We start from the raw sequence: 144,179 nt of genomic DNA on the forward strand, positions 1-144,179 counted from the left end.
GATTACCATGGTACATGCACAGGCTTAGATTCTCCTCTTATTAGAGGTTAGATCTAAGTTTTTTTATGTTATGGCCCTTTCGGAAGTTTCATTATTGTGATGTGTACTGTGCACGATGATTTGACCTCCCCGACCATAGGGAGTTAGAATCACCCCGAAGATGGCCCTTTCAGATTAGTCTTGCAAAGTTAGTGAGATAAAGAATGGTTTTTGAATAGTAAAGAATTATGATTTTAATTGTGATTTATGTATAATTGATTTTGTTGGAATTACCTTAAATGGTTAGTTATGATTTGATAAATTGAATTTCGTGATCAAAGTCATTTTATACAAATGATTTATATTATTGGCAATGAATATTTTGAGTTTTTGAATTTGATGAGTATCCAGATTTTTAAATTATTTGCTGTAATTTTTGTTAAGGTATATTGTACTTTGTTTTAAATTATAGTTGTGCACCACTAAGTTCACCACTCAGTGATAGCTTTGTATGATGTCGCAGGTGAAAAGAGCATAGAGCAATTGAGTAAGCTTCTTTGAAGAGACATTCAGATCAGCTCCAGGTTTACCCATGTACACAGATTTTGATGTATGCATATAATAATATGTAAATTATTTGAGCAGTTGTATGAAAACTCTTGTAAAATATTTTGGTATGTAATTAAATGCAAATCATTGTAATATAAAATTGAGATTTCATTTACCTGTATAGTTTTGTAATATTAATTTTTGAGTTTTGTAATTAATGAAATGTTCTTTATGATGAGATTGGTTTGAAAATGAATTGATTTGATCATTGAGATTTGAATTGAGAATTAAAATGAAGTTATTGGAGTTGTATTTGAGAAAACATATTGAGAGTATTTTCTTTCGCAGGATTGAAAAACTGTTTTCTCAAAATATAGCCGGCACTTTGCCGAAATTTTGAAAAAAAAATTTATAACACCAGATTTTAATCGGTGATTTAAATTTCACGAAAATTGTTTTAAAATCCCTTGTAGTATATCTAATTGGTTATCGATAGGCGAAGTACGGTAATTCATTAGATGTACTACGGGATCATGTTACATCTTACGGAGGAGTAGGGTGTGACATTGCATATCTATTATTTATGAAAAAGTCAACATTTATGTATGAATAGTAAGGTGAATAGTAACCCCAAACACTAAGTGCAAAGAACTAAACAACCAACTTTGTTAATATGCCCTAGTATGCCTAGAATAATTAGTTTGGATAGGTTGGCATGCCAATAGAGTTTCGATAGCAGTACTGCATTTGGCTTTATGTCATTTCGTGATTCATGGCTTTAGTGCCATTTAGTGATGTTATGGCTTTCGGCCATTTTGATACTTTTGACATATTTGGCTTTACGCCAGATGATTTCTATGGCTTGTTAGCTATTCTGTTGTACACCTAGAAACACTTTGTGACCGATAGTGTGACGGCCCGAGGTACTTAGTACCCAGTACCAGTTTACCCTTTTATCTAGTCCAGTCAACTGGTATAGGTTACTTGGGCAATGAAAATAAGTTTTGAAGAATTGTAATAATGAAATGAACATAAAAGTCACAAAATTAAGGATATTACAAATAATTATAAAAAAATTTCAGTTTACATAAATTAACAGTATAATTTCTTGTATTTATTTATTTAGTTTATTTTTATTTTATATTGGCACCACTAAGTTTTATGCTTAGCGCGTCGCTGTTTGTCACGCATAGGTACTAGAGATTTGGACAGAGAGCTTAGTAGACCATAGACTAGGAGTTAGAAGTTTTTTATCTACATTTGGGCCCCGAGTGTCACCTCCTCAGCAGTGCATATTTTGGTAGAGTCCACCAGCTTGTACTTTATTTTTGATTTTGTAATTAAATTTTGGACATGTAATGTATATTATCAAAATTTATACATGTACATTATTGTAAATTAATGAAGTTTGTAATTATATATATAAATTGTGTATGAATGGAAATGTGATGGAAATTCCATATGGATTATGGTGAGTGAAATTTATTGATGTTGTGAATGAAAAAATGAAAATGAGAATATATATGGAAATAATTGTTTCACACAGGTGAGGAATCGTCAAGTATTAATAAATTAGGGAAAAAGCCATCAGTTTCTCCGGTAAATAAATTAATCCAAATTAATAAAATAAATGTGAATAATAAGAAATATAATAAGTTAAGTTAAGACGCTCTGGCACCGAGTGTGATATGCCTTGCTCAGCTACACTGTAGACGGGTGAGGGGTGTCACATCTAGTGGTATCAGAGCACAGTTTAGTCGTTTTTGGGCTTAGACAGAGTATATATCATGAATTGCATTTGTAAGAGTTGAGGTGACACTAATGTAGATCTATTTGTTTTTGCTTATTTTGGTTAGGATATGGACTCGACATCGTAGAGAGCAGTTGAGGAAGAGGTAGAGAGTCATGCTCCGCCTATGGTTAAAGCTGGACGTAGGAAGAACCTGCTCCACCAGTGGAAGAAGGACCTCCACAGCCTTAGTTTGCCTTATTTCAACAAATGACTGAATTATACAGACAGATGATGGAGACAATCCCACCATCACAGCCACAGCCACAACCTCCACTACCACCACAGAAGTCCCATTTGGAGAAGTTAAGAAAATATGGGACTGTGGATTTCCTGGGAAAGAAGGAAGATGATCCTGTAACAGCCGAAAATTAGCTAGACAGAACAGGAAGGGTACTGAAACAACTCCACTGCACCCCATACCAGAATCTGGAGGGTGCTATGTCGTTGCTTCAAAATGATGCATATCAGTGGTGGGACACAGTATCTAGGGAGGTACAGCCAGATCAGATAACATAGGACTTCTTCCTTACAGAATTCAGAAAGAAGTATATTGGTAGTGTGTACTTGGAAGAGAGAAGAAGGGAATTCATCAGCCTGAGGCAGAGGCAACTGTTGGTATCAGAATATGAGTGGGACTTTGTGAGGTTGAGTAGATATGGAAGGGAGATAGTTCCCACAGAAGCTAAGAGGTGCAGGAGATTTGAGGAAGGTTAAATGATAATATTAAACTTATGATAACAACTTTGGGGATTACAGACTTCGTAAAATTGGTTGAAGCTGCACTGAAAGTGGAAAGGGCTAGAAATAGTGAACAGAGTAGGAGAGATAGACAACATAAGAGAGAATCTAGACCAGGACAGTCGAGTATGCCGACTATAAATAAGAAGCTCAAGGGTTCACAGGATCAGACACTGGGCCAAAAGGCCAGTCTGGGATATCTGTAGCTAGCTCCCCGGGCATAGTAATAAGGGGATCAGCCCTAGTGCCAGAATGTACGCATTGTGGTAAGAGACATAGAGGGGAGTGTTGACTGTTAACTGGAGGCTGATTCAAGTGTGGGGCTATGGATCATTTCACAAAAGATTGCCCCTAGAGGAGTGGTTTAACAGTTCTAGCACAAGCTGATAGACATGCCCCCACAATGCAAAGGGGTAGAAGACTTGGTAGAGCATAGACGGCTGAGATTTCACAGAAGGCTGTTTCTAAAACGGTCAAAAGGCCCGAAGCTAAAGTGGCACCACGGGTATATACCATGGAAGCTCGGGAGGAACCATGCCTAGATATTGATGAGACAACATAAGGAAATGGAGAAGTAAGGAAGTAGCAGATTCTTCGACTATTTACATCAGGTAAATTTCGAAGATGAAATTTTATTTAGAGGGGAAGAATTGTAACGCCCTCACTTTAGATAGTCTGTACATTCTACTATTCCGGTGACTAATGTCTGTCCAGACAACTAGAATATTTAAAAATATATTTAAACTAGAGTGAGGAGTCATAAATAATCCAAATAATGATAAGAAAAATTAAGGAAAAATTTAAGCAATGAAATGCAACAAGGTTAAACGAGCCGGGGCTACAGCGATGGGTAACCCTAATGGGAAGCGACTGTGAAAACAGTTAGCAACCCTAGACCTAAGGGGAATCCTGTGAAATAATTTTTGAAACTCCAGAGAAGAATTATTGAGGCTTAGATGACAATAGAATGCCAAGAAAATGCTAAGAAAATTTTCTAAATCAGTACAAACAGTTTTAGCTCATTAAGCAAAACGAAGGGCATTTTGGTTATTTCAACTTCATAGATAATTTTTTACCAACTTTTCCATTTAAGTAGGTGAGATTTATGCCATAAAATATGAATTAATATTTATAAAAATTTAATTATAAATGAGAAAAGAAAATAAGAAAAGAAAATGAAAAAAATATAATTTAAATAAATCTTTATGACCTAAGCATGATGCAAAGGTGACCTAATTAAAATTTTTAACCAATAATAATGAGACAAACACTTATAAAAGCAACAAAAAGATAATTAAAAGAAAAAAAAAAGGGTCTTCTTCTTCATTCACTCTCCATGATCGAAACCCATGAGCTTCCCTCTCCACCATTTTCTTCTCTTCCAACTTGATTTTCCCAAGCTTTTCACCATAAAACCCATAGTTGTTTTCACAAAAAATTATTCCTACACCTTAAGGAAGCTTAAGGCAGCAAAAATTTGAGAAGAAATTGAAGTTTGGTTAGCTTGGACTTAAGCTACAAGAGGTTAGTGCATATACTCCCTTCTTTCCTTTCTTTTGTTTAGGAAGCTAAATTGTGACACCCCTTACCCGTCTACAGTGTAGCCAAGCAAGGTGTGCTATATTCGGTGCCGGAGCACCCTATCTTATCTTACGTTATTCCTTTAATTATTTTCAAGTTATTATCTTTTAATGTCAATTAATTTTCGATGGAGAAACTAACAGAGTTTCTCCTATTTTATTAACGATTGACGTGTTTCACTATTCACCTATTCGAAAATTTCAATAATATTTTAAAATAAAAATCTCATCATTTCATACATCATCTATATATTTCAATTCTATATTCAAATCTATACAATTTCATTCATAACCATTTCCATACATTCCCATTCATGCTCAACTCATATATGAAAATTTTAATCTTCATTAATTTACATGATGTACAATTTAATCATATATGAATTAACCGATTTATTAATTTACATCACATACCTATTAATTACATTTTCATAATTTACATTACAATACTATAACTAAGCATTTTATACAACATACAAATTATGACCTATATGGGCCCTATCTACGTGCATTGCTGAGGAGGTGACAACCTTGAATACTTCTGACACTTCTGCAGATCAGAACTCCAAAATCTCTGTTTAGTATTCGCTGGGCTTTACCTTCAGTACCTGCGTAATGAAGCAAATCCATCGCGCTAAGCATTGCTGCTTAGTGGTGCAATAATATAATAAGAAAATAATATACAATAAAAAAATGAATTAAAATTTGGATACTCTGGAATTTAATCTAATTTCATATAATACTTCTAGTATTAACTATCATTTGTTCTAATTTGTTCCTCTTCAAAAGCGCTCAATTCTTTCATAATAATTAAATATTAATATTATTCCAATTCATTTCATTTTTTTTTCTGCTAAATAACTAATCTAATTTATTTTAATTATTCTTACTCATTTATTTAATTGCTAATATTTTCAGTTGCTAATATTCTTATGATATTAACTCTTTCTAGCATTTTATTAATCGTTTTCTTGATAATTTTGAACCTCTTTTTATTGTAATCATTCTTGTTCTTTATCTTGATATTTAATTTCTTTACTTCCTTTAATAATCAATTCAATTACATTTATACTTTTCCATGCCCAAGTAACCTATATAAATTGACCAGACTGGATAAACGAGTAAACTAGCACTGGGCACCAGGTATCTCGGGCCGTCACACCATCGGTCACAATATGTCTCCCGGTGTGCAGACAGAATGGATAATAAGCCATAAAAACAATAAGGCATAAAGTCAAGTATAACATCATAATCAGTATAGCCATAGGCTATCATATCACAGAATGGCATGAAGCCATACATCATACGCAGTACTGCTATTAGAACCCTAATGGTATGCCAACCTATCCAAATCAATCACACTAGGCCTACTAGGGCATTTAACATTTTTAATTTATGTAATTCTTTGAAATTGAAATTTTATGGCTACTATTCATTTCATTAGTCAACTAAAATGTTGACTTTTTCATAGACAATAGGTATATTGGTTATAATATCACCAACATATCACATTTTGCATTCTAAAGTTGTTGGCATTGGTTGCTAATTCCATTTCAAAGCTTAGGGTTGGTTATTTAAAATTTTCAGATTTTAAGTACTTGGTTTACTGTTTTATTGGTCAATTTTACAGTAAGAATTTGGCAATATTATCTTCATAAAAGTTGTTCTTTTATGTGTCTTCTTTAATTCTCTTTTTGAATCACTCAATTTGGAGTTTTCTAGCTCAAGATATGCCATTTTGAGCAAGGCTGGCCGGATTGGTATCTACCCAGAAATTCTGGGCAGAATACCATTCTGCCAGATTTGGTAGTTCAACTTTGGCCAACAATTTCATTTAGTTAAGTCCAGAATTTGAGTTTGTGTTCTGCATGAAAGTTGTTCTAAATTGCCTCAGCTTTCCATTGATATAAATCTCAGGTCAATTGGATCTTTCTACAGTGAGTTATGACCAAATGAATGAACATTGTTCATTTGGTCATTTTGCCCAGACAGAATTGGTGCTACCCGGATTTGGTCAATTTTTAGGGCATCCTAAGTTTAGTTTCTGGACAAGATTCCTCCATCAAAGTTATGCCATTATGTGTCTAATTTCATGTTCAATTAGGCTTGCACCAATTGAACCTACACAACCCAAGTTATAGCTATCCAAACTTGTTGGACTCACATCCAGACCTGCAGTGCACACTGGATAGTAGACCAATCCTCAATTCCATTAGCATAATTCACTTAATTCCCTACTCAAACATGACCAAATGGTCACTAATTGACCATTACAACCTCTTTTCACTAATACATAAACAAAATCCAAATTTTGGTGCCCAAACCCTAACTCCAATAATTTCAATTCTCTATATACATACAATCCATGAATTAAAATACAAAAATCATGTTCAATAGCAGCCATACATAACTATTATGCAATCAAATTGATGAAACCCTAGGTACCCTAAGGCTACCAAAATTTCATGGGGCAAGTTCATGCATCTTTAATTCATTTTTCATCAAATTTTCAACTTAACTCAACTTAAATTCATGCTTAGAAAAGAGTGGAAGCAAGAAAATTAGCACTAACCTCTTGGATGAATTTCTATCCTTCACTTTCTCCTCTTCTAATGGCTGCCCAAGTCTAGCTCTAGTGGTAGGGACAAATTTTTGTAAAGGGAATATGAGGTTTTGAGGTGGTTTTGTGGGTGGTTTGGTAGAGGTTTGGAAGCTTGGTGAAGCTTCAATGGTGGAAGAGAGGGAGCTGGTTCATTTGTGAAGAAGAAGCAGATTGTTTCTTTAATTTTTCTGCCCATTTTACTCATTTTAAGTGGTTTATGGACATGTGTCACAATGTAATTGGGTGGGAGTGCTTTAGTGACATCATGTGATGTCATAATTCAAAATTTCCTTCATTTTCTTTTCTTTTCTTTTCTACTCATTTTCAATTAAATTTTTAGCAATATTTATTCATATTTTATGTCATAATAATTATTTACTTAACTGGACAAGTAGGCCAAAAATCATCTCTGAAGACGAAATGACCAAAAATGCCCTCCGTTTGGCTTATTGAGCCAAAATCGTCTGTACTGATCTAAAAATTTTTCTAAACATTTTCTTGGCATTCTAATGCCATAGAAACCTCAATGACTCTTCCCTGGAGTCCCAAAAATTATTTTATGAATTTTCTCTCGGGTTTAGGGCTCCTAGCTGTGAAGACTGCAACTTCCCACTGGGTTACCCATCGCTAGGGCACCGACTCATTTAACTTGGTTGTATTTTATTTCTAAAATTTTTTCTAAATTTTTCTTATTAATATTTGAGTTATTTATGACTCCTCTCTCTAGTCTAAAAATTTTTCCAGACGTTCTAGCTATCTGGACCGACACCGGTCACCGAAACAGTAGAATGTACAGAATTGCTACAGTGAGGGTATTACATAAATTGAGTTCAATTTGTTGAAGAATAAAAGAAAACATGTATGTATAACCACCCATGAAATTCGGCAACTTTAAGGGAGTGATGATTTTGATGATTCAAATTGAATTAAATTGGTTTAGTGATGGTGGTTGAGGTATGTGTATGGATTAGAGGTTGAATTCCATGTGTTATACATGAGTAGGAAGTGAAAGTTAGGGTTTTGAATACAAATTAGGGTTTTGCTAAATTGATGGTAAATTAGTGTTCTAATGGTCAATTAGTGACCATTTGAGGTGAATTGACCTTAATTTGGAATGAATTGTGGCATTGATTGATGCATTGGATGTGCTGCCCAATTTCTGGAAATTTTGGACTTTGACTCTAGTGGGTTTGGGCAACCATAACTTGACTTGTGTAGCTTTAATTAGTGCAAGGCATTAGGTAAAACTAGAGATACAATGCCACAATTTTGATGAAGAGATACTGCCCAGAAAACCAGCTTAAGTTGACCTAAAATTTGCCTAAATCTGGGTATCTCAATTCTTGACTTGGAAAATGATCAAATAAATAGTGTTTGTTTAATTAGCCATAACTTTGTGTAGAGAGCTCCAAATGACCTGATTTTTGAACCCATGGAAAGCTTAGACAATGTAGAACAACTTTTATGAGGAACAGAAACCCAAATTCTGACCAAAACTAAATCAAATTGCTAGCCAAATTTAGGACACTAAAACTATCAGAAATAATTTTGCCCAGAAAATCTGGAAATAAACTAATCTAGCCAGTTATGGTTAAAATGCTATAACTTGAGCTACAAAACTATAAATGGAGTGATTCAAAAAATGAATTAAAGAAGACACATTAAGGAACAACTTTCATGAAGAAAGTTTAGCCAAATTCTCACTGTAGATTAGTCCAATGGAATAGTAAACATAAGCAATGAAATCTGAAAATTTGAAATAACTTCTAATGAGCCTTGAATTGAGTTTGGCAACTAATGCCAATAAATGTAACATCCAAAATGTGGTATTATAGTGTAATTAGAACTTTCATATCTATTATTTATGAAAAAGTCAACATTTATGTATGAATAGTAAGATGAATTGTAACCCCAAACACTAAGTGCAAAGAACTAAACAATCAACTTTGTTAATATGCCCTAGTATGCCTAGAATGATTGGTTTAGATAGGTTGACATGTCAATAGGGTTTCGATAGCTGTACTTCATATGGCTTTATGCCATTTCGTGATTCATGGCTTTAGTGCCATTTAGTGATGTTATGGCTTTTGGCCATTTTGATACTTTTGACATATTTGGCTTTACGCCAGATGATTTCTATAGCTTGTTAGCCGTTCTGTTGCACACCTGGAGACACTTTATGATCGATGGTGTGATGGCCTGAGGTTTTTAGTACCCAGTGTCAGTTTACCCATTTATCCAGTCCAGTTAACTGGTATAGGTTACTTGGGCAATGAAAATAAGTCTTGAAGAATTGTAATAATGAAATAAAAGTCACAAAATTAAGAATATTACAAATAATTATAAAAAAATTTCAGTCTGGATAAATTAACAATATAATTTCTTGTATTTATTTATTTAGTTTATTTTTATTTTATATTAGCACCACTAAGCTTTATGCTTAGCGCGTCGCTATTTTCTATGCGTAGGCACTGGAGATTTGGACAGAGAGCCCAGTAGATCATAGACTGGGAGTTAGAAGTTTTTGATCTACATTAGGGTCCCAAGTGTCAACTCCTCAGCAGTACATATTTTGGTATAGTCCACTAGCTTGTATTTTATTTTTTATTTTTGTAATTAAATTATTGACAAGTAATGTATATTATCAAAATTTGTACATGTACATTTTTGTAAATTAATAAAGTTTGTAATTATATATATAAATTGTGTATGAATGGAATGTGATGGAAATTCCATATGGATTCTGTTGAGTGAAATTTATTGATGTTCTGAATGAGAAAATGAAAATGAGAATATATATGGAAATAATTGTTTCACACAGGTGGGGAATCATCAAATATTAATAAATTAGGGGAAACTCCATCAGTTTCTCCAGTAAATAAATTGACCCAAATTAATAAAATAAATGTGTATAATAAGAAATGTAATAAGTTAAGTTAAGACGCTCCGGCACCAAGTGTGATATGCCTTGCTCAGCTACACTGTAGACTGTTGAAGGGTGTCACAGAAATAGTTAAGGAATTTATTATGAACTGTCCATATTCTTTTGTATTATAGCAATTCTTAGGGAGGAAGGTGAAAATATTGGTTTAGGAGCCAAATCAACTTAGGTTGGAGATTAGCAGGTTAGTGCACTCTTAATTTCTTATTTTTAAAATATGGAATGGCCTTTGATAACTTAAGAAAATTTGTAAGAATTTTGTATGAAATTTAAATGCACGCGATATGAAAATATGATAATGGCAAAAGTTTTTGTGCATACAAGTATTATTGATTACATCATGTAAAAATAAATAAAAATTAATAATTACCTTATTAAGCCCAAGTACACCTAGACAGTAAATCATAAGTTTTGATAGATTGGCATGCCAATAGGAAACATTATTAGCAGTACTGCATTAATTATGTTACTGGATTGATGAATATCTATTAGAGACACTGAGTGCCCAGTTAGTGATTCTTTATCCATGGCTTTTGGTGTCAAATTTTATTATAGTTCAAGTTGATAGTTATATAGAGGCACCGAGTGCCCATTGTTGAACGGATCAGAGACACCGAGTGTTCAGTACCGGGAGTCTATGTTGATAGTTATATAGAGGCACCGAGTGCCCATTGTTAAACCAATCAGAGATACCAAGTGTTCAGTACCAAGAGTCCCATATCCGATCCATATAGTTCTGTCATAGGTTACTGTGGGCACATAACAAATCTTCAAATATGATTTAATTGAGAAAATATACATAAATATAATGAGAATTATGTTAAACCTTGAACTTTAAAGATTTCATATAATCATTATATCATTTAATCGATTCAGTATGTTTGTATTTGGAAATAGTGATAGATTTTATGTTTTGAGTTTCTTTATTTTTGAACATTATTTTTTAAATCTCTTACAGTACGTACTCAAGTTTTGCTTTTATTTTTTTTAAATTAAGAGTGCACCACTAAGCTGTAAACCTTAGCATGTAGGTTTTTCCTCGCATAGGTAAAGAAGGTATGAAGTAGATAGTCAGACATGAGAGGAGAGAGTGGATTTGCAGGAAAGTCCGAAGTCACCTCATACTTGAACTTTGTGGTAGATGCACTACTAACACTAGATGCATTTTGTCACTCTTTTTTGTTTGCCCATTTGTCATGTACTAAAAACACATGATGTAAATTTATTTTGGATGACTGTAAATTTAAATATAAATATATTTTGTTACATTTACAGGTTTATAAACTTATATATTTAACTAAAAGATGTCTGAATATATATTATGTTAATATTTGCATATGATGAAGGAATAAAGTTGAATACAAATATGATGAGAATTGATTGTCAATATTGTTGTAATTGAAAATTATAAATATTATTAGTAACAGGTGGATGTTAAATATTTAGGAGAAACTCTTGCAGTTTTTCCATTTAAAATTTATTAAAAAAAAATTAAAAAGTAAACATTAAGAAAGAAAATTATTCTAATACAAGTTTAAGTGCTCCGTGCATAGAATATGACATTTCTTTGCTCGGTTTTACTATAGATCAGGTAGGGGGTGTTACCAACACTTTAAATAAAATTATAATTAATTAAAAATTTTATCATAACAAAATTTGGTAATATGATTATGAAACTAAAGAAAATTATAAAAATACTTAATAAATTAAATTTTAAAAGTAAAATTAATAAATAATTCATATAACACGTGGGTAAGATAACAAGTTGAAATTTAAATTCGAGATATTACAATTTGAAAAAGGCTAATTGTACAAAAAAAGTTCAAATGTTTGGATCAATTCATATTTATATTCATAACTTCAATTTATCTGTCAAATAGCCAAATCTTTAAAATTTATCATAATTGGTGAAATTGAATTTGAAAAATTAACGAAAACTTACAACATAATACCTAAAATTTTGTTTGATTAGCAAATAAAAGTTTTGAATATAATCATTGTAACACCCCTATGTTCAGTAGTTTCGTACATTTCACTATTCTGGTGACCAGTGTCTACCTAGACAGTTGGAATATGTAAAACCATATTTAAGTCACCTAAAAAAGCCATGAACAAAAATTAATAACAATTACATGAAGGTTAAATGTAAATGAAGAAAACAAGGCATAATGGGTTAAATGAGCTGAGGCCACAGCGATGGGTGACCGAACCGGGAAGTGACTGCGAGCTCAGTCGCTGTCCTATTTTTGAGTGGGACCTATGGCACCTCAGGCCTAAGGATTATTGTGAAGTTAATGATATTGTGAAAATCATAGAAAAGAATAGAGAACCAACTCAAATAATTAAATCAGGGTTCAGGAAGTAACTTAGTGTTATTAGAAAAACGGATCAGACCGGTAAGGGGCAAAATGGTCAATTCACCTTTAGAGGTGACTTTTGGCCTAAATATCCATTAAAATGTAGAAAATTAAAATTATGAAAGATTGATTAAAAGTAAAGAGGTGTGTGAAAGAAAAAAGAAAAGAAAACAAAATGTAAATAAAGGGAATTATGACATCATTAGTGTGTAAGCATGACACAATAATAATTATAATTTTTAAATCATGAATTGTGGATAATTATTATTATAAAAAGACAAATTAAAAAAAAATTAGTCTTCTTCTCTACCCCTTTGCCATCCTCTCTCTCTCTCTTCTCTCTCTCATGTTCCACTATTTTTGAACTTAGAAAGCTTGAATTTCCCTAGTTTCTTCCCATAAATTTCCTAAACCCCAACACAAAATCTCACCCTTAGACCTAGATATATCACTTGGGAGCAAAAAGAAAGAAGGAAATTGAACATTAAAGAAGAGGAAATTTTGCTTAAATAAGGTAAGCTAACTCTCTCACCATGTTCATAGTCTATGCATGAAATATAGTTGAAATTAATGAAATTATATAAAGAACCATGAAAATCATGCAAGTTAGGGAACCTAGGAAATTCAACCAACATGAGGGAATTAGGATTTGATGGAATTGAATGAAATTGAACATGTAATTGAGCCTAGATGCATCATTTTCTAGGGTTGTATGTTTTGAATGACTTAAATTGTATGAATTGAAAGAGATGGAGAAGATGCCAAATTAGGGTTTATGGAAATTCGGGATTTTGGTAAATTGATGACTAATTGACATTATTGATGCTTAAATTGATCAATTGGTGTGCTTATAAGTGCATGTGAATGCATGGAATTGAAATGGAATTGAATGAGGTAATGCCCAAATCTGGACAGCTTGACCCTTGCTCACTCATATGGCTATAACTGAAATTCTATTTCTCCAATTGGTGTGACGTCAATTGGAGATGAAAATTAAGACCCAAAGCAATAATTTTCATGCGGAAATCTTGCCCTAAAACTAACCATAAGTTAGCATAAAATTAGGTTGAATCCGGATTACATGCCCTGCCACTGAACAAAATTGACTATATGAACAGTACTTATTCAAATGGTCATAACTTGGTTTAAAAAGGTCCAAATGATCTGATTTTTATACCAATGGAAAGCTCAGACATAGTAGAATAACTTTCATGAAGAACACAAACCCAAATTCTGACCATAACCTAGTTAAATTGCCAACCAAATTGGCTCAAATAAATCTAATGTGCCTAGAATTTCTGAGTTTTGACTAATCCGGCAAGTCTTAGTAAAAGTGGCATAACTTGAGCTACAAAACTCCAAGTGGAGTGATTCAAAAGAGAATTAAAGCTAAGACATTAAGAAACAATTTTGATGAGGAAAGTTTAGCCAAATTTCCACTGTAGATAGGTCCAATAGAACAGTAAACCCAAGTGACCAAAACTAAAATTTTGGAATTTCTCTTAGAGAGTTTTGAATTTCAATTGGCAAACAATGGCAACACAATTGTAACCCAAAATGTGGTATGTGGTGCAATTAGAACTAGTATAACTCTTAAGTATGAAAAAGTCAATATTTTACCTTATTAGCCAAATAAATAGTAATCACCATAATAAAAAACACAAAGAACTTGACTTATGAAACCTTATAAGTGAAATTAGTGTACAAAAATTCAATTGTTGGACTTATTGTTAGAAATAATTTGGATAAATCTTGAAACACCTTAATTTTGTATTTTAGTGAAAAAGGAGCCTTCCGAAGAAGGAAATAGATGGGAGTGAATTAAGGAAAAGCTACTATACGAGGTTTGTGCGCAATAATTTTTCTACTTCTTGTTTGCTATTGGAAAATTTATTTAAATACGTTTTGGAAATAATTTGTGCTTATTAATGCCTTGAGAAATGTTGTGTTGCCTATTTTATAAATGGAAATTTATAATAAAAATTGCTTAGTGTTTTACATGAAATGTTTGAATAATATGATTTTGAATTTCGTTTTGGATTCACACTTGGTATAGTAATATCACTATATTCCTCCTCCATTTATGGGGTTAAGATTGATTATATTCCTCCCTCTCTGGCTTTCTAGTTTGATGTTGAGATTGGATGAGTACTCATATCTAGCTACCTCCCTCATTGATTTCGATTAGTGGGGCTGAGATTGCTTTGTCGTGGTGTACAACACAGCATTGATTGAAAATTTTGTGTCATGACCTAAGTTGTGTTATTGATTGGCAACACTATGATTTATAAATTATTTTGATAAAATGGTATTATAAATGTTGACATCAATTTTGTGAAAATGTGACTGTGAAAGGTTTTAAATTTCTGTTTATCGATGGATGCTTTTACTTTCAACAACTTTAAAATTTTTATTGTGCACCACAAAGTAAAATTACTCAGCAATAGCTTTTTATTGCCGTCGCACATAGGGGAAATGATAAAGCAGCAGAGTGACTGCTATAGTGGCAAAGAAGCACCTTTTAAGGATTTTTTTACAGGTATAATATTTTATACTTTTGTAATTTCTTTTGATGAAAATATTTTTATTCATATATATCTATTGAATTAGTCGAGCAGTTATACCTTAAAATTTGTATTAATAATATTTTTGGTTTTCCTTTCTGTCAATTGAGACTTGTATATGTAAATTGAATTAAAATTAATGATGATAAGATTTATTGAAAATGTGTTGCATTGTGTTGATTGAAATGAGTTGGATTGTTGAGATTAATTGGAGTTGTGGTTGAGAACTTTACTGGAAGTGTTTTTAACAAGTTTTTGAAGAATTATTTTCTCAAACTATAGCTGGCACTGTAACATCCCTATGTTCGGTAGTGCGTTCTACTGTTCCGGTGACTAGTGTCTGTCCGGACAGCTAGGATGCTTAGAATTATATTTAAATATTAGTGAGGAGACATAAAATAATGAAATAAAAGAAAGGAAAATACAAAAAAAATAAAGGAAAAATAATAGCAATGAAATGTAACCAAGTTAAACGAGCCAAAAACCGTAGCAATGGGTGACCACACGGGAAAGTTACGGCACAGGCAATAGCCGACCCCAGGACTGCAGGAAACCCTTGGAATTTAGTTTTGAGACATAATTAAATACTTATTGAAGTATAAATGTCATTAGAAATATCAAAGAAAAATTAATTAATTAGAACAAAGAAAAACGAGAAATTGAGAAAACGACAAAACTCGGTGTTACCGAAAAATTGGGAATGCAACCCGAATAGGGGCATTGTGGTCATTTGACATCTCGAGTAACCTTTTGACCTAAATGTCCATTAAAAATAAATTATATTACACTTTGAAAATGTCATGAAAAATTAAAAGGAGATACATTATGTAAATAGTGAAAGTGTGGTGGCCAAATTGCAAAAATTGGAAACTTTAAATAAATAACCATTAAATTATTCCTAAGTGCTCCACTAACTCTCATCTTGAGCCACCTATATAAGTAATTGGGACAGACTGTTCCACTAAACCATCTCATTTTCTTCAAGCTTTCATCCACGGCCGAAATGAAATCCTCCCAAATTCACCATGGCCGTTTCATGCATGAGCTCAAGTTCTCCATGATCAAGCCATTATTTCTTCAAGCTTCCTTCATGAAAAATGATCCTTACACCATGGGCAACCTATAGGCAGCAAAAAGGAGAGGAAATTTCAAGGATTTGTCAAGCTCAAGTTGAGGTTAGTGCTTAATCTTTCCATTTTCTTTCAATAATCCTTTTGTTGAGCTTTGGGTAAGTTGAATTGCTAAGAAAAATTGAGAAAATTATGAGTATTGGTGAACCTTAATTTTGGTAGCCATGGAAATGCAGGGTTAGTAACTTATTCTTATATGTACTGGATGGGAATTAAGGTTGATTAACTCAAATAAAAGTTGTAGTAGGTTAATGTCCAAGTATGTGCATATTAGTGCTTGAATTAAGGGTTTAAAATGGGACCTTGATGCTTTGGCAAACTGCCATGTTTGGCAGCCTATAATATCATGAATTTGTGTGTGAACATGAAGTTTATTAATGAAATATGATAGTGTTAAATTGTGGGCAACATGTGTAAGTGATATTGAAGTATGAGTATATTGAAGTGTATATGTAATATTGATATTTAGATATGTTGAATTTTGGTGGAAGTGAATGTTGGGCTTGAATGGTGAATTGTGTGCATTGAGCACTTGAGTTTTCTGCCCAATATGCTTGCTGGAATTGTGTACAATATATATATATATATATATATATATATATATATATATATATATATATATATATATATATATATATATATATATATATATATATATATATAAGTGCCATTGATTGAATATTGAAGTAATGAGGAGGAGAAGAAATATCAAATTGGAAGTGTAAGTGTTTTATGCAGGTTGTGTATTGATGGCAGTACTTAAATTAGTTCATAAGTGCCAAACTGTGAACCCAATTGGTATGAGGCCAATCGAGAGTGAAACTAGACACCAAATAGGCCAACTTTCATGTAGAAATGTTACCTAAATTCTGCCTAAAAGGTGACTTGAAAAATGACCAAATTCGGATTAGTGACTCGAAAGCCTGAAAATTGACCATTGGAGTAGCAGTTAGTGTTTTGACCATAACTTACTCAAAACAGGTCCAAATGACCTGAAATTTTTACCATGAATAGTTTAGACATAGATCTACAATTCTTATGAAGACACCAAAGCCCAGAAATGGCCAGAACCAAGCCAAATAGCTTACACGAGTTCAAGTACCAAAACTGGCCGAACTAAAAGTGACCTAAAAGTGACCTAAGCCTACCATTTTAGTGCGTTCTATCCAGCATTGGTAAATTGACCATATCTTGGTCTACACAACTCAGAATGACCTGAAATTTTGCCCCACGTGCAATAAGGCATAGACCTACAAGTTTGTAGTTTGGGCCGGAACTCGAAAACCAAGGGAACTAGGTTTTCCGGCTAGGTCAAAATAGTATATCGAAATCCGGTAAATTGCAATAAAATGCAATACACTTGGAAATGAAATTGGTAACATATACCAACACCAAAGGGCTATAAAATGTGACATATTGGTAACATTAGAATTGACTCACTTAGAGTGCATCAATGGTCAACATTATAAGTTGACTAATGAAATGAATTGAAGGGAATAGTAACAAGAAAATTTAAATATTGGATTTTATTGTTAGAAACAAATTCATTGAGTACTGAAACACTTTAAATTGTGTGTTTCAGTGGAAAAGGGTATTGAGAAGCATAAGGAACACTGAGTCAAAGCTAAGAGGCATTTATCAGAGGTTTGTGCACAATAATTTTGATTTCTCATTTTCTACTTAAAAATTTAATTGAACATTATAGTTTTAAATTGTGTCTGTGCACAATACTTTTTATATTCATTACTTTTACCAGAAAATTTATTTAGAGAATTGAGTTATGAATAATTTTTTATTGTTTTAACTTTGGGAATTTTATTTGGAAACTATTGTGTTGCCTACTTTGCAAATGGAAATTTTGAGATAAAATATGATTTTTGAGTTGTATGAAATATTTAAATATGGTGATTTGGAATTGTTTTGATTCATACTTGGCATGACAATATTACTATGTTCCTCCTCTATTTATGGCATGAGTGTGATTATGTTCCTCCCTTTTTGACTTGTCAGTCTGAGGTGAGTGTGTATGAGTACTCATTATCTAGCTAGCTTCCTCCCTCGTTGATTTCGATTATTGGGGTGAGTGTGCCTTGTCATGATATACACACGGCATGTTGGGAAAAATTTGTGTCATAGCCTAAATTGTATTATTGATTGGCAAAACTGTGTTATTCAGTTATTTGATCAAATTGTGTTATTGATTGGCAAAACTGTATTATTCAGTTATTTGATCAAATTGAGTTATTGATTGGCAAAACTATGTTATTCAGTTATTTGATCAAATTGTGTTATTGATTGGCAACATTGTGTTATTCAATTGTTTGATCAAATTTGTGTTATATGAGCTTTGAAAAATTGTGAATTGTTTGGATTGTAAATTGTTAATAAAAGTTTTACATACCGCATTTTAAATTATTATTGTGCACCACTGAGTAAATTTTACTCAGCGATAGCTTTTCATTGCTGTCTCAGGTAGACAAATTGACAGGGCAGCAGAGTAGGCTGCTTGTGCTACATTTTGAGATTTCACCGGGTATATTGAGTATACCATATTATGTAGTTTTTGTTGTAATGTATGTGTACTGTATGTATATATTGTACTTGGTCTTGAGCAGTTGTAAACAAAAATTGTAAATTATTTTGGCTTGTAAAAGTATTGTGATAAATTTATCTTATCTCAGCTTTTGGAAACACTGGAGAATTGATTGTTGAACTGAGTTAATAATGTTGAGAAATTTATTGTGTTGAACAAATTATTGGAGTTTGGGATTGAGAAATTATATATTTGAAGTGCTTTTTACAGGTTTTTTAAGAACTATTTTATTCAAAATATAGATGGTACTCTGCCAAAATTTTTACAGAAATTATTAATACTTCAAATATGTTATTTGGTTTCACTTCAGTTAAAAAATTTTCTAACACCTGTCAATAGTGCTCACCACTGTAAAAAGAAGTAAGAAAAGTTTTAAAATCCCTTATAGTGTATTTAATGGGTTATCAGTAGACGAAGTTGGTAATTCATTAGGTATACTACGAGATCATGTTATACCTTACGGAGGGGTAGGGTGTGATAGGCACTCAGCCAAAATTTTTGTAAAATTTGCGAAAATAATGAATTAATTAAAAATTTAACTCATAACCTAAACTCCAATTGATGGCTTTTTAATAATGATTTAACATCACTTTACATCTTAAAATGAATTGAATTTGTTTAAAATCACTTGTAGTGTATTTAATAGGTTATCGGTAGATGAAATTCGATAATTTATTAGGTATACTACGGGATCATGTTATGTCTTACAGAGGGGTAAGATGTGACAATCATAATTTAACATAAACGTTTGACATTTTTAGTTAATTGATTAAACTTTATATTTAAAAAAAACATATTTTATTTTTATTTTTAATTAAAATTTTATATTATAAAATATTTTTATTCATTGAAATTAAATTAATTATCTTTTGAATCAAACCTAACAAAATTATATATCCAAATATAAAATATAAAATAAGTTTGTATCGTTTTACAAAGTAATTTTATTAAAAAATATATAATTAAAAAGAATGTATCCTAAATGAATTGTAGTATTGTCACACCTTACCCCTCTGTAAGGCATAACATGATTCCGTAGAATACCTAATGAACTACCGAACTTCACCTACCGATAATTCATTAAGTACCCTACAAGAGATTTTAAAATCATTTTCTTACTTTTTAGAAGTGGTGAGCATTTTCTAATAGGTATTAAAACATTTTATTAGAGTTTGAAAACTAGTTAAATTTTGTCTGTTTTTATTTTTCCACAAATTTTAGAAAAATTTCAGCAGAGTGCCGTCTGTATTTTGATAAAACAGTTCTTCAAATACCTGTAAAAAGCACTTCTAATGATTTATCTCATCAACATCATCAAATTAGCATCCATCACAACCAATTTCAACATCATTTCTCAAATTCCAAAACTTTAAATCAGTAATTTCCAATTCAAATAACATCCAAAATAATACTAAGTAATTTTATTCAAATTAAAACAAAATAATTTCATTCCCAATTTTATTAAAGTTAAAATAATTTACATTCAGCAATCCAGAATTTACATTAGAAAAATCCAAACTAATATTATTACAAACTTTATGTAACTGCTTATGATCAGTTTTACATGTACATACATTTACATACATCAAAATAATTATTACAATCAGGGTGAACTTCAGGAAAGGTGGCTCTACAATCCTTAGCAGCTCACTCTGTTGCTCCTCTAGTCTCAATATCTGTGACAGCAATAATAGCCATCGCTAAGTACTATGACTCAGTGGTGCACAACATACTAAAATAACATTTATGCATAATTTAAATCATACTTATTCAAAATTTGAACTGAATATGAGAAATAAAGACAAAACATGATTTATATGCATTTAATCCAAACAATTTCATTTCGAAAGTCTCAAAACAAATTTCATAAAAACACACAGTTATATCATGCCATTCGAAACAATAATCATCTCAATAGCCAGAGACTTATGAGAAGTCACATCACAAGGCTAGCTAGCTCAAATATATGGATATCCATTCAATTTCTTCTTATACTGGCACACACCTTAACACTTCAGCCAGAGAAGAAATCAAAATTTGAAACTAATTTTCCCCACTAGTCATGCTAGTGAGGCATTCAAATATATGGTCATGACACTGTGGTTTCAAAATTATCTTAACAATTAATCAAATATTTATTGCCATTTCAAACACATACAAATAAACTTTCAACAATTTAAGTCACAATTCACTCAAAACAATTTGTAGAAGAAAATTTACAGAAAATTCTATGTTGTGCACAAACCTTAAGCGAGTCGTCTCTTGGCCTTGACTTGATGCCTCGAGTTCTTTTTCGGTATTCTTTTCAACTGAAACACATAATTTCACAGTGTTTCAGTATTACAATTTATCATAAGTCCAAAAATTAATTCAAATCTACTTATACCTAGCTTTAATATGCTAAACGTGACGTTCTTTAAAATTTGTATTTCGGGGTTACTATTTATGACACTATTCAAGTCAATTTATTGACTTTCTAATACTTAATAGGTATGAGAATTCTAATTTCACCCACATACCACATTTTAGTTACCTAATTTGTTAGTTTTGGTTCTTTTCTCAAAACTTAAGTCTTTTAGGCAAAATTTCAAATTTTCAGTTTTGATATCCTGTATTGTACTGTTTCATTGGTTATGTTGCTATTAGAATTTGGCTAAGTTTTCTTCATATAAGTTATTCTTTATTGTCTTAAATTTATTTCCCTTTTTGAATCACTCCATTTGGAGTTTTGTAGCTCAAGTTATAGCCATTTGAACATGGCTGGCCGGATTGGTCTAACCCAGATTTCTGGGCAAATTCTGAGTTCTGGCAGTTTTATGTCAATAATTTTGGGTGGCTAAATGAATTGGTTAAGGGCATAATTTAAGTTTGTGTTCTTCATGAAAGTTGTAGGGCTATGTCTTATCTTTCTACTAGTAAAATTTCAAGTCATTTGGACCTGCCTAGCCCAAGTTATGGCCAAATGAACAAATACTATTCATTTGGTCATTTTTGTACAGGTCAGTTTGTCTAATCCGGATTTGGACAATTTGTTTACTAAGTTATGGTCACTTTCTAGGCATGATTCATGAATGAAAAATGTGCTATTTTGTGTCTAGTTTCATTCCCAACTGGCCTCACACCAATTGGGCTGGTAAATTTTTAGTTTTGGTCCCTGAAAGGGACCTAAGTCATGCTGCCTGCAGAATGACCATAACCAATCCGAATTTAAACTTAGTTCCAATACTTCATACACACCTCAAATGGTCACACTTGACCATTACTTAACTCAAATAAGGTTAACTACATCATTTGGCTAATTCTCAAAATTTTTTCCCAATTTCAATGGCACCAAGAACCCTAAATTTTTTTAATTTACACAATTCATGAAATTGAAACATTCTAAGCACAACAACTACCTCCATTGAACTTATGTATATAATTTATTAAACTAAAATATATCATCTCCACTCAATCTCATGGCTGCTGAATTTTTTTATGACTCCTAACAAGCATGATTTTTCATATTTTCTATGCAATTCACACTTATTCAACCTCATATCCATTCATAATACTTAATTTAAAAAAGAAAATGGACTTACCTATATTTGTGAATTTCCACTTCTCCAATCCTTCAATTTTCCTTATCTTTTTTTTTTTCAATCTTCAAATCAAAGCTCAAGGGAAATTTTTTCTTAAAGGAGTTGTGAAATTAATGGAGGTTTTTAGGGTTATGAGAGCTTAACACAAGCTTTCATGGTGGAGGAAGAAAATGAGAGAGATGAGAGAAAGAGATGAAATCGGCAAGAAGGAGAAGGAAAGAAGAAAAATGAATTTCTTTTGAATTTTTTTACTTTATCAATACATAATTATCCCAAATTTTCAAATTTTTAAATATTAAATTTATTGCATCATGCTTATGTCATGCATGATGTAAATAAACTTTTTTCCCTTTTTCTTTTGTATTTATTTTTTCATTAGTTCTTTAATTTAATTCTTGATCCCGAAATTTTCTTTTCTCCGATTTTATTGGACAGTTAGGTCAGGAGTCAGCTCTAGGGGTGAATTGACCAAACTTCCCCTCGCCGGTTCGATCTGGTTTGCAAGTTATTCGATATTTCTTCCGGATCCCTGATCTAATTATTTAATCTACTTAACAATTTTTTTTCTGTGATTTTCTCTTTTCCACTGTATTCGCAATAGTCCTAAGGACGGCAGCGTCACATTTTATGGTTCAAAATTCGAGTTTAAATCGACCTCGCAGTCCTTCCATAGAAGGTCACCCAACGCTGTGACTCTCGGCTCATTTAACTTCTTGTGTTTTATTTTTCTTATTTATACTTAACTATTTGACAATTACTAATTATTTATTTTTAGGGCTTATCTAGTTGTCTTATATGTGATTCTAATCCCCTTAATTATCTGAACCGACACCGGTCACTGGAACAATGAAATATACTAGACTATACAAATTGAGGTGTTACAAGTATACATTAAATAAAATGTGTACTTGATATATAATTTATTCAAATTAATATATGTATTTTATTTAATAAAAGCTATAATTGATAATAAATTGAGTTTAAATATAGTTTTTTTAATAAAATTATGATACAAACACTTTATAGAAAGGTATGAATTTATTGTTACATTTTATATTTGGATATATAGATTTGTTTGGCTCAATTTAAAAGATAATTACATTAATTTCAATTAATAAAAATATTTTTTAATATAAAATTTTAATTAAAAATAAATATAAAATATTTTTCTTTTTAAATATAATATTTAATCATTTAACTAAAAATATCAAACATTTACCTTAAATTATAATTTTATTTAAAATTTTTATTTATTAATTAAATAAAATTTTAGCTATTATATTATAATTTAAGATTAACTTTTTCAAATTTAATTTCAATCAATATAATTATAACAAATTTTAAATATCTAACTATTTTACACACAAATGTGAATTGAGCAAAATGTTTGGCAATTGTTTGTACAGTTGCTGTCCATTTTATTATATATGATAATATTTTTCTTTACATAATATCTAAAAAAGTTTGCAAGAATGACATTGGAGCGAGATTCACCACCATTGTTATTATTATTATTATTATTATTAAATAAAAGATATATTTTTAAAAATAAATAAATAAATAAATTTATATTTATAAAATTATAATATAATTAAAGAAAGGGACTCAAATTTATTGCGTTTCTCTTAAAAGTTTAAACGGGGTGAAATTACCATTGTTATCATTCTTGATATAATGAAAAATGATAATAAAAATAATAATAAGATGATTTAAGTACAATGATTTTCCCCTGTGATTGGAGCAAAAAGAAAAGTTGAATTTAATAATAATAATAATAGTAAAAAAAGAAAAAAAAGAAAAAGAAAATGTGTTTTAAGTACAATCATTTTCCCTAATGCCTGGAGGAAAAAGAAAAATTGAATTTTTGTTCTATCAAAGGCAAAACAGAGAAAAGAAAAGAAAATCTCACTGATGATGTAATAAACGTAGTCTCTTTCTCTCTCTCTCTCTCAAAACTGGCAACACTTTCGTCGGTTAACTCCTTGCTGAAAGCTGTGTTTCTCTCTGTATATTAAAATAAGTTGAAACACCCAAACACAAGGCAGCTTCTCTGTTTTGCTGTTTCTCTATTTAGCTGCTTCGAAAATTCAACCTTGGTTTTGCTTTATCTCTTTCTTTTGCTTATAGGTTTTATTTTTTATTTTTAAGAATTGGTTTCTAGTCTTGTGGCTGAGGTTGAAGTGACACCACTCAGGAGTTTCAGGTGACCCCGCAAAAGTAATTAATGTAAATATCGTTGTCTTTTCTTTCATTGGAATTTTTGTATAGGAGATGTTTGTTGAGCTGCTTCATCTTTAACCGGGTCTCTGTTTTTGTTCTGTAATTGTGTTCTTTTTGGCATTCAATTCACGTGCAATGAAACTTCATATTTGCTTAATTATCAGCTTTTTTTTTTTTTTTTTCTTTTTAAGCCTATTTGTTTTGTTCCCAAATTCAACTTCTTATTGCTTTCAATTTTCAAGTTCAATATTGTGTTAGAAGAGATTAGGGAAGTACTAACTGTTGATTTGATTCTTGGTTTTTTTACTTCTTGACTTGGGGTGATGGGTTTCAACTATTTCTTGGTTTTGAAGGATAAATTTCAAGTGAAAACTATAGTTTTAATCTTGGGTTTCGATCATTTAGTGTTATTTCATGTTGGTTTTGTTTTTCGGACCTAGTCCTGGTGGGGATTTGCAAATTTTTTGGGGTTTAATAGAGAGAGCGATAATTATTTGTTAAAAGCCAGGGAATTCAATCAGCATCGACTATGGATGTGAATTCGAGAACTGAGATTGATGAGGACGGTGACAACAATAGAGGCAGTATGTGGGATTTGGATCAGAAACTTGATCAGCCTATGGATGAGGAAGCTGGAAGGCTTAGAAATATGTACAGAGAAAAGGTTTTATTACAGTTCATTTTATTTGAATTAGCATTTTATTAATAAGCAGAGCTCAGTTTGTATGTTGTCCAAGTTAAGTACCCCTGCTCTTTGTTGGTGGCATATATCTTTACTGGAAGAGTCATAGGCCATACATATATTTATAAAATCTTTCTTGTTGAAACTGCTTTAAATTCCAATTTCTTGTACACAGCTTGAATTTTGAGTTGGAAAGTCTTTTGAGCATTTAAGTACATATGGTTGATCTCATTTTTAACAAGAAGATTGCTGAACATCATTATGTGAAATTTGTCTATAAAAGGTGTTGCATTTGGACCACATGAAGTATTGTATATTTGAGATTTGTAATGTCAAGATATTCTGAATATTAAACTATTAAATTACTGGATTGTAAGCGTGTTACTGTTTTACTCATTTAGTTTTCTTAGCTTACACAATTTTTATTCCTCCAGAAATTCTCGCTGCTTTTGCTTCTTCGGCTTGCATTTCAGAGTCTTGGTGTGGTTTATGGGGACTTGGGTACTTCTCCATTATATGTGTTCTACAATACATTTCCTCGAGGAATAAAAGATCCGGAGGATGTAATTGGAGCTCTTTCTTTGATTATATACTCTCTTACTCTCATCCCACTCCTCAAGTACGTCTTCATTGTGTGCAGAGCTAATGACAATGGTCAAGGTAAGTCAATATTGATATGTGGCCTCTCTACATTTGCTTTGATTTTATGACCTTGTGATTTCAATAAGGGAGTGTATAGTAGTATCTCATGCTAACCATTTGCTAGGATATTCTTTTCCATCTACAATCAATTTTAAAAATAACTTGACAATATTATCTGAAGAAACATGGATGTCATTAGTCTATGTTTTCTTGTATGTTGTGTGAAAAATCATTTTATTAGTTCTTCTTTTATGGCCTAAGATTTAAATATCTAATCATTATTGATGTTTAGGTAATGAAATTTTACTTTTATAATTGTCTTTTCAATTTTTAGGAAGTTTTCTAGTTGCAGTTGTGTAAATAGAAAGAATCCTATGGTAAAGATCACCTTCTATATGTAATTGCATAGCAGCTTATGTATAAAACAAAACCTGTTAACATTTATGTGCTTATGGAGAAATGAATATATAATTAAAAATTCTAGTAAGTAGGATATTAATGCTTCAGAACTGATAAGAAACTAATAGTTGAAAATTGATGCTATGTGCTAATTCTTCTTCTTTTTTTCTTCTTTTTTTTTTTTTAGCTAAAGGATGCTACTGCTACCTGTACCTTCTTGTTATCCTGTTTTATTGTTCTTTTTGCAAAAACTCTAATTAATTTAAAGTTATATTTCATGGAACATTTGTTTTATGCTATTTGACTTAGAACATAACGTGAAAGGTATTAAAGGATTTTATTACAGTTTCATTTTGCCTTTTTGATTTAGACATTAGACTATGTATTTTTTTACTATTTATTATTTACTATATGATTACAAACATATTCCTAGTATGGAAGATATCATATTTTCTTCCTGTTGGTTTTATTAATGAGGTCCCTGTTCCTGAGAAACTGAGCTTATCCCTACTTATGAACAGGTGGTACATTTGCTCTTTATTCTTTGCTTTGCCGGCATGCAAAAGTAAAAATTATTCCAAATCAACACCGGACAGATGAGGAGCTAACAACATATAGTCGTTCTACCTTCCATGAACATTCATTTGCTGCTAAAACTAAGCGATGGTTGGAAAGACACCATTCCAGAAAGAATGCACTTCTTATTCTTGTTCTTGTTGGCACTTGTATGGTGATTGGGGATGGGATTCTCACTCCCGCTATATCTGGTACCTTCATGCTTGACTCAGAGAGCGTTTTTGTGTGTTTATCTTTTCATCCATAAATAATGCTTGGGTGCAGCTACTATAAACTCGACCTCATATGAGAATAATCTTAACGTTTGTTAGATTGAATATGTGCATCTAGATTCATGCATTCATTATATACACTTTAATTAAATTTTCACAAATCTCATTATAAATATATAAATCTAATGGTTATAAAACTTGTTCTTATATGAGTTCAAGCTTATAAGATGCACTCATAATGCTTTCAAAGATGTTGTGCGTGTGCATTTGTTTGTTTTAAGGCAAATCAACGAAAGAAATAGCCAAAAATAGCCAATTGAGCACAACGCTAAGATGTGAAAATGTTTGTAGGCTTCTCACAATTGGAAAGATAAATTCTAATATATCTCATCTAAATTGAAAGAAACTATTGGTCTTTCATTTTCAAATATTGCACAATATGTTTTGAAGTCTAAACTTAACATATCTCTTTTCAGTGTTTTGTAGAAAAATCACATGGATATATTTTCTGGGTACCCTAGGTATATTCTGAATATTCTTTGATATTTCAATAATCTTTCTAATGGTTTATGGCTCTCTCCTCTGGGGAAAATGACATGTGAATCATGCTTATCTTCGAGAATAAAAGCTTTTTGAAATATAAAGTGCTCTAGACTTTTAAAGACTTGCATTTGTGGAACATGAAAAAGAATTGTATCATAAGCCCCACTTTTTTAAATAAGTGATTGATATTTTTGTATATTTAGTCCATAAATTTTTTTAATTGAGTTTCATGAAAAAGTGTTTGAATATTTGACAATTAGTTCTGGAACACTGGCTAAAGAATTGCAGGAATTGAAGTTTTCCACTTGACATAGTGACACTAGCTAACAGAATGGATAAAATTTATTTTTCAGAGTGACTTAGAAAAGCAAAATTCATAAGATTTGATTCTTGTGTCCAGCATATGGAATGTGCCGAAAACATATTTGTGGTTTTATGGAAAAAATTTAAAGAATTATTGAGCTTATACTATCCTTGATACACTTTCTTTTTCATTCTTTTTTAATTTGTATTACTTATATAACCATTCTCTTTCTAACAGTTCTTTCAGCTGCTGGTGGGATCAAGGTAGACCACCCCAATATCAGTAATGGTACCTTTTTTCTCCTGAAATGAACATATCTTTGGTTTCGCTTCCCTCTGATTACTCCCAATTCTCTTGTTCCTGACCTTAATTGACCACCAATTTAAATTATGAATCTTTGATAGTTGTTCTGCTTCTTCTTGGTGCAGATATAGTTGTAGTTGTTGCAGTTGTAATATTAGTGGGTTTGTTTTGCATGCAACACTATGGAACAGATAGAGTTGGCTGGCTCTTTGCTCCTATTGTGCTACTTTGGTTTCTGTTAATTGGGGGTATTGGCATATTCAATGTCTGGAAGTATGATAGCAGTGTTGTGAAAGCTTTTTCACCTGCATATATTTATCGATATTTAAGAAGGGAAGGTAAAGATGGCTGGACCTCCCTTGGAGGTATTATGCTTAGCATAACAGGTAATTGTTCATGGTCCAGTCCTTTCAAATTTATTTGAACATCTTGTTACGATACTCATATTCTGCTCTTGTTTTTAACATTCATCATGATTACGCTGAGTGTATTTCTAACTTCTGACTACCATTGATCAATAATTACAGGTACAGAGGCCCTTTTTGCGGACTTAGCCCATTTTCCAGTTTCAGCCATACAGCTTGCTTTTACAGTAGTTGTATTTCCATGTCTTCTTTTAGCATATTCTGGACAAGCTGCTTATCTCATGCAAAACTCGGATCATGTGATTGATGTATTTTATCGTTCTATACCAGGTTTGATCTAATATTGTTGAAACTAATGTACTTGAGAGAAATTTATGTGTTTTTCATATATAAAATTCTTTGTATATGCTCCTATTTATATACAGGCGATTTACCCTAACAAGGAAACTAAGATAAATAGGAAATAATAATGCAATAGGAAAGAATAATCAAATAAGATCCTAATAATCTGCTACTACAAGAAATTAGGGATTCCAACACTTTCCCTTAAATTCTCATGTATATCAAATATGCCCAACTTGCAAAATAGAGTATGAAACAAATTACTGCTTAAACCCTTAGTAAACACATTGGCCAACTGTTCTTTTGAAGATTGTAGAAAGAGATGATTCTCATTAATTTCAATTAATCTGTACATGGGTATTTATATACAATTGATTCCTATAATTGTGTTATACTAATTAGGAAGAAATCCTAAATAAGAAATCCTAAATAGGAATACAGAATACAGAATATACACAGAAATAATATAATGATTGACTTTCCATAACACTCCCCCTCAAGTTGGAGCATAGATGTTAATCATGCCCAACTTGTTACAAATGTAGTCAATCCTAGCTCCATTCAGAGCTTTTGTGAAAATATCTCCTAATCGCTCTCGCTTTGATATGTCTGTTGAGATGATCTGTTGTTGAATCTTTTCACGAACAAAGTGACAATCAATCTCAATATGTTTGGTCCGCTCATGAAATACCGGATTAGAAGCAATATGGAGAGCAGCTTGATTATCACACCACAATTTCGCAGGCAGGGGGATCTTAAAACCTGTCTCATCTAGTAATTGAAATATCCACATTACCTCACATACTGATTGTGCCATGGCTCTGTATTCGGATTCAGCACTAGATCGAGAAACTACACTCTGCTTCTTGCTTTTCCAAGACACCAAATTTCCTCCAACAAAAACGCAATATCCAGTAGTTGACCTCCTATCAACCTTAGATCCAGCCATCGGCATCGAAAAACATTCAACATTCAAATGCCCATGATTACCATATAACAAACCTCTTCTGAGCTCCTTCAGATAGCACAAGATTTGTCCCAAGGCTTCCCAATGAGCAACAGTTGGGGAAGACATAAACCGACTTACCACACTAACGGCATAAGCAATGTCGACGAGTGACAGAAGGTAGTTCAATTTTCCTACCAATCTCTGATTCTCTCGGATCTTCAAACAACTCACTATCCCCTGCTAACAATGCTTGTAAATTTGGAGTCATTGGTGCACTACAAGGCTTAGCACCTAATTTTCTGTCTCATTAATAGATCGAGGACATATTTTCTTTGAGACAAGAAAATACCCTTCTTACTTCTCATAACTTCAATACCCAAAAAATACTTTAATAATCCCAAGTCTTTGGTCTGAAACTGGGTTTGGAGGAAGGTTTTAAGAGATGAAATACCTGCAGAGTCACTCCCAGTGATGATAATGTCATCCACATAGACTACCAGGAGAATTAGACCAGCCTCAGATTGCTTATAAAATACTGAGTGATCACACTTACTCTTTTGCATACCAAATTCCTGTACTGCTTCACTGAATCTCCCAAATCAGGCCCTAGGACTTTGTTTCAAGCCATAAAGAGACTTCCGAAGTCTACAAACTTTACCCAACTCCCCCTGAGCAACAAACCCAGGTGGTTGCTCCATATACACCTCTTCCTGAAGATCACCATGAAGGAAAGCATTCTTGATATCCAATTGGTACAGGGGCCAATCATATGTAGCTGCTAAAGAGATAAACAAGCGAACAGAAGTAAGTTTAGCTACAGGAGAAAAAGTGTCAGAGTAATCAACCCCATATGTCTGAGCATATCCTTTTGCTACAAGGCGTGCTTTTAACCTAGCCACAGAACCATCAGGATTTACCTTTACTGTAAATACCCATTTGCAACCAATAGCTTTCTTACCAGTGGGCAAAGGTAACAGTTCCCATTGAAGGAACGGAAGCGTGAAAAACACAAGATTATACCATTGAATTCAAAAATTTTCACCTAGGGTCACATGCACCATGCAAGATTTATTTTTATCTATTTGATTTCAATGATAAACAACATATTAAAACTCTTTTAATATGTTTTTGGATCTGTATTTGCCATTTAAGATTTTAAAATTAATCAGATTAATTTTAGAACCCTAGATTAAATCAAGAACGATTACACTAACCTCTTGATGTGCTGCAGCGTGTCTGCGCCTTTGAGATTCGTCTTCAGGACACGGATGTTGTCCTCTAGCTTGTCCACACCAAGAACACCTATGGCAGCCCTTGAATGGCTTCTAAAGCTTTTTCTATTAATTAGAAAATCAAGTTCTGCCTTTTAAGAGATTAAAGATGTAAACAGGACACTAGAAACAATTTCTAGTGTTCTTAATTCAAGAGATTGATGGCTAATCTCTTTGAATTGATGAGAGATGAAGAAGAATGGCTGGAGAGGCTCAAAGTGGCGTGACATATGAGAGGAGAGGCTGCTGGTTATGTTTTCCATTCATAACCACACTTAAATAGCTAGGTTAACACATTAAACCCTAGCCACATGTCACCTTTTGATTAGCTCTAGGTTTAAGTGACCCAATCACATTGTGCCAAGTGTCAAACCTATATTTAATCTTGATTTTAATCATCTTACATGATTAAAAATATTTGGCAAGCTAATGTGTAAAGCCATGTGTCACCAACTCATGGTGCCACGTGTCACATCGTGAAATGACCAAAATGCCCCTGTGTCTTAATTTTGAGTTCTTAACCCAAAATAATTATTTTCTTCTTCTAATTAATTTATATCAAATATAAATTAATTAATTAATCTCTATTAATTAATTTCTCATCAATTAAATTCATATTTAAACACTTTAAATATAAATTTAATTTATACTACACATCCAATAATCTAGATTTGGTTTCAAGTCATGCTAGGGACTTTGCAATTTTATTGCAAACCAAATCTATTTAATTAATCAATTAAACTCTTTAATTAATTAATTAAATCATATTTAAATAGGTGATAACTTGTGTATGTGTGTGACTTACTAGGCTCATCACTAATTGGCAATGAGACATGATATCAACTCTTAATATCATCGAACTCTTTCTTACCATAAATGATTTCTCTAAATCATTTTATGAACCTCATAGACCATGGTTAACACCTAGCATAGCATGCCATGGCCACCCAATTAGTAATAAGATTTACCTTAAATGAACCTATAATCATATGTTACCATGCACTAGAATCTCTCTCATACAAAATCCCAACTCAAGCCGGAGTCATGGTTTATGTCAAACTCCATTTGCTATGAATATTATGTTCTCTTTTAATTCCAGTTCTTGATTAAAAGATTTTTCTCATCGTAAACTCTTTCTCAATAAATCTATCTGTCTGCCAGAACTTGAAACATCAAGAACAATTAAATGAACATAGGATTTTAACTCTATTTACTTAGAGGAACAGATTCCATCTTGATCAACACCTACCTCCATATATAACTAGTAGGAGCCAACACATGCCCATATACCCATACATAGTACAAGTATGAAAGCGATATCAAACTCAAACTACCTATATACAAGATAATCGTGCTATCTCAGTCTAAAGATTATATGCATCGATATGATTAATGACAAAACATTGATAAGAGTAAACTCCATGTGCTTGTCATAAGTGTCACTGGTTCGGCCTACTTATCATTTATAAGTGCCTATCATGTTTGTTATATGGCATGAGACTCACCATTCCATCTTATTTATATCTCATATAAATAACTTGGGAACAAACATGAATACAATCTTTCAGGATAAGTCATGTCCTTATTATGAAGTATCCTCGATTGTGAACCTATTTATGATACTTTGTGCTAGAAATATTGTCACTCATATTCTTAACAACTTAAGAATAATATTTCTAACAAAATATCAATGGACCTTTTCTATTACACATAAATATATTATGTAAACGGAAAATTGGAAACGCCTTTATTATTAAAAATATGTACAATATACATACTATATGATATGATCTAGGGCATACTACTAACAATCTCCCACTAGCACTAGAGCCATTCATTACAATACCTTAAACCCATCTTCTCAAGATGTCGGTCTAACTGAGCTTGTGACAAAGGCTTAGTGAATGGATCAGATGAATTTTTCAGATGTTGTTATTTTTCTGAATTGCTATATCGCATTTGCCAAAATATATGTATGATAATGTGGTAGTGACTTTATATGTGTTTGTATTTTGGGTGTGACCTTGGTTCCTTAGCTCAGATGATCGCTCCATTATTGTCACGCAGTAGTGGAACCGCTGACTCAATGGAAGGAACTACTGTAAGTTCATCACGAACTTCTTTATCCAAACAGCTTCTTTTGCAAAGATTCGATGCAAAGAATATACTCACCTCGAGTGGAATCTGCAATGTGCTCGCTTGGAACTCTTCCAACCGATCGCACCTCCATTACAAATGAACACATATCCAGAGGTAGACTTTCTATCATCGATATCCGATTGGAAATCGAATCGTGATAACCATCCAATTGCAAGTCTCCACCTCCATAAATCAAGAATAAATCCTTAGTTCTTCTTAAGTACTTAAGAATATTCTTGACAGCTATCCAGTGTTCCAAACCTGGATTGGATTGATACCTGCTAGTCAAACTAACAAAGATATGCGATATTCGCCTAGTACACAACATTGCATACATTAAACTTCCAATAGCCAAGCATATGGAATCCTGCCATCTTATCTCTTTCTTGGTGTCTTTGGAGACATCTCTTTAGAAAGGTGGATACCATGTCTCAGGTAACAATCCTCTCTTGGAATCAAGCATGTTAAACCTCTTTAACACCTTTTCCAAGTATAGACTTTGGGATAAACCAATTATTCTTTCGCTCTATCTCTATAGATGCGAATCCCAAGAATATAGGTTGCCTCCCCTAAGTCTTTCATGGAGAATGTATTTGACAATCATACCTTTATAGTCGTCAACATACCTGTGTCATTACCCATCAATAGTATGTCATCCACATATAAGACAAGGAAAGTGATAGCACTGTCACTAACCTTCTTATATACACATGGCTCATCCTCATTTTTGATAAAACCAAAGGATTTAATGGCTTCATCAAAACGAATGTTCCAACTCCTCGAAGCTTGTTTCAACCCATAAATGGATCGCTTTAGCTTGTATACCTTGGAACCATCTTGGGATTCAAATCCCTTAGGTTGTTCCATGAAAATGTTTTCTTCAATGTATCCATTGAGAAAAGCCGTTTTGACATCCATCTGCCAAATCTCATAATCATAGTATGCAGTTATTGCTAGTAAAATCCTAATTGATTTAAGCATGGCAACAAAGCGGAAAGTCTCCTCATAGTCTATTCCTTGCCTTTGGCGAAACCCTTTCGCTACTAGCCTTGCCTTATAGGTCTCTACCTTTCCATCAGAACCAATTTTCTTCTTGAAAACCCATTTGTTCCCAATAGGTACAATACCTTCAGGTGGGTCAACAAGATCCCAAACTTGATTCTTATACATGGAATCAATCTCGGATTTCATAGCATCAATCCATTTTGAAGAGTCTATATCTGATATAGCTTCTTCATAGGTAAGTGGATCATCTCCATGATCTACTTCTTCATGAGTAGACAACTCTTGTTCTTCTTTATGAAGAAAACCATATCTCACTGTGGGTGAGATACCCCGGTTGTTCGACGAGGAACAGTGTAGATGTTTCATCAACGGGTATAGGTTGACTAGATGGATCTATATCCATCTGATGCATTGGTTGGTCGAATTCTCCAATTCTAACTCTATTTGACTTCTTTTGTCTCATTCTTGAACAAACAGATGTTCAAGAAATGTGGCATCTCTACTTATCACAACCTTTTGTGAAGTAGGCAAATAAAAATAATATCCAAAACTATCTTTTGGATATCCAACAAATCGACCTTTTCTCGATCCGGTCTCCAATTTATCGTTGTTCACTTTTGATATAAGCTGGACAACCCCAAATCTTAACATGCTTAAGACTTGGTTTTCTTCCATGCCATATCTCATAAGGTGTGGAAGAAACTGATTTTGATGGAATCCTATTCAGAATATATAAAGCTGATTCTAATGCAAATCCCCAAAAGGAGATTGGCATATCAGTATAGCTCATCATACTACGTACCATATCCAATAGGGTACGATTTCTCCTTTCAGATACACCATTCAGCTGTGGCGTTCCTGGAGGAGTCAGCTGAGAAACAATGCCATGCTCTCTCAAGTATTCATCAAATTCAGTACTCAAATATTCACCTCCACGATCTGATCGAAGAGCTTTAATATTTTTTCTTGTTTGATTTTCTACTTCAGATTTAAATTCTTTGAACTTTTCAAAGGATTCATGTTTGTATTTCATCAAATACAAATACCCAAACCTTGATTTATCATCGAAAGGTAATAAAATAATGAAAGCCCCCTCTAGCCATTTCTTTAAACGGACCACATACATCACTATGTATTAGTTCCAAAATATTTTCAGCTCTTAGCCCTTGTCCAACAAAGGGTGATCTAGTCATTTTGCCTTGAAGGCAAGATTCACAAGTTGGAGTAGGCTCAGAGCCCAATGAGGATAGAATCCCCATTTTCTCCAATTTTGCAATCCTATCTTCTGCAACATGACATAACCTTAAGTGCCAAATATATTTTGAACTTGAGTTGGTTTTCACCATGGCATTGCATTCATTTAGATTACTATACTCTGGCCAGTGGAAACACTTTCTTACTGACAATGGAAACACTTTCCTGTTGGCAATGGAAACACTTTCCTGTTGGCAGTGGAGACACTTTCCTTTTCCTTTATCAGCTTTAGTCTTTCTTTTCTGTTTAGCTATTTTCTTGGAAGGACCAGGAATCTGAGGTTTCTTTTTCTTATTGCCCTTCTTCTTGTTGGACTTTCCAGCAGAAGAAGATGCAACCAAAGCTACCTCTTTTCCTTTATTGCCTGGCATATTCTTTTGGGCAATAACCAGCATGTTGAGTAATTCAGCTAAGGTGCATTCCTGTTTAGTCATATGGAAATTTGTCACAAAATTCCCAAAAGACTCAGGAAGGGACTGAAGGATCAAATCCGTTTGTAGTTGGAAATCCATGTTGAAGTCAAGATGTTCCAACTGCTCAATCAGCCGAATCATCTTGTGGACATGATCCCCAACATTCTGTCCCTCAGACATCCTCATACGGAATAACTGTTTAGATATCTCATACCTAGCATTCCTGCTGTGCTCACCATACAACTCTTGTAGGTGAAGGAGGATCTCACTCGCACTCTGCATGTTCTCATGTTGCTTCTGTAACTCATTACTCATAGAAGCAAACATGTAACACTTAGGTCTCATAACATGCTCCTTCCACTTGTCCAAAGTTTCATGTTCCTCTTGTGTGGCCTCTGGAGGTAAGGGACCAGGAACATTTGAATCTAGAACATATCCTATATGTTCAAGGTTTAAGACAAGTTTCAAATTTCTTAGCCAATCAGACAGATTAGGTCCTGTCAACCTATTGCGATCAAGTATGCTTGCAAGGATATTGGATGGTGGTAGTTGTTCTGTGCTCATTATTATCAGAAAATTAATTGCAGAAATAACCAGATTAATTAGTAAATGTATCATGTAATTAACCAAATATGATTATGGTCTTTTAATCAAATTGGTTCTCCCACTAACTTAGCGAATCCTACACTTCCAAAGTAGAAAACGGAAATCCTAGTTGGATGGATTTCTAGAGGGTGATTGAATTCTTATAATTCTATTGATCATCCTCAGGTACATCCATTATTGGAATTACAATAAACTATAAGTGAGCAACTCTTTGCCCATCACATCTCATGTGAGGTTCAATCCTTTACCTAGCCCCTAATGCTCAAAATCTCAGGTACATCCATTATTGACTTATCTTGCATTAGTTAAGTTGATCCCATTGAGCCAGTAATTATGCAAATAATTTTAATGTCCTCAGGTACATCCAATATTGGCCACCAAACCATTTACATATTTACAACATCTCATGCTTAACAATTATTCTTAAGAAAATCTCTTAAATTAATTGCATCTCATGCAACTATTTAAAATTTCTTAAAATAATTGCCCAATGGAGGGCTTATGTTATAATTACTTTAATTATAGCATTTCCAACTTAATCATTTGTTTGGAAGATTTTATAGCCATCCTAATTACTATTAAGGTCTCACTTTGCACATTATCCATTTAGCATGCATATATCATATAATTGCATACATTCCCATACATCTCATGCATTCATGGATAAGCAGTAAATATGGTATGATCATGGACTTTCTAACGGATTCAATTGAGCCACCAAGAATTGAATCAGGGCATTCCTAGGTGCATTTCATTCATTCATTTTACAAGAGTTGCTGAAGGAGTACATAATCAACACTTGATATTGAATTCTCCCACTGGTCCCACCAATGCTCTTGACCTCCTTGAACTTCTTGCAATCCAATATTACATAGTAATCCTTGGCATACCAAGGCGAATTTACAAGAACTTAAATAAATGAAATTACAACCCAAAAATTATTACAAACTTAATAATACATGCCCAAAATAAATTAAAATAAATTAATTAATTTACAATCCCAAAGAAACATAAAAGAAATAAATCCAATCACATTGGTCTTTTATAGTCCATGATCATCCATCATGCATATCACTATTTAACAATTAAATAAAACATATATTCTTAAATTAAATTGAATATCTCATATTCAACTTAAAAATCAGATTTGAATATGATTCAAATAAATTTAAAATTCAGATTTGAATCTCATTCCAACAAATTTAAAAATTCAGATTTGCATCACCTGCAATCAACTTCAAAAATTCAGATTTGACTCACATTCAAACATTTTTTAAAAATCAGATTTGAATCACATTCAAATATTTTTTAAAAAATCATATCTGAATTTTATTGAATCAATTTTAAAAAATCAGATTTAAATATGATTCAAACAACTTTAAAAATTCAGATTTGAATCTCATTCAAACAACTTTTAAAAATTCAGATTTGAATCACATTCAAACATTTTTTAAAATTCTGATTTGAATCATAATTTAATTGTGTGATTAAAACAACTAATTAAACACTTTAATTAGTCAAAGAATAGGCCTTAGATCATACAACAATTGCAGAATTAAAAGCCAAACCTTGAATCACCCATGGAACCATTGTTGCCGCCACCAATGGTGGCTTCTCCATGTGTGACGCCACATCTCATGATCCAACCAGCAATGAATCTCTTGATCTCATGATCAAACACACAATTAAATTATATAATCAACAATCTAAATGGCAAATATAGTGGCTCTGATACCAATTGAAGGAACGGAAGCGTGAAAAACACAAGATTATACCATTGAATTCAAAAATTTTCACCTAGGGTCACATGCACCATGCAAGATTTATTTTTATCTATTTGATTTCAATGATAAACAACATATTAAAACTCTTTTAATATGTTTTTGGATCTGTATTTGCCATTTAAGATTTTAAAATTAATCAGATTAATTTTAGAACCCTAGATTAAATCAAGAACGATTACACTAACCTCTTGATGTGCTGCAGCGTGTCTGCGCCTTTGAGATTCGTCTTCAGGACACCAGATGTTGTCCCTCTAGCTTGTCCACACCAAGAACACCTATGGCAGCCCTTGAATAGCTTCTAAAGCTTTTTCTATTAATTAGAAAATCAAGTTCTGCCTTTTAAGAGATTAAAGATGTAAACAGGACACTAGAAACAATTTCTAGTGTTCTTAATTCAAGAGATTGATGGCTAATCTCTTTGAATTGATGAGAGATGAAGAAGAATGGCTGGAGAGGCTCAAAGTGGCGTGACATATGAGAGGAGAGGCTGCTGGTTATGTTTTCCATTCATAACCACACTTAAATAGCTAGGTTAACACATTAAACCCTAGCCACATGTCACCTTTTGATTAGCTCTAGGTTTAAGTGACCCAATCACATTGTGCCAAGTGTCAAACCTATATTTAATCTTGATTTTAATCATCTTACATGATTAAAAATATTTGGCAAGCTTATGTGTTATGCCATGTGTCACCATCTCATGGTGCCACGTGTCACACTGTGAAATGACCAAAATGCCCCTGTGTCTTAATTTTGAGTTCTTAACCCAAAATAATTATTTTCTTCTTCTAATTAATTTATATCAAATATAAATTAATTAATTAATCTCTATTAATTAATTTCTCATCAATTAAATTCATATTTAAACACTTTAAATATAAATTTAATTTATACTACACATCCAATAATCTAGATTTGGTTTCAAGTCATGCTAGGGACTTTGCAATTTTATTGCAAACCAAATCTATTTAATTAATCAATTAAACTCTTTAATTAATTAATTAAATCATATTTAAATAGGTGATAACTTGTGTATGTGTGTGACTTACTAGGCTCATCACTAATTGGCAATGAGACATGATATCAACTCTTAATATCATCGAACTCTTTCTTACCATAAATGATTTCTCTAAATCATTTTATGAACCTCATAGACCATGGTTAACACCTAGCATAGCATGCCATGGCCACCCAATTAGTAATAAGATTTACCTTAAATGAACCTATAATCATATGTTACCATGCACTAGAATCTCTCTGTTACAAAATCCCAACTCAAGTGAGTCATGGTTTATGTCAAACTCCATTTGCTATGAATATTATGTTCTCTTTTAATTCCAGTTCTTGATTAAAAGATTTTTCTCATCGTAAACTCTTTTCTCAATAAATCTATCTGTCTGCCAGAACTTGAAACATCAAGAACAATTAAATGAACATAGGATTTTAACTCTATTTACTTAGAGGAACAGATTCCATCTTGATCAACACCTACCTCCATATATAACTAGTAGGAGCCAACACATGCCCATATACCCATACATAGTACAAGTATGAAAGCAGTATCAAACTCAAACTACCTATATACAAGATAACTGCTATCTCAGTCTAAAGATTATATGCCTCGATATGATTTATGACAAAACATTGACAAGAGTAAACTCCATGTGCTTGTCATAAGTGTCACCGTTCGGCCTACTTATCATTTATAAGTGCCTATCATGTTTGTTATATGGCATGAGACTCACCATTCCATCTTATTTATATCTCATATAAATAACTTGGGAACAAACATGAATACAATCTTTCTGGATAAGTCATGTCCTTATTATGAAGTATCCTCGATTGTGAACCTATTTATGATACTTTGTGCTAGAAATATTGTCACTCATATTCTTAACAACTTAAGAATAATATTTCTAACAAAATATCAATGGACCTTTTCTATTACACATAAATATATTATGTAAACGGAAAAGTGGAAATGCCTTTTATTATTAAAAATATGTACAAGATACATACTAAATGATATGCTCTAGGGCATACTACTAACACCCATGTACCATTAGCATCTAAAGCCACCATTTCCTCTTTCATAGCAGCACACCAGCCAGGATGAGACAGTGCCTCACCAACAGTATTAGGGATAGGAACAGAGTCTAAAGAAGTAACAAAACACCGAGAACAAGAAGACAATTGATTATAAGAAACAAAAGAAGAGATAGGGTAAGTACATGAACGTTTACCTTTACGAAGAGCAATGGGTAAATCTAGATCAGAATCATGATCAGTATGAGGTACAGGATCTCCCAACGAAGTAGCTGGTGGAGGATCTGAGTCAGTAATCTCCAATCTCCTGGAATAAACATGAACAACGGGAGGCCGAGTAGGTCTAGAGACAGAAGAAACAGGCTGTGAGAGAGGACTAGACATTGGTTGGATAGTATATATTAAGATATCATCCTCCTCCCCTTGACTCTCATACACAGATGATTGAGAAAAAAATGGAGTGGACTCAAAAAATGTGACATCTGCAGAAACAAGATAACGATTAAGAGTAGGAGAGAAACAGCGGTACCCTTTTTGGATCCGGGAGTACCCAAGGAAGACACATTTGAGAGACTTTGGATCCAATTTAGTAACCTGCGGACGAACATCACGTACAAAACAAGTACAACAAAAAATACGGGGTTCAACAGGAAACAAAGATTTTGTAGGGAACAAAGTAGTATAAGGAATATCCCCATTAAGGACAGAAGACGGCATACGATTGATCAAAAAACATGCCGTAGAAACTGCATCCGCCCAAAAGTGTTTAGGAACTTTCATCTGAAAAAGAAGAGCACGAGTTACCTCAAGAAGATGTCGATTTTTTCTTTCGGCCACGCCATTTTGGGATGGGGTATCCACACAGGAAGACTGATGAAGAATGCCATTTTGTGTCATATAAGACTGAAATTGTGCTGAAAAATATTCTTTAGCATTGTCACTTCTTAATATGCGCACAGAAATATTAAATTGAGTTTTGATTTCATTACAAAAGGCACAAAAGATAGAAAACAACTCAGAACGATTCTTCATTAAATATAACCAGGTAACACGAGAGTAATCATCAACAAAAGTAACAAAATAACGAAATCCAGTTTTAGAAGTAACAGAACAAGGACCCCAAACATCAGAATGAACTAACTCAAAAGGGGATGAAGCCCGTTTATTAACTCTAGACACAGAAGGCAAACGATGATGTTTTGCAAACTGACACGACTCACATTCTAGTACTGATAAAGATTAAAATCGAGGACAAATCTTCTTCATGGTAGACAAAGAAGGATGACCCAATCTACAATGAGCTTCAAGAGGTGTTACTGATCGAGCAAACAAGCGACGCGGTACATGATTTTCGAATGTAGAGACCACGACTCACGCCCTCTACCAATAACTGCCGTCGTAAGATCCTCAAACAAACACCGATCAGAAAAATGAAATAGAACAATTTAAGGTACGAGTAAGTTTACTAATGTAAAGTAGATTAAAAGAGAAATTTGGTAGACACAAAACAGATGACAAAGAAATTGACGGGTCGGATTCGCAGCCTGCAACCCATGACACAAGAAGTAGAACCATCGGCTAAAGTAATGAGAGGAAGTGGGATTAGATGAAAAGCGGATAGAAGACTAGAATTACTGTCATGTGATCATTGCACCGTAATCAATAACCCATTTGGATGAGGAAGACACAAGGCATGTAGTGGATTTACTGACTCACGATCGCAGTGATAGGGAACCGGTAGGCTTTAGAGATGCACGTCATCGGGAAAATCGTGCAAAATCCTCTGCAGATACCAAAACAGTTTTTCCAGAGGAAGATACCAAAACAGCTTTTCTCGAGGGAAGATATCGTAGAATCCTCACGCCATATTTGCCATCCGTGATCGCTGATTTTTTCTGAAGTTGCGGACAATTATATTTTGTATGGCTGTGCTCATGACAATAATAACAAATGACTCCTCTTGAGTTCGATTAGAACTAGCCTCTCCATTACGATTACTACATTTGCTGTAATTCCTCCTCTACTTCCTCTTCTATTACCTGTTGTCCATTTGGATTACTGGCTAATAAGAGCACTACCGGGCAGTGTGAAGATTGGGTACTCTGCACTGAAGGACCCGTGTGAATGTTTCATGCAAAGAGGAAATCTCAATCGGAAAGAATCGAGATTTAGCGATCTCATATTCGAAGGAAGGCACGCAAGAAAACTCATAACGACCGCTTGCTCGTTGGGCTCTTTGAACTTTCACATCGTAACTAAAAGGCAACAATACATTAAGTTCCTCATATACCCGCTTAAAATCCATAAAATAAGCCGTGAGAGACTTATTCTCTTTCTCAAGACGGTAGAATGCCTTACAAACATCATAAATACGGAGATATTCCCTTTACGTAATACGTAAAATCTAAGTAATCCATCAATTCCTTAACAAATTCACGGTGATTAATTAAACTAATTACCTCACCGTGAATCGAGTTCAAGCCGCAAAAACAACCGAGCATCCTCCCTTAGCCAAGTTTGTTGTGTATCATCGGTAGGTGGATCTTTAGTAAGGTGATCATCCTTATCAATGCTACGCAAATAGACCCTAACAGCCTTACTCCACCTGGTAATTCGAACCATTAAGTTTGTGTTCCGTGATCTTAGTCATCATCGGAATCACATCAGAAATAACATTCTTATTGTCTGCCATTTGTTGAGACAAAGAAAACTAACCGAAACGCTAATCCAAAGTGCTGACAGCAACAAAATAATCCAAAATCACAAATCAAGCAAATACCGAAATAGAATCTGAGAGCTAAACCTCAGAAGTCCTTTAATGGTGTACTGGATCAGGCAACAGCACACAGTGGTGGAATGAGGGGATTGAGGCGACGTTGGCAATGTTGATCGGAGTCGAAGCAAATGGCCGTGCCAAGGTCTCTCCCGAAATGGGTGGTGAGAACAAATAGTCACCCTAGATAACTGTGCTCGATACCATGTAGAAAGAGATGATTCTCATTAATTTCAATTAATCTGTACATGGGTATTTATATACAATTGATTCCTATAATTGTGTTATACTAATTAGGAAGAAATCCTAAATAAGAAATCCTAAATAGGAATACAGAATACAGAATATACACAGAAATAATATAATGATTGACTTTCCATAACAAAGATACATGAGAGACTCAAAATTCCATCTACTATTTTATCCTTTATGAAGTGTTGATCGATCTCTATATGCTTGATCTGATTATGTTGGACTGGATTGTGTGCGATGTTGATGGTAGCCTTGCTATCACACAGTAAGGATAAACTGTTGATCTCTGATAGCTTCATTTCTTCCATCAATTTCTGTAACCATAATAGCTCACAAATGCCCTATGCTATGGCCCTATATTCTGCTTTTGTACTGGATCTAACAGTCACATTTTGCTTTTTACTTCTCCAAGTAATTAGGTTACCACCAACAAAGGTACAATAACCTGTTTAGATCTCCTACCATCAAGAGATCCATCCTAATCTGCATCTGTGAAGCCTTTTATCTGGAGATGGGCATGCTTTAAAAAAAGAGGTCATTTTCCAGGTGCAGATTTCAAATATCTCAAAATACGGAAAACAATTTCTAAGTGAGTTCTCTAGGATCATGCATATACTGGCTTATTAGACTTACCATAAAAGCTATGTCAGGTCTAGTATGTGAGAGATAAATCAATTTCCCAACCAACCTCTGATATCTCCCTAAGTCAACTAATTTTCCAATTCTTGCTTGTAATCTGTGATTAATTTCAATAGGTGATTTTGCAGGTTTACAGCTTAATATTCCTTTTTCTTCTAGGAGGTTTAAAATATACTTCCTTTTAGAAATGAAGATTCCTTTATCTGATCTAGCAACCTCTATCCCAAGGAAATATCTTAATTTATACAAATCTTTAATCCCAAACTCTTGAGCCAAGAGCTTTTTTAGATGAGTAATTTTCTCCTTATCCTCTCCTATTACAAACATGTCATAAACATAAACAATAAGCAAGGTGATCATATCTCTACAATGTTTCATAAATAGAGTATGACTTGTGTTGCTTTGATAGTATCCAAAAGATATCTTGGCCTTACTGAATTTATCAAACCATGCTCTAGGTTTTAACTTTTTAACATTTGTTTTGTTGACAAAACCGATATATCCAAAAATTTTTGGAGGAACAGTATAAGAATTATGGCCTTGTAAAATCTCTAAAGGGCTCTTAAAGTTTAGTGTTCTTAGAGGCATTCTATTGATAAGATATGTTGCAGCAAGAATTGCATCCCCCCAATAAGGTATAGAAATATTCATACTAAACATAACAGATCGAGTCACCTCTAATTAATGTCTATTTTTTCTTTTAGACACCCTATTTTGTTTGCTAGTATTGATGCATTATGCTATTTGAATTCAAATAAGCATGAAAAACACTGTTAACATATTCCATGCTGTTATCAGTTTTTAAGATTTTAACCTTAGTAGCAAGCTATGCGCAAATCATTTTGTGAAATTGCTGAAAGCAAGAAAACACTTCATTTTTTGCTCTCATTAAATAAACCCATGTCAACCTGGTGTAACAGTTAATAAAAGTGATAAATCATCAATACTCAGACAAAGAAGTAATTTGATTAGGTCTCATATATCAGAATGAGTATTCTTAAAAGGGATCAAACTTCTATTATTTGTTGAAGGATAAGACTGTCTTGTATATTTAGCAAATTCACAAGCATCACAAACTAGTAAATCTGAGTTGCAACTTCTAAACAAATTAGGATATAATCTTTTTAAAGCAGGAAAAGATGAATGTCCTAATCTCCTATGCCATTAAATAATCTCCTCATTAGTACTCATAGACTATCCTAACAAAGCCTAGCTTGCTTCGAGATTTGAGGAACTACAACCGTTATCTAGAAAATACAGACTATCTCGCAATCTATCACTACCAATCAATTTCCTTGTTTTTAAATGCTGAAATATGGAATAAGTAGGAAAAAATTCAATTTTGCAATTAAGGGCTTGGGTAATAGAATTTATAGATAAAAGATTAATAAAAAAGTTGGTATCATTAAGAACTGAAGTGATATTTATATTGGCAGTGCACGTAACAAAACTTATATAAGAAATTGTGGTTAAGGAATCGTCTGCTTTATGGAACTTTTCTTTTCCTGAGCATGGAGCATAGGCAGATAATTTATTTGAAGAGCTTGTTATATGTTTGTTTGCTTCAGAATCTATAACTCTATAAGATTTGTCAAGATTGACAAGGAAATAATATATAAATTATAACAACTTATTTTTTTATAAAAAGGAAAGATATTTCATTAATTAAAAATAAAATACAAAAGTAAAGTATAAATTAACATATAAAGTTTATGCATAAATGAATTTATTAAAAAAGCAATATAAAAATTTTTTTAATAATGCATTTAATTGCAAAGACCTTAATTTTTAAAAATCAAAATTTAAAGAAAATAATAATTTAAATTATAAAAATTAAGATAATAATATCAATAATAATGATAATTTAAAGAAAAATAAAAAAGACTTAAATAATTAGCATAAAAGAGAGTTATACACTCATTCATTATGGAGGGAGACATGTGGCAAATAATGTTTTTGTATAAATGAATTTATAAAAAAAAGCAATATAAAAATTTTTTGGATAATGCATTTAATCACAAAAGCCTTAATTTTTAAAAATAAAATTTAAAAAATGTTAATAATTTAAGTTATAAAAATTAAAGTAGTAATATAAATAATGATGATAATTAAATGAAAAATAAAAAAGAATCAAATAATTTTTAAAAATAAATAAATTTATAAAAAAAGCAATGTAAAAAATTTATAAATAATGCATTTAATCACAAATGCCTTAATTTTTAAAAATAAAATTTAAAGAAAATAATAATTCAAATAAAAAATTAAGGTAGTAATATCATTAATAATGATAATTAAAAGAAAAATAAAAAAGAATCAAATAACTAGCATAAAAGAGAGTTATATACTCATTATTTATGGAGGATGACATGTGGCAAACTCTTAAAGAAAAGTGTTACGTGGCAGTACCATGGGAATATCTGCATGTTTTATATATAGATAGATTATAAAATAATATAATATAAAAATAAAATTTCCAATTAAATTCTTTTAGTTCAGATATGTAATGTACCTAGAATATTGATAAAATAAATAACAATATTATAATTAAAATAATAAATATTATTAAATATTGGGAGTATTTTATAATGACATTTATATCATAAATTCATAATATTATTTTGGTATTTTTGGTATAATTAATGATGAATTTGGCGGATAATTGGATGGAGGAAGTAATTTGTAGGTTAATTTAAATGTCAAGAGCTAAAGAGATGGGTTAAAAAATATAGGGGCTAATCTGTAGGTTTTATTAAATTTCAGAGACTAAATTATAATTTACCCTAACTTTTTTGATGGTGTCTAGGCAATTTCCTCTCTTTACTGATAGAGCTAGAGTTCAGAGTACATTTTTGTCACAAACTTAACCTTAGGACCTTACCTGACAAATGTGCCAAGCCACATGGTACTAAATTGTAATTTCCCCTTGTTTTTATCAATTACATTGATGCACCTTTATTAATGTGTTCATATTATAAAGTGGGTCTTACTGAGTCATTTCGTAATATTGCTAAATTTTGCCTTAAGATTGAAATTTCTTTGAGGAATTGGATCCTTCTTTGGTTGGACTATAATTGAGCAATACCTAATGACTTGTTTGTGAGAGGTTAAATAGAGAAAAAGAGAGGGTAAGTAATGAACTTGAACCCCTCACTTCGAGAAGTGGTGAAAGGTAACCAAGTCTATCATGTTAGCACCCTTAATCTTCTAAGCACCTAAAAGTAAATGGCAGTTTAACAATTCTTTCTTGTTTTACTAATTTTAAGCCTATTGTTTTTATAGAGTGAGGGATATTATAGTCATACAGAGTTAGAGCTTTTTGCATTTGAATATAGTAGATTGACCTCTTTCAAGTTTTGGGGCAAAAAAAAAAAAAAAAAGAGAATATAAGTAAAATGCTTTACATTTGACTTAGAATAAGTAAAAACATATTGAAATTTTGTAAACTTCGTAGCCTTTCATTGCTTGCTTAAACTTTAAGAAAATCTATACATTTTTTTTTTGTCATTTTAGATCGCTTAAATGTTATTTAATTTTAGGAAAAATTACTATTTAGTTCTGCATTTTGACGAAACTAACAATTTAGTCCTACTATTTTGAAAAATATACGATTTAGTCAACATATTTTTAGTCAATAAACTATTTCGTCTCTCATATTAACTTTTCTGTTAGTCAAGTTAGTAAAAGGAGAGACAATAGTTGTATTATTCAAATTAGATGGACTGAATAGTTGATTGATTTAAAATTACAAGGATTAAATAGTTATATTATTTAAATTATAGGGACTGAATAGTTAAGTAAGGAAAAAAAATTTTCTTTAAAGTAATTTTACTAACAGAAAAGTTAACGGGAGGGACTAAACAATTTAAGAATAACAATAGGGGGACTAAATATTGTATTTTTCAAAATAAAGGGACTAATAGTTAATTTCTTTAAAATTTAGGGATTAAATAGTAATTTTGCCTTAATTTTATGAAATCCTAAGTTGTTTAAAAAGTAGGCTATTTGATTTTTTTTTTTTAAGTTTCTTTTTTGTTTACCTGTTCTCTCATTCATAGTTAATCTCATTATTATGTGATTAACTTGCAAATAATAATAACAATAATAATAATAATGATAATATATCACTAAATAATGAGATTCCTTATAATTATTATTATTATTATTATTATTATTATTTTGTACATTTGCTAGTTATAATTGTGAATTGCTTTATGGAAGTTGAAAGAAAATCTCAGGCTCTGCCACTACAGTCATGTATTAATTTTCACATCTTACTTATCTTCCCTTTACCTTCTAAAGGCGCCTTACTTTCCTTTCCGAGCCTTACCTCCATTTACTAGGCCAAAAATTTAGAACAATATGAACATTTAATTTCACTTTCCTATCTTACAAATATATAATCATGGTTCCACTTTCTTCATATTTAAAGTTTCCTATAATTGTCAGAATGGGGTTTTGGTATTTAGCATTTGTGACTGAGAGATGGTTTCATCATCTCTGTAATGGAGTTGTAAAAATCCTAGGAGATTGATTGGCATGGATGGAGCCACTTCATGTCGAGTGGGGTCAATTAAACCCAATTAGCTTTGTAAAAAATTTAAATAATATATAAGTAATAGATATGATACTGTTAATAATTTTTAACAAATTAAGTTCATTGAAATTAATAAAAAATATAAATTGAGGTCAATTTTATACTTTAATATATATATATATAATTCATTTACTAAATTTTATTTTAATCTTTTAAATGATATATAAAAATTTATACATAAAAATATTTTATATTTAAATTCTATTAGGTAGCATGGATAAAGAGAAAACTACTCTTAATGTGCAATCATCATTTTAATATTTTGATGTACTATAATAATTATAAAATGTCTTGTTTATTAAAATTTATTTTTTGATATTAATTTTTAATTTATAATTGATTAATTTATTTTAAATTTTTGTGATTAAAAATTTAATATACTATGGTATATATTATTTTAAAACCTTATTATCATTATTATTATTGTTGTTATTATTGTTGTTGTTGTTGTTTTGGTGGTGGTGTTGCTGTTGTTGTTGTTTGTTTGTTTGTTTTGTTTCTTCTAATTATGTTTTTAAAATTGTTTTCATAGATAAAACTCTACAAAATTTTAAAATTAGTGGGAAGCCAATAATCCATTTTATAATATAAGCTGTAATTATTTAAAATAATGTTGGTAGGTAATGGCGACACTAATAGTCATATCGACTCTATGTTATACTTTGGGAGGCAAATGGTAAGATTAAGGAAGAATTTATTATTCTTTGAAATTATTTGCAATAATATTTTTATTTTGAGGATAAATTTAAAATTATAGTGAGAATTTATTATTTTATGAAATTATTTTTCTTTTTTACTCTATAATTATTATATATTGAAAATTTGCATGCATTATGTCTTTTTTCTCTTTTAGTAGATAGTTTATTATTATACATAATATTTTTCTTTTGAATCGAGTAAAATAAAATTTTTTTGACTCCACTAACCTAATTTTCTGGCTCTGCCCTTGTTGACTGGCATAAAGAAAATGAAATAAGTTTCATAAACCAATGATGTGAAAATTTATGGGAAGTGATTCCTTCTATGTACCCTACATGTTTCTCTTCTCTATCATCACTTCTTTTTGTATTAGTCTATTGGTGCAGAAGGGTGAACCTGATTTAGGTAGTAGTAGCAAAGAAAAGGAGAGGCCATGATTCAATGAAGACTTTGGTTAAATAAAATAATGATGTGCCTTAAAGAGTTACAATCAACAAAGAAATAACAATCAGAATAATAACAATGATGCAATTCAGCCAATTATTGAAACAAGCCAAATTTGCACACAATTGTAACAAATTAAGCACTCCTTAAGGACCTTTAATGTGCACCCAACACCCTAGCAACTCCAACAACTCTAAACAACTCAATACAATAAAAAAAAAATCAGATTTGGAAAGGTTCCAACAGATTTGGAGCTAGCAGTTGAATTGGAGCAGTTTGAGGTAGGATTTTAGATTACTAGACAAATGGTGGAATTTCGATTTGAAATTTAATATGGGTCTATTTGGGATGTATCTAAGGTGATTCTAAAGTTAGAACAAATTCTGGGCAGATTTGATAGGGGTTCACTAAAACAACACATAAATACAATTTAAGGAAAAGTAGGGTTTGGACTCTGAAGGTCATGTTTCCAGAAGCTAAAACAAGCCATTTTGAGTGTTTTAAGTTTAGTTTTCATGAAAATAATGATTAGAAAAAGATCTAGGTAAAATGGAAAAGTTTGGTGTTTTCAGACTAAGTCAAATGGAATGGTTAAGAAAGAATTATAAAATCTGATGGAAAGAAAGTTAGAATAATTAGGAAAAAAAAAGAAAAAAACTTGAAGTCTCCTTGGAAATGTATGCATGCCACCAAGAACACAAGAATCTTGATCTCCAATTTTTGATAAGCAAAGCTCCACAAAGAAAGAAGAACCATGCAAATCGCTACACTAGAAAGTGATAAGACTTGATCATACACCATTCTGTGAAGAGATAAGATGTAGAAGAAAACAAGTTTAAAGTGCAGATTTTAGTGATCTCAAAAAATCTACAATGTTTATATAAAGTGGCCTATTTATAGGCATTACAAGAAAACCAACTCCTAATAGGAAAACTAATTAAAATAGGAAGTCAAAAAGTAAATAGGAAATCATAAGCTAATTAAAAGACATAAAGTAAATAGGAGAATATAATCTTGATCAGATTCTTCTTGATTTGGTGCCACCTTAGGTTGAAAAATCAACTCCTTACGCAGCTTGGATAAATTTCTCTCTTTAGCTTTGACTCTCCAACTTGCATAAGAATGCTACACGCCACCTTGGTCCCACACTCCTCCCACATGCCACTTATGGTGGTCCTTCATGTATTGGAACCTTCTTCCCATTTGATTAGAGTTGACAATTTTGCCCTTGACGTGGTCATGGGCCCAACATACACGACTTGAATCAAGGCCTACATTCTCTTCATTGTCATTCCCATGATGCACATCAAATAATCAGTATTTCAACTAACCTCAACTAGTTTGGAATTAGAATTTTGCAGAGTTTGGTTGAAGAATTGAAGAAAGGAGATATTCATGTAGAAGTGGTGATTTGTAGGAACTTCAGGTCACTGTCCGAAAAAAGAACAACGGTTTAATATTCAAGGATAAAACGTTATTAAGAGTTTCAGTGTTGTGGGGCTGCATGGTTTCTCAAAATTTTTTTCTATGGTATAAAAATACAGAATTTACTTTTAAACAAATATTCATAATCCCTGAATAATTCCACCAACAGAGGTTTCATGAAAAACTCAATGAAAATAGCTTATGGTGTTAGTGGAGTTTTTTCCCCCTTCAAATTTGTAATTACAATGTGATCCGTTTTTGGTGATGCAGAAACTTGATTTTAGTTGGGTCAGTTTTGACTACATGTCAACACTTCATGTGTTAAATATGGGAACTGATTAATCTCCTGAAATGTTAAGCTTTAGTGTGTGCTCAATAGAGTTGTGATCTTAAAGATACAGAAACTTTTTCAATATTGGTTTTGTTGAAGTGTGCCAACTTCTATCCTAAAGCCAATTTTGTTGCTTTAAAACAGTGGTCTGGTGGTGTAGCAGAGAGATGGCAAATTTTGTAGATTCAATGACCATAAATATTAATAATAAGGGTGCACTCCAAATACCTTGTCTTTGATGGACTGCTATGAACTATGCAGCTAATATTAAATAATTGCTATAAAATGTTAAAATAAGATTACAGAAAGAACATTGAGAGAGGAAGTGCTCCCATAGTGTGAGGAGAGCCCTGTGGTCTAACCTTGACATTTCTACTGTACAGGATAACCTTGTTGAGCTTAGTGTATCAAATGTGTATTCAAATGTCGAGACCATTTAATGGGCTGGGCCAAATTTGTGTTTGAATCCCTTTTCCTGGTTCCATGCAAGCCTGGTCTGCTTGAAGTTTCGGTCCGTGCTCTTTAACCAAATCTTGCCCAAGCAAATAAAAGCGTGTGTATTTTACAGCTTGCTTGTTTCCGGTCAGGTTGGTTCTTGAGGGATTATCAATCCAATGCCTAGCCTGCTTTATTGTGGGCCTTAGTGAAGTTGGGACCAGTAGGGCCCAAGTGCAAAACCTTAGCACATGATTGGCAATTTTGTGGGCCAGGTGTCTCTCCAGCCTGTGACAGGTCTACCAAATGCCAGTTTTTGTATAATTTTAGCATGTGCAATATTTTATGCTATTTTATAATATCTCCAACTTCTTTGTGTGAGATTGAATGAAAATATGGACCCATATTTTTAAAGCAGATGCTATAGATGCTAATTTATAACCTACTATTTTCTTTATGTAGATAGCATATATTGGCCAGTGTTTATTGTTGCAACTGCAGCTGCTATAGTTGCAAGTCAAGCTACAATATCTGCAACTTTTTCAATAATCAAGCAGGCTCATGCGCATGGTTGTTTCCCTAGGGTCAAAGTTGTACATACATCAAAGAAGTTCCTTGGTCAGATATATGTTCCTGATATAAATTGGATTCTTATGATTCTTTGCATTTGTGTGACTGCTGGGTTCAAGAACCAAAGCCAAATTGGAAATGCCTATGGTAAGTATGTCTTCGACTGGATGATATAAAATTTGTTTTCAATCTTTATTTCTTGTGCTAACACTTTGTATCCAAGTCAGGAAGATTACAACGGACTAGCTGTCTTGATACTAAGGCATACATGTTAAGAATTTAAAGAATTGTCTTTTATACACAGGCATGTAAAAGTGCTATTTTGAGTAATTCTTTTCTTTTTCAGTAGGTCAAGAAAAAAAAAAAATTGGTTAGCTCTTGTTTTAAAATTTTAAATAATTCAGACGAAACGGTAAATGTAAGATCAATCAACTTATCTCAAACTATATTTAAGGCTTAGGAAGCTGAGATTACTGGTCTTTCTCTTCTAGTGATATTTGTCACGAAGTGGTTACCTGCGTAGTCACCTTATGCTTTTTCTCAAATTTTTTTTTAATGTAACTTATTCTAACTTGTATTATGGCTTTCACTGGAGGCAGCTCTAAAAATTTAGGTCTGTGAGAACATTCAACTGAGATGCACACTTATAGGTCCTGTCACATTTTACCTCTCCGTAAGATGTGACATGATCCTGTAGTATACCTAATAAATTACCGAACTTCACCTATCGATAATTTATTAAATATACTATAAGGAATTTTGACTAAACAATTCATTCTTAAGTTAGGTGTGGTGTAAAAAAAAGTTCAATTCAGTGTTGTCAATTTAGGTATATTTCATAAAACTTATTTAGAATTAAATGGGCATTTTTAAAATTTTGTGAAAAATCTGCGTGGTAATGGCTGAAAATACCATTAAACAGTTCTTCTAACCTGTGAAAATTAATTTATAAAAATATGTCTTCTACAATTCAACACGAACAAACTCAATCAACATCAAATCATCTTATTTCGTTTTCGGCAAATTTCATTATAAAGGAAATAATTCCCTTTTTACAAGACTAAAAAAAAATTTAAATGTTTACACTCATTGAAGTAATAAAATTAATGATTACAAAAAAAATTTTTGAACTATTAAACTCAAAAGAAATAATATTACCATAATGTTCATTTGATTAAAGTCCTAAAATAATATTACAACTGTTTCTGTACAACTACTGAAATGTAATTTCATACATATAACTACATGAGTACATGAGTACATCAAAACTTAATATACAAGGGTATACCTATGCTATACCCGTAGACAACTTCAATTCACAGCTTCAAGTGTCCTCACTCAGTTGCTATATCTTCTCTTTCACCTGCGACAGCATACAAAGCTATCGCTGAGCGGTGAACTCAGTGGTGCACAACAAAAAAATTTAAATTCAATATAAAACATAATTTATCAAAACATATCAAATCACATTTTATTGATCCATAAAAATAATCCAATATTTATCAATCAAAACAAATCCTTTATTTCTAATCACATGTAATTTAAATCCTTCTATTTCCAGGAAATCATTATAATAAATTACAATTATTGACAAAACATTTATTATATAATCATAGTTTAAGGGTGTTGCTAACAATTCTCACAGTTGGACCCATGACACAAAATTTCACGATTAATGCCGCGTTGTACATCACGACAAAGCAAACTCTCCCAATAACCGAGGCTAAAGAGACGAACAAAGACTAGCTAGTATATATGAGTACTCATCCAAACTCTTCCTTAACTGACAAGCCAGAGAGGAAGGAACTCAACCCTAACAAGTGGAGGAGATATCTCACTGGACAAGCTAATGAGAACACAAAGCATATTGCCATGTCAACTGTGATTTCAAAACTTATTTAAAGAAATTTCATTCGCAAAATACATTTATAAAATGAATAAACACATTCAATTATAGTAAATTCATGCACAAGGTTGGCAACACATCAAGTGTACAATTCACAATTTTCAAACAATACAATAAATTCTTAAGTACACAAATATATTTGTATTTAAGTCATACAAAGTCAATTCTACATTTTTAAAGTCCATAATTGCAGAGAAAAACAAAATTCATTCATCTAAAGTTCATTCAAATCAAATCCAATTTTAAAAAGTAGAAAAGAGAATAGTTGTGCACAAATCTTATTTGACTTCCCTATTCTTGACTTAATCCTTCCCTTCCTTGGGAGGCTCCTTTCTAACTGTAACACATAATTAAAGTGTTTCAATACCCATCCAAATCATTTCTGCTAATTAATCCAACCATTAAATTTTTGCATACTTAATTTACTCATAAATTCTCCTTAGAGTTAAGTTCTTTGTATTTGGTATGTTTATGGTTATTATTCACATTACTATCCATTCAAAATATTGACTTTTTCATAATTAGTAGGTATAAAATTTCTAAACACATGATCATACCACATTTTGGGTCGCAAATTTATTGGCATTGATTGCCAATTGAAATTCAAGGCCTATTAAGATTAATCCCAAAATTTCAGATTTGATCACCAATTTACTGTTCCATTGGACAAATCTACAGTGGAAATTTGGCTAAACTTTCTTCATCAAAGTTGTTCCTTAATGTGTCTAGTTTAATCTCCTTTTTGAATCACTCAATTTGAAGTTTTGTAGCTCAAGTTATGACATTTTTACTATAACTGGTCGGATTGATCGTTTTCAGATTTTCTAGGCAAATTTTGATTTTGGCAGTTTTGGTGGCCTAACTTTGATTAGCAATTTGACTACGTTATGGTCAAAATTTGGGTTTCTGTTCTTCATGAAAGTTGTTCTATTTTGTCTAATCTTTCCAATGGTTTAAAAATCAGGTCATTTGGACTTCTCTACATAAAGTTATGACCATTTGAACATGTATGGTTTATTTGGTCAATTCTGTCCAGTAACAGGGTACCAATTCCTGATTCAAGCAGATTTTAGGTCCAATTGTGGTTAGTTTTAGAGTAAGGTTTCTACATGGAAATTGTTACATTATGACCCTATTTTCATCTCCAATTGGTCTCACACCAATTGGAGTAACAGATTTCAACTTATAGCCTTTTAAATGAACATGGGTCAAGCTGTCTAGAATTCATTCTTACCACATTCATTTCCATTTCAATTCCATGAATTCAATTGCACTTATAAGCATACCAATTGACCAATTTAAGCATCAACAATACCCATTTGTCATCAATCCTCAAAAATCCCTAAATTCTACCAAAATCCTAATCACCAAGAACCCTTATTTCCCAATTGCTTAATTTATGTCAATTCAAACATACTAATCACTTTTACATATTCATTTAAGCTTAATTACACCTTTAATTTTATTAAAACCCATCAAACCCTAAACCCCTTTATAGTAGCCGAAATTTGTGGTCTTCCATGCTCACATGATTCTTTCAAATTTTTATGCAATATCATCCTTCTTTTAAATCTCAACTCAATGAATTGAAAAGGAAATTCAAGTTTGGAAGGGACTTACCTTAAATTGATGATTTTCCTAACTCCCATTTCTTCTTAGTTTTCCTTGAATTCCTTCTTCTAAACTTCTCTTTGAAGCTCAATTAAAGAGTTTTCATAACTTTTGTAGGGAAATAATGAGAAAAAGTAGGGTTTTAAAAGCTTGTATAAGCTTAACAATGGAGGAATTTAGAGAGAGAGAGAGAGAGTTTGAGAGAGAGTGGGACGGCAAGGGGTAGAGAAGAAGACCAATTTTTACTTTTTAATTCTTGTCTTATTTTTATGATATTTATCCAAAAATTTTCATAATTTAAAAATATAAATTTTTAATTAAGTCATGCACAAATCATCATGATGTCATAAAGCTTTTTAAATTTCAAATTTTCATTTCCTTTTTTCTTTTCTTTCATACAACTATTTATATTTTTTATTCTTTTTCATAATTTTAATTTCTTACATTTTAATGGACATTTAGGCCACGAGTCGCCTTTAAGGGTTAACTGACCAGATTGCCCCTTATCAGTCTGATCAGTTTTTCCAACAACACTAGATTGCTTTTTGAACTCTGATTCAATTATTTGAGCTGGTTCTCTATTCTTTTCTGTGGTTTTCACATTGCCATTAACTTCGCAATTATCCCTAGGCCTGGGGTGTCACAGGGTCTCACACAAAATTAGGGTAGCAACTTAGCTCGCAGTCACTTCCCGTTTCGGTTATCCATCACTGGGACCTCGGCTCATTTAACTGATTATGCTTTATTTTTCTTATTTCTATTTCACCTTCATATAATTTCTATTAATTTTTATTTGTGGCTTTTCTAGATGGCTTAAATATGGTTCTAAACATACTCACTATCCGGACAGATACTAGTCACCGGAACAGTAGAATGTATGGAATTGTCCAATGTGAGGATGTTACAATTCTCCTCTCCTTAATGGAATTCGTCCTTGAAATTTGCCTAATGTTAGTCTCTAAATAATCATGGGTGTTGTCTTCTTATGTTCTTTTCATATTTCTATGCGGCTTCCTGGCTTGGATGATAGTTTCACAGCACTTTAACCAAATGTATATTTATTTCTCCGCTGTTTCACTTCGTGTGCTAAGATCTTTATAAGCTCCCCATCATAAGTTAAGTTTGAGTTTATTTCAATTTTAGAGGTAAAGCAAGTCTATGTGCTAATGGACCCACTCTTTCTAGAACCTCATGTGGTCCTATGAAGCAATAACTTAGTTTTCTCCTTTTTTCATAATCTCGTGATCTTCTTTTGGGGGAAACCTTCAAAAACACTTTATTATTCGTATTATCTTCAATATCTCTCTTACTGTTATTCTGTCAATTATTTTCATTTATGTTTCCTTATAACGGGACCTTAATGGTCTTATTCAAAATACTTTAGTTAAATCCTTGACTGCAGTTTCCATAATTGTTATCTTACTATCTTTATCCATGACTTAGCCAATGTGCCATTAGGCACTCTCTTGTTTACTTTTATTTAACTTATTACTTATAAATTTATTCCTTTGCCTAATAGAATAGTTCAAAATACTCTTTTACATCTTAAAATTTTTTGCTTGCTCTGGTTTTAATTCCTCAACTAACTTTTCTTCTATTGTTATAAACTTAAATAGATTTCATCTCTGTGTTACCTACTTCATCTTGGAAATAGGAATAAACAGAGTTTAATCCATATCTTACAATTTTAAATTCCATGATTTGGTTTCTCACACTGTCCCAATTTTGACTTACTCCGAATTTCACATTTCTGGGTTCTATATCATAATAATTGCTTCCCCCAAGTGTTTCCTTGGCCCAACTGTTATGTCAAAAGTTTGTCCTTTTTACCATTCTCAATAAATTATCTATATTGCAATATTACTTTGGATTGGTCCTCTGACTACTCTGACCAATACTTCTAATATTCGTGATATCTCTTTATTACGTTTAAACTAACTATTCAAATTTTTACTTCTATATTTTCTTTTATTTATCGATGTCCTATAACTTGTTTTTTACTAATTTGTAATCATTACTTCCTCTTCTATTGAACTATAAACTATCCTCTAATACCTTAAGAAGGGAGTCTACAGAACTGTCATTTTTCTCTTGCCATTCAAAAGTTTTGCACTATCATGATCTAATTCATTATGATCCTTGCAATGGGAATTGTGCTCTTCCTAAGGAATACCCGATTTAACTATTTCCTATCACACTACTGTTCCCATTAGAACATCATTTCTCAATCATTTCATAAGTTATAATTATCATCCATAGCATCCTGTCTTTATCAGGGAAACAAAATCATACCTTGTGCCTTGTTGCTACACTAATAAGATACTCTTTTTTTTTTACTAAACTTTAGGCAAAAGGTCCATTGCTATACTAAATCAACTGTAAAGACCCCATATCAGAGACTGGATGACCTCACCATATAGGTGCTACCTTTAATTTACGACTGTACTAAGATCTCTAGTCTTATAGCAATTCCTGACATACTGTCGCTCATGCTAGGGTAACTGAGTCGCTGACTTTAGCTACTTTACAACTGTGACACTTCAATATTCTAATTCTAGAGTTTTAAATCCCGGATTAGGATTTTCAAACTCATTTCCAGTAATAGAATTCCGTTCTGGCATAACTGTACCAAAGCAGAAGCTATTCGCTATTCTTATCTTGGTGCACTATCGGGCAGGACGTAGCTCTACACAATAATCCCAAGTTGGTACTGTAATTTGTAGCTTACAGCACAAATATCAAGAACATGGCATAGTCACTACGATACATTCCAATAGATCAACTTTCCTATATCTTATGTCTCTCAAATCCACTGATATCTTAGCTTACTTTGATTATGGTATCCACTGATATCTATCAGCAGTAATACCCTTGCCCTTATTACTATAACTCACTTTTAGGTCCTCTTGCCTTGTACTAAATAGGCTCACTAATTAACTTTATAATTTATCGTATTCTATAAGATGTATCTCACTAGCAAACTTTTCCAAAATTGATTACAATCACACTTAGTGTCATAGCTCTTATCCTAAAGGATTCGTCTCTAACAAATCAAAATTTATTCCCATGCTAGGGGATAGTGGTAAAACATATAATTTTAGTACTAGCATGCGAATGAGTAGAGCCGGAAATAAATAACACAATCATTCCTTTTAAAAATTTAAGAACGTACCGGCAACTACATCTGAAGTCTCTGCTTCTTCTACTTGGCGCATGGTGTACACTCTGATTGGTGCACCCCTCTGTTCGAGTTGATTCAGAAGCAGAACCTTGGACTGATCCTTCTGGTGTAGTATGTGGAATAGGTTGACGTACTCTAGTACAATCTCTAGCGAAATGCCCAATTTCACCATAATTATAACAGGCTCCAGTGACCTTATAGCAAATACCTCCATGTAGCTTGCTACATACATCACAGGTGCGGATAGGAAAAGAACTCCTAGTTGTCTGCCGACTAAATCTTGGTAGCATCTGTCCTGCAAATCCGCCTCTGACATATTTATGAGTTTGGGGTCCCTCAAAATCTTTTCTCTGCCCCAAACTATTGCCTGAACTTTGTCCAGCAGGCTTCACACCCTTTCCCTGTTCATGCTACCTTTATGGGGGTTGGGTTTGTACTTAGGCTTGGGCCGACAGATTATCAGCCATTTGCTGAAAGAACGTGGCCATTTGCTGGGCCATTTGTGCGGTAATTTGTATGGGTGGGATTGGTGTCACCGGACCTCTAACACTCTGAAGAGCTGGGGCCTCACCTTGTACTTCAGCTGTCACAGTCTGTTCTACTATCTTATCCCCCTCTTCCATATCTATTCACGAAATATTTTCTACTCCTGGACAACCAACACAAGGAGATTTCTTCCTGTCAATTCATATTCATAATATAAATATAATATATGCATCAAACATTTGAGCAGTTGTACTAATCAAAATTTAATTTAAATTCATAGTTCAAAACTCATTTTAAAACATTGTTTTCAACTCAACTCAACTCAACTAAGCCTTTATCCCAAGAATTTGGAATCGGCTATATGGATTCTCTTTCTCCATTTTAAATGATTTTGAGTTAAATCCTCAGAAATGTGTAATGCTTCTAGGCCATCTTGTATTACTCTTCTCCAAGTCAGTTTAGGTCTACCCCTTCTTTTCTTTCTATCTTCTAACCTAATGTGCTCTACTTGTCTAACTGGAGTCTCCGTATGTCTACGCTTCACATAACCAAACCACCTCAATCTTCCTTCTCTCAACTTATCCTCAATTGGCACCACTCTAGCCTTTTCTCTAATACTCTCATTAAGGACTTTATCTAGTCTAGTATGATCACTCATCTACCTTAATATTCTCATCTCAGCAACTCTTATCTTAGACACATACGAGTCCTTCAGTGCCTAACACTCACTACCATATATCTCATCTCCGCAATTCTAAAACATTGCTCTGATACCACTAAAACATGTCACACCTTACCCCTCCGTGAGATGTGACATGATTCCGTAGTGTAGAAAGAGATGATTCTCATTGATTTCAATTAATCTGTACATGGGTATTTATATACAATTGATTCCTATAATTGTGTTATACTAATTAGGAAGAAATCCTAAATAAGAAATTCTAAATAGGAATACAGAATACAGAATATACACAGAAATAATATAATGATTGACTTTCCATAACACTCCCCCTCAAGTTGGAGCATATATGTTAATCATGCCCAACTTGTTACAAATGTAGTCAATCCTAGCTCCATTCAGAGCTTTTGTGAAAATATCTCCTAACTGCTCTCCAGTTTTGATATGTCCTGTTGAGATGATCTGTTGTTGAATCTTTTCACGAACAAAGTGACAATCAATCTCAATATGTTTGGTCCGCTTATGAAATACCGGATTAGAAGCAATATGGAGAGCAGCTTGATTATCACACCACAATTTCGCAGGCAGGGGGATCTTAAAACCTGTCTCATCTAGTAATTGAAATATCCACATTACCTCACATACTGATTGTGCCATGGCTCAGATTCGATTCAGCACTAGATCGAGAAACTACACTCGCTTCTTGCTTTTCCAAGACACCAAATTTCCTCCAACAAAACGCAATATCCAGAGTTGACCTCCTATCAACCTTAGATCCAGCCAGTTCGGCATCGAAAAACATTCAACATTCAAATGCCCATGATTACCATATAACAAACCTCTTCTGGAGCTCCTTGAGATAGCACAAGATTTGTCCCAAGGCTTCCCAATGAGCAACAGTTGGGGAAGACATAAACTGACTTATCACACTAACGGCATAAGCAATGTTAGGACGAGTGACTGTAAGGTAGTTCAATTTTCCCACCAATCTCCTGTATCTCTCTGGATCTTCAAACAACTCACTATTCCCTGCTAACAGTTGTAAATTTGGAGTCATTAGTGCACTGCAAGACTTAGCACCTAATTTTCATGTCTCTGTCAATAGATCGAGGACATATTTTCTTTGAGACAAGAAAATACCCTTCTTACTTCTCATAACTTCAATACCCAAGAAATACTTTAACAATCCCAAGTCTTTGGTCTGAAACTGGGTTTGGAAGATGGTTTTAAGAGATGAAATACCTGCAGAGTCACTCCCAGTGATGACAATGTTATCCACATAGACTACCAGGAGAATTAGACCAGCCTCAGATTGCCTATAAAATACTGAGTGATCGAACTTACTCTTTTGCATACCAAACTCCTATACAGCTTCACTAAATCTCCGAAACCAGGCCTTAGGACTTTGTTTCAAGCCATAAATAGACTTCTTAAGCCTACAAACTTTACCCAACTCCCCCTGAGCAACAAACCAAGGTGGTTGCTCCATATACACCTCCTCCTGAAAATCACATGAAGGAAAGTATTCTTGATATCCAATTGGTGCAGGGGCCAATCATATGTAGCTGCTAAAGAGATAAACAAGCGAGCAGTAAGTTTAGCTACGGAGAAAAAGTGTCGAGTAATCAACCCCATATGTCCGAGCATTTCCTTTGCTACAAGGCGTGCTTTTAACCTAGCCACGTAACCATCAGGATTTACTCATCAGAATACCCATTTGCAACCAATAGCTTTCTTACCGGTGGGCAAAGGCAATGATTCCCATGTACCATTAGCATCTAAAGCCTCCTTTTCCTCTTTCATAGCAAAGACACCAGCTGTGATGAGACAAAGGCCTCACCAACAGATTAGGGATAGGAACAGAGTCTAAAGAAGTAACAAAACACCAAGAACAAGAAGACAATTGATTATAAGAAATAAAAGAAGAGATAGGGTAAGTACATGAACGTTTACCTTTACGAAGAGCAATAGGTAAGTTTAGATCAGAATCATGATCAGTATGAGGTACAGGATTTTCCAACGAAGTAGCTGGTGGAGGATCTGAGTCAGTAATCTCCAATCTCCTGGAATAAACATGAACAACGGGAGGCCGAGTAGGTCTAGAGACAGAAGAAACAGGCTGTGAAAGAGGACTAGACATTGGTTGGACAGTATATATTAATATATCATCCTCCTCCCCCAGACTTTCATATACAGTTGATTGAGAAAAAAATGGAGTGGACTCAAAAAATGTGACATCTGCAGAAACAAGATAACGATTAAGAGTAGGAGAGAAACAACGGTACCCTTTTTGAATCCGGGAGTACCAAAGGAAGACACATTTGAGAGACTTTGGATCCAATTTAGTAACCTGTAGACGAATATCACGTACAAAACAAGTACAACAAAAAATACGGGGTTCAACAGGAAACAAAGATTTTGTAGGGAACAAAGCAGTATAAGGAATATCCCCATTAAGGACAGAAGATGGCATACGATTGATCAAAAAACATGCCGTAGAAACTGCATCCGCCCAAAAGTGTTTAGGAACTTTCATCTGAAAAAGAAGAGCACGAGTTACCTCAAGAAGATGCCGATTTTTTCTTTCGGCCACGCCATTTTGGGATGGGGTATCCACACAGGAAGACTGATGAAGAATGCCATTTTGTGTCATATAAGACTGAAATTGTGCTGAAAAATATTCTTTAGCATTGTCACTTCTTAATATGCGCACAGAAATATTAAATTGAGTTTTGATTTCATTACAAAAGGCACAAAAGATAGAAAATAACTCAGAACGATTCTTCATTAAATATAACCAGGTAACACGAGAGTAATCATCAACAAAAGTAACAAAATAACGAAATCCAGTTTTAGAAGTATGTAACAAGCACCCCAAACATCATAATTAACTAACTCAAAAGGGGATGAATCCCGTTTATTGACTCTAGACACAGAAGGCAAACGATGATGTTTTGCAAACTGACACGACTCACATTCTAGTACTGATAAAGATCAAATCGAGGACACAACTTCTTCATGGTAGACAAAGAAGGATGACCCAATCTACAATGAGCTTCAAGAGGTGTTACGGTACTGGAGCAAACAAGCGACCGCGGTACATGATTTTCCAGAATGTAGAGACCACCTGACTCACGTCCTCTACCAATAATATGCCTCGTCGTAAGATTCTGAAACAAACACTGATCAGGAAAAAAAGAAATAGAACAATTTAAGGTACGAGTAAGTTTACTAATAGAAAGTAGATTAAAAGAGAAATTTGGTAGACACAAAACAGATACAAAGAAATTGACGAAGTCGGATTCGCAGTTCCAGAACCCATGACACAAGAAGTAGAACCATCAGCTAAAGTAACAGTAGAGGAAGTGGGATTAGACTGAAAAGCAGATAGAAGACTAGAATTACCTGTCATGTGATCTGTTGCACCAGAATCAATAACCCATTTGGATGAGGAAGACACAAGGCATGTAGTGGATTTACCTGACTCAGCGATCGCAGTGATAGGGGAACTGGTAGGCTTTAGAGATGCCTGATATTGGGAAAACTGTGCAAAATCCTCTGCATATACCAAAACAGTTTTCTCAGAGGAAGATACTGTAGAATCCTCTGCTGCCATATTTGCCATCTGTGATCGCTGATTTTTCCTCTGAAGTTGCGGACAATTATATTTTGTATGGCCAGGCTCATGACAATAATAACAAATGACTCCTCTTGAGTCCTGATTAGAACTAGCCTCTCCATTACGCTGATTACTTCTGTTGCCTGTAATTCCTCCTCTACTTCCTCTTCTATTACCCTGTTGTCCATTTGGATTACGGCTAATAAGAGCACTACTGGCAGGTTGTGAAGATTTGGTACTCTCTGTACGAAGGACCCGTGTGAATGTTTCATGCAAAGAGGAAATCTCAGAACTGGAAAGAATCTGAGATTTAGCAGTCTCATACTCTGAAGGAAGGCCTGCAAGAAAACTCATAACAGCCAGTTGCTCCCGTTGGGCTTGCTGAACTTTCACATCAGAACTAAAAGGCAAAAATACATTAAGTTTCTCATATACCCGTTTAAAATCCATAAAATAAGCCGTGAGAGACTTATTCTCTTTCTCAGCACAGTAGAATGCCTTACAAATATCATAAATACGGGAGATATTCCCTTTACCAGAATACAAAAAATCTAAGTAATCCATCAATTCCTTAACAAATTCACAGTGATTAATTAAACTAATTACCTCACTGTGAATCGAGTTCCGAAGCTGCAAAAACAACCGAGCATCCTCCCTTAGCCAAGTTTGTTGTGTATCATCAGTAGGTGGATCTTTAGTAAGGTGATCATCCTTATCAATGCTACGCAAATAGACCCTAACAGTCTTACTCCACCTGTAATTCGAACCATTAATTTTGTGTTCCGTGATCTTAGTCATCATCTTAATCACATCAGAAATAACATTCTTATTGTCTGCCATTTGTTGAGACAAAGAAAACTAACCGAAACGCTAATCCAAAGTGCCGATAAAGAACAAAATAATCCAAAATCACAAATCAAGCAAATACCGAAATAGGATCCGAGAGCCAAACCTCGAAGTCCTTTAATGGTGTAATCGGATCGTGCAACAAAGACACAGTGGTGGAATGAGGGGATTGAGGCGACGCTGGCAATGTTGATCGGAGTCGAAACGGCCGATCGGCGGCCAAGGTCTCTCCTGAGCTGGGTGGTGAGAACAAATAGTCACCCTAGATGACCTGCTCTGATACCATGTAGAAAGAGATGATTCTCATTGATTTCAATTAATCTGTACATGGGTATTTATATACAATTGATTCCTATAATTGTGTTATACTAATTAGGAAGAAATCCTAAATAAGAAATTCTAAATAGGAATACAGAATACAGAATATACACAGAAATAATATAATGATTGACTTTCCATAACACGTAGTATACCTAATAAATTACCGACCTTCACCTATCGATAATCTATTAAATATACTAAAAGGGATTTTGACAAAACAATTCATTTTTAAGTTAGGCGTGTTGTAAAAAAAAATTTCAATTCAGTGTTTTCAATTCAGGTATATTTCATAAAACTTATTTAGAATTAATTGAGCATTTTTAAAATTTTGCGGAAAATCCGCGTGGTGACGGCTAAAAATATCATTAAACAGTTCTTTTAACCTGTGAAAATCAATTCATAAAAATATGTCTTCCACAATTCAACACGATCAAATTCAATGGACATCAAATCATTTCATTTCATTTTCAGCAAATTTCATTATAAAGGAAATAATTCCCTTTTTACGAGACTTAAAAAAAAAATTTAAATGTTTACACTCATTGAAGTAATAAAATTAATGATTACAAAAAAAATTTTCTAATTATTAAACTCAAAAGAAATAATATTACCATAATGTACATTTGATTAAAGTCTCAAAATAATATTACAACTGTTTCTGTACAACTGCTTGAATGTAATTTCATACATATAACTACATGAGTACATCAAAACTTAATATGCAAGGGTATACCTATGCTATACCCTTAGACAACTTCAATTCATAGCTTCAAGTGTCCTCACTTAGTTGCTATATTTTCTCTTTCACCTGCAATAGCATACAAAGCTATCGCTGAGCGGTGAACTCAGTGGTGCATAACAAATAAATTAAAACTCAATATAAAGCATAATTTATCAAAACATATCAAATCATATTTTATTGATCCATAAAAATAATACAATATTTATCAATCAAAACAAATCCTTTATTTCTAATCACATGTAATTTAAAGCCATCTATTTCCAGGAAATCATCATAATAAATTACAATAATTGACAAAACATTTATTATATAATCACAGTTTAAGGGTGTTGTCAACAATTTTCACAGTTGGACCCATGACACAAAATTTCACGATCAATGCCGCGTTGTACACCACTATAAAACAAACTCTCCCAATAACCGAGGCTAAAGGGAGGAACAAAGACTAGCTAGTATATATGAGTACTCATCCAAACTTTTCCTCAACTGGCAATGCCGCGTTGTACATCACGACAAAGCAAACTCTCCTCATAACCGAGGTTAAAGGGAGGAATAAAGACTAGCTAATATATATGAGTACTCATCCAAACTCTTCCTCAACTGGCAAGCCAGAGAGGAAGGAACTCAATCCCAACAAGTGGCGGAAATATCTCACTAGACATGCTAATGAGAACACAAAGCATATTGCCATGTCAACTGTGATTTCAAAACATATTTAAAGAAATTTCATTCGCAAAATACATTTATAAAATGAATAAACATATTCAATTGTAGTAAATTCATGCACAAGGTTGGCAACACATCAAGTGTACAATTCACAATTTTCAAACAATACTATAAATTCTTATGTACACAAATGTATTTGTTTTTAAATCATACAAAGTCAATTCTACATTTTTAAAGTCCATAATTGCAAAGAAAAGCAAAATTCATTCATCTAAAGTTCATTCAAATCAAATCCAATTTTAAAACGTAGAAAAGAGAATAGTTGTGCACAAACCTTATTTGACTTCTCTATTCTTGACTTAATCCTTCCCTTCCTTAGGAGGCTCCTTTCTAACTGAAACACATAATTAAAGTGTTTCAATACCAATCCAAATCATTTCTACTAATTAATCCAACCATTAAATTTTTTGCATACTTAATTTACTCATAAATTCTCCTAAGAGTTAAGTTCTTTGTATTTGGTATGTTTATGGTTACTATTCACATTACTATCCATTCAAAATGTTGAATTTTTCATAATTAGTAGGTATAAAATTTCTAAACACATGATCATACCACATTTTGGGTCACAAATTTGTTGGCATTGATTGCCAATTAAAATTCAAGGCCTATTAAGATTAATTCCAAAATTTCAGATTTGATCACCGATGTTTACTGTTCCATTGGACAAATCTACAGTGGAAATTTGGCTAAACTTTCTTCATCAAAGCTGTTCCTTAATGTGTCTAGTTTAATTCCCTTTTTGAATAACTCAATTTGAAGTTTTGTACCTTAAGTTATGACATTTATAGCATAACTGGCCGGATTGGTTATTTCCAGATTTTCTGGGCAAATTTTGGTTCTGGCAGTTTTGGTGATTTAACTTTGGTTAGCAATTTGACTAGGTTATGGTCAGAATTTAGGTTTATGTTCTTCATGAAAGTTGTTCTACTATTTCTAATCTTTCCAATGGTTTAAAAATTAGGTCATTTGGACCTCGCTACAGAAAGTTATGACCATTTGAACATGTATTGTTCATTTGGTCAATTCTACCTAGTAACAGGGTACCAATTCCTGATTCAAGTAGATTTTAGGTCCACTTGTGGTCAATTTTAGAGCAAGGTTTCTGTATGGAAATTGTTGCATTATGACCCTATTTTTATCTCCAATTGACCTCACATCAATTAGAGTAACAGATTTCAACTTATAGCCTTTTAAGTGAACAGGGGTCAAGCTGTTCAGAATTCATTCTTATCACATTCATTTCCATTTCAATCCCATGCATTCAATTGCACTTATAAGCATACCAATTGACCAATTTAAGTATCAACAATACCCATTTGTCATCATTCCTCAAAAATCCCTAAATTCTACGAAAACCTTAATCACCAAGAACCTTAATTTCCCAATTGCATAATTTATGTCGATTCAAACATACTAATCACTTTTACATATTCATTTAAGCTTAATTGCACCCTTAATTTCATTCAAACCCATCAAACCCTAAACCCCTCTATAGTAGCCGAATTTTGTGGTCTTCCATGCCCACATGATTCTTTAATTTTTATGCAATATCATCCTTCTTTTAAATCTCAACTCAATTAATTGAAAAGGAAATTCAAGTTTGGAAGAGACTTACCTTAAATTGATGATTTTTCTAACTCCCATTTCTTCTTAGTTTTCCTTGAATTCCTTTTTCTAAACTTCTCTTTGAAGCTCAATTAAAGATTTTCCATAACTTTTGTAGAGAAATTATGGGAAAAAGTAGGGTTTCAAAAGCTTTTATAAGCTTAAAAGTGGAGGAATTTAGAGAGAGAGAGTTTGAGAGAGAGTGGGATGGCAAGGGGTAGAGAAGAAGATAAACTTTTACTTTTTAATTCTTTTCTTATTTTTATGATATTTATCCAAAAATTTTCATAATTTAAAAATATAAATTTTTAATTAAGTCATGCATACATCATCATGATGTCGTAAAACTTTTTAAATTTGAATTTTTCATCTCCTTTTTTCTTTTCTTTCATACAACTATTTATATTTTTAATTCTTTTTCATAATTTTAATTTCTCACATTTTAATGGACATTTAGGCCACATTATCAGTGAACTGACCAGATTGCCCCTTATCGGTCTGATCAGTTTTTCCAACAGTACTAGATTGCTTCCTGAACTCTGATTCAATTATTTTAGCTGGTTCTCTATTCTTTTATGTGGTTTTCACATTACCATTAATTTCGCAATTATTCCTAGGCCTGGGGTGGTATAGGGTCCCACACGAAATTAGTGTAGCAACTGAGCTTGCAGTCACTTCCCGTTTCGGTCACTCATCGCTAGGACCTCGGCTCATTTAACTGATTATGCTTTATTTTTCTTATTTTCATTTCACCTTTATATAATTTCTATTAATTTTTATTTATGGCTTTTCTATATGGCTTAAATATGTTTCTAAACATCCTGACTGTCCGGATAGATACTAGTCACCGAAATAGTAGAATGTATGGAACTGTACAATGTGAGGGTGTTACAGGTCCCACTAACTACTTCATTTGATTTTATGGGAATGAACATATGCTTAACTGAAGCTGGAATATAAAAATCTGTGGATTTTCTTTAACCTGAATCTCAAATTTCAATGGAAATATACTAAATGATATATCTAAAAATTATTGCTTCTGTTTAGGATTAATTTACAGGAGAGGACCATGAGGTGCTTTGGTCTCTTGATTATTAAAATAACATTGTCATCAGTGCATGCGTAGTTTTGCAGTTTCTTCATCTTAATTTTCTTTTTATTTCTTCTTCTTCTTCTTCTTTTTTTTTTTCCTTTTTTTTTTTGGGTTGTTGGGGTGGTGCAGTGGATTTGAGTTTTGATTAAAGCATCATTGCATAATTAGATATTGAGAGGATACCATTTCCATTGAACCTGTAATATTAATGGGACACCGCATTTAAATGACATGAAATAGTCTTCGAAGGTTCATTTGCTCATTATCTTGGCAGAGAAAGTCTCATGGGATACAGACCTAACAATTGAGATTGAATCCTAGATTACCAGTCACACTTGGACGAAAGGGTTTACCGTTAGAGGATCAAAATGGGTTTGTTCACCGGTCCTCCCTCCTGTCCGCTAAAAATTTGTAAATCACTACATTTTCATTCCATTAGGTCAACACACTTACGAAATTATAGTTTGTTGAGAATTATGGACGCAAGAGTGTGAATATCAAATTGGCAGGCTACATGCTAAATTGGTTTGCTAATTATGCCTTTTAATTTTCTTATACACTGTTGATGTAGGACTTGTTCTCACAAGTGATATTCCAACACTCCCCCTCAAGTGGTAACAAGGACATGCAGTTGACACAAAACTTGAAATTATTCCCCCTAAAACCTGAAATTGAAATGCAGCGATAACACCAGGAAATTGAACTGAAATTGAAACTGGGTGCTGACCTGCTTTGATATGATGTTGAGAATAATGGACCTAAGAGTGTGAATATCAAATTGACAGGCTACATGCTGAATTGGGCTTCCTATCACTAAAATGGCTTCTGGCTTGGTTTGCCATTTCATTTTCCTATACACTGCCGATGTGAGACTGTTCACACGAGTGATAGTCCAACTTAGTTGTTTAGCAACATTGGCCTATATATTTGTACCTGTTTTTGTCCATGTGGCAATCACACCATCAAGGTCTGACACCATTGTGGCAGGCAACATTTCAAGTGACTCTTCTATGTGTGAATGTGCTTCTTTAGCCTGTTGAGTAATAGCATTCTCTTGCATAACTGAAGCGGTAATTCGTATGAAGTAGCTTTAAGTCAAATTTCGCATAGGAAATTCTGATAATTTATGGTGTTTCCTTTTATAATACTTTTCTTTCGTAGTTATGGGGCCTTTCCAAGCAGTTTGGAAGAATAGAAAAAGGAGGAAAGAAAATCACTGGAAATAACATTTTCCCCTTTTGGGAAAAAAAGTATAAATAGGAAGAGAGAAAATAACCATAAATTTCCCCTTGGTTCCACAGTTTTTAGATCTCATTAATTTGGAGTTTATGAGAGAGGAAAGGGCTTCTTTTGATGTAAATTCCTTAATTGTTCTTGCAATGTTAACTTCATGAGTGGAATAATGTTAGTGCTAAAAAAGGAGAATTTTGATTTTCTTTCCCGCTAGTTCCTTAAATTTAACAAGAGATAACTACATTTTTCCCCCCTTCTAGTTTCCTCCCATCCACACAAAAGGGAGAAACATGACTTTGCCTTCTAAAACTTTTTTCCTTTTTCTTTACCTCCGCAATTTTTCCTCTCTTGTTTGCTTTTCCAAACAGTGTTCATATTTGTATTTGATACATGCACTAAATTGAAAAAAATTTTGTGCATAAACAGGGACAGCTGTGGTGATTGTGATGCTAGTAACAACATTCCTCATGTCTCTGATCATGATACTAGTGTGGCGCTGCCATTGGATTCTTGTCCTGCTTTTCACAGGCTTATCACTGGTTGTGGAATGTATTTACTTTTCTGCTGTACTCTTCAAAGTTGATCAAGGTGGGTGGGTTCCCCTGGTGATTGCTGCGGCCTTTCTTGTAATCATGTATGTTTGGCATTATGGTACAGTGAAAAGGTATGAATTTGAGATGCATAGTAAGGTGTCAATGGCATGGATCGTTGGGCTTGGCCCCAGCCTAGGACTGGTGAGAGTTCCTGGAATTGGACTTGTGTACACTGAATTAGCTAGCGGGGTTCCCCACATCTTTTCTCACTTCATCACAAATCTACCTGCTATCCATTCTGTTGTCGTATTTGTATGCGTAAAGTATCTTCCTGTCTACACAGTTCCTGAAGAAGAGAGATTCCTGGTCAAGCGTATTGGACCAAAGAATTTTCACATGTTCCGTTGTGTTTCAAGGTATGGCTATAAAGACCTACATAAGAAAGATGAGGATTTTGAGAAGAAACTCTTTGATAACCTCCTCTTGTTTGTCCGGCTCGAGTCTATGATGGAAGGGTGTTCAGACTCCGATGAGTATAGTTTATACAGTCAGCGAATTGAGCAATCAAGAGATGCCCTGTTGAATAATGGAAATACAACATCTGCTGCAGTAGATTCCATAATTTCATCTGTTGACTCGATCGTGCCAGTTAAATCACCTGTAAATGCAAATTACACAATTAGGTCATCAGGTCAAACAAGCAGCCAAATGGAGGTTGAGGAGTTACAATTTTTGAATAATTGCAGGGATGCCGGGGTGGTGCACATACTAGGGAATACAGTGGTGAGAGCAAGGAGGGATTCAAGGTTCTACAAAAAGATAGCTGTTGATTATATTTATGCATTTCTTAGGAAGATATGCAGAGAGAACAGTGTGATTTTTAATATTCCTCACGAGAGTCTCTTGAATGTGGGACAGATATTCTATATATAATATATATATAAATATATATATTTCATTGGTTAATACAAGCAAGGCAAACATGTTTTTATGTCATAATTGGACTAGTTTTCTATGATGCATGGATGATGAACTGATGGCAAGACAGTAATTACATCTTGAATGCCAATGGTCAAGCAGCTACTTGGTCCAGAGGCAGCAAATGTGAGCTTTAGGGAAGTACAAAATAGGCGGTAGCTAATGATTATGATAATACTACAAGAATACTAGTTTATGGATGGAACTAGTGAGCCACAAGTCTCAAGAATGCTCAAGCTCGTGTGCGTTGTAATTTCTTTTTTTGTTTTTTCAATGTTAATGAGATCCACAATAATCGGTTTATTAAAATGAATAAATTATTGTTTAGCCTTTAAAATTGAATACCATTAACTAATTAACTCTAATATTTAAATAAACGTAATTCATTTTTATATTTTAATTTTATCAATAAATTCATTCTTATATAAAAAAAAATTATACTTTTATATTAATAAAAATGTCAAAATTATAAGATTTCACAAATTAATTATTCATGCGTTGATGCGAAATATAAATATTTTTGCTCTTTAAACTAATGTATTGAGGTTTACATAATCATGTATAATATATATCAAGCATGAATAAGTTGATTTCTTTTTTCTCTTCTGATTGAGTAAATTATTCATCATATGAAAGCATAAAGACAAATAATTTAGTCAATTCCTTGCCATGCCTTTTAATGAATTGTACTGGATAATATAATTGATCCATCGAGTAGAACTGAATGCTAAAGTAGCTCCAATGCCAATTCTGGTCTTTTATTAGCCTTGCTCACACCAACTCCATTAGTAAACATCATCAACACCAGAATTCAAAATACTCTCACGGCGACTTTACTGGATAAATTTTAACAACTATCTCTAAACTTATATGGTTGTAATATTATCGTTCTTCAACTTTAAAATGTAACATAAAACCCCCTAAACTTTCAAAATTTGCATAGTAAAATCTTTTTAACTTTTAATTACTGATTTTTCAGTTATATGCTGATGTGAACAGATCCAGCGTGACGCTTAGTTAGCATTTTTCTTTTCTTTATTATGTAAAATGTAAAATTCTCTCTACACATGAAAATTTATTTTTTCTATAAAGAGTAGAATGATTCAATTTAAAACATAACTTGAGAGAGGAAAGAGAAATGATCACTAAGTGTTATGCTGGAATTGTCCAAGTCAACGTCTAACTGGAAAACTGATGATTGGAGGTTAGAAAAATTTTATTGTGCAAAATTTGAAAGTTGAGGGAGTTTTATGTTACATTTTTAAATTGAAAGACTGTAGTGTTATAACTATATAAGTTCAAGGACGATTATTAAAATTTATCCTGATTTTGCCTGATAAATACACCATTTCTTAAATTAACACAAAACCGCAAAGTGAACACCTATTTATTATAACAAAAAAAAAATTATCGCTTCATTTATTTTATGAAAAATATATATTTTTTTGTAATTTTTAGCGTTTGAAATATTTAAAAAAATAAATTAGCATAAAATATTTTTCTGATTAAAAACAAATTAAATTAATTTTTTAAAAAAATAATTTTTAATTTTTTGAACTTTGATAATGTTATCACAATGTAAAAATATTTATACATATATAATATAAATATATAACAATAAAAAAATACTTTCATGAAAAATATTATTTTTAAAAAATATTTTTTATATATAAATTATTTTTCATAAAATAAATAGAAACTAATTAGTAGGAAATTTTATATTAAGACCCAAAGATTCCAGAGAATATGCTAGAATTCATTCTTTGGACACCGAAAGATTCCAGGGAATATGCTAGAATTCATTCTTTGGACGGAGTGGATTAAATTTTTGCAATAAAAGAAAGCAAAAAGCAAATAATCAGTGTAAAATAACAAAAAAGCTGAGTGATAAGCAATATTCCAGCGGACAGATAAATTAAACAATGGACTATGAGTTACGAAGTGAAGGTATAATTGCAAGCATTTAGATCTAAACTAATTAAATCCAGGCAAAAAACAGATATACATATATATATACACCAGTTAATTTGTGCCCAATAAATTGAACTTATCGAGACCCATAAAAGATAAAAGATGGACAGAACTGTTGAGCACAAAAAGGTGAATTGCCTGAAAAATGTAGTATGCCCATTTAAAGCAAGTTGCAGGCCGTTGAGAGAGCTAGAAGTGGCTATATTTGGCGTCATTCTAAGATGTTCTAACAAGGAATGAGAACTGAAGTGAAGAAAGAATTGGGTCTGTAGCTGAATATGATAATAGAGGCACTCGAAGCTCAATTGCAATAAAGGTTACTGCATGGGCTGTCACGGAGAACCGAGGACCAACAATGCCCACAGTATCAGTTTCCATGAACCTTAATGTTGCAATCAGCAATAAAATGGAAGGATAACAATGATTGGCTGTAATTTTGGCACTTGAAATCAGACTTTATTTGAATCATAAAATGCTATTATTCTGAATGAGAATTATAAGAAATGGAAATATTGAAATCTTTTAAATATCATATAAACAACAACATGGATCATTCAATTTCCAAAGTGCAATAGAACATTACATGAAAGCAAGTATAAAAGATGCAGTTTGGACTTTCAATGCAAGTACAAATTCCTATTTCTTATTCAACGAAAGATCATCCCAGATGTCTTAATCAAATAACTGATGCCAACATTGACTAAGTCCAAAAGATTAAAAGTTAGAGAAGGAGAGAAAGAGAAGAAAGATGAAAGGGGGAGGGGGCATTCTACTTAGTTGTCAGCTCTTTATCCACTACACTCTATTAACCTAATATAAAACTCAAAGAGAGGAACACGAGATATGAATGATTAGCAGCACAAGTCGCAAATATGTCAGACATGAAGAAAGCAATAGGAAAGTGATTTTACCTTGATCCATTATCACCTAAACCATGCAGCCATACAACGTGTTTACCTTGCATAGGTGCTTCCAAATTCAAATGCCATTCTAGCAGTTTTAGCAACTGAAATGATGTTAAAGTAGAATTTAATGAGGGAGGAGTGTGAGCACATTTTTATATTTATGCACATACATTATTTTGGAATGCATTATACTTGTAAATTTGCCGAACTTTTGCATATCCACACATATAAACCAAGAAGCTTCTTCTATTAGGTAATGGAAAATGATGCAAGAGGAAATAAACTAATCAGAACCCATGGAAGGACCAGTGGAACTCATGTTGGCTCCACAAAAATAACCCAGCAAAACTGCTAATTCAATGACAGAAATAACGCAGAGCCTGCAACAAAAGAATAAATTTAACTTCCACAATCTAGTTGAATCCCATGGATTACTAAATTTATTCTAAGACGCAAAACATAGCCTCTCCAGTTTCCACCATTAAATTCCTACACTGGACCTGATATTGGGGTTGGGACAACGAACTCACAAGTGTATAGCAATTCTCCATGGCTTCCCTGTTAATTTCTTCTACCTCGTCCATAATATTCCCACAAAAAATGTAGCATAAAAACTCTAAAAATCTAAAAAACCTAGTTTAGTAAAAGATTTTAAGGAAGTATTCTCAAAAAAAAAAAAAAAATTTTTAAGGTAGTTTTTTATATAAAAAAAAATTAGCTTACATATTAAATATAATATTTTATTTAAATATTTTCAAATTTAAACTATTAATATCTTATATAATAAAAAATAATAATTAATTTTTTACTACATTTCTTGACAATATTAAAATTCTTAAGTTTACAATTTCAAATGTTATAAACTATGCTCGTCATATTACATATCTCTAAAAAATCAATATTTATCAATTAAATTTTTTATCATATTATAAAAAAGGTAAATTATTTTAATATATATATATATATATATATAAACAATTATAAAAAAATAAAAAAATTTAAAAACATTTCTTATATTTAAAGTTTAAGAATTTTAATAATGATACTTCAGAAACCTTCACAAAATCATGTGTTTTTTTTTTTATCATTTTATTGTATATGTCATTTAATTTTAAAAATAAAAAATAATTTATTAATTAACTTATTTATTTATTCACGTGACACCTCTTACCCGTGTACAGTATATCCGAGTAAGCAATGTCACACGGTGTACCGGCACACTCTATTTTACCTTAATTAATTTTTATCATAGTTTTGAATATAACTTGTGAAATATAGTTCATTTAAGCCATTTATTGAAATTACAATTTATTTGAGGTTCCGAAAATTTTATAGAAAATCCGACAGAGTACCGGCTAAAAATGGAGAAAACAGTTCTTCGGAACCTGTGAAAAACACTTCCAATAGCCATGTTCAATCATTCTCAAACTCCAATATCAAAATCTCAACCTTTTTCAATTTCATTTCTCAATCATTCATCTCAAGTGGTAATCATGTATAAAACACAGATAAACATTCACTTTTCCATTCACAAACACAGTTCTCATTATTTATATGAAAATCAAAATACATTACATAAGTTTCATTTACACAAGGGAAAATAAAAATCAATTACAAAATACCAAAATGAAGCCTGGTGTCCCCTACCAATGCACTGTAGATGGTGAGGTGACACAGACACTATGCAGAGCTGCAGGATGGACTCACCCAGTCTGCGGTCTACTGGGCTCACGATCAGTATCTTCGGAACCTACGCGTGGCAAAAGCAACGCGCTAAGCAATGATGCTTAGTGGTGCAATAATAAAATAAAAGAAAATAGCAGAAAATAAATATGTATTGAATGTACATGTCTTATTTGTTTTGTATTTGTATATCCATTCATTTCGTTAACTTCATCCACTTTCATTCATTTGGTTGCCCAAGTAACCTATACTGGACGGCTGGACTGGATAAACGGGTAAACTGGCACTGGGTATCAAGTACCTCGGGCCGTCACACCATCGGTCACATATGTATCTCCCGGTGTGCAATGTAATGAGCTAACAAGCTGTAAATAATATTAGGCACGAGGCCAAGTCTCAACACAATATCAAAATGGCTAAAAGCCATAAAATCACAGAATGGCATAATGCCATGTGCAGTACTGCTAACTGAACCCTATTGGTATGCCAAACTATCCAAACCAATCTTGTTAGGTATACTAGGGCATTTGATACTTTAAAATTCTTCAATTTGTGAATTTCAAGTTTTGGTGTCACTATTCACTTCATTAGTCAACAAAAATGTTGACTTTTGGATAGAAAATAGGTGCATTGGTTTTAACACTCCAAATGTACCACATTTTGCATTTAAAACTTGTTGGAATTAATCACCAAATCCATTTCCAAGCTTAGCACTAAGGGGCAGAATTTTCAGTTTTTGTACCATAAGTTTACTATTCAATTAGGGACTGTTACATTGGAAATTTGAGGAAATGGTAAACATGAAAGTTGTTCCTTATTTTGTCTAGTTAAATTTCTTTTTTTGAATCACTCCATTTGGAGTTTTTTAGCTCCAGATATGGTCCAAAAACCACAACTGGCCGGATTTCCAATCTGCAGAATTTATCAAATCTACAGTACAATGAACAGTAAATACCACTGCCTTGTGGAATAGGTTCTGGTCATAATTTGGGGTAGGTTTCTTCATGAAAGTTGTTTGTCTATATCTCATCTTGTTTCTGTAAAAATTTCAGGTCAAATGGACCATTCTACAGTGAGTTATGGCCAAATGAACAGTTACTGTTCATTTGGTCATTCTGTAGAATTTAATTGCAGGGTATCCGGATTGGGGCCGATTTTTGGTCCACTTGCTTTGGTCTTTTGGACATGGTTTCTTCAGAAAAATTGTGTCATTATAAGTCTAGTTTCATGTCCAATTGGCCAAACACCAATTGAACCTACACAGCCAAAGATATGGCAGTCCAAACAGGCTGGATTCACAGCCTCCTTGCTACTGTCCCTAGGCAGCCTACCAATTGGGTTTGTAACACTTTAGTTCACTTCAAATTATGATTAACTTGCCTCAAATGGTCACTAATTGACCATTAGAATGTTCACTAATCACTTCATAAGCCAAGTCAAATTTTCACTCCCTAAACCCTAATTTCCTTTAAGAATTTACACAAGGTACCTTAGTTTGACTCACTAACTCATTATCCACATGTATATATTCTTTAATCATGATCTTTAGTCCACTTTAAATCCATCAAAACAATCACTCTTATCCCTTCCTTAGGGCTGCCGAAATTCATGGTAAACATAAACATAAATTTCATTCATTTAAGTTACAAATTCTTACCTATTTCAAGTCTCTAACATGGAATTAATGAGTTTTAGATACATATGTGCACTAACCTCTTGTAGGGCAGAATTTTCCCAAGCTTAACTTCACTTTCTTTCCTTTTCTTGTCTGCCAAACACTTCCCCAAGAGGTATGGACAAATTTTAATGAAAGGTGTTTAGGGTTTAGTAGTGAAACAAAGAGAGAAATGAAGCTTTTTTGAAGGTGTTAATGGAGGTTTGGGCAAGCTTGGATTTCGGCTGGTTAGGGAGGAAGAGGATGGCTGCTGTTGCTTTTTAATTTTTTTGTCTTTATTTATCTCTTTTATTAGTTAGTTAATTGGTTGTTTAAATTTGATTGGTGGTAGCCTTTAAATGACATCATCATATGTCATAAATGAGCTTTTTTTTTTCTTTTCATCACTACTCATTTTCAATTTAATTTTAAGTAATGTTTATTCATATTTTATGTCATAATAATTATTTACTTAACTGGACAAGTCGGCCAAAAATCACCTCTGAAGGCGAAATGACCAAAATGCCCTCCATTTGGCTTAACGGGTCAAAATTGTCTGTACCTATTGAAAAATTTTTCTAAATATTTTCTTGGCATTCTAATGCCATAAGGACCTCAATGACCCTTCTCCGGAGTCTCAAAATTTATTTTATGATTTTTCCCCCGGGTCTAGGGCTCCTAGTTGCGAGAACCGCAACTTCCCTCTGGGTTACCCATCGCTAGGGCACCGGCTCGTTTAACTTGGTTGTATTTTATTTCTAAAATTTTTTCTAAATTTTTCTTCTTAATATTTGAGTTAATTATGGTTCCTCACTTTAGTTTAAATATTTTTCCGGATGTTCTAGCTATCCGGACCGACACTGGTCACCGGAACAGTAGAATGTACGGAATTGCTACCGGGAGGGTGTTACAATTCACACTTGAAATAAAATTATAATTAATTAAATATTTTATTAATATTATGATTATGAAAATATAAAATATAAAAAAATACATATTAAATTATGATTAATATAAAAATAAATAATTTATGCGTTGTGCAGGCAAAACAGCTAGTTTTTGGGTAAAGCAGATGCTACAAAAGAAATTTATTTTAATAAAAATCTCGAGAAATTAATTCAATTTCCAAAGGTTTTAATTAATGAAGAAAAATTGAATATGAGATCAAATTAAGCATAGAAGCACTATAATTAGAAAAAAAATATATAGAAACTTGAGTAAGAGAAGCACCATAAAAAATAACAATAAAATAGAGAAATTAGAGACAAGAGAAGGAAGGGAAACAACTCATTTTTCAAGAATTTACCATGATAAGGAATTGCACATAAAACTGAGGAACTTCAAAAACTTGTTCTCCTACATAAATAATAATTTATATCCATTAATATGCTAATAAATTTCACCCTCCCTAATTCACTGCTCATTTTTATTGTTTCTAAATTGTAGCGTCTAGAACTTCGAAACTCTGAACAATACTATTTTCAGTCTATAAATAATACTATTCAAAGTCAATTTAAGGACTAAAAATGAAATGAAAATAAATTGAAATAAGCAGTATAAAAAAAAAATAAAGAGACTATCGGGTTATGGAGTTAAATGTCATTATCGAAAAAAATTGACTATAACCCGATGAGGGGCATTTTGCTCAATTCACTATCAGAGTTGATTTTTGACCTAAATGTCTATTAAAATGAGTGAGAATGAATTATTGAAAATGAATTAAAATATAAAGAGTTAATGGAAATTAAAAAAGAACATGAAGAGAATTAAGGCAATTGTTAAAATTATAATACATATAATTAAAAATTTAATTAAAAAGATGGATAAATATTATAACAAGAAGACAAATTTTATTAATTCCATCTTATCTTCTTCCTCTTCTCTTCCTTCTTGGCTGAATTACCTCTCCCTATTCATTCCACCATTGTTGCCTTCCAAAGCTTATAGAAACCTTGAATTTCCACCATAAAACCTATAGGCCCTTAAATTAAAACTTGATATTAGACCTCATTCTGAAGATTGGGAGCAAAAAGAAGTGGAAATCTTGAAGTTTGACAAGCTAGAAAATTTGTCAATTAAGGTTAGTGCTTAATCTTGCTTTCTCCCTTCTTCTATTATTGAAATTAAGTTGATTTGTGGTGGAATTGTATGAGAATTGATGAAAATGAAGTGTGTATGAAGAAGTTAAATTTCGGCCAGCCTTATTGGGGTGAGGGTTTGATGTGTTTAATTAAAATTAAACTTGACTTCTAGCTTAAATAAGGTGATACACATGAATGGTATATTAAATTGCATGAGTTTGCATGATGGAGGAGATTGGGGAATTAGGGTGGTGCTATGATGTACAATTGATGTTGTTGAAGCCAAATATTGACCAATTGATGTGTATTGAGTATGAAATGATGTTGGTAGTTGAGATGAATTAATGAATTGGAAGTGTGGTACATGTGCAGGAAATCTGAACTGTTGAGTCTAGTAGGTTTGAATGGCTATAAGTAGAGCTACATAACTCTAATTGGTGTAAAACCAATTGAAGATGAAACTTAAGACATAATGTTAGAAATGTTAAGAAGATAGGTTGCTTAGAAAATGACTACAAGTTGCCCTAAATTAGGCTTGAATCTGGAATGACATATTCTGGACCTGTAGAAATGACTATGTGAACAGTGTTTAGTAATTTAAGCATAACTCACTCTAGGAAACTCCAATTGACCTGATTCTTGAACTTATGGAATTCTTAGACATAGGAGAACATTTCTCATGAAGATTAGGAAACCTAGTTTTGACCCTAACTCAACCAAATTGCTAGGCAAAATTAGCCTAGCAAACCTGCCCTAGACTAAACCTGAACCTGAAAATTTTAAACTTTAGGGGTATCTGACCAGTTGTGGAAAAAATGCAATAACTTGAGCTACAAAACTGAAAATGTAGTGATCCAAAGTGCTCATAACACATAGAACTACAATTTTTATGTTTTAACCAGAATCCAGATCCTAAAGCAACTTAGTGAAATTATTAGGAGAAATCAGGAATTCCCAACTTAGAATTCCTGCACTGAAAACATTTTGCTATTTGACCTCGGGATAGTAATTAGACCATAACTTTCACTAGAAAATCTCAATTGGGATGAATCAAAATGATCTAAAAACTTAAGAATTAAGGCTACAACTTTGGTTTAGAAACCTTACTCAAATTTTGGGTGTAAGACCCTTAAATATAAATTGTCAGACAGACCTAAAACCTAAAATCCTAGAATTACAAGATTCAGGAATCCAGGTTGGTTAATTAGCCATAACTTACTCTACATAGCTTCAAATTTAGTGATTCTTGAACCTATGTAACTATGAGAAATAGGAGAATAACTCATATGAAGAATACCAAGCCAAATTATAACTATAACTTGTCAAATTAGCTTGACAAATTTGAGTTCCAGAATCTACCCTGTTTTGGAATAGTATTGGTGACTAGACCAGTACTTGGTAAATTGACCATAACTAGAGCTACACAACTTCAAATTGACTGATTCAAAAAGAGAATTAAAGCTAAGACATTAAGAAATAACTTTTATGAAGAAAGTTGAGTCAAATTACTACTGTAGCTTAGCCTAATATAAGAGAAAAATCAAGATACAAATTCTGGAATTTATGAAGTATCCCTAAAATGACTTGAAATATGATTGGAAATTAATACCAATGACTTAATAAACATGAATGTGATGGGAATATGTGTTTGGGACTCATGTTCCCAACATGATTATAACAAAATTACTATGAAGCATGAATATAACATGTGATGAAATTATGTGAATCATGAATACTTAAGAATATTAATTGCCCATGTATGCCTAAATATGTGTGTATGGGTTGGATAGATTGGCATGCCAAGAAGGGTTATGTTTTACAGTACTGCCTATGGCTTGGTGCCATTCTGTTATCATGGCTTTTATGCCATTCTGTTGATCATGGCTTCTAGCATTTCTGTTGCATTCTGTTTTGCATGGTTTTATGCCCGATTGCTATTATGGCTTTTTAGCCATTCTGTTGCATACCTGATTGACATTATGTATCACATGGTATGACGGCCCGAGGCACAAGAGTGTCTAATGCTAGTGATACCTACTTATCCAGTCCAGTCAGTCTGTTATAGGTTACTTGGGCATTGAAATGAGTTGAAGAAAATTTGATGATAAATAAATGAACCAATTATTCCTGAAGAACACCAAAATAAACATGACTCAAATATTATTAGAAATGCATCTCTTATGATCATACAACCTTAAATTTATTATTTTAATCTATTTAGTTTATTTTTATATTATTATTGCACCACTAAGCGTTATACTTAGCATGTTAGTTTTTCCACACGTAGGTACGGGAGATAAAGCCCAGTAGACGACAAACTGGGATTTGGGAGATAGGATCTGTATAGTGTCCTATTGTGTCACCTCACTCCTGTAGTGTATTTTGGTAGGGTTTGCCAAGCCATATGAGTTTATTTTTGTACATTGTAAATACTCATAAGTTGTAATGTAAATTATGAGAATTCTATAATTAATTTGTACTTGATATAAATTAATGGATTTGATAAATTCCATAGATAAATGAGTTTGAATTTTATATGGATCAAATGATAAATGTTTGGAAAATTTTGATATAAATGATATTAAAATTTTGAAATATTGAGATGATGATGGAAATATTGGATTTGATAGGAAATTATTTTAAACAGGTGACTAATAAAATTGGGCAAATGCTAAATAGACAGGGGAAACTCTGCTCGTTTCTCCACTGAAAATAAAATGAGTTTTAAATTAGAATGGAATTAAAATTAATAATGAATAAAGTAAGATAAGTTAAGGTGCTTAGGCACAGAATGTAGCATCCTTTGCTTGGCTACATTGTAGATCGGGTAAGGGATTGTCACACCCTACCCCTCTATAAGGCATAACATGATCCCGTAGTTGTGACACCCCTTACTCGTGTACAGTATACCCGAATAAGTAATGCCACACGGTGTACTGGCACACTCTAATATACCTTACTTAATTTGTGTCATGCTTTTGAAATTAATTTATGAAATATGATTTATTTTAACCATTTATCAAAAGTATTATTTCATTTGAGGTTCCGAAAATTTTTAAGAAAATCCGGCGAAGTACCGGCTAAAAATGGAGAAAACCGTTCTTCGGAACCTGTTAAAAACACTTCCAATATTTTTATTTCATCATCTCAAACTCCAATATCATCAATAAAACTCAATATCAATATCTCGGTAATTTGTCAATTTCAGGTCTCAACAACCTTTTCAGTTTTCAAAACATCCCTTTCTCAGGGTTCTCATATATAAACAACCATTAAATACTCAAATTAATACCATACATAACCATAAATCTTTATTATTTACATGAACCTCAAAATACATTACATAAATCCTAAATACATATGAGAAAATAAAAAGTTAATTACAAGATGACAAAATGGCATCTAGTGCCCTACCGATGCACTGCAGGTAGTGAGGTGACACGGACACTGAGCAGAACTGTCGGATGGCCTCACCCAGTCTGTGGTCTACTGGGCTCACGATCGGGGTCTCCAGTACCTACGCGTGGCAAAAGCAACGCGCTAAGCAATAATGCTTAGTGGTGCAATAATATAATAGAAGAAAATAGCAAGAAAATAAATGTGTATACAATGTGTATGCTTTCTTTGTTTGATCTTGGTATATTCATTAATTCATTAACTTTGTTCACTTTTATTCATTTGGTTGCCCCAAGTAACCTACACTAGACGACTGGACTGGATAACGGGTAAACTCTCACTGGGTACCTAGTACCTCGGGCAGTCACACCATCGGTCACATATGCATCTCCGGTGTGCATGAGCGGCTAACAAGCTGTAAATGATATCAGGCACAAGGCCAAGTCTCAATGCAAAGTCAGAATGGCTAAAAGCCATGAAATCACAGAATGGCATTTTTGCCATGTGCAGTACTGCTAACTGAACCCTATTGGCATGCCAAACTATCCAAACCAATCTTGTTAGGTATACTAGGGTATTTGAAACTCTTAACTTCGTCAATTTGTGAATTTCAACTTTTTTTGTGTTACTATTCATCATTGGTCAACAAAAATGTTGACTTTTAGCATAAAAATGTGTACATCAACTTTGGCACTCCCAACATACCACATTTGGTGTTTAAAACTTGTTGGCATTAAGTGTTTTTGCAATTTCAAAGTGTAACCCACACTAGCAGAAAATTTCAGTTTTGGTGCCCTAATTTCACTGTTCCATTGGACACTGTTACTGTTGGAATTTGAAGAAATGTAAAACATGAAAGTTGTTCCTTATTTTGTCTAGTTGAATTTCCTTTTTTGAATCACTCCATTTGGAGTTTTGTAGCTCCAGATATGGCTCAAAAACCCAAGCTGCCCGGATATGCAGTCTGCAGAATTTTACCATATCTACAGTGCATAAACAGTGACTTGAGTCACTTGGTTGAATGGGTTCTGGCCATAATTTGGGGTAGGTTCCTTCATGAAAGTTGTTTGTCTATGTCTTAACTTGTTGCTGTAAAAATTTCAGACCAATTGACCAAATCTACAGTGACTTATGGCCAAATGAACAGTTACTGTTCATTTGGCAAATTCTGCAGAATTCAGTTTCAGGGTTCCGGATTGTGGCTGGGTTTTGACCCTTTTGCTTTGGTCTTTTGGGCATGCTTTCTTCAGCAAAAATGTGCCATTATAAGCCTAGTTTCATGTCCAAATGGCCAAACACCAATTGGACTATCACTGCCCAAGTTATGGCAGTGCAAATGGACTGAAATTTCAGTCCCTATGCTGCTGTCCATAGGGCAGTTTTCACCTTGAGTTTGCCATCCAATTTTTCAGTTCTAATTAGGGTCAACCTACCTAAAATGGTTATTAATTGACCATTAAAAAGTTCCCTAACTATTTCCTAAGCTAAGTCACAATTTCACCTACACAAACCCTAATGTCCAAACTCATTACTCATACACTTTGATTAACATACTTACTTAAGTCTCTATGCATATTAATATCATAACCATGATTTCCAACCATTCTAAGCTTATCAAACAATCAACCTCAATCTCCCATAGGGCTGCCTAAATTCTTTGGTAGAGCTACACATGGATTTGTTTCATTATTTCACAATTTTTCATTCATTACAAGCATAGATCATGGAACTAATGAGTTTTAAACTTCATATATGCACTAACCTTGATTAGGGCAGATTTTTCCCCACTCAAAACTTCACTTTCCTTCACTTTCTAGGCTGCCAAACACTTCCCTAAGATGAGTGGACAACTTTTAATGAAAGGGGTTTAGGGTTTATGGTGAAAAGAAGAGAGAAAGTGAGCTTTGGTTGAAAATCAATGGAAGTTTGGCTATGGGATTTGAGAGCTACGGGTGAGCATTTGTGAATGTGAGGGCTGCTGGAAATTTTAGTGATTTTGGTCTTCATTTTGACTCTTTTAAGTGGTTTAAGAAGGCTTGTTAAATTTTGATTGGTTGGGGGTATGTTAATGACATCACATTATGTCAAAATTGGCTTTTTATTTCATTTTTCTTTCCTTTTCTTTTCTACCACATTTCAATTTAATTTTTAGCAATATTTATTCATATTTTGGGTCATAATAATTATTTACTTAACTGGACAAGTCGGCCAAAAATCACCTCTGAAGGCGAAATGACCAAAATGCCCTCCGTTTGGCTTAACGGGTCAAAATTGTCTGTACCGATTGAAAAATTTTTCCAGGTATTTTCTTGGCATTCTAATGCCATGGAAACCTTAATAACCCTTCTCTGGAGTCCCAAAAATTATTTTATAATTTTTCCCCCAGGTCTAGGGCTCCTCGTTGCGAACCGCAACTTCCCTCAAGTTACCCTCGCTTGGCACCTACTCGTTTGACTTGGTTGTATTTTATTTCTAAAATTTTTACTAAATTTTTCTTATTAATATTTGAGTTAATTTTGGTTCTGACTTTAGTTTAAATATTTTTGGACGTTCTAGCTGTCCGACCGACCGATCAGGAGCAGTAGGATGTACGAGTGGTTCTGGGAGGGTGTTACAACTCTTCCTCTAATTTAAATTTCGTCCTCGAAATTTACCGATCTAAACAGTTGAGGGAACTGTTGCCTCATCGTTCTTCACTTTCCCAAGTTGCCTCCTCGGTGTTGTCCTGCCACCAAAGCACTATCACCAGAGGAATCTGTTATTTCCTCAACACTTTAACTTCCCGAGCCAACATTCGTAGAGGTACTTCTTCAAAAGTCAAATCTGGTTGTATTTAAATATCTTCTCTGGAGATTACATATGACGGGTCTGAGCGGTATCTTCTGAGCATGGATACATGGAACACATTGTGGATCTTGTCCACTACGGTGGTAAAGCTAGCCTATAGGCCACTTTGGACCCACACGTGCAATGACTTCATATGGGCCAATGAACCTAGGGCTCAACTTACCTTTTCTTCCAAACCTCAATACCTTTTTCCACGGTGACACCTTGAGGAACACTTTATCGCCAACCACATATTCTATTTCTTTTCTCTTGGTCGGCATAAGATTTACATGCATGCGAGGCAATCTTTAAGTTGGCTTTGATTGATTTCACCTTCTCCTCGGCCGGTTTCACCAGTGCAGCCCTACCGGTTGTCTTCGCCCAATTCAGTCCAAGACTGCTGAGTTCTACATTTTCTCCCATACGATTGCTTCATACGGGGCCATTTGAATACGAGCTTGGTAGCTATTGTTGTATGCAAATTCTGCCAGTGGGAGGTATCTATCCCAACTTCCCTCAAACTCAATGACACAACTCCTCAGCATATCCTCAAGGACCTGATAAGTATTTCACGTTATTGTTATCATTTCAGTTCAATATTTGTATCAATTTCATGGGTTTCAATTGTTTACTGGATTACTCTTTCAGATTGCCCATCCGTCGAGGATGGAAAGTCATCTTGAAATGGAGTTGTGTACCCAAGGATTCATGCAATTTCTTCCAAAATCTCGATCTAAACCATGGGTCTCGATCGAATATGATGGAAAGTGGGATTCCATGCGATCTAACTATCTCACCGATATACAATTACGCTAACCTCTCTAGTGAGTAGTCGGTCTAATCGGCGAGAAAGTGTGCTGACTTTGTCAATCTATCCACTATTACCCATGCTGCATCATGTTTCCTCTGGGTGAGAGGCAGACCACTTACAAAATCCATGGTGACCCGATCCCATTTCCATTCAGGTATGCGTATAGGCTGTAGCAAACCCGATGGAACTTGATGTTCTGCCTTGACTTGCTGACATGTCAAGCATTTAGTCACATAGTCACCGATATCTCTCTTCATACCAGGCCACCAATACTGGAGTTTCAGATCATGATACATCTTTGTACTTCCTGGGTGCATAGCATATACACTGGTGTGTGCCTCTTTTAGAATACTGGTCTTCAATTCCCCATCATCCGTACACACAGTCTTCCTTTGTATCTGAGACACCCATCCTTTCACCCCATAGTCAATCGCTTTTCCCCACAGGATCTTGCTCATAATAGCCATTAACTTTTCTTCTGCCTTTTGCCTATATATAATCTGCTGTAGCAGGTTTGGCCTCACTTGCAACTCAGCCAAGATAGCTCCATCACGAACCAAAGATAGACGGGCATTCAATGATCTCAAGGCTGTCATGGATTTCCTGCTCAAAGCATCAGCAACTACATTTGCCTTCCCAGGATGGTAATCAATTACACAGTCATAGTCCTTCAGGAACTCAATCCATCGCCTCTGTCTAAGGTTGAGCTCCTTCTGGGTTGGCAAATATTTGTGCTCTTGTGGTGCGTGTAAATGTAGCACTTTTCACCATACAAGTAATGCCTCCATATCTTGATCACGAAGATAATTGCTGCAAGCTCTAGATCATGGGTAGGGTAGTTACATTCGTGTGGCCTCAATCGCACGGAGGCATAGGCGACCACCTTCCCCTCTTGCATTAATACACACCTAACCCATTATGTGAGGCATCACTATAGACCACAAAGTCCTTCCACGACCTTTGGTGTGTTAACTGGTGCCTCTGTCAACATAGCCTTCAATTTCTCAAAGCTGTGCGACACTTGTCATTCCGGTCAAATCGACATTCTTGTGTAACAACTTGGTCATTGGAGCGGCTATTAGGAAAATCCCTTCACAAATCAACTGTAATAACCAGCTAGCCCCAAGAAGCTTCGACCTCGGTTGTATTTACGGGAGGCTTCCATTCCATCATCGCTTCTATTTTCTTGGGATCCACCTAATCCCATCGGTGACACTATGTGTCCAAGGAATGCAATTTCACTCACCAAAAGTCACACTTGGACAACTTAGCATACTGACTCCTTTTCTTTCAGGGTTTGCAGAACAATCCTCAAATGCTCATCATGTTCTTCCCTAGTCTTGGAATACACCAAAATATCATCAATAAAGACCACTACGAACCGATCTAAGTGTGGATGAAAGATACGGTTCATAAGGTCCATGAATGCTGCTAGTGCATTTGTTAGGCCAAAGGGCATCACTATAAACTCATAATGCCCGTATCGGGTCCTGAATGCAGTCTTGGGCACATCTACATCCTTCACCCTCAGCGATGATACCACGATCGAGATCAATCTTAGAAAATACTCCTGCTCCCTTCAATCGATCAAGCAGATCATCAATTCTAGGCAACGGATACTTGTTCTTCACGGTCACTTTATTCAACTGCAGTAATCAATACATAGCCTCAAAGTCCCATCCTTCTTCTTTACAAACGACCGAGCTCCCCATGGTGACACCTTTGGGCGTATGAACCCCTTATCAAGCAACTCTTGCAACCGAGTTTTCAACTCCCTCAATTCGATGGGTGCCATCCTATAAGGAGCAATGGAAATGGGTCTTTGTGCCGGCAGTGTCTCAATAGCAAATTCGACTTCCCTTTCTGGTGGCAAACCAGGTAACTCTTCAGGAAATACCTCTGGGAAGTCTCTCACTGTGGGTATGTCACTCAGGTTTGGCTTAGCCTGCCTAGTATCCACCACATGTGCTAGGTAGGCTTCACAGCCTTTTCTCATCATTCTTCTTGCAATGGTGAGATGACATTGGACAAGAAATCATCCTTTCCCCCACAACTGTGATCTCATTACCCTCTGAAGTTTTTAGAGAAATCCTCTTCAATTTGCAATCAACTATTGCCTGATGACGTGACAACCAGTCCATTCCCAAAATCACGTCAAACTCATGGAAGGGTAACTCAATCAGGTCTGCCAAGAATTCATACCCCTGAATCCTTAACGGGCAACCCTTGTATACCTTGTTCACTACCACACTGTGACCCAATGGATTAGTGACCAGAATGTCTTGGTCACTTTCCCCTACCAGTATCCCCCTTTCTACGGGTAGATTGATGCAGATGTATGAATGAGTGGATCCTGGATCCACCAATGCATGCACAGGTGTAGTGTAGAGGAAGAACGTACCCCTGATGACGTCCGGGGCATCTTGCTCCTCCTGAGCTCTCAAGGCATAATTTCTGGCAGGTGGTCTGTTATCTGGCCTCTCTGCTGGCTCAGATGCAGGCCTCTGAGATGGTCCCACAACCAGATTTACGGACCTTCTACCCCTTGGTGGTGCGGGAGCAGTGCATGCGCTTGTGTTGGAGCATGTAATGGTTCTGCGTGGGCGGTTTCTCAAGCGATGCTCTGTTGACCCACACCTCAAGCAAGCACCAGTCATTCTCCAACACTCCCCTTATGCCATTTCGGCGGTGTGGACATGCGAGAAGATGCCGGCTGGTCCCTGAACCCCATCCTCGGAGAGCGCCCACCGATGGTGTGGGTGACCTCTCCTAGGGGTGAGCGTGGCACTGGGCCCCGAGGGTGACCACGGCCTGTGGGCCAGAACTCTGTGCGGAGGACCCTTGAACTTCTTCCACGATCACGGGAGCTGAACTAGGCGACCGGTCCCTCTTCAGCTGTCTCTCCCTTCAAGTCCACACACTAATTCTTACTATTACCACCTATAATGCAGCATCCACTAACTTGGTAAATTCTGAGATTCCCAAGGCAGAGAGCTTGATCTTAATATTGTCAGATAGTCCCTCTTCAAATCTCTTGCATCTTTCGACTTCATTAGGGACTATCTCCCTTCCATAGCGGCTTAATCGGACGAATTCCTTCTCATATTCGGCCACTGACAACTGTCTCTGCCTCAGGTTAATAAATTCCCTTCTTCTCTCTTCTAGGTATACAGTACCCACATATTTCTTCTTGAATTCAGAGAAAGAAATCCCAAATTCTGCTTTCCATTGCACTTCATCGACACGGTGTCCCACCACTCATAAGCATCGTCTTGCAGTAAAGAGATGGCAGCTTCCAGGTTTTGCTCTGGAGTGCAGTGAAGTTGTTTTAGTACTCTGCTCGTTCTGTTCAACCAATTCTCGGCTGCAACAGAGTCATCTTCTCTCTTGCCATAGAAATCCACGACTCCAAACTTCCTTAACATTTCCGGTGTGATTTACGCTATGGAGTGGTGGTGGTGGTGGTGGTGGTGCGGCATTACCCGACCATCCGCCTAAAGAAGTCGGCCATTTGTTGGAACATGGCACTGTGGAGGCCGAGCAGCTCTGCTGAGCCGTGGAGCAGATTCTCTCATGCCCCGGTCTCAGTGCTGCAGTGGAGCATGACTCTCCACTTCCTCCTCAACGGCTCTCGAGAGGAAGGATCCATATCCTATTCAAAATAAGAAAGATAAACAGATCTGCGTTAGTGTCACCTCGACTCTTACAAATGCAATGCATGGTATGGACTCAATCTAGGCCCGAAGCGCCTAAACCGTGCTCGATACCACTAAATGTGACACCCTTACTCGTATACAGTATACAGAATAAGTAATGCCACACGGTGTCTTGGCACACTCTAATATACCTTACTTAATTTGTGTCATGCTTTTGAAATTAATTTATGAAATATGATTTATTTTAACCATTTATCAAAAGTATTATTTCATTTGAGGTTAGAAAATTTTTAAGAAAATCCGGCGGAGTACCGGCTAAAAATGGAGAAAACCGTTCTTCGGAACCTGTTAAAAACACTTCCAATATTTTTATTTCATCATCTCAAACTCCAATATCATCAATAAAACTCAATATCAATATCTCGGTAATTTGTCAATTTCAGGTCTCAACAACCTTTTCATTTTTCAAAACATCCCTTTCTCAGGGTTCTCATATATAAACAACCATTAAATACTCAAATTAATACCATACATAACCATAAATCTTTATTATTTACATGAACCTCAAAATACATTACATAAATCCTAAATACATATGAGAAAATAAAAAGTTAATTACAAGATGAAAAAATGGCATCTAGTGCCATACCTATGCACTGCAGGTAGTGGTGAGGTGACACGGACAGCGAGCGAAGCGCCGGATGGCCTCACCCAGTCTGTGGTCTACTGGGCTCACGATCGGGGTCTCCAGTACCTACGCGTGGCAAAAGCAATGCGCTAAGCAATAATGCTTAGTGGTGCAATAATATAATAGAAGAAAATAGCAAGAAAATAAATGTGTATACAATGTGTATGCTTTCTTTGTTTGATCTTGGTATATTCATTAATTCATTAACTTTGTTCACTTTTATTCATTTGGTTGCCCCAAGTAACCTACACTAGGCATTGGGACTGGATAACGTAGCGCTTTGGGTACCTAGTACCTCGGGCGTCACACCATCGGTCACATATGCATCTCCGGTGTGCAATGAGCAGCTAACAAGCTGTAAATGATATCAGGCACAAGGCCAAGTCTCAATGCAAAGTCAGAATGGCTAAAAGCCATGAAATCACAGAATGGCATTTTTTCCATGTGCAGTACTGCTAACTGAACCCTATTGGCATGCCAAACTATCCAAACCAATCTTGTTAGGTATACTAGGGTATTTGAAACTCTTAACTTCGTCAATTTGTGAATTTCAACTTTTTTTTGTGTTACTATTCATCATTGGTCAACAAAAATGTTGACTTTTAGCATAAAAATGTGTACATCAACTTTGGCACTCCCAACATACCACATTTGGTGTTTAAAACTTGTTGGCATTAAGTGTTTTTGCAATTTCAAAGTGTAACCCACACTAGCAGAAAATTTCAGTTTTGGTGCCCTAATTTCACTGTTCCATTGGACACTGTTACTGTTGGAATTTGAAGAAATGTAAAGCATGAAAGTTGTTCCTTATTTTGTCTAGTTGAATTTCCTTTTTTGAATCACTCCATTTGGAGTTTTGTAGCTCCAGATATGGCTCAAAAACCCAAGCTGCCCGGATATGCAGTCTGCAGAATTTTACCATATCTACAGTGCATAAACAGTGACTTGAGTCACTTGGTTGAATGGGTTCTGGCCATAATTTGGGGTAGGTTCCTTCATGAAAGTTGTTTGTCTATGTCTTAACTTGTTGCTGTAAAAATTTCAGACCAATTGACCAAATCTACAGTGACTTATGGCCAAATGAACAGTTACTGTTCATTTGGCAAATTCTGCAGAATTCAGTTTCAGGGTTCCGGATTGTGGCTGGGTTTTGACCCTTTTGCTTTGGTCTTTTGGGCATGCTTTCTTCAGCAAAAATGTGCCATTATAAGCCTAGTTTCATGTCCAAATGGCCAAACACCAATTGGACTACCACTGCCCAAGTTATGGCAGTGCAAAGGGACAGAAATTTCAGTCCCTATGCTGCTGTCCATAGGGCAGTTTTCACCTTGAGTTTGCCATCCAATTTTTCAGTTCTAATTAGGGTCAACCTACCTAAAATGGTCATTAATTGACCATTAAAAAGTTCCCTAACTATTTCCTAAGCTAAGTCACAATTTCACCTACACAAACCCTAATGTCCAAACTCATTACTCATACACTTTGATTAACATACTTACTTAAGTCTCTATGCATATTAATATCATAACCATGATTTCCAACCATTCTAAGCTTATCAAACAATCAACCTCAATCTCCCATACGGCTGCCTAAATTCTTTGGTAGAGCTACACATGGATTTGTTTCATTATTTCACAATTTTTCATTCATTACAAGCATAGATCATGGAACTAATGAGTTTTAAACTTCATATATGCACTAACCTTGATTAGGGCAGATTTTTCCCCACTCAAAACTTCACTTTCCTTCACTTTCTAGGCTGCCAAACACTTCCCTAAGATGAGTGGACAACTTTTAATGAAAGGGGTTTAGGGTTTATGGTGAAAAGAAGAGAGAAAGTGAGCTTTGGTTGAAAATCAATGGAAGTTTGGCTATGGGATTTGAGAGCTACGGGTGAGCATTTGTGAAGGTGAGGGCTGCTGGAAATTTTAGTGATTTTGGTCTTCATTTTGACTCTTTTAAGTGGTTTAAGAAGGCTTGTCAAATTTTGATTGGTTGGGGGTATGTTAATGACATCACATTATGTCAAAATTGGCTTTTTATTTCATTTTTCTTTCCTTTTCTTTTCTACCACATTTCAATTTAATTTTTAGCAATATTTATTCATATTTTGGGTCATAATAATTATTTACTTAACTGGACAAGTCGGCCAAAAATCACCTCTGAAGGCGAAATGACCAAAATGCCCTCCGTTTGGCTTAACGGGTCAAAATTGTCTGTACCGATTGAAAAATTTTTCTAGGTATTTTCTTGGCATTCTAATGCCATGGAAACCTTAATAACCCTTCTCTGGAGTCCCAAAAATTATTTTATAATTTTTCCCCCAGGTCTAGGGCTCCTCGTTGCGAGAACCGCAACTTCCCTCCGGTTACCCCTCGCTTGGGCACCGGCTCGTTTGACTTGGTTGTATTTTATTTCTAAAATTTTTACTAAATTTTTCTTATTAATATTTGAGTTAATTTTGGTTCCTGACTTTAGTTTAAATATTTTTCCGGACGTTCTAGCTGTCCGGACCGACACCGGTCACCGGAACAGTAGGATGTACAGAGTGGTTACCGGGAGGGTGTTACAGTAGTATACCTAATGAATTATCAAACTTCGTCTACTGATAACCCATTAAATACACTACAAGAGATTTTAAACCTTTTCTTATTTCTTTTTACAGTGGTGAGCACTATTGACAGGTGTTAAAATATTTTTAACTGAAGTAAAAACAAATAACAAATATGAGTATCAGTGATTGCTATAAAATTTTTGGCAGAGTTCCATCTATATTTTTAATAAAGCAGTTATTAAAAAACCTGTAAAAAGCACTTCCAATAATTTGTTTAATCCCAACTCCAATAGTAGTTCAACACAATAAGTTTGTAACACCCCTATTTGCATAGCCTGGTATATTTCACTGTTCCGGTGACCGGTGTCAGTCCAGATAATTAAGGGGATTAGAACCACATCTAAGACAACTAGATAAGCTTTGAAAACAAATAATTAGTAATTGTCAAATAATTAAGTATAAATAAGAAAAACAGAACACAAGAAGTTAAATGAGCCGAGAGTCACAGCGATGGGTGACCTTCTCGGGAAGGACTGCGAAGTCAATTTAAACTCAAATTTCGAACCGTAAAATGTGACGCCGCAGTCCTTAGGACTATTGCGAACACAGTGGAAAAGAGAAAACCACGAAAAAAAATTATTAAGCCTGTCAAATAATTAGGTCAGGGATCCAGAAGAAATATTGAATTATTTGCAAACCGGGTCGAACCGGCGAGAGGCAATTTAGTCAATTGGCCCATGGAGCTGACTCCTGACTTAACTGTCAAATAAAATCGGAGAAAAGAAAATTTCTGAATTGGGAATTAAATTAAAGAACTAAAGAAAAATAAATAAAAAAAAGAGGAAAAAGAAAAAGTGAAAAAGTGATTACATCATGCATGACATCCCATAATGCAATAAACCTTATGATTAAAAATTTAAAGTTAGGATAATTTTTGGTCTTACTAAAGGTTAAAAATTTATAGAAAAAAAAAGAAAAAAAAATAGTGGTCTTCATCTTCTTGCTGTAACCTTTCTCTCAACCTCTCCCTCTCCAAAACCTCCATGAAAGCTCATTTGTGAGCTTGAAGAAACCAAAATTCCACCATAGAAAATTCACTTACCATGATTAAACTTTGTTTGGGCAACTAGAAAAGAAGATTAAAGGAGAAAGAAAGAAGAAAAAGTTGAAGGAAGTGAAGATTGAAAAGCTATATCAAGGTTAGTAAGCTAACCTGGAATTTTTAGTTGAATTAATTGTGTTTATAGTTGAATAAACCTAGAAAAATACTAAAAATGAAATGAAAACAACTTTGGAGGACTGGGTGTGAATTCAGCCAGCTAGGGTTTAAGTTGAGAATGCATGAATTTGATTGAATTAAATATGTTAGAAAGCTTGAATGAGTTGAGAAATGGTGTTTGTATGCTTGGAACTAATTAAATGTAACAAATCAAGTGAGTTAGGATTTTGGACCTAGGGTTTGAGAGATAAAACTTGGAGAATTGGTCAAATGGTGTGCTTGACCTAGTTTGAGCTGAAAAATGGTCCATTTCAGGACCAATTGTGGTGTGTAGGAAGTGTTGAAATTAAGTTTGAATTCAGATTGGATATGTTCATTCTGCAGGCAGCATGACCAAGGTCTCTTTCAGAGATCAAAATTGAAAATTTACAAACCCAATTGGTGTAAGGCCAATTGGGAATGAAACTAGACACAAAATGACACATTTTTCATTCAGGAATCATGCCCAGAAAGTGACCATAGCATAGGGAGCAAATTGACCAATTCCGGAATTAGGTATGCTGCCCTATACAAAAATGACAAAATGAATTGGCCATAACTTGGGCTAGGCAGGTCTAAATGACCTGAAATTTTACCAGTAGAAAGCTGAGATATAGACCTAAAACTTTTATGAAGAACACAAACCCAAATAATGCCCTTAACCAAGTCAGTTAGCCACCCAAAGTTGGTGACCTAAAACTGCTAGAACCCAGAAATTTGCCCATAAATCTGGGTAAGTCCAATCCGGTAGTCATGATTCAAATGGCTATAATTTGAGCTACAAAACTCCAATTGGAGTGATTCAAAAACGAGAATAAAGTTAAGACAATAAGGAACAATTTCTATGAAGAAAACTTAGCCAAATTCTAACAGCAACATGACCAATGAAACAGTACAACATAGGACACCAAAATTGAAAATTTGAAATTTTGCCTAAAAGACTTGAGTTTTGAGAAAACAACCAAAATCAACAAATTAGGTAACCAAAATGTGGTATGTGGGTGAAATTAGAATTGCTATACCTATTAAGCCTTAGAAAGTCAACAAATTGACTTGAATAGTATCGTAAATAGTAACCCCAAAATACAAATTTTAGAGAACGTCAAGTTTAGCATATTAAAGCTAGGTATAAGTAAATTCGAATTTATTTTTGGATTTATGATAAGTTATGATACTGAAACACTGTGAAACTATGTGTTTCAGTGGAAAAGAATACCCGGAAAGAACCCGAGGTGTCAAGTCAAGGCCAAGTGGCGACTCGTATAAGGTTTGTGCACAGTATAGAATTTCTGTAAATTTTCTTCTACACATTGTTTTGAATGAATTGAAATATTGAATTGTGATATCATTGTCTTGAAATATTTATTATGCTTTTAATTTAAATTGTTGAAAGTTTAATTATATTTATTTGAAATGGCATCAAATGTTTAGTAAATTGTTAAGATAGTTTTGAAACCGCAGTGTCATGACCATATATTTGAATACCTCACCAGCATGACTAGTGGGGGAAATCAGTTTCGAATTTTGATTCCTTCTCTGGCTGAAGTGTTGAGGTGTGTGCCAGTAGAAGAAGAAAAAGAATGAGTTCCCATATATTTGAGCTAGCTAGCCTTGTGATGTGACTTCTCCTTAGCCTCTGGCTATTGAGATTATATTTGTTTCGAATGGCATGATATAACTGTGTGTTTTTATGAAATTTGTTTTTAGACTTTTGCAATGAAATTGTTTGGATTAAAATCTTATAAATTATGTTTTGAATTTTTATTTCATGCTCAGTTTAATTTTCGAATAAATATGATTTAAATTCTGCATAAAGATTATTTTTAGTATGTTGTGCACCACTGAGTCCCAGTACTCAGCGATGGCTGTTATTGCTGTCGCAGATATAGAGACTAGAGGAGCAGTAGAGTGAGCTGTTGAGGATTGAGGAGCTACATACTCTGAAGTTTATCGGGTATTGTAACACCCTCCCGATAACCACTCCGTACATCCTACTATTCCGGTGACCGGTGTCGGCCCGGACAGCTAGAATGTCCGGAAAAATATTTAAACTAAATTCAGGAACCATAATTAACTCAAATATTAATAAGAAAAATTTAGTAAAAATTTTAGGAATAAAATACAACCGAGTTAAACGAGCCGGTGCCCAAGCGATGGGTAACCAGAGGGAAGTTGCGGTTCTCGCAACGAGGAGCCCTAGACCCAGGAGAAAAATTATAAAATAATTTTTGGGACTCCAGAGAAGGGTTATTGAGGTTCCCATGGCATTAGAATGCCAAGAAAATACCTAGAAAAATTTTTCAATCGGTACAGACAATTTTGACCCGTTAAGCCAAACGGAGGGCATTTTGGTCATTTCGCCTTCAGAGGTGATTTTTGGCCGACTTGTCCAGTTGAGTAAATAATTAATATGACATAAAATATGAATAAACATTACTAGAAATCAAATTGAAAATGAGTAGTGGAGGAAAGGAAAGAAAATGAGGAAAAAAGCTTAATTATGGCATCATGGTGATGTCATTAAGGAAATTTGGACCAATCACAATTAAGCCATCCTTTGACCAACAAATAAAAAGACTAAATGAAGACTAAATAACTAAAAAATTTCAGCAGCCCCTCCTCATTCTCTTACCAGCCGAAACCCTAGTGTACCCAAACCACCATTGACAACCTAATCAAAGCTCAATTCCCTCCTTTATTTCACTCTAAAACCCATAAGTCCCTTCATCAAAAATTAATCCCACACCTAGACAAAGCTTTTGGCAGCCAAGGAAAAGAAAGAAAGTGAAGTTGGGGCTTTGGAAATTCTACCCATTCAAGGTTAGTGCTACACTTTCATTCTCTTCTTTTAAATCTTAGTTAGAACATCATTTTGAGCTAAGAAATTTTAAGAAATTGAAGTAAATTATATGTGTCATGGTACCTTCAATTTTCAGCAGCCCTATGAAAGTATGAGGTTGATTGTTTTAATAAATTTAGAGTGGCTAGAAATAATGGTTAAGGTATTAATATACATGGACATTAAACTAAGTATGCTAATTAAGGTTATAAGTAAATTGATTTGGATATTAGGGTTTGGAAAGGTGAAAATGTGACTTGGTTTATTAAACTATTAAAGAAAAATCTAATGGTCAATAAGTGACCATTTGAGGTATGTTGAACACAATTTGGACTGAAAAATGGTATGGCAAAGTCAAGGTATAAAGCGCCTAGACAAGAAAGATAGGACTGAAAATTCAGTCCCTTTGCACTGCCATAACTTGGGCTGTGTTAGTCCAATTGAAGTTTGGCCAATTGGACATGAAACTAGGCTTATAATGACACATTTTTGCTGAAGAAACCATGCCCAAAAGACCAAAGCAAGAGGACCAAAACTTGGCCCCAATCCGATACCTGCACTGGTTCTCAGAATTGACCAAATGAGCGAGAATCGTTCATTTGGCCATAACTCACTGTAGATTTGGTCAATTGACCTGAAATTTTACAACAACAAGTTAAGACATAGACAAACAACTTTCATGAAGGAACCTACCCCAAATTATGGCCAAAACCTAACCCAAATGGCTATGGCAGTCACTGTTCATGCTACTGTAGATATGGTATTTTCTGCAGAATGCAAATCCGGCCAGCCTGGGTTTTTGGGTCATATCTGAAGCTACAAAACTCCAAATGGAGTGATTCAAAAAAGTAAATTCAACTAGACAAAATAAGGAACAAATTTTATGTTTTACATTTCTTCAAATTCCCACAGTAACAGTGTCCAATGGAACAGTGAATTGACTCAACAAAACTGAAAATTCTGCTTGTGTTGAGTTACACTTTGAAATGGTATTAACACTTAATGCCAACAAGTTTTAAACACCAAATGTGGTATGTTGGGAGTGCCAAAGTCAATGTACACATTTTTATTCTAAAAGTCAACATTTTTGTTGACCAATGATGAATAGTGACACCAAAAATTTGAAATTCACAAATTGAAGAATTTAAAAGTTTCAAATGCCCTAGTATACCTAACAAGATTGGTTTGGATAGTTTGGCATGCCAATAGGGTTCGATTAGCGATCGCACATGGCAATATGCCATTCCGTGATTTCATGGCTTTTAGCCATTCGACTTTATATTGAGACTTGGCCTTGTGCTCGATATTATTCTGACTTGTTAGCCGCTTGCTGCACACCGAGATGCATATGTGACCGATGGTGTGACGACCGAGGTACTAGGTACCCAGTGCGGTTACCCGTTATCCATCGATCGTCTAGTGTAGGTTACTTGGGGCAACCAAATGAATAAAAGTGAACAACGTTAACGAAATAATGGATATACCAATACCAAACAAAGAAAGCATACACATTCTATACACATTCATTTTCTTGCTATTTTCTTCTATTATATTATTGCACCACTAAGCATTATTGCTTAGCGCGTTGCTTTTGCCACGCGTAGGTACTGGAGATATCGATCGTGAGCCCAGTAGACCACAGACTGGGTGAGTCCATCCAGCGATTCGCTCGGTCCGTGTCACCTCAACTTCTGCTGTGCATTGGTAGGACACTAGGTGTCATTTTGACATTTTGTAACTTAATTTTGTTTTCTCATATGTAATTAAACTTGTGTAATGTATATTGATGTTTATGTAAATTATGAAAATTGTGCTTGTGAATGGAAATGTAAATGTTTACTTGTGATTTATATGTGATCATCACATGTGATGGATGATTGAGAATTGGAATTGAAATGTTGTTGAGATCTTAATGTTGAGAATTTGTTGATAAATTGAGGTTGGGATTGTTTGGAAATTATTTGGAAGTGTTTTTAAACAGGTTCCGAAGAACTGTTTTCTCCATTTTTAGCCGGTACTCCGCCGGATTTCCTTTAAAATTTTCGGAACCCCAAATAAATAATAATTTTGATAAATGACTTAAATAAATCATATTTCATAAATTAGCTTCAAAAGCATGACACAAATTAAGTTAGGTATATTAGAGTGTGCCAGTACACCGTGTGGCATTACTTACTCGGGTATACTATACACGGGTAAGGGGTGTCTCATTTAGTGGTATCAGAGCACGGTTTAGGCGTTTCTGGGCCTAGATTGAGTCCATACCATGCATTGCATTTGTAAGAGTCGAGGTGACACTAACGCAGATCTGTTTATCTTTCTTATGTTGAATAGGATATGGATCCTTCATCTCAGAGAGCCGTTGAGGAGGAAGTGGAGAGTCATGCTCCACTGCAGCGGTGAGGCTGGGGCATGAGAGAATGCTCCGCCACTCAAGCGAGCCTCGCCACCTCCACAAGCCATGTTCCAACAAATGGCCGACTTCTTTAGACAAATGGCCGGGTAATGCCAAGACCACCACCACCACCACCACTCCACAGTAAATCACACTGGAAAGGCTAAGGAAGTTTGGAGTCGTGGACTTCTATGGCAAGAGAGAAGATGACTCTATTGCAGAGAATTGGTTGAGCAATGCAGCAGAGTACTAAAACAACTCCACCGCACTCGAGCAAAACACGAAGTCGCCATCTCTTTCTTGCAAGATGATGCATATGAGTGGTGGGACACCGTGTCAGTGAAGTGCAGTAAGTCAGAATTTGGGACTTCTTTCTCTCTGAGTTCAAGAAGAAATATGTGGGTACTGTATACCTGGAAGAGAGAAGAAGAGAATTATTAACCTGAGGCAGAGACAATTGTCAGTGGCTGAGTATGAGAAAGAATTCGTTCGATTAAGCCGTTATGGAAGGGAGATAGTCCCTAATGAAGCTGAAAGATGCAAGAGATTTGAAGAGGGACTAAATATAACATCAAGATCCAGCTCACTGCCTTGGGAATCACAGAATTTACCAAGTTAGTGGAAGCTGCAATAAAGGTGGAAAAAGTAAGAAAAAGTGAGCAGAACCAGAAGGGATAGACAGCAGAAGAGGGGACCAGGTCAGTCTAGTTCCGCTCCTGGATTTGGGAAGAAGTTTAAGGGTCCTCCTGCACAGAGTTCGGGTCAGCCACGTGGTCGTGGTCGCCTCGGGGCCCAAGCCACGATTCACCCCTAGGAGAGGTCACCCACACCATCGGTGGCGCTCTCCAGGATGGGGTTCAGGGGACCAGCAAGATCTTCTGCGTGTCCACACCGCCGAAATGGCATAAGGGAGTGTTGGAGAGTGACCGGTGCTTGCTTGAGGTGTGGGTCACAGAGCATCAGCTGAGAAATTGTCCACGCAGAACTACTACATTTGCTCCAACACAGCGCATGCACCGCTCTTGCACCACCAAGGGGTAGAAGGTCCGTAAACTGGCCGTGGGACCATCTCGAGGCTGCATCCGAGCCGCCAGAGAGGCCGATAATGCACCACCCGCGAAATTATGCCTTGAGAGCTCGGAGGAGCAAGATGCCCTGACGTCATCGAGTGCGTTCTCCTCTACACTACACTGTGCATGCATTGGTGGATCCAGGATCCACTCATTCATACATCTACATCAATCTACCCGTAGAAAGGGGGATCTTGGTAGGGAGAGTGACCAAGACATTCGGTCACTAATCCATTGGGTCACGATGTGGTAGTGAACAAGGTATACAAGGGTTGCCCTTTAAGGATTCAGGGTATGAATTCTTGGCGACTTGATTGAGTTGCCTTTCCATGAGTTTGACGTGATTTTGGGAATGGACGTTGTCACGTCATCGAGCAATAGTTGATTGCAAATTGAAGAGAATTTCTTTGAAAACCCCGAGGGTAATGAAATTACTTGTGGGTGAAAGGATGATTTTCTGCCTAATGTCGTCTCGACCACGGTTGTAAGAAGAATGATGAGAAAAGGTCGTGAAGCCTACCTAGCACATGTGGTGGATACTAGGCGTGCTAAGCCAAACTTGAGTGACATACCCACGAAGAGACTTCCTGCAGGTATTTCTGAAGAGTTGCCTGGTTTGCCACCGTAAAGGGAAGTCGAATTTGCTATTGAGACACCGCTACAAAGACCCATTTCCATTGCTCCTTATAGGATGGCACCCATCGAGTTGAGAGAGTTGAAAACTTCGATTGCAAGAGTTGTTAGATAAGGGGTTCATACGCCCAAAGGTGTCACCATGGGGAGCTCCAGGTCTTGCTTTGTGAAAAAGAAGGATGGGACTTTGAGGCTATGTATTGATTACCTGGCGGTTGAATAAAGTGATCGTGAAGAATAAATATCCGTTGCCTAGAATTGATGATCTGTTTGATCGGTTGAAGGGAGCAGGAGTATTTTCTAAGATTGATCTCGCATCGTGGTATCATCGATTGAGGGTGAAGGATGTAGATGTGCCCAAGATCGCATTCAGGACCCGGTATGGGCATTATGAGTTCTGGTGATGCCCTTTGGCCTAACAAATGCACCAATGCATTCATGGACCTTATGAACCGTATCTTCCATCCATACCGGATCGGTTCGTAGTGGTTTTTATTGATGATATTCTCGTGTACTCCAAGACCGAGGAAGAACATGATGAACATTTGAGGATTGTTCGCAAACCTGCGGGAAAAGAAGCTGTATGCTAAGTTGTCCAAGTGTGACTTTTGGCTGAATGAGATTGCATTCCTTGGACACATAGTGTCAGCTGATGGGATTAGGGTGGATCCCAAGAAAATAGAAGCACTGATGGAATGGAAGCCTCCCAGGAATACAACTGAGGTCAGAAGCTTCTTGGGGCTAGCTGGGTATTACAGAAGATTTGTGAAGGGATTTTCCCTAATAGCTGCTCCAATGACCAAGTTGTTACACAAGAATGTCAGATTTGACTGGAATGACAAGTGTCAGACTAGTTTTGAGAAATTGAAGGCTATGTTGACAGAGGCACCAGTGTTAACACAGCCAGTGTCCGGAAAGGACTTTGTGGTCTATAGTGATGCCTCACATAATGGGTTAGGGTGTGTATTGATGCAAGAGGGGAAAGTGATCGCCTATGCTTCCGCATACCTAAGGCCACATGAGCAGAACTACCCTACCCATGATCTAGAGCTTGCGGCAATTATCTTCGTGATCAAGATATGGAGGCATTACTTGTATGGTGAAAAGTGCTACATTTACACAGACCACAAGAGCCTGAAATATTTGCCAACCCAGAAGGAGCTCAACCTTAGACAGAGGCGATGGATTGAGTTCCTAAAGGATTATGACTGTGTAATTGACTACCATCCTGGGAAGGCAAATGTAGTTGCTGATGCTTTGAGCAGAAAATCCATGACAGCTTTGAGATCATTGAATGCCCGTCATTCTTTAGTTCGAGATGGAGCTATTTTGGCTGAGTTACAAGTGAGGCCAAACCTGCTACAGCAGATTTTAGATGGGCAAAAGGCAGATGAAAAGTTAATGGCTATTATGAGCAAGATCTCAGAGGGAAAAGCAACTGACTATGGGGTGAAAGCAGATGGGTGTCTGTACTACAAAGGAAGACTGTGTGTACCAAATGATGGGGAATTGAAAGCTAGTATTCTAAAAGAGGCACACACCAGTGTATATGCTATGCACCCAGGAAGTACCAAGATGTATCATGATCTAAAGCTTCAGTATTGGTGGCCTGGTATAAAGAGGGATATAGGTGACTATGTGACAAAATGCTTGACATGTCAACAAGTCAAGGCAGAACATCAAGTTCCATTGGGTTTGCTACAGCCTATACGCATACCTGAATGGAAATGGGATCGGGTCACCATGGATTTTGTAAGTGGTCTACCTCTCACCCGGAAGAAACATGATGCAGCATGGGTGATAGTTGATAGATTGACAAAGTCAGCACATTTTCTGCCAGTTAGGACTGACTACTCACTGGAGAAGTTAGCAGAATTGTATATCAGTGAGATAGTTAGACTGCATGGAATCCCACTTTCCATCATATCTGATCGAGACCCAAGGTTTACATCGAGATTCTGGAAGAAGTTGCATGAGTCCTTGGGTACACAACTCCATTTCAGCACAGCTTTCCATCCTTAGACGGATGGGCAATCAGAAAGAGTAATCCAGGTAAACAATTGAAACCAATGAAATTGATACAAATATTGAATAGAAATGATAACAATAACGTGAAATATATGTCAGGTCCTTGAGGATATGCTGAGGAGTTGTGTCATTGAGTTTGAGGGAAGTTGGGATAGATACCTCCCACTGGCAGAATTTGCATACAACAATAACTACCAAGCTAGTATCCAAATGGCCCCGTATGAAGCGCTGTATGGGAGAAAATGTAGAACTCAGCAGTCTTTGGACTGAATTGGGCGAAGACAAATCGGTAGGGCTGACACAGTGAAACAGTGAGGAGAAGCTAAAATCAATCAAAGCCAATCTCAAAGTTGCCTCGCATGCATGTAAATCTTATGCCGACCAAGAGAAAAGAAATAGAATATGGGTCATGACAAAGTGTTCCTCAAGTTCTCACCAAGGACGAAAGTATTGAGGTTTGGAAGGAAAGGTAAGTTAAGCCCTAGGTTCATTGGCCCATATGAAGTCATTGAACGTGTGGGTCCAGAGGCCTATAGGCTAGCTTTACCACCACAGCTGGACAAGATCCACAATGAGATCCATGTGTCCATGCTCAGAAGATACCGCTCAGATCCTTCACATGTCATCTCCAGAGAAGAAATTGAAATACAGCCGGATTTGACATACGAAGAAGAACCTCTACGGATCTTGGCTCGGGAAGTGAAAGAGTTGAGAAACAAGCAAATTCCATTGGTGAAAGTGCTTTGGAGGCACCACAACACCGAGGAGGCAACTTGGGAAAGTGAAGAGACGATGAGGCAACAGTTCCCTCAACTGTTTGCATCAGGTAAATTTCGAGGACGAAATTTAAATTAGAGGGGAAGAGTTGTAACACCCTCCCGATAACCACTCCGTACATCCTACTGTTCCGGTGACCGGTGTCGGTCCGGACAGCTAGAATGTCCGGAAAAATATTTAAACTAAAGTCAGGAACCATAATTAACTCAAATATTAATAAGAAAAATTTAGTAAAAATTTTAGGAATAAAATACAATCGAGTTAAACGAGCCGGTGCCCAAGCGATGGGTAACCAGAGGGAAGTTGCGGTTCTCGCAACGAGGAGCCCTAGACCCGGGAGAAAAATTATAAAATAATTTTTGGGACTCCAGAGAAGGGTTATTGAGGTTCCCATGGCATTAGAATGCCAAGAAAATTCCTAGAAAAAATTTTCAATCGGTACAGACAATTTTGACCCGTTAAGCCAAACAGAGGGTATTTTGGTCATTTCGCCTTCAGAGGTGATTTTTGGCCGACTTGTCCAGTTGAGTAAATAATTAATATGACATAAAATATGAATAAACATTACTAGAAATCAAATTGAAAATGAGTAGTGGAGGAAAGGAAAGAAAATGAGGAAAAAAGCTTAATTATGGCATCATGGTGATGTCATTAAGGAAATTTGGACCAATCACAATTAAGCCATCCTTTGACCAACAAATAAAAAGACTAAATGAAGACTAAATAACTAAAAAATTTCAGCAGCCCCTCCTCATTCTCTTACCAGCCGAAACCCTAGTGTACCCAAACCACCATTGACAACTTAATCAAAGCTCAATTCCCTCCTTTATTTCACTCTAAAACCCATAAGTCCCTTCATCAAAAATTAATCCCACACCTAGACAAAGCTTTTGACAGCCAAGGAAAAGAAAGAAAGTGAAGTTGGGGCTTTGGAAATTCTACCCATTCAAGGTTAGTGCTACACTTTCATTCTCCTTCTTTTAAATCTTAGTTAGAACATCATTTTGAGCTAAGAAATTTTAAGAAATTGAAGTAAATTATATGTGTCATGGTACCTTCAATTTTCAGCAGCCCTATGAAAGTATGAGGTTGATTGTTTTAATAAATTTAGAGTGGCTAGAAATAATGGTTAAGGTATTAATATACATGGACATTAAACTAAGTATGCTAATTAAGGTTATAAGTAAATTGATTTGGATATTAGGGTTTGGAAAGGTGAAAATATGACTTGGCTTATTAAACTGTTAAAGAACAATCTAATGGTCAATAAGTGACCATTTGAGGTATGTTGAACACAATTTGGACTGAAAAATGGTATGGCAAAGTCAAGGTATAAAGCGCCTAGACAAGAAAGATAGGGACTGAAAATTCAGTCCCTTTGCACTGCCATAACTTGGGCTGTGTTAGTCCAATTGAAGTTTGGCCAATTGGACATGAAACTAGGCTTATAATGGTACATTTTTGCTGAAGAAACCATGCCCAAAAGTGTTAGTAGTATGCCCTAGAGCATATCATTTAGTATGTATCTTGTACATATTTTTAATAATAAAAGGCATTTCCACTTTTCCGTTTACATAATATATTTATGTGTAATAGAAAAGGTCCATTGATATTTTGTTAGAAATATTATTCTTAAGTTGTTAAGAATATGAGTGACAATATTTCTAGCACAAAGTATCATAAATAGGTTCACAATCGAGGATACTTCATAATAAGGACATGACTTATCCAGAAAGATTGTATTCATGTTTGTTCCCAAGTTATTTATATGAGATATAAATAAGATGGAATGGTGAGTCTCATGCCATATAACAAACATGATAGGCACTTATAAATGATAAGTAGGCGAACTGTTGGCGCTTATGACAAGCACATGGAGTTTACTCTTGTCAATGTTTTGTCATAAATCATATCAGTGCATATAATCTTTAGACACGAGATAGCACAGCTTATCTTGTATATAGGTAGTTTGAGTTTGATACTGCTTTCATACTTGTACTATGTATGGGTATATGGGCATGTGTTGGCTCCTACTAGTTATATATGGAGGTAGGTGTTGATCAAGATGGAATCTGTTCCTCTAAGTAAATAGAGATAAAATCCTATGTTCATTTAATTATTCTTGATGTTTCAAATTCTGGCGGAGACAGATAGATTTATTCGTAAAAGAGTTTACGATGAGAAAAATCTTTTAATCAAGAACTGGAATTAAAAGAGAACATAATATTCATAGCAAATGGAGTTTGACATAAACCATGACTCCAGCTTGAGTTGGGATTTTGTAACAGAGAGATTCTAGTGCATGGTAACATATGATTATAGGTTCATTTAAGGTAAACCTTATTACTAATTGGGTGGCCATGGCATACTATGCTAGGTGTTAACCATGGTCTATGAGGTTCATAAAATGATTTAGAAAAATCATTTATGGTAAGAAAGAGTTCTGATGATATTAAGAGTTGATATCATGTCTCATTGCCAATTAGTGATGAGCCTAGTAAGTCACACACATACACAAGTTATCACCTATTTAAATATGATTTAATTAATTAATTAAAGAGTTTAATTGATTAATTAAATAGATTTGGTTTGCAATTAAATTGCAAAGTCCCTAGCATGACTTGAAACCAAATCTAGATTATTGGATGTGTAGTATAAATTAAATTTATATTTAAAGTGTTTAAATATGAATTTAATTGATGAGAAATTAATTAATTTATATTTGATATAATTAATTAGAAGAAGAAAATAATTATTTTGGGTTAAGAACTCAAAATTAAGACACAGGGGCATTTTGGTCATTTCACAGTGTGACACGTGGCACCATGAGATGGTGACACATGGCTTAACACATAAGCTTGCCAAATATTTTTTAATCATGTAAGATGATTAAAATCAAGATTAAATATAGGTTTGACACTTGGCACAATGTGATTGGGTCACTTAAACCTAGAGCTAATCAAAAGGTGACATGTGGCTAGGGTTTAATGTGTTAACCTAGCTATTTAAGTGTGGTTATGAATGGAAAACATAACCAGCAGCCTCTCCTCTCAATTGTCACGCCACTTTGAGCCTTTCCAGCCATTCTTCTTCATCTCTCATCAATTCAAAGAGATTAGCCATCAATCTCTTGAATTAAGAACACTATAAATTGTTTCTAGTGTCCTGTTTACATCTCTAATCTCTTAAAAGGCAGAACTTGAATTTCTAATTAATAGAAAAGGCTTTAGAAGCTGTTCAAGGGCTGCCATAGGTGTTCTTGGTGTGGACAAGCTAGAGGGACAACATCTGGTGTCACGAAGACAATTTCAAAGCGCGAGACACTGCGGCACATCAAGAGGTTAGTGTAATCGTTCTTGATTTAATCTAGGGTTCTAAAATTAATCTGATTAATTTTAAAATCTTAAATGGCAAATACAGATCCAAAAACATATTAAAAGAGTTTTAATATGTTGTTTATCATTGAAATCAAATAGATAAAAATAAATCTTGTATGGTGCATGTGACCCTAGGTGAAAATTTTTGAATTCAATGGTATAATCTTGTGTTTTTCACGCTTCCGTTCCTTTAATTGGTATCAGAGCCACTATATTTGCCATTTAGATTGTTGATTATATGATTTAACTGTGTGATTTGATCATAAGATGATTGATTCATTGCTGGTTGGATTAAGAGGTGTGGCGTCACATATGGTGAAGCCACCAATGGTGGCGGCAACAATGGTTCCTTGGGTGGTTCAAGGTTTGGCTTTTAATTCTGCAATTGTTGTATGATCTAAGGCCTATTCTTTGACTAATTAAAGTGTTTAATTAGTTGTTTTAATCACACAATTAAATTATGATTCAAATCAGAATTTTAAAAATTGTTTGAATGTGATTCAAATCTGAATTTTAAAAGTTGTTTGAATGTGATTCAAATCTGAATTTTTAAAGTTGTTTGAATCATATTTAAATCTGATTTTTTAAAATTGATTCAATAAAATTCAGATCTAATTTTTTAAGAAATATTTGAATGTGATTCAAATCTGATTTTTTAAAAAATGTTTGAATGTGATTCAAATCTGAATTTTTGAAGTTGTTTGAATGTGATTCAAATCTGAATTTTTAAATTTGTTTGAATGAGATTCAAATCTGAATTTTTAAATTTATTTGAATCATATTCAAATCTGGATTTTTAAGTTGAATATGAGATATTCAATTTAATTTAAGTATGTATGTTTTATTTAATTGTTAAATAGTGATATGCATGATGGATGATCATGGACTATAAAAGACCAATGTGATTGGATTTATTTCTTTTATGTTTCTTTGGGATTGTAAATTAATTAATTTATTTTAATTTATTTTGGGCATGTATTATTAAGTTTGTAATAATTTTTGGGTTGTAATTTCATTTATTTAAGTTCTTGTAAATTCGCCTTGGTATGCCAAGGATTACTATGTAATATTGGATTGCAAGAAGTTCAAGGAGGTCAAGAGCATTGGTGGGACGGTGGGAGGAATTCAAGATCAAGTGTTGATTATGTACTCCTTCAGCAACTCTTGTAAAATGAATGAATGAAATGCACCTAGGAATGCCACGATTCAATTCTTGGTGGCTCGAATTGAATCCCTGAGAAAGTCCATGATCATACCATATTTACTGCTTATCCATGAATGCATGAGATGTATGGGAATGTATGCAATTATATGATATATGCATGCTAAATGGATAATGTGCAAAGTGAGACCTTAATAGTAATTAGGATGGCTATAAAATCTTCCAAACAAATGATTAAGTTGGAAATGATATAATTAAAGTAATTATAACATAAGCCCTCCATTGGGGCAATTATTTTAAGAAATTTTAAATAGTTGCATAAGATGCAATTTATTTAAGAGATTTTCTTAAGAATAATTGTTAAGCATGAGATGTTGTAAATATGTAAATGGTTTAGTGGCCAATATTGGATGTACCTGAGGACATTAAAATTATTTGCATAATTACTGACTCAATGGGATCAACTTAACTAATGCAAGATAAGTCAATAATGGATGTACGAGATTTTGAGCATTAGGGGCTAGGTAAAGGATTGAACCTCACATGAGATGTGATGGGCAAGGAGTTGCTCACTTATAGTTTATTGTAATTCCAATAATGGATGTACGAGGATGATCAATAGAATTATAAGAATTCAATCACCCACTAGAAATCCATCCAACTAGGATTTCCGTTTTCTACTTTGGAAGTGTAGGATTCGCTAAGTTAGTGGGAGGACCAATTTGATTAAAAGACCATAATCATTTTGGTTAATTACATGATACATTTACTAATTAATCTGGTTATTTTCTGCAATTAATTTTACGATAATAATGAGCACAAAACAACCACCACCATCCAATATCCTTGCAAGCATACTTGATCACAACAGTTGACAGGACCTAATCATGCGATTGGCTAAGAAATTTGTAACTTGTCCTGAACCTTGAACATATAGGATATGTTCTAGATTCAAATGTTCTGGTCCCTTACCTCCAGAGGCCACACAAGAGGAACATGAAACTTTGGATAAGTGGAAGGAGCATGATATGAGAGCTAAGTGTTACATGCTTGCTTCTATGAGTAATGAGTTCTGAAGCAACATGAGAACATGCAGAGTGCGTGTGAGATCCTCCTTCACCTACAAGAGTTGTATGGTGAGCACAGCAGGAATGCTAGGTATGATATATCTAAACAGTTATTCCTTATGAGGATGTCTGAGGTACAGAATGTTGGGGATCATGTCCACAAGATGATTGGTGATTGAGCGGTTGGAACATCTTGACTTCAACATGGATTTCCAACTACAAACGAATTTGATCCTTGATCCCTTCACGAGTCTTTTGGGAATTTTGTGACAAATTTCCATATGACTAAACAGAATGCACCTTAGTGAATTACTCAACATGCTTGATATTGCCAAAATAATATGCCGGGCAATAAAGGAAAAGAGGTAGCTTTGATTGCATCTTATACTACTGGAATGTCCAACAAGAAGAAGCGCAATAAGAAAAAGAAATCTCCGATTCCTGGTCCTTCCAAGAAAATAGCTAAGCAGAAAAGGAAGATTAAAGTCGATAAAGGCAAAGGAAAGTGTCTCCACTTAACAGGAAAGTGTTTCCATTGCCAACAGGAAAGTGTTTCCATTGTTAGTAAGAAAGTGTTTCCACTGGCCAGAGTATAGTAATCTAAATGAATGCAATGCCATGGTGAAAACCAACTCAAGTTCAAAATATATTTGGCACTTAAGGTTATGTCATGTTGCAGAAGATAGGATTACAAAATTGGAGAAAATGGGGATTCTATCCTCATTGGGCTCTGAGCCTACTCCAACTTGTGAATCTTGCCTTCAAGGCAAAATGACTAGATCACCCTTTGTTGGACAAGGGCTAAGAGCTGAAAATATTTTGGAACTAATACATAGTGATGTATGTGGTCCGTTTAAAGAAATGGTTAGAGGGGGCTTTCATTATTTTATTACCTTTACTGATGATAAATCAAGGTTTGGGTATTTGTATTTGATGAAATACAAACATGAATCCTTTGAAAAGTTTAAGGAATTTAAATCTGAAGTAGAAAATCAAACAGGAAAAAATATTAAAGCTATTCGATCAGATCGTGGAGGTGAATATTTGAGTACTGAATTTGATGAATACTTGAGAGAGCATGGCATTGTTTCTCGGTGACTCCTCCAGGAACACCACAGATGAATGGTGTATCTGAAAGGAGAAATCGTACCCTATTGGATATGGTACGTAGTATGATGAGCTATACTGATATGCCAATCTCCTTTTGGGGATTTGCATTAGAATCAGCTTTATATATTCTGAATAGGATTCCATCAAAATCATTTTCTTCCACACCTTATGAGATATGGCATGGAAGAAAACCAAGTCTTAAGCATGTTAAGATTTGGGGTTGTCCAGCTTATATCAAAAAGCTGAACACTGATAAATTGGAGACCAGATCAGAAAAAGGTCGATTTGTTGGATATCCAAAAGATAGTTTTGGATATTATTTTTATTTGCCTACTTCACAAAAGGTTGTGATAAGTAGAGATGCCGCATTTCTTGAACAAAAGTTTGTTCAAGAAGGAGGCAAAGGAAGGCAAATACAGTTAGAATTGGAGAATTCTGACCAACCAACAGATCAGATGGATATAGATCCATCTAGTCAACCTATACCCATTGATGAAACATCTACACCTGTTCCTTGTAGAACAACCAGGGTACCTCACCCATCAGTGAGATATGGTTTCCTTCATAAAGAAGAACAAGAGTTGTCTACTCATGAAGAAGTAAATCATGGAGATGATCCACTTACATATGAAGAAGCTATATCAGATATAGACTCTTCAAAATGGATTGATGCTATGAAATCCGAGATTGATTCCATGTATAAGAATCAAGTTTGGGATCTTGTTGACCCACCTGAAGGTATTGTACCTTTAGGGAACAAATGGGTTTTCAAGAAGAAAATTAGTTCTGATGGAAAGGTAGAGACCTATAGGGCAAGGCTAGTAGTGAAAGGGTTTCGCCAAAGGCAAGGAATCGACTATGAGGAGACTTTTTCACCTGTTGCCATGCTTAAATCAATTAGGATTTTATTAGCAATAGTGCATACTATGATTATGAGATTTGGCGGATGGATGTCAAAAGGCTTTTCTCAATGGATACATTGAAGAAAACATTTTCATGGAACAACCTAAGGGATTTGAATCCCAAGATGGTTCCAAGGTATGCAAGCTAAAGCGATCCATTTATGGGTTGAAACAAGCTTCGAGGAGTTGGAACATCCGTTTTGATGAAGCCATTAAATCCTTTAGTTTTATCAAAAATGAGGATGAGCCATGTGTATATAAGAAGGTTAGTGACAGTGCTATCACTTTCCTTGTCTTATATGTGGATGACATACTGTTGATGGGTAATGATACAGGTATGTTGACGACTATAAAGGTATGGTTGTCAAATACATTCTCCGTGAAAGACTTAGGGGAGGCAACCTATATTCTTGGGATTCGCATCTATAGAGATAGAGCGAAAAGAATAATTGGTTTATCCCAAAGTCTATACTTGGAAAAGGTGTTAAAGAGGTTTAACATGCTTGATTCCAAGAGAGGATTGTTACCAGTGAGACATGGTATCCACCTTTCTAAAGAGATGTCTCCAAAGACATCTGAAGAAAGAGATAAGATGGCCAGGATTCCATATGCTTCGGCTATTGGAAGTTTAATGTATGCAATGTTGTGTACTAGGCCGGATATCGCATATCTCGTTAGTTTGACTAGCGGTGTATCAATCCAATCCAGGTTTGGAACACTGGATAGCTGTCAAGAATATTCTTAAGTACTTAAGAAGAACTAAGGATTTATTCTTGATTTATGGAGGTGGAGACTTGCAATTGGATGGTTATACTGATTCTGATTTCCAATCAGATATCGATGATAGAAAGTCTACCTCTGGATATGTGTTCATTTGTAATGGAGGTGCGATCGGTTGGAAGAGTTCCAAACAGAGCACGCATTGCAGATTCCACTCATCGAGGTCGAGTATATTCTCGCATCGAGATCTTGCAAAGGAAGTCGTTTGGATAAAGAAGTTCGTGATGAGAACTTACAGTAGTTCCTTCCATTGAGTCGCCAGTTCCATTACCTTTGTGACAACAATGGAGCGATCATCTGAGCTAAGGAACCAAGGTCTCACCGTAAATCCAAACACATAGAAAGGCGCTACCACATTATCGGAGAAATAGTTGGGCGAGGCAATGTAGCCATGCAGAAAATAGCATCAACTGAAAATCCAGCTGATCCATTCAGTAAGCCGATGTCACAGACTCAGTTAGTCCGAGATCTTGAGAAGATTGGTCTAATATATTGTAATGAATGGCTCTATTGCTAGTGGGAGATTGTTAGTAGTTTGCCCTAGAGCATATCATTTAGTATGTATCTTGTACATATTTTTAATAATAAAAGGCATTTCCACTTTTCCGTTTACATAATATATTTATGTGTAATAGAAAAGGTCCATTGATATTTTGTTAGAAATATTATTCTTAAGTTGTTAAGAATATGAGTGACAATATTTCTAGCACAAAGTATCATAAATAGGTTCACAATCGAGGATAATTCATAATAAGGACATTAATTATCCATAAAGATTGTATTCATGTTTGTTCCCAATTTTTTTATATGAGATATAAATAAGATTGAATGGTGAGTCTCATGCCATATAACAAACATGATAGGCACTTATAAATGATAAGTAGGTCGAACAGTGGCGCTTATGACAAGCACATGGAGTTTACTCTTGTCAATGTTTTGTCATAAATCATATCTGCATATAATCTTTAGACACGAGATATACAGTTATCTTGTATATAGGTAGTTTGAGTTTGATCGCTTTCATACTTGTACTATGTATGGGTATATGGGCATGTGTTGGCTCCTACTAGTTATATATGGAGGTAGGTGTTGATCAAGATGGAATCTGTTCCTCTAAGTAAATAGAGATAAAATCCTATGTTCATTTAATTGTTCTTGATGTTTCAAGTTCTGGCCAGACAGATAGATTTATTCGAAAAGAGTTTCGATGAGAAAATCTTTTAATCAAGAACTGGAATTAAAAGAGAACATAATATTCATAGCAAATGGAGTTTGACATAAACCATGACTCCACTTTGAGTTGGGATTTTGTAAAGAGAGATTCTAATGCATGGTAACATATGATTATAGGTTCATTTAAGGTAAACCTTATTACTAATTGGGTGGCCATGGCATACTATGCTAGGTGTTAACCATGGTCTATGAGGTTCATAAAATGATTTAGAGAAATCATTTATGGTAAGAAAGAGTTTTGATGATATTAAGAGTTGATATCATGTCTCATTGCCAATTAGTGATGAGCCTAGTAAGTCACACACATACACAAGTTATCACCTATTTAAATATGATTTAATTAATTAATTAAAGAGTTTAATTGATTAATTAAATAGATTTGGTTTGCAATTAAATTGCAAAGTCCCTAGCATGACTTGAAACCAAATCTAGATTATTGGATGTGTAGTATAAATTAAATTTATATTTAAAGTGTTTAAATATGAATTTAATTGATGAGAAATTAATTAATAGAGATTAATTAATTAATTTATATTTGATATAATTAATTAGAAGAAGAAAATAATTATTTTGGGTTAAGAACTCAAAATTAAGACACAGGGGCATTTTGGTCATTTCACAGTGTGACACGTGGCACCATGAGATGGTGACACATGGCTTAACACATAAGCTTGCAAATATTTTTAATCATGTAAGATGATTAAAATCAAGATTAAATATAGGTTTGACACTTGGCACAATGTGATTGGGTCACTTAAACCTAGAGCTAATCAAAAGGTGACATGTGGCTAGGGTTTAATGTGTTAACCTAGCTATTTAAGTGTGGTTATGAATGGAAAACATAACCAGCAGCCTCTCCTCTCAATTGTCACGCCACTTTGAGCCTTTCCAGCCATTCTTCTTCATCTCTCATCAATTCAAAGAGATTAGCCATCAATCTCTTGAATTAAGAACACTATAAATTGTTTCTAGTGTCCTGTTTACATCTCTAATCTCTTAAAAGGCGGAACTTGAATTTCTAATTAATAGAAAAGGCTTTAGAAGCTGTTCAAGGGCTGCCATAGGTGTTCTTGGTGTGGACAAGCTAGAGGGACAACATCTGGTGTCCTGAAGACGAATTTCAAAGGCGCAGACACGCAAAGCACATCAAGAGGTTAGTGTAATCGTTCTTGATTTAATCTAGGGTTCTAAAATTAATCTGATTAATTTTAAAATCTTAAATGGCAAATACAGATCCAAAAACATATTAAAAGAGTTTTAATATGTTGTTTATCATTGAAATCAAATAGATAAAAATAAATCTTGTATGGTGCATGTTACCCTAGGTGAAAATTTTTGAATTCAATGGTATAATCTTGTGTTTTTCACGCTTCCGTTCCTTCAAAAAGACCAAAGCAAGAGGACCAAAACTTGGCCCCAATCCGGATACCCTGCAGCTGGTTCTGCAGAATTGACTAAATGAACAGTAATTGTTCATTTGGCCATAACTCACTGTAGATTTGGTCAATTGACCTGAAATTTTTACAGCAACAAGTTAAGACATAGACAAACAACTTTCATGAAGGAATCTACCCCAAATTATGGCCAGAACCTAACCCAAATGGCTATGGCATTCACTGTTCATGCTACTGTAGATATGGTATTTTCTGCAGAATGCAAATCCGGCCAGCCTGGGTTTTTGGGTCATATCTGGAGCTACAAAACTCCAAATGGAGTGATTCAAAAAAGTAAATTCAACTAGACAAAATAAGGAACAAATTTTATGTTTTACATTTCTTCAAATTCCCACAGTAACAGTGTCCAATGGAACAGTGAAGTTGACTCACCAAAACTGAAAATTCTGCTTGTGTTGAGTTACACTTTGAAATGGTATTAACACTTAATGCCAACAAGTTTTAAACACCAAATGTGGTATGTTGGGAGTGCCAAAGTCAATGTACACATTTTTATTCTAAAAGTCAACATTTTTGTTGACCAATGATGAATAGTGACACCAAAAATTTGAAATTCACAAATTGAAGAATTTAAAAGTTTCAAATGCCCTAGTATACCTAACAAGATTGGTTTGGATAGTTTGGCATGCCAATAGGGTTCGATTAGTCATCGCACATGGCAATATGCCATTCGTGATTTCATGGCTTTTAGCCATTCGACTTTATATTGAGACTTGGCCTTGTGCACGATATTATTCTGACTTGTTAGCTATTACATTTGCACACCGGGAGATGCATATGTGACCGATGGTGTGACGGCCCGAGGTACTAGGTACCCAGTGCCAGTTTACCCGTTATCCAATCCAGTCGTCTAGTGTAGGTTACTTGGGGAAACCAAATGAATAAAAGTGAACAACGTTAATGAAATAATGGATATACCAATACCAAACAAAGAAAGCATACACATTCTATACACATTCATTTTCTTGCTATTTTCTTCTATTATATTATTGCACCACTAAGCATTATTGCTTAGCGCGTTGCTTTTGCCACGCGTAGGTACTGGAGATACCGATCGTGAGCCCAGTAGACCACAGACTGGGTGAGTCCATCCGACAGTTCTGCTCAGTGTCCGTGTCACCTCAACTTCTGCTGTGCATTGGTAGGACACTAGGTGTCATTTTGACATTTTGTAACTTAATTTTGTTTTCTCATATGTAATTAAACTTGTGTAATGTATATTGATGTTTATGTAAATTATGAAAATTGTGCTTGTGAATGGAAATGTAAATGTTTACTTGTGATTTATATGTGATCATCACATGTGATGGATGATTGAGAATTGGAATTGAAATGTTGTTGAGATCTTAATGTTGAGAATTTGTTGATAAATTGAGGTTGGGATTGTTTGGAAATTATTTGGAAGTGTTTTTAAACAGGTTCCGAAGAACTGTTTTCTCCATTTTTAGCCGGTACTCCGCTGGATTTCCTTTAAAATTTTCGGAACCCCAAATAAATAATAATTTTGATAAATGGCTTAAATAAATCATATTTCATAAATTAGCTTCAAAAGCATGACACAAATAAAGTAAGGTATATTAGAGTGTGCCAGTACACCGTGTGGCATTACTTACTCAGGTATACTATACACGGGTAAGGGGTGTCTCAGGTATATTTTATACCCTGATTATAAAAATTATTTTGATGTATGTAATGTATGTAAATGTAGAAAATGGTCATGAGCAGTTGTATAGAGTTGTATAAAGCTTGTAATAAATTTTGGTTTGGATTTTTCCTAATGTAAAGTTTTAGAATGATGTATCTAAATTGCTTTATCTTTATTGAAATATGAATGGAAATATTTTGTTTAATTTGAATGAAATTAATTAGTAGTATTTTGATGATGTTGAATTTTGAAATTTGAGAAATGATGTTGAAATTGGTTGGGGTGAATGTGGAATTGATGAAGTTGTTGAGATAAATTATTGAAAGTGCTTTTTTTTTTTTACAGGTATTTGAAGAACTGTTTTCTCAAAATATAGACGGCACGCTGCCGATATTTTTATAAAATTTGCGGAAAATAAAATGGGATAAAAATCTTAACTAGTTTTCAAACTCTAATTAAATATTTTAATACCTATTAGAAAATGCTCACCACTTATAAAAAGTAAGAAAATGATTTTAAAATCCCTTGTAGGGTACTTAATGAGTTATCGGTAGGCGAAGTTCGGTAGTTAATTAGGTATTCTATGGGATCATGTTATGCCTTACAGAGGGGTAATGTGTGACAAAGTTTATCAACTCAGTTCAACATCAATTTTTCAGTGTTTCCAAAAGCTAAGATAAGATAAATATATCACAATATTTTTACAAGCCAAAATAATTTACAATTTTAGTTTACAACTGCTCAAGACCAAGTATAATATATACATACAGTGCACATACATTACAACAAAAATTACAAAAATATGGTATACTCGATATACCTGGCGAAATTTCAAAATGTAACACAAGCAACCTACTCTGCTGCTCTGTTCGTCTGTCTACCTGCGACAGTAATGAAAAAGCTATCGCTGAGCCAATGTCTTAGTGGTGCACAACATTAAGAAAATATAATTTAAAATCATAAACCATAATTCATATGAACTGTGGATACTTAAAATCATAGTTGAATTCAAAAGACAGTGAATGTCATAAAGAATTAAACTCAATTTCACAATATCACAATAAATATCAATAAATCACACACACAGGTTTATCATGATTTCATAGTCCAATTCGTCCCAAAAGCTGATGGCTAGTAAGGAATAACATAGCTAGCAAGCAAATAAATGAGTACTCATCCTATTCATCCTCAACTGACACACACCTCAACACTTTAGTCAGAGAGGGAATTCAAAGCCAATTCGTCCCACTAGACAAGCTAGTGAGGAATTCAATCAAATATACATGATAGCTGTGGTTTCAAACCATTTGCAATATTTTTCAAGCAATAAGTATCCATCAAATTTCATTCAAACAATTTTCCACAATTTAAACAATAACATACAAATTGTCATAATTTATTTCAATTGAAAATTCAAAAGAAATAACTGTTGTACACAAACCTCTGAAGTGTAGCCTCTTGGCCCTGACTCAGTGTTTTCTTCTCCTTCCCTGTGTCTTTGCTAACTGAAACACACAATTTAAAGTGTTTCAGTACTTATTTAAACTGTCTCTGATAATAAGGTTCAATAATTAATTTATTTAATACTATTACTTTCCTTAGTCAACCTATAATGTTGACCTTTGATGCACTCTAGGTGAATTAGATTTAATGTTACCAATATGTCACATTTTATAGTCCTTTAGTGTTGATATATGTTACCAAATTCATTTTCAAGTGTATTGCATTTTATTGCAATTTATCGAATTTCGGTATGCTATTTTGACCTAGCCGGACGACCTAGTTCCCTCGGTTTTCGATTTCTGGTTCGACTTACAAACTTGTAGGTCTATGTCTTAGTGAACTTTTACCACAAATTTTAGGTCATTTGGAGTTTACTAGACCAAGTTATGGTCATTTTACTATTGCTGGTCAGATTGCACTAAAATGGCAAACTTAGGTCATTTTTAGGTCATTTTCGATTCTGGCAGTTTTTATACCCGAATTTTTGCAAGCATTTTGACTTGCTTATGGTGATTTCTGGGTTTTGGTGTCTTCATAAGAGTTGTAGCTCTATGTCTAATCTATCCATGGTAAAAATTTCAGATCATTTGGACCCGTTTTGAGTGAGTTATGGCCAAAAAACTAACTGCTGCCTAAATGGTCAATTTTCAGGTTTTCAAGTCACTAATCCGGATTTGGTCATTTCTCAAGTCACTTTCTGGATAGAATTTAGGTAGGCTTTCTTCATGAAAGTTGGCACATTTTGTGCCTAGTTTCATCTCTAATTGTACTTATACCAATTGGAGTCACACACTTAGGGTTATAGGCCCATTTGCACACTGCCCTCTACATGCCTTTCAAACACCAAACCAACACACATTCACCAACTATCTCCTCACTTCTCCATACTATTCTGCATTTGGCACTAACCATAACCATTCAATTCTTTACATTATAGGTCAACTTGGACAGAATATAACAATTTCACAATGCACAAATTGCACTCATAATTCACAAGGTTCAAACCCAACAATATATACACATAAACTTTCTAATTATTACACATACTTCCATTATCAATTTACATACCTTATCACTACTATTCCACACACATGTGCTGCCATTTTTTTGTACAATACTTCAACAATATTTCATGAACTTAAACATTACCAATTTCCATTATGAGGCTGCCCAAGTAACACATTCACATCAAACTTCCATTTTCACTTTTCAAGCTCACCATTCAAACTTTATACATGGGAATCAACTTCAATACATATAAGCACTTAATTTAACATCTCAAACAACCATTTACATGCAAAGACAAGCTATACATGATGAACTACCATGGCTGCCAAAATGGAGCTCAACCCAACTCATCAAAATTTCAACTTTTCTTCCATAATTCCACTCCCCACAACCTTAGTTACACTTTTAATGAAATAAGAAATAAAAATAACCACTTACCTCTTTTAAAGCTTGACCAAACTGCACTAAAACCTCTTAAATTTGCTATCAACTTCTTCCTTACAAGGTGAGGTTAACTTTAATGAAGACCACTTATGCAAACCATGGTTTGAAGAGGGAGATGGAAGCTTGGACATGGGGTGGCCATGGGAGAGCTTGGGAGAAGCTTAGGTTCGGCTGGTTTTCCATGTGAGGTTGAAGATGAATTCTTGATATTCCAAGTGTCCCTTTAGGTGTCCAAAGGTTAAGGTTAGTGGAGCACTAATGTAATATAATACTTATTTATTCCAAAGTTTCTAAATTCTCACATTTTACCTCATTTCTTTTACTATTTAATTTATATACCACTATTTTAATTTTCATGATATTTTCAAGGTTTAATATCATTTATTTTTAATGGAAATTTAGGTCAAAAGGCAACTCGGGATGTCAATTGACCATAATGCCCCTATTCGGGTTGTGTTTCTGATTTTTCGGTAGCACCGATTTTTGTCAGTTTCTCGATTTCTCAATTTTCTCTGTACTAATTAATTAATTAATTTTTCTTTGATATTTCTAATGACATTTATACTTCAATAGATGTTTATTTAAGTCTTAAAAATATTTCCTAGGGTTTCTTGTGGTCCAGGGCTAGTCAACGGTCCACGCCGCAACTTCCCGGTGCAGTCACCCATCACTACGATTCTCGGCTCGTTTAACTTGGTTACATTTCATTGCTATTATTTTTCCTTTATTTTTCGTGTATTTTCCTTTCTTGTATTTCATTATTTTATGTCTCCTCACTAATATTTAAGTATAATTCCAGGCATTCTAGCTGTCCGGACAGACACTGGTCACCAGAACAGTAGAATGCACTACCGAACATAGGGGTGTTACAGGAGTGTTACATTTTGTGGTATCAGAGCTATGGTTTAGGTGTTCCTAGACCTAAATAAATAGAAAGACATAGAGTATAAGTCATGCATTGCATCCAATAAGAGTCGAGGTGACACTAATGCAAATATGTTTTTTTGTTTATTTTAGGCGAACTCATGGACCCTGAATCACAAAGGGCCATTGAGGAAGAGGTCAAAAGTCATGCCCCTGCTTGAGATGGTGATAGAGAGAGGGGAGAGCCAGTTGCATAGGCATCAGGAGAGCCTGCATAGCCTCAGCAGCAGTTTTTTTCAGCAGATGGCTGATCTACTTAGGCTTGTGATGGGGACTCAAACACAGTCTGCATAAAAATCCCCTACGGAGAAGCTCTGTAAGTATGGGGCAGTGGATTTCAAAGGAACAAAAGAGGATGATCCTACTGCTGCTGAACATTGGTTAGAGAGAACAGAAAGAATTTTTCAACAGTTGCACTGTACTCCAGAAGAGTGTGCAGTCTCCCTTCTATAAGAGGATGCGTATCAAAGGTGGGATACGGTATCCAAGGCAATACAGCCTATAGTAGTAACCTGGGAGTATTTTTTGGCTGAGTTTAGGAAGAAGTATATCAGTCATATATACTTGGAAGCTAGAATGAGAGAATTCAATAATTTGATGCAGATGTAGCTCACAGTGTCAGAGTATGAATGAGAATTTGTGCAGTTAAGCCGTTATGGCTGTGAGATTGTGCCTACAGAGGGGGATAAGTGCAGGAGATTTGAAGAAGGACTGAATGATAACATCAAGTTGCACATTACAGCTCTGAGGATCATAGATTTTTCCTAGTTAGTAGCTGCAGATCTAAATGTTGAGAGGGTTAGAATTAGTGAGCAGAGCCATGGAGACAGGATACGTAAGAGAGAATCTGGACCAGGGCAGTCTAGTATGCCGACTGCTAGTAAAAAGCCCAAGGGTTCACAGGACTGCAATCTGAGGCGAGAGGCGATGCAGGGTATCTGTGGCGATTCCTCGAGCACGATAGCAGGGATTAACCCCAGTGCCAGAATGTACGCACTGTGGTAGGAGACATAAAGGGGAGTGTCGACTGTTGACTGGGGGATGTTTCCGATGTGGAGCTGCAAATCATTATCTACGGGATTGCCCATAGAGGAGTATTCCCACTACTCCACCATAGACAGAGAGGTCTGCCCCATCAGCCCAGAGGGGTAAAAGATTTACTAGGATAGAAGCAGTAGATATTTCACAGAAAGCTGCTTCTGAGACAGTTAAGAGGCTCGAAGCCAGGGTAGCACCACGGGTATATGCCATGGAGGCTTGGGAGGAGCTGGATTCAGATACTGAAGAAGCAACACAGAAAAGTGAAGAAATGAGGAGGTAGCAGTTTCCTCGGTTATTTACGTCAGGTAAATTTCGAGGACGAAATTTTCCTTAAAGGGGAAGATTGTAACGTTCTGAACTTCTGAGCTCTGAACAGTAATATTTTCAGTCCATGAATAGTACTATTTAAAGCCAGTTTAAGGACTAAAAATGAAATGAAAATAAATTGAAATAAGTAGTATTAGAAAAATAAATCAAAGTGACCATCGAGTTATGGAGTTAAATGTCATTATCGAAAAAGACTGACTATAACTCGATGAAGGGCATTTTGGTCAATTCACTCTCAGAGTTGACTTTTGACTTAAATGTCCATTAAAATGAGTGAGAATAAATTATTGAAAATGAATTAAAATATGAAGAGTTAATGGAAATTAAAAAAGGATATGAAGGGAATTAAGGCAATTGTTAAAATTATAATAAATATAATTAAAAATTTAATTAAAAAATTAGATAAATATTATAACAAGAAGACAAATTTTATTAATTCCATCTTATCTTCTTCCTCTTCTCTTCCTTCTTAGCTGAATTACCTCTCCCTATTCATTCCACCATTGTTGTCTTCCAAAGCTTATAAAAACCTTGAATTTCCACCATAAAACCTATAGCCCTTTGAATTAAAACTTGATATTTGTAACACCCTTTACCCATCTACAGTGAAGCCGAGCAAGGCATGTCACACCCTGTGCCAGAGTAACTTTTCTTATCTTATTACATTTCCTTTGATTTAATTATAATTTTTGTTAATTTAGGTTCACTTATTCAATCGGAGAAACCGACAGAGTTTCCCCTAATTTATTTACATTCTGATGAATTTCCACCTGTTTAAAATCTCAATGATATAAATTCTTTACAATTTCAATACTTTATCTCAATAATCTAAAACTCACAAATTCATTCATTCCATACATAAATAATATCATGCTCACATTCATAAATAAAACACTCAAATTTCATTAATTTACATAATTTACAAATAATTACATGAGTTCATAATCTACATAACAAATTTTAATGTCTGAATACAAAATACAAAATTACTAATGGAGCCTAGCGGGTCCTACCAAAATGCACTAGAGAGGATAGTGACACTGGACTCAAGTGCAGATCTAAACTCCCAAAAATCCTAGTCTATGGTCTACTGGGCTCTCTCTCCTGGTCTCCAATACCTAAGTGTGGCAAAAAGCGATGCACTAAGCATAATGCTTAGTGTGTTAGTAGTATGCCCTAGAGCATATCATTTAGTATGTATCTTGTACATATTTTATTAATAAAAGGCATTTTCACTTTTTCGTTTACATAATATATTTATGTGTAATAGAAAAGGTCCATTGATATTTTGTTAGAAATTCTATTCTTAAGTTGTTAAGAATATGAGTGACAGTATTTCTAGCATAAAGTATCATAAATAGGTTCACAATTGAGGATACTTCACAATAAGGACATGACTTATCCAGAAAGATTGTATTCATGTCTGTTCCTAAGTTATTTATATGAGATATAAATAAGATGGAATGGTGAGTCTAATGCCATATAACAAACATGATAGGTACTTATACATGATAAGTAGGCTGAACCAGTGACACTTATGACAAGCACATGGAGTTTACTCTTGTTAATGCATTGTCATAAATCATACCAGTGCATATAATCTTTAGACCGAAGATAGCACAGTTATCTTGTATATAGGTGGTTTGAGTTTGATACTGCTTTCATACTTGTACTGTGTATGGGTATATAGGCATGTGTTAGCTCCTACTAGTTATATATGGAGGTAGGTGTTGATCAAGATGGAATCTGTTCCTCTAAGTAAATAGGGATAAAATCCTATGTTCATTTAATTATTCTTGATGTTTCAAGTTCCTGGCCAGGACAGAAAGATTTATTCAGAAAAGAGTTTCTGATGAGAAGATCTTTTTAATCAAGAGCTGGAATTAAAAGAGAATATAATATTCATAGCGAATGGGGTTTGACATAAACCATGACTCCAGCTTGAGTTGGGATTTTGTAACAGAGAGATTCTAGTGTCACACCCTACCCTTCTGTAAGGCATAACATGATCCCGTAGTATACCTAATGAATTACCAACTTCGTCTACTGATAACCCATTAAATACACTACAAGGGATTTTAAAACTTTTCTTACTTCTTTTTACAGTGGTGAGCACTATTTACAGGTGTTAAAAACTTTTTGAACTGAAGTGATAGAACTAACATATTTGAATTATTAGGAATTTCTATAAAAATTTTGGCAGAGTGCCATCTGTATTTTGGATAAAACAGTTCTTCAGGAAACCTGTAAAAAACACTTCAATATATTTCTCAATCTCAACTCCAACAGTTAAACAACACAATATTTTCCTCAACTCAATTCCACAATAAATTTTCAAAGACTGAGATTAAAGCGATACAGTACAAATTTTAAAAGTCAAAATATTTCATAATTTATTTTACAACTTCAAGGTACAATTTTATTTTACAACTGCTTAAACCAAGAACAAAATATACATACAGTGAATATACATTACAGTACAAAATGCAAAATGGAGTATACTCAATATACCCGATGCTCTCTCGCTGAATGCTCTAGCAGCCTAGTCTGCTGCCCTGTCCGTCTGTCTACCTGCGACAGCAATGAAAAGCTATCGCTGAGACAATGTCTCAGTGGTGCATAACATTTACCAAATACAATTTTAAATCACAATTCATAAATCATATAAATAGTGGATACGTAAAACCATAGTTAGATTCAAGACAATAAATGTCATAAGGAATTTAAACTCTATTTTACAATATCAAAATAAATCTCAGAAAGCAAAACATAGTTAAATTCAAAAGACAGTGAATGTCAATAAGAATTTAAACTCCATTTCACAATTTTACAATACATATCAATTAATCACACACAGCTTAATCATGTTCCAAAGTTCAATTCGTCCCAAAAGCTGATGGCTAATGAGGTATTCAATTCGTCCCAGAAGCCGATGGCTAATGAGGAATAACATAGGTAGCTAGCAAAAATATGAGTACTCATTCTATTCATCCTCAACAGGCACACACCTCAACACTTCAGCCAGAGAGGGAATTCAATTCGTCCCACTAGACAAGCTAGCGAGGAATACAATCAATATACATGATAGCTGTGGTTTCAAATCATTTTCAATGCTTTTCAATCAATAAGTATCCATCAATATCATTCAAACAATTTTTCACAGTTTCAAACCATTTACAATGCTTTTCAAGCAATAAATATTCGTTCAAACACATTTCCATAATTTAAAATAATAATGTACAAATAGTCATAATTCATTTCAATTGAAAAATTCAAAAGAATTAGCTGTTGTGCACAAACCTCTGATAACTGTCTCCTGGCCTTGACTCAGTGTTTCCTTCCCTTTCCCTGAGTTTTTGCTAACTGAGAAACACAATTTGAAGTGTTTCAGTATTCATTTAAACTGTCTCTAACGATAATGCTTGATAATTAATTCACTGAATTCTATTATTTGCTTAGTCAACCTAATATGTTGACCCTCAATGCGTTCTAGGTAAATTAGGTTTTAATGTTACTAATTTGTCACATTCAATAGTCTTTTAGGGTTGGTACATGTTACCAAATTCATTTCCTTGTATATTGCATTTTCTTACAATTTGCTGAATTCCGGGATACTAGTTTGACCTAGCCGGACGACATAGTTCCCTCGGTTTTCGGGTTTCGGTCAAAACTACAAACTTGTAGATCTATGTCTTATTGCACGCGAGGCAAAATTTCAGGTCATTCTGATTTATGTAGACCAAGTTATGGTCATTTTACTATTGCTGGTCAAAATGCATCCAAATTGGTCACTTTAGGTCATTTTAGGTCAATTTTGGTTCGGCCAGTTTTTGGACCCGAACTTGTGCAAGCTGTTTGACTTGCTTATGGTCATTTCTGGGTTTTGGTGTCTTCAAAAGACTTGTAGATATGGGTCTTAACTATTCATGGTCAAAAGTTGAGGTCAATTGGACCTGTTTTGAGTGAGTTATGACCTAAACACTAACTGCTGCCCAAATGGTAAATTTTCAGGCCTTAATTGCACTAATCCGGATTTGGTCATTTTTCAAGTTACCTTACAAGCAGAATTTTGGCATGCTTCCTTCATGAAAGTTGGCACATTTTGTGCCTAGTTTCACCTCCAATTGCTTTCATACCAATTGGAGCCACACACTTAAGGTTCTAAGCCCAAAACACAAACTGCCCTATTGCATTTTGTTTATACTCATCAAAAATCACCTTTAACACTTACCAAACTTCACCTTCATGCCAATTCTGGTTTGTACCTAACCTAAACATATTTCACAATATATTATTGATCATTTTGGCAGCTTACAATCACTTTCCACATACATCATAAAGTGCAGAATTTGTCAAACTCAATTACCACAATTTAATCACTTAATCATGCTCATTTACATGTCCACTATCATAACATATATCTTCACTACTAATTTACATACATATTTGGAAAACTTTAGGACCACAATTCATTAAACAACTTCATGAATTCCAGCATCCTTTAAAGAGTTAACAAGTTGCCATATTTGTCAAGTCTCCATAATTGCCTTCAAACTCAATTTCCACTTGGTCCACCATTATATATGCATGAAGTTAACTTACCAACACTTTAAATCACATTAGTCAACATTAATTCTTCACAATACATGTAATAATATTTCATTTAGTGTACAATTTCATGGCTGTCCATTTAGGCACTCATGCATAGAATTTTAAATTCAACAAAATTTCCAACTCAAGTGCTCAACTTTAACATACACCAAGAATTAACCTACTAAAACTTTTATTCACTTTTATCAACATCAATACCCATCAATTGCATGTGAAAATAATTCAAAATATTTAAGTACCATGGCTGCCTAACTAGTGCATAATAACAACTCACCAAAACCTCAAATTTTCTTCATCAATTTGTTCATCTCAAACTTCCCATAAACTTTACTTAAGAAATAAATCAATTTAAACACTTACCTATTGTTGGAGCTTGTTAAATCTTCACCAAACTCCCTTGAATTTAGTATCTACTTCTTCCTTGTGAGGTGGGGATCAAAATTAGTGAAGAAACTTTGGTGTTTGGAGGTGGAAATGATGGAGATTATGAAGCTTTAAGCAAAACGGCCATGGAGGATTTTCAAGCTTTTCATTTCGGCAATGGTGAGTGAATGAAGAAGATGAAGGTGTTAGTGGGTTTAAACCTGCCTACATATTGATTATTTTAACCCCATGGTGCTCCACTCACCAATATTTAATTACATTATAAGTTAAATGTGTTAATTACTCAATTTGAATCCCATTTTTGTTATTTACATTAGGTACCCCTAATTTAATTTTTCATTATATTTTCCAAGTGTAATATTATTTATTTTTAATGGATATTTAGGTCAAAAGGCAACTCGGGGTGTCAAATGATCATAATGCCCCTGTTCGGGTTGCATTCCCGAATTTTCGGTAACACCGGGTTTTGTCCGTTTTTCGATTTCTCACTTTTCTTTGTACTAATTAATTAATTTTTCTTTGATATTTTTAATGATATTTATACTTCCATTGATGTCTCTTTAAGTCCTAAAAATATTTTTCTGGGTTCCCCGCATCCAAGGCTAGTCAACGGTCCACGCCGTGACTTCCCGGTGCGGTCACCCATCGCTAGGGTTCTCGGCTCGCTTAACTTGGTTACATTTATTTGCTATTATTTTTCCTTTGTTTTTCTTGTATTTTCTTTTCTTGTATTTCATTATTTTATGTCTCCTCACTCATATCGAAGTGTAGTTCTAGGCATTCTAGCTGTCCGGACAACATTGGTCATTGGAACAGTAGAACGCACTACCGAACATAGGGGTGTTACAATTCTCCCCTCCTTAAAATAAATTTCGTCTCGAAATTTTACCTTGCATTAGTCTCTGAATAGCTGTGGGTGTTGTCTCCTCATATCCTCTTCACATTCCCAAGTAGCTTCCTGGCCTGAATGATGGTTCCACAGCACTTTAACCAGGTGTATCTGTTTATTCCTCAACTGCTTCACCTCATATGCCAGAATTTCTATGGGTTCTTCCTCATATGAGAGGTCTGGATTTACCTCAATCTCTTCAACTGATAGTACATGAGATGGGTCAGATCTGTACCTCTTTAACATGGACACATGGAAGATACTATGTATCCTTGCTAGCTCTGGAGGTAATGCCAACCGATATACCAAAGGACCCACTCTTTCCAGAACCTCATATGGTACGATGAAGCGAGGACTCAGTTTCCCCTTTCTGCCAAATCTCATAATCCTCTTCCAAGGAGAAACTTTGAGGAATACTTTATCACCCACTGCATATTCAATATCTCTTCTCTTCAGATCAACATAGGACTTCTGACGGTCTGATGTAGCCTTGAGTCTATCTCTGATCAATCTGACCTTTTCCTCTGTCTGCTAAACAATTTCTGGCCCAATCATCTTCCTTTCACCTACTTCATCCCAACATAAGAGAGTTCTGCACTTTCTGCCATACAAAGCTTCATATGGAGGCATCCCAATGCTTGATTGGTAGTTGTTGTTATAAGCAAACTCAATCAAAGGCAAGTGTGTAACCCAACTACCTTCAAACTCAATCACACAAGCCTGTAGCATATCCTCCAATATCTGAATTACCCTTTCAGACTTGCCATGCATGCGTGGGTGGAATCTTGTCTTTGAAGTTCAATCTAGTTCCTAGGGCTCTCTGAAGACTACCCCAGAATCTAGAAGCGAACCTAGAATCTCTGTCAGACACAATTGATACTGGCACTCCATGCAGTTTTACAATCTCATATATGTACAATCTAGCCAATCTTTCCAGGCTATAGTCCATCCGAACTGGCAAAAAGTGAGCAGACTTGGTCAATCTGTCAACTATAACCCATAATGCATCATGACCATTCTATGTCCTTGGAAGTCCTGTAACAAAATCCATAGTTATTCGTTCCCATTTCCACTCTGGTACTGACAAAGGATGTAACAAACCAGCTGGAACTTGATGTTCTGCCTTTACTTGCTGACAAGTTAGGCATTTGGAAACAAACTCAGCTATATCCCTCTTCATACCCATCCACCAGTAATGCTCTTTCAGCCCTCTGTACATTTTAGTTCCACCAAGGTGCATAGCAAAAGGAGACTCATGTGCTTCCTTCATAAAGATTTGTCTCAATTCCACATCACTAGGAACGCACATTCTGCCCTGATGTAGTAATAAACCATCATCTCTCATAGAGAATTCGGGTTTCTTGCCTTGCTGGACTTCTTTCAGTAGCTTCTGATATTTATCATCACTTTGAGCAGCCATTCTGATCTGATCAATCAACACTGGCTGTACATGCCATGCAACTATTGTCTGTCCCTCATCATCAATCTCTAAACTGGCATGCTGTGCTTTCAATTCATATACCATGGACAAAGGAGAAACTCTGAGGCTTGCCATAGTCTTGCGACTTAAGGTGTCAGCCACCACATTTGCTTTCCCTGGCTGATAGTCTATTAAGTAATCATAGTCTTTAATCAGTTCTAACCATCTCCTCTGCCTCAAATTTAATTCCTTCTGGGTGCCCAAATACTTCAAGCTCTTATGATCTGTGTAAATGTAGCATTTCTCCCCATACAAATAGTGTCTCCGGATCTTCAGAGCAAAAACAATAGCTGCTAGCTCCAAATCATGTGTTGGGTAGTTCTTCTCATGCGGTTTTAGCTGGCGTGACGCATAAGCAATGACATTCTGATCTTGCATCAGTACACAGCCTAGCCCATTGTGAGAAGCATCACTATAAATTGTGTATTCTTTACCCGGAGTAGGTAAAGTGAGGACTGGAGCTTCAGTCAAACACCTCTTCAACTCATTAAAACTCTGCTAACATTTATCTGTCCACTGAAATTTTACATCTTTCCGAAGCAGCTTGGTCAGTGGAGAAGATAACATAGAAAACCCTTTCACAAACCGACCGTAATATCCAGCTAAACCCAAAAAACTGTGAATTTCTGAGATGTTCCTGGGCGGCTTCCAATTAAGGATAGCTTCTACTTTGCTGGAATCTACCTTGATTCCTTCAGCCGACACAACATGCCCCAAAAAGGAGATTTCTTTCAGCCAAAATTCACATTTCGACAATTTGGCGTATAGCTGTTTCTCCCTTAAAGTCTGCAGTACAATCCGCAGGTGTCTATCATGCTCCTCTGCATTCCTCGAGTATATCAAAATGTCATCAATAAACACCACCACAAATTGGTCGAGATATGGTCTGAAGATAGTGTTCATCAGATCCATAAAAGTAGCTGGAGCATTTGTTAACCCGAATGGCATTACTAGAAACTCATAGTGGCCATACCGAGTTCTGAAAGCAGTTTTTGGAATACTCTGCTCTTGCACCTTCAACTGATAATAACCAGATCGCAAATCAATTTTGGAGAATACAGCTGCACCCTTCAACTGATCAAATAGATCATCAATGCGAGGTAATGGATATCTGTTCTTTATTGTCACCTTATTCAACTGCCGGTAATCTATACATAAGCGGAGAGTACCATCCTTCTTCTTAACAAACAACACTGGTGCTCCCCAAGGTGACACACTAGGGCGGATGAAGCCCTTTTCAAGTAATTCTTGCAACTGTATCTTCAACTCCTTCAACTCTGCTGGTGCCATTCTATATGGTGTTATGGAGATTGGATCCATACCAGGCATAACATTAATTTCAAACTGCACTTCTTTTTCCGGAGGTAATCCTGGAAATTCATCAGGAAACACATCTGGAAAGTCATATACTGTAGGGATGTCCTTCAATGCTGGACTCCCCACTTGGGTGTCTACCACATGTGCCAAGTATGCTTCACACCCCTTTCTGATCATTTTTCTGGCTAGTGCAGCTGAAATGATGTTTGATGGAAATAATTGCCTCTCCCCATGTATTACCACATCACTGTACTGAGGGAGGCCAAAAGTGACTGTCTTCAGCTTACAGTCAATCATATCATGATGCCTAGCTAACCAATCCATGTCCAAGATGATATCATAATCTCTGAAGGGCATTTTAATGAAATCAACTAGAAAAGTGTGTCCTTGGATCACCAAAGGACAATCCCTATACATTCTATTAACCCTGACCTCCTGCCCTAGCGGACTTGTTACTAGCACCTCAAAGTCCATTTTTGTACATGGAACAGCAATGCAATCAATGATGCTAGCACTCACATAAGAATGGGTAAAACCCGGATCAAATAACACAAACACATCTTGATTAAAAGTTGAGAAGGTACCAGCCACAACATCAGATGTCTCGGCCTTTTCGCTCTGTTTCATTGCATAGATTCTGACTGGAGCACTATCTTACTCTGAATGTTTCACTGTGCCTTGGCTGCCTGCTGGGCTACCTCTACCCCTGCCTCTACCTCTGCTAGGTGGTTGTGAACTTCTGGTGACAGGGCTCTGAACTGACCCTTCTGCAGTAGTAGGAGGTGGTCTAACTCTGCGACTACTGGTGCAGTCCTTGGTAAAGTGTCCTGTGCCTCCACAGTTATAATAGGCTCCAATAGCCTTATAGCATATCCCACCATGATTTCTTCCACAAGTTTCACATTGGCGGGGAGGGTAGGAACCTCTGGTACTCTGCTGACCAGATAGAAGAGGCTTCTGTCCTGAATATCTTCCCCTACCAGACTTCTTGCCACCTCTGCTGTGTCCCCCATGGCTCTTTCTCTATCCAGTAGGACCACTGGAACTCTGTTCTACTGATTTTCCCTCTTTCTCTGTCTTCTCTAATTTCTTTTTCTTAGGAGCAGCTTCAGACTCAATTCTTTCCAACTCTAGGGCTTGAGAAACAAGTTCAGAGAAGTTAGTGTGTTTGAATCCGACTACTTGTAATATGATACTGGGTTTCAAGTCGGTTTCAAACCTCTTGCATCTCTCCCTGCTGGTAGCAAGTAGACTTACTGCATAATGGCTCAGGCAGGAAAATTTCCTTTCATATTCAGCCACTGATCTGCTTCCTTATTTCAGACTTAGGAACTCTTGCAGCTTCTGGTCTACATAAGCATCAGGGACATATTTTTATCTGAATTCCCTGAGAAAGTCATTCCATGTTAGCACTGCAGGTTCTACCAGACTGTGGGGAATGGTTTTTCACCAATCATAAGCATCCCCCTGTAGCAAAGATACTGAGTATTCAAATCTGAGTTCCTCCGTGCAATGCAGTTTCTTGAATACCCTATCCATCCTCTCTAACCACTGTTCAGCCTCTAGAGGATCTACTGTCCCCTTGAACTTTGTAGCCCCATATTTCATCAATTTGTCATACTGCCTAGCAGGAGACTGTGGTTGTATCACTGGTGTCTGTATTGGGACTTGAATAGGCACATTACCAGCCATTTGTTGGAACATTGCAGCCATCTCTTTGGCGAGCGAGAAAGCGTAGTGCTTGTGGTGGTGTGGTCTTCTTTGAACCACTGACATTGTGTAGGACTGGGGCATCCCCTTGCACCTCAGGCTCTATAGATTGATCGACTGAACGATCACCCTCTTCCATAGTTAATGCGAGGATCTTAGATCTCCTGAACAATTAACACAAGGAGATTTCCTCCCGTTAGTGCATATTTATAATGTAATGTACTGCATGTATCAAACAATGATATTGAGCAGTTGTACTATGAATAAAGAATATTCAAGTAACAGGTGAAAATAGAATTTAAAAACTAGCTCTGATACTACTAAAACATGTCACACCCTACCCTTCTGTAAGGCATAACATGATCCTGTAGTATGCCTAATGAATTACCAACTTCGTCTACTGATGACCCATTAAATACACTACAAGGGATTTTAAAACTTTTCTTACTTCTTTTTACAGTGGTGAGCACTATTTACAGGTGTTAAAAACTTTTTGAACTGAAGTGATAGAACTAACACATTTGAATTATTAGGAATTTCTATAAAAATTTTGGCAGAGTGCCATCTGTATTTTGGATAAAACAGTTCTTCAGGAAACCTGTAAAAAACACTTCAATATATTTCTCAATCTCAACTCCAACAGTTAAACAACACAATATTTTCCTCAACTCAATTCCACAATAATTTTTCAAAGACTGAGATTAAAGAGATACAGTACAAATTTTAAAAGTCAAAATAACTCATAATTTATTTTACAACTTCAAGGTACAATTTTATTTTACAACTGCTCAAACCAAGAACAAAATATACATACAGTGAATATATATTACAATACAAAATGCAAAATGGAGTATACTCAATATACCAGATGCTCTCTCGCTGAATGCTCTAGTAGTCTAGTCTGCTGCCTTGTCCGTCTATCTACCTGCGACAGCAATGAAAAGCTATCGCTGAGACAATGTCTCAGTGGTGCACAACATTTACCAAATACAACTTTAAATCACAATTCATAAATCATATAAATAGTGGATACGTAAAACCATAGTTAGATTCAAAATAAATGTCATAAGGAATTTAAACTCTATTTTACAATATCACAATAAATCTCAGAAATCAAAACATAGTTAAATTCAAAAGATAGTGAATGTCAATAAGAATTTAAACTCCATTTCGCAATTTTACAATACATATCAATAAATCACACACAGCTTAATCATGTTCCAAAGTTCAATTCGTCCTAAAAGCTGATGGCTAATGAGGTATTCAATTCGTCCCAGAAGTCGATGGCTAATGAGGAATAACATAGCTAGCTAGCAAAAATATAAGTACTCATTCTATTCTTCCTCAACAGGCACACACCTCAACACTTCAGCCAGAGAGGGAATTCAATTCGTCCCACTAGACAAGCTAGCGAGGAATACAATCAATATACATGATAGCTGTGGTTTCAAATCATTTCCAATGCTTTTCAATCAATAAGTATTCATCAATATCATTCAAACAATTTTTCACAGTTTCAAACCATTTACAATGCTTTTCAAGCAATAAATATTCATTCAAACACATTTCCACAATTTAAAACAATAATGTACAAATAGTCATAATTCATTTCAATTGAAAAATTCAAAAGAATTAGTTGTTGTGCACAAACCTCTGATAACTGTCTCTTGGCCTTGACTCAGTGTTTCCTTCCCTTTCCTTGAGTTTTTGCTAACTGAGAAACACAATTTGAAGTGTTTCAGTATTCATTTAAACTGTCTCTAATGATAATGCTTGATAATTAATTCACTGAATTCTATTATTTGCATAGTCAACATAATATATTGACCCTCAATGCGTTCTAGGTAAATTAGGTTTTAATGTTACTAATATGTCATATTCAATAGTCTTTTAGGGTTGGTACATGTTACCAAATTCATTTCCTTGTATATTGCATTTTCTTACAATTTGCTGAATTCCGGGATACTAGTTTGACCTAGCCGGACGACCTAGTTCCCTCGGTTTTTGGGTTTCGGTCAAAACTAAAAACTTGTAGATTTATGTCTTATTGGACGCGGGGAAAAATTTTAGGTCATTCTGAGTTATGTAGACCAAGTTATGGTCATTTTACTATTGCTGGTCAAAATGCATCAAAATTGGTCACTTTAGGTCATTTTAGGTCAATTTTGGTTCGGCCAGTTTTTGGACCCGAACTTGTGCAAGCTGTTTGACTTGCTTATGGTCATTCTGGGTTTTGGTGTCTACATAAGGCTAGTAGATATGGGTCTTAACTATTCATGGTCAAAATTTCAGGTCAATTGGACCTGTTTTGAGTGAGTTATGGCCTAAACACTAACTGCTGCCCAAATGGTAAATTTTTAGGCCTTAATTGCACTAATCCGGACTTGGTCATTTTTCAAGTTACCTTACAAGCAGAATTTTGGCATGCTTCCTTCATGAAAGTTGGCACATTTTGTGCCTGTTTTCACCTCCAATTGGTTTCATACCAATTGGAGCCACACACTTAAGGTTCTAAGCCCAAAACACAAACTGCCCTATTGCATTTTGTTTATACTCATCAAAAATCACCTTTAACACTTACCAAACTTCACCTTCATGCCAATTCTGGTTTGTACCCTAACCTAAACATATTTCACAACATATTATTGATCATTTTTGGCAGCTTACAATTACTTTCAACATACACCATAAAGTGCAGAATTTGTCAAACTCAATTACCACAATTTAATCACTTAATCTTGCTCATTTACATGTCCACTATCATAACATATATCTTCACTACTAATTTACATACATATTTGGCAAACTTTAGGACCACAATTCATTAAACAACTTCATGAATTCCAGCATCCTTTAAAAAGTTAACAAGCTGCCATATTTGTCAAGTCTCCATAATTGCCTTCAAACTGAATTTCCACTTGGTCCACAATTACATATGCATGAAGTTAACTTACCAACACTTTAAATCACATTAGTCAACATTAATTCTTCACAATACATGTAATAATATTTCATTTAGTGTAAAATTTCATGGCTATCCATTTAGGCACTCACGCATAGAATTTTAAATTCAATAAAATTTCCAACTCAAGTGCTCAACTTTAACATACACCAAGAATTAACCTACTAAAACTTTTATTCACTTTTATCAACATCAATACCCATCAATTGCATGTGAAAATAATTCAAAATATTTAGGTACCATGGCTGCCTAACTAGTGCATAATAACAACTCACCAAAACCTCAAATTTTCTTCATCAATTTGTTCATCTCAAACTTCCCATAAACTTTACTTAAGAAATAAATCAATTTAAACACTTACCTATTGTTGGGGCTTGTTAAATCTTCACCAAACTCCCTTGAATTTAGTATCTACTTCTTCCTTGTGAGGTGGGGATCAAAATTAGTGAAGAAACTTTGGTGTTTGGAGGTGGAAATGATGGAGATTATGAAGCTTTAAGCAAAACGGCCATGGAGGATTTTCAAGCTTTTTATTTCGGCAATAGTGAGTGAATGAAGAAGATGAAGGTGTTAGTGGGGTTTACACCTGCCCACATATTGATTATTTTAACCTCATAGTGCTCCACTCACCAATATTTAATTACATTATAAGTTAAATGTGTTAATTACTCAATTTGAATCCCATTTTTGTTATTTACATTAGGTACCCCTAATTTAATTTTTCATTATATTTTCCAAGTGTAATATTATTTATTTTTATTGGACATTTAGATCAAAAGGCAACTCGGGGTGTCAAATGACCACAATGCCCCTGTTCGGGTTGCATTCCCAATTTTTTAGTAACACCGGGTTTTGTCCGTTTTTCGATTTCTCACTTTTCTTTGTACTAATTAATTAATTTTTCTTTGATATTTCTAATGATATTTTTACTTCAATTGATGTATCTTTAAGTCCTAAAAATATTTTTTAGGGTTCCTCGCAGTCCAAGGCTAGTCAACGGTCCACGCCGTGACTTCCCAGTGCGGTCACCCATCGCTAGGGTTCTCGGCTCGCTTAACTTGGTTACATTTCTTTGCTATTATTTTTCCTTTGTTTTTCTTGTATTTTCTTTTCTTGTATTTCATTATTTTATGTCTCCTCACTCATATCGAAGTGCAGTTCTAGGCATTCTAGCTGTCCGGGCAACACTAGTCATTGGAACAGTAGAACGCACTACCGAACATAGGGGTGTTACATCTAGTGCATGGTAACATATAATTATAGGTTCATTTAAGGTAAACCTTATTACTAATTGGGTGGCCGTGGCATGCTATGCTAGGTGTTAACCATGGTCTGTGAGGTGCATAAAATGATTTAGAGAAATCAATAATGGTAAGAAAGAGTTCTGATGATATTAAGAGTTGATATCATTTCTCATTGCTAATTAGTGATGAGTCTAGTAAGTCACACACATACACAAGTAATCATCAAATTAAATATTAATTAATTAATTAATTAAAGAGTTTAATTGATTAATTAAATAGGTTTGGTTTACAATTAGATTCCAAAGTTCCTAGCATGGTTTGAAACCAAATCTAGGTTATTGGATGTATAAGTATAAGTTAAATTTATATTTAAAGTGTTTAAATATGAATTTAAGTAATGAGAAATTAATTAATAGAGATTAATTAATTAATTTATATTTGATATAAATTGATTAAAAGAAGAGACATAATTATTTTGGGTTGAGAACTCAAAATTAAGACACAGGGGTATTTTGGTCATTTCACAGGGTAACATGTGGCACCATGAGATGGTGACACATGGCACTATACATAAGCTTGCCATATGTCTTTTAATCATGTAAGATGATTAAAGTCAAGATTAAATATAGGTTTAACACTTGGCACAATGTGATTGGGTCAATTAAACCTAGAGCCAATCAGAAGGTGACATGTGCTAATGGTTTTAAGTGGTGACCTAGCTATATAAGGGAAAGGATGAAAAGAAAAGTACCTAGCTGCTACTTATTTCATTGGTGCCGCCCCAAAGCACCTCTCCCTTTCATCTTCTTAATGTCACATCAATTAAAAGAGATTTCCCAACAATCTATTGAATTAAAAATATTAGAAATCGTTTCTAGTATTTTGTTTACATCTCTAATCTCTCAAAAGGCAAAACTTGATTTTCTAATTCATAAAAAAATCTTTAAAAGCTGTTCAAGGGCTGCCATAGGTGATCTTGGTGTGGACAAGCTAGAGGGACAACATCTAGTGTCCTAAAGATGCATCCCAAAGGTGCTAAATACATTACAGTGCATCAAGAGGTTAGTGCACTTGTTCTTGATCTAATCTAGGGTTCTAAAATTAATCTGATTAATTCTAAAATCTTAAATAGCAAATATAGATCCAAAGACATATTAAAAGAGTTTTAATATGCTGTTTATCATTGTAATCAAATAAATTAAAATGAATCTTGCATGACGCATGTGACCCTAGATGAAAATTTTTGATTTCAATGATCTAAACTTATGTTTTTCATGCTTCCGCTCCTTCATAGTGGTGCAAATATAATATAAAGATAAACTAAATAATTAAAAGTAAAGAAATTATGTTATTATTCCACACAGATTGCATTTTTAATAACTATTTATAATATATTTAATTTAATGGTTTTTATATTCATTATTTAGTTGTAAATTTTTAGGAATTATTTTAATTGCCAAAGTGGCCTATGCAAATTGACTGGACTGGATAAATGGGTAAACTAGCACTGAGTATCAAGTACCTCAGGCCATCACACCGTCGGTCACATAGTGTCTGCCAGGTATACAATAGAATGGCTAAAGGGCCATAGTATCAATTGGGCATAAAGCCTCATGTATCAAAGAGTAACGAAATGGCTAAAAGCCATAAATCACAAAATGGCAATAAGAGCCATATATCATAAAATGGCATGAAGACATAAGTAGTACTGCAAGTCAGAACCCTATTGGCATACCAACCTATCCAAACCAATCATAACAAGGCATACACGGGCATATTAGCATCTTAGATATTGGTCCTTTGCATTTTGTGTCTTTGTAGTTACTATTTATAATACTATTCATACTAAATTTTGATTATTCCATAAATAATAGGAACAAAAGTTCCAAATTCATGTTCATACCACATTTTAGTTTATAAAGTTGTTGGCATTATTTGCCAATCACAATTCAAGTCCTCCTAGAAGCATTTCAAAAATTTTAGTTTTTGTAACCTAAGTTCACTGTTCCATTCCATTAGGCCAATCTACAGTAGAATTTTGGCCAACCTTTTTTCATCAAAGTTATTCCTTAATGTCTTAACTTTAATTCCCTTTTTGAATCACTCCATTTGGAGTTTTGTATCTCAAGTTATGGCATTTTTACCATAACTGGTCGGATTGGTCAATGTCCAGGATTTTCTGGGTAGTTTTGGTTCTGGCAGTTTTTTTTAGCCAACTTTGATTAGAAATTTGACAAGGTTAAGATCAGAATTAGGGTTTGTGATAAATGTTCTACTATGTCTAAGCTTTCCATGGGTTTAAGAATCAGGTCATTTGGACCTCTCTACAATGAGTTATGCCCATTTGAACAATCACTGTTCATATGGTCATTTTTCCAGGTCTAGCTTATGGTCACCCGGATTCAAACCAATTTTAAGTCACTTTGCGTTGGGTTTCTAGGCAGGGTATGTGACACCCCTTACCCGTCTACAGTGTAGCCAAGTAAGATATGCCACACAGTGTATCAGAACACTATATTTTTTTTTCAATTATTTTTATCCTTAATTTATTTCTTTATGGTTATGAAGTGCAATTTGTGAAATTTGACTCATTTAAGTCATTTATTGAAATTATAAATTCATTTGAGGTTCTGAAATTTTTATAGAAAATCCGGCAGAGTACCGGCTAAAAATAGAGAAAACAGTTCGTCAAAACCTGTGAAAAACACTTCCAATACATTTCCCATCATTCTCAAACTCCATTATATCAATATAATCTCAATATTTCTCAACCATTTCTCAATAATTTCTTCTATTTATCATTCATTCATTTCACATGAAAATCATGTACAAATCATAAATAAATACTAAATTTTCATTTACAAACACAAATTACAAATATTTGCATTAATACCAAAATATAATACATGAGTTTCAACTGTACATGAGAAAATAAAAGTTTAATTATAAAATACAAACAGTACAAAATACCAAAATGGGACATAGTGTCCTACCAATGCATTGAAGTCTGTGAGGTGACACGGACACTATGCAGAACTATGAGTGGCCTCACCCAGTCTGTGGTCTACTGGGTTCTCTGTCAGTCTTTCCAGAACCTACGCGTGGCAAAAAGCAACGCTCTAAGCAATAATACTTAGTGGTGCTAATAATAAAATAAAAAAGAACTAAAAGAAAATAAATATGCAATGTATATATTGATGTCTCATGTAGATAAATTTTTGTGATAAATGTTCAGAATTAGGGTTAAGATCAGAATTAGGGTTTGTGATAAATGTTCTACTATGTCTAAGCTTTCCATGGGTTTAAGAATCAGGTCATTTGGACCTCTCTACAATGAGTTATGCCCATTTGAACAATCACTGTTCATATGGTCATTTTTCCAGGTCTAGCTTATGGTCACCCGGATTCAAACCAATTTTAAGTCACTTTGCGTTGGGTTTCTAGGCAGGGTATGTGACACCCCTTACCCGTCTACAGTGTAGCCAAGTAAGATATGCCACACAGTGTATCAGAACACTATATTTTTTTTTCAATTATTTTTATCCTTAATTTATTTCTTTATGGTTATGAAGTGCAATTTGTGAAATTTGACTCATTTAAGTCATTTATTGAAATTATAAATTCATTTGAGGTTCTGAAAATTTTATAGAAAATCCGGCAGAGTACCGGCTAAAAATAGAGAAAACAGTTCGTCAAAACCTGTAAAAAACACTTCCAATACATTTCCCATCATTCTCAAACTCCATTATATCAATATAATCTCAATATTTCTCAACCATTTCTTAATAATTTCTTCTATTTATCATTCATTCATTTCACATGAAAATCATGTACAAATCATAAATAAATACTAAATTTTCATTTACAAACACAAATTACAAATATTTGCATTAATACCAAAATATAATACATGAGTTTCAACTGTACATGAGAAAATAAAAGTTTAATTATAAAATACAAATAGTACAAAATACCAAAATGGGACGTAGTGTCCTACCAATGCATTGAAGTCTGTGAGGTGACACGGACACTATGCAGAACTATGAGTGGCCTCACCCAGTCTGTGGTCTACTGGGTTCTCTGTCAGTCTTTCCAGAACCTACGCGTGGCAAAAAGCAACGCTCTAAGCAATAATACTTAGTGGTGCTAATAATAAAATAAAAAGAACTAAAAGAAAATAAATATGCAATGTATATATTGATGTCTCATGTAGATAAATTTTTGGTAATTATTTGTACTCTATTTATTTGGCACTTGTTATATCAATTATTTTATTAAATTTATCAACTTGCATTTTTGATTGGCCAAGTAACCTATACTGGATGACTGGACTGGAAAAACGAGTAAACTGGCACTGGGTACCAAGTACCTCGAGCCGTCACACTATCGGTCATGTATGTATCTCTCGGTGTGCAATAGAGCAGCTAATGAGCTACATTAATTATTAGGCACAAAGCCAAGTATCACCATAATATCAGAATGGCTAAAAGCCATAAAATCACAGAATGGCATAATGCCAAGTGCAGTACTACTAACTGAACGCTATTGGCATGCCAACCTATCCAAACCAATCTTACTAGGTGTACTAGGGTACATTACAAAGTTATTGATTGAATTTTCATGTTTTACATGTAAGGTTACTATTCATTTTACTATTTAGGTCAAATTATTGACTTTCCAATGCATAATAGTTACATGAGTTCTAATCACATAAATTTACTACATTTTGGTTCCCAAAAGTGTTGGCATTAGTTGCCAATCCATACTTCTAACTAATAGAGAATAAATCAAAATTTCAGTTTTTAGGTGCTAGAGTTCACTGTTCCATTAGGCCATTCTGCAGTGAGAATTTGGCCAAATGTTCTTCATCAAAGCTGTTCTGTATTGTGTCTAGTTACATTTCACTTTTTGAATCACCCCATTTGGAGTTCTCTAGCTCAAGTTATGGCTATTTCACCATAACTGGTCGGATTTCCTTTACCCAAAATTTCTGGGCAATTTTTGGATATTAGCAATTTTGTACACTGACTGCAGGTGAGTTTTTGGACAGGTTATGGTCAAAATTTGGGCTTTTTTTCTCCATGAAAGTTGTAGAGCTATGTCTCAGCTTTCTATTGGTATAAAATTCAGGTCAATTGGATCTTTCTACACAGAGTTATGACCAAATGAATGAACACTGTTCATTTGGTGATTTTCCAGGGACAGCATATTGGTCATCCGAATTAGGTCATTTTTTAAAGCCACTTAACTTGGTTTTCTGGGTAGGGTTCCTTCACCAAAATTGTGGCATTATGTATCTAGTTTCACCTCCAATTGGCCTTGCACCAATTGGAGCTACATAAGTTCAGTTAAGGCTTTCCAAACACACTGAACTACAAGAGTCCAGAATGCAGCACACAAGGCAACCTACCCTTTCCAACATTCAATGACTCAATTCACTTCATATCAAGTTTAAAACTTACCAAATGGTCACTAATTGACCATTAAAATGTTCCTACACCATTATAGGAGCAAAACCTCAATTTTCTTAAAACCCTAAGTTCTCAATTTCTCTACTTTTCCATTAACTTACAATTCAAAGTGCTAAGTGTTATGTTCATATCAAGGGCAGCTTATATATTCATTTAATCCAAAAAAAAAAAAAATCAAGACCCTAATAAGTGCATGGCTGCTAAAATTTGTAAAAATTCAACATGCAAATTTTGTTTAATTCCACTTAATTTTCTCACTCAATTCCTACTCCAAATAAGGTATACACAACATTTCTAGAAAGGATTGGAACTAACCTTGTTGGAGCTAACTCCCAAGCTTGCAAAAACTTCCTTTTCCTTCTTCTTTTTGCTGCCTAGTGGTGATTTAAGGTGTAAGAATCAAGTTTAGTGAAGAGAGTAGGTGATTTTACGGTAGAAAATCAAGGTTTGATAAGCTCATAGAAGAGCATCAATGGTGGTTTCTCTCTCACTTTCTCTCTCTCTTTGGTACGGCTGTTTGGAAGAAGATGAGGATGATGACTTTTTTTTTGTTTTTATTTCATTTTTTTATTTCATTTTTATCCCTTTAGTTAATTTATTAAATTGTGATTGGGTGGAGATTTTAGTTACATCATGCTTATGTCATAAATATGACTTTTATTTCATTTTTCTTTTCTTTTCTTTTTTTTTTTACTCATTTTTAATTAAATTTTTAGCAATATTT

At 34.5% G+C, this 144,179-nt stretch overlaps 1 protein-coding gene and 1 long non-coding RNA gene across 4 annotated transcripts; one reads left to right on the forward strand and one right to left on the reverse strand.

Moving 5' to 3' along the window:
• Window positions 1-24,284: 24,284 nt before the first annotated feature.
• LOC110669396 (potassium transporter 11) lies at window positions 24,285-72,229 on the forward strand. 3 transcript variants are annotated; one of them, XM_058145715.1, is made up of 9 exons: window positions 24,286-25,290; window positions 25,743-25,968; window positions 26,871-27,116; window positions 27,614-27,658; window positions 28,222-28,272; window positions 28,413-28,673; window positions 28,815-28,982; window positions 52,516-52,770; window positions 71,101-72,229. In XM_058145715.1, the coding sequence occupies exons 1-9, from the start codon at window positions 25,156-25,158 to the stop codon at window positions 72,138-72,140; spliced, it is 2,427 nt and encodes an 808-aa protein (XP_058001698.1). In that variant the 5' UTR covers window positions 24,286-25,155; the 3' UTR covers window positions 72,141-72,229. The 3 variants fall into 3 exon arrangements, with proteins under 3 accessions (XP_021686745.2, XP_058001698.1, XP_021686744.2); XM_021831053.2 differs by lacking the exon at window positions 52,516-52,770 and having other exon boundaries at window positions 24,285-25,290; XM_021831052.2 differs by lacking the exon at window positions 27,614-27,658 and having other exon boundaries at window positions 24,288-25,290.
• Window positions 72,230-83,639: 11,410 nt separating this feature from the next.
• LOC131179059 (uncharacterized) lies at window positions 83,640-85,832 on the reverse strand. Its single transcript, XR_009148063.1, has 2 exons — window positions 85,638-85,832; window positions 83,640-83,996 (listed from the first exon to the last, which is right to left on the reverse strand). It is a non-coding gene; the product is annotated as an uncharacterized LOC131179059 (long non-coding RNA).
• Between the last annotated feature and the right edge of the window lie 58,347 nt (window positions 85,833-144,179).

This window comes from Hevea brasiliensis, chromosome 4 (genome assembly GCF_030052815.1).
Source record: "Hevea brasiliensis isolate MT/VB/25A 57/8 chromosome 4, ASM3005281v1, whole genome shotgun sequence".
NCBI lineage: Eukaryota > Viridiplantae > Streptophyta > Magnoliopsida > Malpighiales > Euphorbiaceae > Hevea > Hevea brasiliensis.

Bases quoted from the DNA above. Each gene is read 5' to 3' on its own strand.
- LOC110669396 (XM_058145715.1), top strand. From the start codon at position 25,156: ATGGATGTGAATTCGAGAACTGAGATTGATGAGGACGGTGACAACAAT. The intron at 25,969-26,870 runs GTAAGTCAATAT...ACTTATGAACAG, and splicing joins AGCTAATGACAATGGTCAAG to GTGGTACATTTGCTCTTTAT. The intron at 28,273-28,412 runs GTACCTTTTTTC...TTCTTGGTGCAG, and splicing joins CCACCCCAATATCAGTAATG to ATATAGTTGTAGTTGTTGCA.